The sequence below is a fragment of the Argopecten irradians genome, chromosome 14, assembly GCF_041381155.1.
Source record: "Argopecten irradians isolate NY chromosome 14, Ai_NY, whole genome shotgun sequence".
Lineage (NCBI taxonomy): Eukaryota > Metazoa > Mollusca > Bivalvia > Pectinida > Pectinidae > Argopecten > Argopecten irradians.
The window spans coordinates 12,275,635-12,419,813 of NC_091147.1; the positions used below are offsets into that span (position 1 = coordinate 12,275,635).

General features: G+C 34.7%; 7 protein-coding genes and 2 long non-coding RNA genes across 10 annotated transcripts in view; 5 read left to right on the top strand and 4 right to left on the bottom strand.

Annotated features, from left to right (window-relative positions):
- Positions 1–16,594: 16,594 nt before the first annotated feature.
- LOC138307492 (uncharacterized) lies at positions 16,595–21,360 on the top strand. The gene is made up of 2 exons (XR_011205994.1): positions 16,595–16,759; positions 20,954–21,360. It is a non-coding gene; the product is annotated as an uncharacterized lncRNA (long non-coding RNA).
- Positions 16,758–19,648, top strand: LOC138307490 (uncharacterized). The gene is given in 2 exon segments (XM_069248264.1): positions 16,758–18,258; positions 18,261–19,648. Coding segments are annotated over 2 exon segments (2,817 nt in total). The 5' UTR covers positions 16,758–16,809; the 3' UTR covers positions 19,629–19,648.
- Positions 19,945–20,934, top strand: LOC138307491 (integrase/recombinase xerD homolog). The gene has a single exon (XM_069248265.1). It carries the CDS (start codon positions 20,087–20,089, stop codon positions 20,618–20,620), a length of 534 nt encoding a protein of 177 aa, XP_069104366.1. The 5' UTR covers positions 19,945–20,086; the 3' UTR covers positions 20,621–20,934.
- Positions 21,361–23,587: 2,227 nt separating the features above from the next.
- LOC138307285 (failed axon connections-like) lies at positions 23,588–41,575 on the top strand. Its single transcript, XM_069247937.1, has 6 exons — positions 23,588–23,745; positions 34,408–34,572; positions 35,065–35,261; positions 36,376–36,487; positions 36,897–37,034; positions 39,854–41,575. Exons 2-6 carry the CDS (start codon positions 34,414–34,416, stop codon positions 40,010–40,012), a joined length of 765 nt encoding a protein of 254 aa, XP_069104038.1. The 5' UTR covers positions 23,588–23,745; positions 34,408–34,413; the 3' UTR covers positions 40,013–41,575.
- LOC138306869 (uncharacterized) lies at positions 24,593–29,876 on the bottom strand. The gene is made up of 4 exons (XR_011205927.1): positions 29,828–29,876; positions 25,831–25,972; positions 24,959–25,083; positions 24,593–24,694 (listed from the first exon to the last, which is right to left on the bottom strand). It is a non-coding gene; the product is annotated as an uncharacterized lncRNA (long non-coding RNA).
- A 32-nt stretch (positions 41,576–41,607) lies between the features above and the next one.
- Positions 41,608–52,670, bottom strand: LOC138307286 (uncharacterized). Its single transcript, XM_069247938.1, has 4 exons — positions 51,587–52,670; positions 47,610–47,721; positions 42,035–42,189; positions 41,608–41,729 (listed from the first exon to the last, which is right to left on the bottom strand). Exons 1-3 carry the CDS (start codon positions 51,719–51,721, stop codon positions 42,062–42,064), a joined length of 375 nt encoding a protein of 124 aa, XP_069104039.1. The 5' UTR covers positions 51,722–52,670; the 3' UTR covers positions 41,608–41,729; positions 42,035–42,061.
- A 53,212-nt stretch (positions 52,671–105,882) lies between these two features.
- Positions 105,883–127,019, bottom strand: LOC138307868 (uncharacterized). The gene is made up of 6 exons (XM_069248787.1): positions 126,870–127,019; positions 125,300–125,376; positions 117,572–117,756; positions 112,159–112,274; positions 110,534–110,651; positions 105,883–106,369 (listed from the first exon to the last, which is right to left on the bottom strand). Exons 1-5 carry the CDS (start codon positions 126,895–126,897, stop codon positions 110,536–110,538), a joined length of 522 nt encoding a protein of 173 aa, XP_069104888.1. The 5' UTR covers positions 126,898–127,019; the 3' UTR covers positions 105,883–106,369; positions 110,534–110,535.
- A 1,191-nt stretch (positions 127,020–128,210) lies between these two features.
- On the top strand, positions 128,211–135,669 carry LOC138307869 (UDP-N-acetylglucosamine transferase subunit ALG13-like). 2 transcript variants are annotated; one of them, XM_069248789.1, is made up of 4 exons: positions 128,211–128,431; positions 130,846–131,008; positions 134,646–134,784; positions 135,548–135,669. In XM_069248789.1, exons 1-4 carry the CDS (start codon positions 128,342–128,344, stop codon positions 135,657–135,659), a joined length of 504 nt encoding a protein of 167 aa, XP_069104890.1. In that variant the 5' UTR covers positions 128,211–128,341; the 3' UTR covers positions 135,660–135,669. The 2 variants fall into 2 exon arrangements, with proteins under 2 accessions (XP_069104890.1, XP_069104889.1); XM_069248788.1 differs by having other exon boundaries at positions 128,233–128,398.
- A 1,186-nt stretch (positions 135,670–136,855) lies between these two features.
- LOC138307867 (monocarboxylate transporter 5-like) overlaps positions 136,856–144,179 on the bottom strand; it is a 13,914-nt gene continuing 6,590 nt past the window's right edge. The window contains exons 3-6 of the mRNA XM_069248786.1: positions 144,103–144,179; positions 141,224–141,370; positions 137,738–139,069; positions 136,856–137,235 (exon numbers count right to left, since the gene is read on the bottom strand). The exon at positions 144,103–144,179 is cut by the window's right edge and continues 67 nt beyond it. Coding sequence (XP_069104887.1) covers positions 137,099–137,235; positions 137,738–139,069; positions 141,224–141,370; positions 144,103–144,179 — 1,693 coding nt within the window. The 3' untranslated portion in view covers positions 136,856–137,098. The remainder of the gene's footprint in view (positions 137,236–137,737; positions 139,070–141,223; positions 141,371–144,102) is intronic.

Here is a 144,179-nt window from a genome sequence, read left to right on the forward strand (position 1 = left end):
TTTGATAAGTTTGGCAGTACTTGTCTCTACCGTGGCCTCATACAGTCCCTCCCCATCTCCTGTGAGGTTTTTCTTCCGATGGGACCTTTCCATCTCTGTTGAAGTAGCATGGGCGTTGTCGGGAACCTGCAGTTGTGACCCATACTCCTGCATGGGCGCAAGATACCCTCCTTGCTCAAACAATTTGCTGGGATCCTGATCCCTGGGTGTAGCCATCATGTACTGTGCAGCTGATACACGTTGTTTTACTGTTCTGTCTCAAAAAATCAGAAAGTTCCTGAGCATCAAGTTTCCAACCTTTATTACAGATCCACATAAAGTGGTGTATAGTGGCTTATAGTGGAGTATAGTAAAACCTGAAATACAAACAAGTAAATATTGTTACTTAATGATCTCTGACTTCTGTAGTCATTCACTCTTACAGATACAAGTATTATAATCCTAAGGATTAAACTTATTACATAAGTGCTAATTTCACAAACACCTAATAAAGTTGTAATAACTATTGCACAAATATATATATTGACATTTGGTATACTATCTCTGAGTATCAAGATGGGGATTTCCTTATCATTATAGGATATAACAATTAAATCCTTTAATATTATGATTTGACACATGAAAATAAGAGAAAACTGTAATTAACATGATTAACCTCTCTACAACGACAACCTGCCTACGAAGACAACCTGCCTACATTGACAACCTGTTTACATCGACAACCTGCATACATCGACCATTGCCTATACCAGGTTTTCTATAATGCATACCGACTAACAATGGTTAAACCATGTGCACGAGTAATTTACATTTAGCTAGGGCATACTTGTTATACATGGCTATCTACCACTAAGATACAAAATAATATCGTAAAGACTGATAATTATTGCTTTATAAACAGCAGTAATATAACGACATCACTCAGAAACATGTCAGAGAATCAAATCGACAAACTGCACTATTTCCGGTGAAATCAAAACATCGCTTCATGTGTATTTATACAAAAAATACCAAATACATGGTACGCACATAGCTTCATCACAATACTAAATTGTCACACATGGAATAATTAATGCATTTAACATTAAACTATACACTTACAACGTGTGGGGCCACATAGTTGCTACATTTTTGCAGTTTTATCTCTCTCGAGACCATGCTCTCTTTGGGCGTAAATGACATACAAACAGGGGCAGGCAACTCTAATACCATACCTTGATTATTAAGTTATCAGTTAAAGGGAGAGAACTCCTGGTTCCATCACAAAAAAAACAAAAACAAAAACACATTTGTACTTCATTTCGTTTATTAACAGGCAATCAGTATCAGTGTAATTTTAGTTCCAACTTCGTTTGGCGGTACCTGGAAACATAAAATCACAAACAAAAGTCATTTGGGTTTGCATGAAAAGATATGAGGGTCAGAAGAAATGGTATTAAAATGGTATTGTTTTTCTTTTAAATATTAGACAATAAGTATATTGATAGTAAATGTGTGCATTGAAAAAAAAGATTTATTTCCATGTTACATAGGTAATTATGTAGCACCTAAGACTGTAGGAAAATATGGCAATCTGTATAGAGGAATCCATTATATGTTGTTCAAGCATGTATTGATTACCACTATACCTTAACTATTGCCAGAGACTTTATCATCCCTCCATGCTACTGCCTCCTGGGAGCATCCCTCTTCCTGGTCGGAGAACCATGCTAGGCATCATGCCTCCTCCACAGTGACACGGAGGACAGATAGTATGTTGACGGTAATGCCTTATCGGATTCAACGGGTAAACAGTGGGGAGGGAACTGCCCATCCGGCGCCAATCTTAAGGAATCAAAATCAGAAAGGATAGAACACTTCATACAGCAATCACATATCTTAAGCTTTCACAAAGATACCTCAGACATGATTAAGTTTTATTAAAATTAAACATAATTGTTCTAAATTGACATGATCTTAAATGGGTCCGTCAGGATGGTGTAGGGTTATAAAATCTCACATATCTGAGTGTCACATTTCAGATGGCCAACACGACGCTTTGAGATGTTTCTGTCCACTTGCCAAATCCATGTTTGAAAATTTTTCTTCCATACTTAGTAGAACACTTATAAATTTTAAATTGTTTTCCAGAACCTTTCCATTGCATTATCAGATTGAAACAACAGACACTTTGCAGCGGAACTGTGAGGATTTTATATATCAAAGTACATACACTATAGAAATATCATTAAACGACCAAATACCTTTGTGTCTGACGATTTTATTTAATATCTTTATTTTATGTCCAACCTTCATCCTAAAACCGTTTCGACGACCTTCATTATAATGCGCACTGGCGCAAATTATGGGGATAATTACAACAATAAAATAGCAACATATCCTAAAGTGATTTTTTTTCTTAAGATTTACACGGTAAATTGTGAAACCATGGAAACCTTATATAGCAAATATAAACTAAATAATTATCAAAACAATAGCAGAAATACCCAAGCAGCCATTATCTCACCGGGATTAACTAGTTTTATATAAATGCTTCATACAGGTAAGTTTTCCAAGATAAACTAAATGATTTCAACAAAGATTGGAACTGTTTATTGAAATTCTTTTTGTGATCATTTGCAAAGACTAGATACAGCTTTAATCAAAAAAATGAGATTAAGCATAGCGTTCATGTCAAAATGCAATATGTCAAAATCGTGCTGCCCAAACTTTTTCGCGTGAATCAAATACTGGAAGCAATGGTCCGCTTAATATCTGAGAATCAATCACTGATAAACAGTATTAACTGTTTCATATAGAGAATCGAAACTATAATCGATAACATTAAATTCGTAATGATAGTAAAACACTAAATGTATTAATATGTATGCTGCTAATACCTGGCCCGTTGAACGTCATTTGACTGGAGTACAGGGTGGCATGTACAGCGACGACAACCATGGCCACCACTAACAGTACGGATGTGACTTTCAGCATGCTGCTCCCTCAATCGACAAAAACAAAGGGAAATAACTGAAACAAAATGGTAGACAATTTTTTCACATTTGATAAATAATGCTGAATATAAGGCAATCGATAACTAGAGCCATAACATAGTTGGATAAGGTGAGTTATGTAATTGTGTGCTGGTTAGAGGTGATATATAACTATACATGATTAAAATATAAAGTCTCTCGTAAACACATACAAAAGTTAACATCAATTTAAGGAATAATGAAGTCGTTTTTAACCTTTTTTTGTCACGATGAAATCGAATGTCTGCAGCGATTCACACACACATCTAGCAAACGCAAATTATAATAAACCAATAGAAAAAACTAAGTAAATTATGTGCTTCTTGAAAACATAGGCTTGAAATAAACAAAGTGTTGATACATGGAATTGTTGAAACAGAATAAGGCACATTGATATTGTAGTTAATAAGCTAGTATAAACTACCACTGACAAACTTAACACATATATGATACATGCATACTGTACTTACCTATTAGAGTGTCTTGGACAAGGACTGCTTGATCATTTGAGAAAAGTTCTGAAATTTATACTAATATCAAGGCCATGTCTGTCTACGGAATGATCAATGGGAAATTGATTGTTACTAAATTTACAGTAATTTGCATATGAATTATGCACATTTTACTTTTTGGTTGATTTTTTTTTATTGAATTTTTACTCCCATCGTTTTCAAGGTATATGTGCAATTAATTTTTATGCATGTGTTGATGCATTGGATATTTGTTGGCATGAATGCAGTCAGATCGGGTAGAGGTTCCATATTTGATGCAAACTGCGCAAGATTTATTACAAAATCATAATGCATTATGAATTTGTAACAGCCTTCCATAATACTCAATCACATCATTACATAGACACCGACATTACAATGACATCAAACAAAGCCGTAGTAACTCAATCCCATTTCGAACATCCATTTACAACCCGCTGATTGGCTGCCTTATTATGAATTCCAAAATTAGAAATGTTTTTGACAGATAATTGTTCCTAGATTACCTTGATAAGAATTTTGAAATTCAGATTGAGATTAAGATTCATAATATCAATTTTGATAATGAATAGGTAAAAAATAGCATGCAGGATTTTTTAGTGCAAAATGAACCTGACTTCAACACGCGCATACGGCTACACTGGTTGTAGTTTGAGCTGAAGGACCGAAACTGTTTTTTTTTCTATCTAGTGTTATATGAGAACTTAGACCCTAGATTTTAATTATAGAACACAATTGCTAACTTATATTCACCTGTTTAAATAAAACATGAAAAACCTTTAACAAACTTTAACACTGTGGTCTATATTAAATTGTTTAGTTGGTTGTTCTCTATAATTGTTGATATTCACTGGAATTCAAATTCGCAGATACATCCAAATTCTCCAATCATAGTTAGGTTAGACTATATAGTATGTTGTATGAATGACGCTTTGAAAGACTATAAACATAATTTGACTTTGATGGGTTTAAGATAAAAACTGGTTGGTAGTCTTAGTATCCTACCGGTTGGTATTATATAAAGGACCGCCTTTCCCATGGGTAATGTGTTTTGAGTGTTCATGAGTTTGGGAGGATGCGTGATAAAAGTAGGACCACGGTGTTGTAATAAAAGTAGCAAATTATGATTATTTGTAATACCATGAACAAAATAAGATTGAAAACAAAACAACGATTTAGTGAATATCTGTCTGACATTCTACTGTCACTACATACTCGGATAAAACAAAGCATTGAAAGATTTGTATTCTGTAAAAATAACCGATAACCGCGAAATTATATTTAAATCTTTGTAAATTTAACACATAAGACGACAACTGATCCGATTACTTAAGATTGTAAATGTTAGATATTTCAGAGGTGACTGACAATAATATGAAAGGCGGAATTTCCAACTCAAGTGTTATACCGTAGAGGATGTAGTAGGATGCTTGTAATGTGACTTTTGTTACTTGGTGGGGTCGTCTGCTGACCAGTAAAGCTAGCTATATATCGTACAACCCATATTTCCCCCAAATGCTCAGATAACTGGCTTTGAAACAAGAAAGATTCACAGCAAGTAAAAGCTTCTGTTTTGTTACGATATTGTTCATGTATTGTCCTACATACTTATCCAGACAATTTCTAGGACGTTTGCAGAAGCAACGGGATCTTACTGACGACACACGTCCCGTCGCTGTATTTAGGAAAACACAAGAAGTATTTTGTCAGAAACTTTATAATATTACAACCTAATTGTATATACATGTAGGTATTTTGATGGCTGTCTGTACAACCAAGACTTCGACCGACACTCTACACATGATTTGCAGGGGAAGGGCATTGTGTAAACATAATGTTTAAATATATCATCTTCATCTCTTCATCTTTTTTTAATATGTATGTAAGGGTTTTTTATCGTATGCATAATATCAGACAAGTTCTCTGGTCTAGTTTCCTGACGTTATTTTTATGAATTTAAATGAAACTTGATATTTCCATTTTTAATGCATATATGAAATTTACAGAATGGATTTTGGGGCATACTAATTTGATCTAGATGATGATTTAGCAGGAAATTGACACTTATGATAAAAACTTATACGCCCACACACATTGTAATTTAAATTACATAATTCATTATTATACGAATGTTATATTACACATATTATTCTCATTACTATCTTTCGAAATATAATGGCGAGATTCTTTTTAAGGACTAAATAATTAAAAGAATGAAAAGTGAGCTATGTTGAATGAAAAAGACTAGCAAAAAGTCTTCATACTTTTAAGCAACTGAAAATTTACATAAAAACGCAAATTATTTTAAGAATATCCCACCGGCGACCGAACGTATACTTTATCCATCATTTGAACATTAACTGTTGTTTACTCCATCATGTGAATGTATATCTAATGAACACAAAAATGACAGTTTTTGCTTTTGGTGGATGCGCAATCAGTACTTAACTTCATGTAACTGTTTTTTATATATATTTATCTTGCAGTAGAATAGGAAGCTCAAACTTTTCCAATGGAGGTAATGGTGTAAAATAACACATTTTTATAACTGAAGATAAATGCTTATTCGTCTGCTCCTGTTTTTGTGAGAGAAAAGATACGATTCGTCAGCGGTGTAGCATCTTTAAGGAAATATATTTCACAAAACATTATTCTGATTTACAATATCCAACACAGTTTGATGTATAGGCAAGTAATTATTATTCGTTAAAATATGTCATTTTTGTTCTAGCTTCTTGATAAATATATTAATTAAAATTAAATGTATAGGATTTTGCATCAACCGATAAATTATAATTCCCTGTCGGTTCAGTTGGTGAAAGTTGGGCCGTTTATAGTAAGAAATAGATGGTACATTAATGTATGACCGTTGATAACAGAGTTTGAAATCACCCTAAGGGAACCAATGCATGTCAAGGATATATCAGTCTACGAACAAGATATAGAATTATTTTTTATTGTCACAACATTCATTTCCTTATACGTGTGATAGAGAAGAGTTTACATGGTGTGTAGTTTTAAGAAGGAGGGAGATATTTTTCTGATAATCTGTTCATGAGTCGAATGACCATAAAGACGTAGCAATGCTTGAACACATATTCTGGTTTGATGTCAAATGCATAGTTGGATCTAAAACAGCTGTTTATTGTTATTTTGAAATTCGGCAACTTATTACAAGGATGTCGATGTCGATGAAACTTGTTCACATTTCGTCCTTATTATTTTCTTTCTTTATCGACTAGCATAACATTTTCTGTGCCGTTTGATAAATCTTTACACCCCTAAAGTCCGAAAAGTTTAACATGAAATGGACAAAAATCTGTTTTAAAATGAACTAAGAAAGGAGGATTGAATATTTCCTTAGTTAATTCCATAGGGTGGTGAATTGAGGTTCTTTAAGTTTAAATATGAGTATGTTATTCAGTATATTTATTTTACTACCACCCTGCCAATATAAGCAGGTAGAACTCATCTATATTTTTAAATAAGCTTTTCATATTTTAATACATTTAAAGAATATTTATTTTTCTTGCAATCATTATAATATCGTCATCGTAACATATGGGACGAAATTAATTATTTTTGATATTTTTATCTTAACTGAAGATAAATACTATTTCGTCTACTCCTGTTTTTTATAGAAAAAAACATGCGTCAACGGTGTAACATTTTTAAGGAAATATGTTTCACAACACATGTTTCTGATTTACAATATCCAACAATGCTTGATGTATATATACCAGAAATTATTATAAGTTGATATATGTCATTTTTGTTCTAGCTTCTTGATAGATATGTGAATTAAATTAAAATGTGATATATAGGATTATTTTATCGACCGATAAATTATATTTCCCAATTCGTAGCTTGGTTAATATACTAAATATATCATTATTTACCTATTTATAGTTACCTAACAATCAATCTATTATATAAAGACTGATTACTAGGTAACTATAAATAGGTAAATAACTATATATATTGGTAAGATATATAAACAGTACATGGTATGTATACCCACTTATAAAAGTAATCCGAAACTGCGTTAAAAGTTGGAAACGTAAGGTCGGACCACGGGCATTGATTTATTATATTGTATTAAATTTGTTTTTTATTATCAAATATCATATTGATATTCATATAATATCATACTATTTTTTATGTAATAAGTAATTTTTATAAAATCATACTGATATTTAAATGATATATATTCATATGATGCCATATTAATATTTGCATAATATCATACTAATATTTATATAAAATCATACTGATATTGATGCAATATTAATATTTGTATGCCATCATACGAATAGTTTTACGAAATAATATTGATATTTGTATAATATCATACTAATATTTATATAAAATCATACTGATATTTATATAATTTTGTACTAATATTTATATAATGCCATATTACTATTTGTATAATATTATATTAATATTTAGTTAATGTCATACCAGTATTTATATAATATCAACAAATCTTAACTAGCACCTTAAAGATGAGTTATTGTGTGTTGTGGCATTATAGGGAAAAGTTTAAGTTAGATACATTATTTGTAAACTGTACATATCTTTAACCCATGTCTGTACATGTGGCCTAGCCTTAGGGACCTGTCGTCGTGTCGCGTAACATGTTGTCGAGACATTGATGAAAGCTATTTAACCAAACAGTTACACATGACTATGATTTATCATGTCTGCTAATGATGTAACTTAGAATGACTCTGTGATTAACATTGATTTATAGATATTACTCAACACAAACATGTAGGGCTATTTAAAGGCAATCAAGCCATGCATAGATGGTCAACTTTCCCCAGTATTCGACCATGAATACTGGGCCATACTTTGCCATGCGGAATAAAGTACTGAAACCACAACTCAGCATTTGACTTATACCCAACTTTACTCTACAACATCTACACCTCATCGACATAAACAGACACAAAGAATACTTCACTGGCGCTGTGCAGAGAAAAAACAACCTGGGTTTGGACACTTCGCGAAACTACTGCCACTAACGATCATTGGTTCACAGGTACGTGGATTTGTCTAAACTCTTTTAAAAGCAATTATTTGTACCACAAATTTTTCCTTGCACAAAATCATATTACCGTTTTACCATGGCTATTTCACCACTGAGAACCATACTTATTCTTAGTGAGAATTATTGTTAACTTTATATATAAAGTAAATTTTATTAACTAAAAGCAGTATGTAAATTTACTTTGAAATACACACATAAAACGTACACAAAAACACAGTCATGCACCACAGGGAGTTGACCACATAAAATACATCTAACGCACACATATACATCAAAATAAACAACTCATCATAGTGTTATGGAAACGTTTGATACTATAAAATTATTAATAACCTTGCTAGTTATTTTTTTTACTACGATAAGTTGCCACATTTAACATATTCACTGTTTTACCATTTTTATCATTGATACTACTATTTCTCTCCTGTGACATGTTCATGAATTATGTTAATTGTTTTCATCATAAATTTAAGAGGTTTCTTAATGTTTTATATACATATACTATTTTTCTATAACACAAATACACATTTTACATATTTTTACCTAATGGGAAGTTTTATCTCACGTGATTATTCACGGAGAAATATATGTCTTTCCATTTATAATGTTAGAGGCAGAGTAGTGATGTGATTAAACACACACACGGTAATTTGTAGTTGCTCTGATCCTCATATAACGTAATACGTACATTATACTCTTTATATACATAACAATTTTTCATACGACATAATACACATTATGATTATATCATTTATTTCATTATTGGAGGAAAGTATTACCGGATGCAATTGAATGCAAGGTTATATTTTTGATAGTTTTCTCCTGCATTATTCATTTTATACATATACAATTATTAAACTTATGGAATTTCTTTGATGAGTGGTCATCTAGATTACATTATGTCTGAGTTAAGCCGCAAGTACGTATGTCGGCCAGACGCTTTACTAATTACTTGTCATTTACCCTTTGGCAATAACATATCGTGAACATGTCCTCGAGGTCGGAATTCGTACATATTAGCTTATACATAAGTTTTATAGGTTTTTCCCCATAAAGCATTCCAATCCAATCATATGCAAGGTTAAGCTAATCGAATCAATCAAGTAACATTGATTATATATATTTACTTACACATTTTATGAAATTTTGCAGGTATAGGTATATTTTTCTCATACACAACAAAACACATATACATTTCATCTAACACAATTCACATAGTTACTTACTTAAAAAAAAAAAAAACCCAGAGTAAAAAAAAAACAATTGTAAGGAAAGTAACTCATAAACTATACATGTATGATATATCTTTGTTATGTTTTCATATCGTTTGCACATATTCAATATCTGTGTTTTGGCAACATAAAGAAATAAACATTGATTAATAAGTAAAAATTATCCAATAAGTGTTGCATATATGAAATTGTTATAAGTATCAAAATGTTTCCCGTAGATAATACCCGTAGATAAAGAGACAACTATATTGTTACATTTTATATACGGTTATATTAATTTTAACGCTTGAAAGCGCAGTTTACATGTTTATTTTTATACTATTCACAACAGCAGTTAATATAGGCCAATAGAACACTACAAGTTCATGATAGTTTGTTTTGAATTAATTGGCTTTTTAACACATTATAATATATATTCCTTTGGATATTTTTATTTCTACCAGTTGAAATACAAACTTATTATTAGTTAAAATGTTACATGACAGGTCCCATTGTCTCTATGACAAATAAACAATCATAATACAACTATTTATTGATACGTATAAAGTTATTGAGTGATTAATTTATTATCTTTTATTCTTCAAAAAAGTTTTTCTATATTTCTGGTGATGTCATGGTATTTTTAGTAATATATTTGTGATTGGTACAATTATTTGCAAAGAAAGGAGTGAAAAGGCAAATCTATCAAAACTTGTCGCTCTTGATTCAAAAGTGAAAAATCTTCATCCAAGCCACAGAAAAATCATCTTTAGTACAGCCTCCAGTGATAGAAGAGGATATGCAGTAATCCAGTATACTTTGACTTTAAATTGTCTTCGTTGTGTATTGACTTGTTTGTGTATGCCGAGACGAATGTGCCATTATATGGAAATGTTAAATATTTAGAAAATTAACTTTATGTATAATTCAATGAATACACTTAGTCTACTATAGGTACACATATAGCCTTAGGCATCAGGTCGCAGTAACCAGACGGTTATAGACGGTTATATGTATATGCCTTGTAGCTATCATGACCAAGTCAACAGATTTCGATACACTATTACTTAAGTGCGTATTCGTGACAAGAAGTGGTCAGATTACTTAAGAAGGATATGTACTCTGACATTTATTATAAAACTGATTGACGTTGAATGTCCATGTACCTCTATATAAACCAAGATTTCACAAGTTAACAGGGTCAACTTTCCCCAGTATTCGACCATGAATACTGGGCCATACTTTGCCATGCGGAATAAAGTACTGAAACCACAACTCAGCATTTGACTTCCTTCAGTGTCTATGTTGTATATGTAAATCATTTTAGCTAGTTTATTACTGTCTGAACATAAGCAAACATATATAGGTGTTTTGAAAATTAAGAATTAAAAAAACCCAATAACATTACCCCCTCAAACAACCCCCTGCCCTCCTCCCAAATACTATCCTATCCATAATTGTTTCCCTAAGTTTATAAGATACATGTATAATTGTTGAATGTAACGTAATACGATATAGGACAGATTTCTTTGGTATATTATGGCACCAGAGGAACTTTATTCTTGCAAAAATGAGATCACTATTTTTTACAGTAAGTTATGTTTTAGAACTTTTTTTCGACATATCATTGCATAATAATTAATGAAAAAACATTTGGCAAAACTGGACCAAACAAAAATTAAGCCCCTTGTTTACCCCAAAACTCACAGGAGACTTCGACCTGACCTTACTTTATGTTACAGCATGCTATAATAACTTGATCTAGTATATGTTAACAAAATCAAGCTAATAGGTCATGGCCACCATAGGGTCCATATCGACACTCCTCCTTTTTGTCATAGCAGTTAGAAACACGCCATACATGACACTTTTATGACATTGATTGACACAGCCCTGTCAATATTGTCTAGCTATCACACAGCTAACTACAATTAGGACATATCAGATATGTGACACTGGTAAATGTAACTATGTTATATCAGATATGTGACACTGGTAACTGACATTAGGTCATATCAGATCAAATATGTGACACTGGTAACTGACATTAGGTCATATCAGATCAAATATGTGACACTGGTAACTGACATTAGGTCATATCAGATCAAATATGTGACACTGGTAACTGACATTAGGTCATATCAGATCAGATATGTGACACTGGTAACTGACATTAGGTCATATCAGATATGTGACACTGGTAACTTACATTAGGTCATATCATGTCAGATATGTGGCACAGGTAACTGTATTTAGGTCAGATCAGATATGTGATACAGGTAACTGTAGTTAGGTCAAACTATACAGATGATGTTGATGTAATTTCATTACATGTTTGCACAGGGAAATATATGTGTTAATTCTAACCCCAGGCGAAAACAACAGTTTTGAGATATTTTGCTCAATACTGATCAGTCATAACACACCATTTACAGTCAAATTATCGTTTTGGCGAGAATACTATTTGTGAAACATTCAACCAAAATATAATACGTGTATCTTTCCGATTGGCAATTCTCATATTTACTTGTTGGTACATAAATATGTTGCATTTGATTTTATGTTGTTTTCTCCGAATTTTTTCGAAAATAATAAACGGGAAATAATTATAGGTGATGTAAATGGAATATTGACATATATATATACTTAGTCTGGTGTCAGTAAGTCCAGACCCAGGACAGAGACGTTCAAATGTGCTAAATACAACATCCCTTCTTTGTTTTGAAAAAAAAAGTTATAGTTTTCGCGTGAGGTGGAGACCCTAGTCGATAAGGTAAAGCTGTTAATGATAATATTTTAATCAGGAAACGGAGAATATCCTCTATATATTGATCGGTTACATTATGACAGAATCATAAATAATGCAATGGATGTAATATACTATGACTGTTGATAGACAGTTTATAAATAGAGGAAATTCCTTGTTTTATGATGAATAACAAAATATTTCATCGACTCAGTGAAAACCTTCTTCGCACTCGTGAAAAATATCTAAGCTTCCACCTCACGGAGATTCTAGTTTTATAACATTTTACAACTCTATTCTATAAACTCATACAAGTATAATGTATTTCAATAAGTCGTGCTTTTCTCCTTACTTATATAGCTCCACACACAGGGCACAAATTTCGAGGAAAAATAACATCAACAAATCTTATGGAAAACATTTATACTACAACAATTCAAAATGAAAGCAAATAAGAGGCAAATTAATTAAATATTATGTTTTTTGTTTGGTATTACAAACAACAGTTTTCTGATTCGTTATTATTGAGTGACATTTCCACTTTTGATCCTACATGTATTTTAATCATAAACATGGGATCTTACATGAGTGTTCATTTCATATGTTTCCACGTAATTCTGACGTCACTTCATTTTTCATGACGTCATTTTATTGTTTCTGTCTCACGTCTTAATGAATTTTCGGCCATAAAAAATCGCTCAATGTCATATTACACAAGTGACATCTGCAAAAATATTGCACAGGCGAAATCAGTGGATAGCAGGCGGATTATGTGATAAAACCTTATATTTCACTCTGAAAATGTTAAGAATATCATATCTTAATTGAGGAAAGATACATTGACTTTGTAATCAAATTTCAGTTGAATACGTTACGACTAATGTGAACGATAGTACAATTAGTATTAAACAAAGGATCGGTTACATTGTATCGAAGCATTTAATTACATTAATTAGGCTTATTGCGATCGTAGTGGCCGATGTGTGGAGAATTACTGCGAATTGAGGCGACAGCCGATAGAGCATCACGCCCGGCTGGAGAGCTCAAATAAATTCTGAAAACAGTTTTGAATTGCTATTATTAAATTGTGTTAAAGGTTATCACATAAGAAATGGACTGATACTTGACACGTAATGTAGGGAACCGGAGACGTGTTGCATCCCCTATACATATTCTTATATACGTCGGACATGTTTATGCGTTTATTTAAACGTTTATGATAATGAAGTGATAGTGATGAATGTTGATAACTCTAAAGTATGGCGGGAACTGTAGTAAGTATCGACGATTATTACAGTTTAGTGCGACTCACGTTATTGATTGATATTTCCTACAGACGGTACTTAGACAGTGTATTAATATTTTTATTTAGAAATGATTAATCATGATAAAAACAGAAATAGAAGCCTCATTTACTTAATCATCTGTCATAGAGGCCATATCCTTGAAATAACATTATATGAAAATTCTATGAAAGCCAATCAGAATGGATTCATGTGAAATGCGGATGTCCTTTAGAAATCAGGATATTGGCTTCTTTGTCCGTCCATCATTTTGTATGCAGTGTCTGAACTCCCGTACAGTGTAGATAGCATTTTGGGCGAATCAGATTTATAACAGATGATCATCTTGAATTTCAATAATGCCTAGAAATTCTAAAGTGGTTGTCATAACAACGATGGTATTGAATAAGAAACGATATTAAGCGTTGTCGGCTTATTTCAAAAATGACTAGAAATACTTAGATATACTTAATAAGATACCTTTGTTTTTACTTACCTCACCAAATCTACATAAAGGTGATAGTCTATACTCCGTTATGGCCAACATAACGAGAGTGGGACGACTGGTTCAGTGACAGTGCTGGGTATACTTCAGTGAGATAGCACTTAAAGGGTCTAAATCGTTAAAAATCATGTGATAAAAGATAAAAAGAATTATAGAACTGAAAATGATTGTAAAAGTGTACTTTGTGTTTATAACAAGATTTAAAAGTTTGTATATACATTTTGTTCAAAATGAAGAAAAACTGAAAATAAATAGAAACGACCTAGTCACCATTTCATATTATTATCTTTCGGCGAGTGTAAACAATCCCTATGTGCATGCGTGATGCGTGAACATTCAAAACATCCGATCGAAGGAAATCTCATCTGTCTTATGGATATATCTACTATACTGAATACACAAATTTATCTACTACAGGTTCCTGATTACCGTGTTAAATCTAATAAACGTTGAAACGTATGCAGAAGTTTTGTGAAGAGTTTCTAAGTGTAAATAATCCTATACTGTACAGGTTTTTGCAGCCATAAAGAAAAGTTTTCATTATATCATATGGTTTTATACTTGCTTAGAACTACCATTATTTTATTTTCATTTGTCATGATATTAGGTAGTAGTCCGCTAAACCTGCCAATATTATTAGGATTTTTAATTTTTTGGCCTCATATATAAAGTTTATAATTAGGAAAAAATGGGGAAAAACTAATAATACAGGCATGTTTAGCGGACTAAGTAAGTACGTGTATTTCTTTTATCATTATATCAATATGTGACATTCTCTATACAAATATATCCTTAGTTATAATGTCTATCCGTCTAATGGACATTCCCTATAATTATATCTCTAGTTATGGTCTTTATCAGTCTAATTGACATTCCTTATATAGCCCTAGTTAATAATATATATAATTGTAATTCATATAATGACCAAAGAATCATTCTATTTCGACAGCTAAACTCATTTATTCCACTCTCTGTCAATTTATTACTTTTTGGAAATATGAACTTAAGTATACAAGAAAATGAATTAATCTTCATGCACACTCAGCAATATATCAAAGATACTCATAGATTTTAACTTCGTCCTTCTATTATTATCAAATATTTCCATATCTGCTTTACTCCCAACATCTTACTGGTTTTGTATTTACACTTAAATTATATTTGTATAACCCTCCGATACTGACGACAAAAGAGAAACGAATATTCAAAGAAAGCCTAGAGTGACCAGGAGAAAGACAAACCGAAGACAGGATGATATGAACATTGAGAAGTCGAAAGTTAAGAAAAGTGGTTTAGAACTTCTGTCGTCTTTATCGGAGGGGTAGATTTTAGATTTTAAAATAATAGTATATTACGAGTTGAAACTAACACCTTGAGGAGCATACTGGTTATAAAACCCCTATAACTCGAACAGCAGGGGACCAGGTCAATAGTTCGAGGAATACGGGGTATTCGACTCATCCGAGGTTGGTCACGATCGACAGTCAAAATATCCGGTCTCAAACTATGACAAACAATGCACGACAATGACATTTTGATTAACGTATCCTTCAGCATTTTGGATTTCTTTACTCAAGTGTTTTATTAGGTCATCTGACCCGAAGGGTCAGGATGACCTATAGTCATCATGCTTCGTCCGTCGTCGTGCGCCGTCCGCCGTCCGTAAACTTTTCACATTTTGAACTTCTTCTCAAGTTCTACCGGTGCGATTTGACTGAAACTTGCATGAAATGATCCTGACATGGTCCTGACAAAGTGTTGTTATTTTAAAATACAATTTACGGGAAAAGATACGGAACGCACTGATAAAATATACTCTACATGTATCTTTTGAAATCGTTTACATCTTTCGAATAATAACATTGTGCTAGCCTTTCGAATGAAACCAACAAAGAAATTAAAAAAAATAAACTTTTATAATTAAGCGGACGTCAGCAATATCTTCCGCCTCTTTTGGCATTTACAACGCGTACTTTCTATTAACACGGATCAACAACTTCCGTATTTTCGTATTTACAGCGAAGATTATATACGAGAGAAACACCAATAACTTAATGTCTTTTTCTGAAATAATCAAATAAAGTTAGCATCAAACAACAACTTGCGATCGTGTAGGTAGGTAATAATGACACCGTTAATCCCTTGATTAATGACCTAAAGGCTTGACACGCCAACTGTATAAACACAAGATTGTGAGCAGTTATCCATGTCGGTCGGTGCAGTCAGGTGTGACATAGGTAAAAAATCTCAAGGGCCGAACACCTGTTCGACGAAAACATGGGTAAATACTCAAATATTCCCGCGTTTCGACAGTATAGCGGGAATTATTTGTCTTAAACGACATCGTATGACTATCGTGCTACATGTAGGCGCACGCTCCGTGGGAGCGGGATCACGTGTACAATATCGGTACACGCGTAGGTAGGGTCATTTTCTAGCTGTCTTCCTAGCAGGTCGGACACTGAATTTTTAATTTTAAATTCTCGCTCCTCTACAATCAATCATGGACCCAAAATTACAAAATCACATAGAGACTACTGTAGATTCAGCACAAGCGGATATGTTTTCACGTTTGGATATGTTGATGACGCAAAAGCTAACGGAGTTGGAGTCTAAAATTCATGTGCAACAAGTTAATATTTCTAATGCTCAACGTGCGCAAATTCGTCAGGACATTATTGGCGCGGACAATCACAAATTTACCAAAAAGAGTTGCGAAGAACAATTTAAGTTTAACCAAAAGGTAGTTTCCAAGCTACAGGAGGCCGAGGAGACATCGCTTCATGACCCCCCGGCAACCAAATCATTGATAGCGGAAGGTATGAGTTTGCTCAATCACAGACAGAAGCTCATTAAGCTCGCTGATACCTCGGAGGCCGGATGGAAAGCCGTGGAAGAGTATGTGTCTAATCCACTCGCCTCAGACTCGGACGACGAGAAACGTATGGACCGCGCTCGATCTAGAGCGGACAGAAAAATCAAGGCCGCCAAGCAAAAATCCGGAAAAGGGAGGCCCCGTTACTCGCCGTATCAACACCGTTTTTATTCAGCGCCTACTGAAGTCCCCGTGCCAGCGGACAAGACGGCTACCGTCAGAGCTCCAAGGCCTGGAGTGTGTTATGGTTGTGGTAGGGCCGGACACTGGAGGTCAGAGTGCCCAGCTATGTCAGCTTCCGGACACAGCAACGGTCAAAAGCTAAGTAAAACTTTTTGTTTTAACCATGTTGATCATAGCAGTGATCATAATTCTGTTGTATTAGTAGAAGGGTCTGTTTCACCTGTTGGTAGATTAAAGAAATCTTTAGCTTTTTGGAAAGCAACAGGCGCTAGCGAGAGCGTTTTGTCAGTGATTACTGATGGTTATAAGCTGCCATTTAAAGAGATTCCCCCGAATGCTCGTTTAAGGAACAATAAGTCCGCTCGTGACAACCTTCAATTTGTTTATAACGAAATAGAGAAATTGCTTAGGATAGGCTGTATAGCAGAGGTCAGAGTTCAACCACGTGTCGTTAACCCATTGACGGTCGCGTACAATCGCGCTGGTAAAGCACGCCTAGTGTTGGATTGTCGTCATATCAATGTTTTTCTGCACAAGTTCAAGTTCAAGTATGAGGATACAGTTGAAGCCCGAGATATGTTCAATGTTGGCGATTTTTTGTACACGTTTGATTTGAAATCGGCGTACCATCATATCGAAATTTACCCCGATCATAGAGGCTTTTTAGGTTTCGAAGTAGATATGGGCGGAACAACGCGATTCTTTGTATTTAACGTTCTTCCTTTCGGTATTTCTACCGCCGGCTATATATTTACAAAGGTCTTACGACAGGTAGTCAAACACGTGCGTGGGCAAGGTCATAAACTAGTAATGTATTTAGATGACGGAATTGGTGGTCACAAAACCGTAGGCGGGGCTAGCGAATCTAGTCAGTTCGTGCAGACGTGTCTGCATAAAATACGGTTTTTTTGATAGCCGACGATAAGTGCCAATGGGAGCCTTCCCAGGACGCCACGTGGCTCGGCTATACGTGGACAATGAAAGAAGGCGTGGTCAGAGTTTCGATTGACAGGGTCGACAGGTTGTTGTCATTGTTGAACCACACTATGTTTTTAGTGTCTGACAGAGGTCAGCTATTATTCTCGGCCAGGTATGTAGCGAGCATTGTCGGGCTGGTCATATCAATGCAAAGTGTGATAGGGTCGTTGGTTCGTTTGCGTACGCGAGAGCTTAGCGCGTGTTTATTGACAAGGGCCAGTTGGAATGCTGGAGTGTTTTTAAGCGTTGAGGCACTGAACGAAATCGAGTTCTGGTTGTGTAACGTACAAGCTCTAAACGACAAAGGGTCGAATTTGAAAACGCCACTTGAAAACAAATGTTCCAAGGTAATCTGTACCGATGCTTCCGAGGTTGGTTACGGAGGTTTCTTAATCCCATGTGAGGATCCTCTTATGGAGGGAGACGGAATTCTAGCTGTCGAGGACACTAGAATAATGCGTGATGCATTAGCCTTTCCTGAAGGCGATGGTTTGTATCAAAACTTGAATAGGTTATATGAGCACGGTGATAGCGTTGTCATGGGGACATGGAATAATAACGAACGCATGCGCAGTTCCACTTGGAGGGAGTTGGAAGGTGCGAGACGTGTATTAAATAGTACTTTAGACAAGGTCAAGGGTCACAGCGTCAGGTTGTTTATGGACAACAAAAGCGCGTGCACTATCGCGAGGGTAGGTAGCTCCAAACCCTATTTACAGAAGGTTGCTATGGATATGTTGAGGCTTACATCGGAGTATAGTATCACTATGCAAACTCAGTGGGTGCCAAGAAATAATAATAAGACAGCCGATTTTTTAAGCAGATGCTCTGATTCCGATGACTGGTCTGTACAAGCATGGGTGTTCGATTTGTGCGAGAAAAGTTGGGGACCACACGACGTGGATCGTTTCGCTTCCGATTATAACACCAAATGTACGCGGTTCAACTCTCGCTGGTGGTGCGCAGGCACAGAGGCTATCGATTGTTTCACTGCATACTGGGGTAAAGAGAACAATTGGTTCGTTCCCCCTCCCCGGCTTATTTGTAAAACTTTGGACAAAATGAAGGCGGATGAGGCATATGGGACACTAGTAGTTCCAGTATGGCACTCAGCAGTTTTTTGGCCTATTTTATGTCAGGGGGAAATGTTTTATAGTTTTGTAAAAGATAACCTTCCATTGTCACGGACAAAGGTCACACAGGGTGGCAGGGGAAATAATGGAGTTTTTGAGAGACAAGTGTTGTCTTTCAATATGATAGCATTAAGATTAGATTTTAGAAGTTAGCAGGCTTGTTGTATTTATGCATTGTTGTTTTTTTTTTCAACAGGCATAGGCTTACAAGGATCGGTGGAAAAGGCCGTGAGGGCTGCAGGCGTAACAGTAGGATCATCCCTTCACAAGTTGTCGGAGAATATGGCCGACCGGATCCTGCATAGTAAAAGCGTTGTTGTGCGTTACCCGCAAATCCTGTACATATTGCATTATATCTGAATTTTCTATTGGACAAACACTCTTCTTTCTCCGTTATTTCATCCGTTGTTTACGCTATTAAATGGGTACATGATATTAATGGACATCCGGATCCCACCACCAACAGTTTTGTTCGACATTTGTTGGAGACCTCCAAGAGATGTTCACACAAACCAGTTTGTAAGAAGGAACCATTAACTGCGGACATTTTGATTAACTTGTGTAATTATTTTTCTGGTAATAGCGATTTACTGGTAATTAGAGATTTGTCAATGATTTTATTGTGTTTTTCTGGTTTTCTCCGTTTCAATGAGCTTAGCAATCTGCTTTGTTCAGACCTGAAAATTTGTGACAGCTATTTAGTTTTAAAAATTAGGAAAAGTAAAACCGACCAATATCGCCATGGTGACGAGGTAGTAATAAGCAAAGGCCAGACAGTGGCCTGTCCGCTCACTATGATACGCAAATACATTGAAATCGCGGAGATTAATCTCGACGACAACGCGTTTTTATTTAAACCTATTTTTCGCTCGGGATCTACTTGTAAGTTGATCCATAAGAACAAATGTTTAAGCTACACAGGGACTAGACAAGCCATTTTGAAGCGTCTGTCTTTGGTGTGTGACGTTAAGAACGTCGGTTTGCACAGTTTACGGGCTGGGGGAGCTACCGTAGCCGCAAATAACGGCGTTAATGACAGATGTTTTAAGAGGCACGGTCGTTGGAAAAGTGAAGCTTGTAAGGACGGATATGTTGCCGATTCTTTACAGTCGCGTTTGAGTGTTACGCAGAAGCTTGGTTTGTAAATATTAATTATGTTTTTACCTTCATTTTTACAGATATATTTAGGCCTAGTTATTATGCATTTCGTTTTCCCACTTTGTCTTTTGTCGCGTCACTCGAGTTTTTCCCTTTCTTTGTTTTTTCTAGTACACTGACACGCTAGTACGGCAAAATGATATTTGCGTTGTAGTTATATTTTTTGAAGTAGTGGAGTGAAGACTCAAATATTCCCGCGTTTCGACAGTATAGCGGGAATTATTTGTCTTAAACGACATCGTATGACTATCGTGCTACATGTAGGCGCTCGCTCCGTGGGAGCGGGATCACGTGTACAATATCGGTACACGCGTAAGCAGGTCGGACACTGAATTTTTAATTTTTGGAATTCAATGTTCCTTTTTTTCATTGTTAGCGTATGTTTGTTATATTGAATTATTGGAATAGATACATTTCTATGACGGCGCAGGTCCAGCGTTTCCCCTAGGCCCTCCTGTTTGGATATAATTGTTTCCTGCCATCGGACACAGGTTTCCGGGGGCTATCTCCGGTTTTTCCTGGGCGACAGGTGTGTGCTGTTGATGGGGCGGTTTTGTTTTTCTAATGAGTCGAGCATAAATAATATCTTGTTTTTACATGTACATTCGTATTGCTATAGTTGTACAGAGAGGAGCCTTCATTCTATGTATATATTTTCTTAAAAAATTTCACAATGGTTTTCATTAAACGCCGACTGCTACACTGACACGCTAGTACGGCAAATTGATATTTGCGTTGTAGTTGTATTTTTTGAAGTAGTGGAGTGAAGACTATGTATTTGATGAAACGGGGACATATTTCTGTTCGAGGAATAAGGGGTATTCGACGAATAGCTGTTCGAGCTATCCGGGGTTTTGTTACATAGATTATATAGGGAGATGGTCGGGACCGTACGACCAGTTAGACGAATAGGGGGTATTCGAGGAATCCGGGTTCGAGTAAGAGGGGTTTTACTGTACCTCTCTCTAAAAATGTCAATGAATGGATTCTACGTACTGTAAAAAAATGTCTTAAAAGATGCATTTGTTTATATAATTTAGCAAGACAATTAAATCATTATTACTTTGTGTTACACACAACAATGTGCCGATGGTGTGAATCCGGTATGTTCAGATCGAGCAGGGTTGCATAATGATATGACGACATTCACAATTATCATTTCTAAATGCAGGTAACTTGCAATAAAAAAAATATCATGTTAATTAGAACGCTTTAAAATCATCAAAATACATTGTAAAACTCATCACAGCCATTCTAAATTGTAATATTTTTTACACGAGGGAGACCCCGTACCCTCTCAAACACCAAAATCTCGCGCCTTCGGTCGCTCCCATTCAACAAAATGCATCGTAAAATTCTAAATTGTAATATTTTTCAAACCCCTCAAACACCAAATTCTCGCGTCTACGGTGCTCGCAAATTCATCAAAATGCATCTTGAAACTCATCTTAGCCATTCTTAATCGTATTTTTTTTTCTCGTAGGAGACCATCGGACCCCCCATACACCAAAATATCGCTCCTTCGAAGCTCGCATGGGAATTTGCGAATTCATTAATTTCCTTTAAGCTACGCCACTGCCTATAAATGTGTACAAGGATTATATGAAAAAATATAAAGTATATATGGTTGTGTGTTGAATTAAACAATTAATCTCCTCCTGTGGGTGCGGGGGGAGGAAGGGGGGGGGGGGTGTCCAAATATTGAGGACCTTTGCTCCCACCCCAACCCCCCATTACGTTTCATATTCCTTCGCCACTGAGATACGCTGTAAATGTATCGGCTATTACACTTAATCAGGCCAATATAACCGATAAAATATAAGTGGTCTCTTTGTGGTGTTATTACGTCTATATATCCATTAGCCGGAGAGATTTTCAGCGACCATGAATTCGAACTCGAATGTGCACTCGGTTCTTTCCGTTATAATCAGCCAATGCTGACAGATATAATTTCTTGTTTCGTTTGGCGATATTTCAACGTTGATAAACATTGCCAATATTTCAAATAAAATGTTGTAATTTTGAAAACTTTCTAATTTCAGGTATAAGAACGTTTGTAGGAAGTCAAAAACCCTAAGATATCTATGTAAATAAATGCGGAGGAGCTACGTCCATATCTAGCTCATTTATTATTACCAATTTACCAACACGTCAAAATGATTCCACGGAATATCAACCTAAGGAAAACATGACAGGTGGCAATACCATTGGTTTATGCATTGGTCTATATACCAATTCATGCTTGATGAGATTCATGAATTTTCTTGCATCGACCGAATTCAAAATGCAACAATTATTTTGTTATTTTACTTTTTCTGTGCATGTACACGGAGTACATAAAACAACAGTCTTTGAACACCTACATCGAGGAATGATCCGAGGATTTAGACACCGCTCTCTTGCTATTTTTTTATTTTGAGATAAAAATTGGTGAGACAATCACTATATTTAAGTTCTCAAGTCCGATGAACGCCTAATACGAGCACCAGCGCTACTACTCTTACCGTTACGTCTTTCTACAGTCGGAGATGTGTCAGAAAAAAGGAAGAAAATTAATAAAACAAATAAATAGAAAATAGCTCACAACATATCATAGTTAATATTAATTCGCGGAGATAAATATTTGCGAATTTACATGCCTTTGTGACTTTGATCTAAAAGTTCGCCACTTTACAGTGAAAGTTTACAGTTTAAGGAAGACTGCCGCTCTAGTTAACACCAATAAAATAATTCACACCACGACCTTGACCTTCTAGGTGACACGATGTGTACGGCCATCAGGACTTTCCGGGTTCACCCCCGCTGCTACATGTGACACTCAGAGAAGACCCCAAGTTGTTGAAACTTTGTTCTTAATGAAAATAAAACAGCTAAAAATGTTGTATAACTAATGTAGATACGGAGCGTTTTAATGTTTTCACACACATGTATAAATTGATGCACATACATGAATACACATGACCGAAACCCCTGTACGAAGATATGTAAAATCTACAGATAAGCGTTGTTTACCAACGCTGGTATGCGTACAGGCTAATATCATATAAAGGCTGCACTTCAGAGGTCAATAAGTTGATCTATTGGGACACTCCAGTCACAGTCGTGTTAGCAGGTAAGCGTTTTTTTGTGGATTATTGCTTTTCCCATGTATACTTGTCCCCCCTCCCCCTTCGTCTCTTTACTGTTACGTTCATATATTGCTGTAGGTATTTTTATCAGTCCATAAATGACTATACATGCATGACTGTCAAACGGACTTTAATCCTGCTAGTAAACCAAACATTCAAATAATGTATATGTACAATCAAATTAGAATTACACCGATTTATTGTTAGGTGTTATAGTCAAGATTTAGGTTACGACCTCTAGTCGACACTATGCCTCTCCTACTTTCTCAACACGGGCTTGTCACCGGCCACGGCGGAGCTTTAGAATTAGACTTTGATTGATTGGTTGATGACACTTAACGTCATTGTTCCGAAAACTAGACTTGTTCAGTAACTCCGATCCATTACATACGATATTGTTTGCTCCAATAACAGCGACCCGTTCGGGGTCAACACTGCATAAAACCTAAAAAGATGTATATAATTATGGTGTGTCAATCAACGTGTCACCTATATGAAATCATCGGTGTGTGTTTTCGAACTTTTTAAAGGTAGACGGAATTCCAAGTTTGATTTTAATTAGAGTCTGAATTATATGTAGTGGATCTGAGCAGAGTTGATCATCACCGTCTTTGACCTAGAATGGCCAGATGGGTTCAGGCATTCGAGATATTTAATAAAGACAAAAATGAACGAAAAGCCCACTTTATTAGCAATTGGCTATTCTAGACATCACGTCATTACAATTGCCAATGATTATAAGATTATATCGATGTCAGTAGTGTTTCTGACTTGTTTAACACAGACAAACGAGAGTAGGCTTAAAATATATTTGAATATTTTTTATTCTTCACCAGACAAAATTTACCCCACAAAGTAATCACGAGACAGTTTTGTCGTGTAATGCTGATTTAGTATTCTGATTTTGTGTTACATTCATGTGAAGGGGAGTAGCTGAAAAGAAAAGTACAAAAACAAATGATACAGTGTATGTTTTAATATCATGTCACTAAAATAGGACAGACTAAGCATAGTAAATATGTAACAAATTTGTGAGAGGACGTTTATCATTTTATGAATTAAGATAACTCAAAAAGTAGAAAGAAACACGAATCATCCAGTACCCAATCTCGTCGCCATTACAGCAGTTGACGATAGAGAATAACGGTGATAGATAGGATAAATAGGAGTAGTTGGGTATGTACAAACAATACTTACATTGAGTTTCCATCACCACAGACCCAGTTGGTTTCTGTAGTAGGAGAAATACCCATACGGGTTATTTATGTGTAGGTTGCCCTGCAGGAACAGCGGATAACCGGGAATTTTGGGATGCCGTGGATCTTAATACAGAACACATAAAACATCAACGTTAATACATCAACATTCGAAAATGAAAGTTTATACAGAATATTTGTCTTAGGGGTAATTTTTTTTTCATTTTCTTTTTCTAACAATAACAATACCCATGCGTGAACATTCGCACCGAAGAATTAAACGCAAACTTCGATAAATACATTAAACGTCCGAAAGGTGGTACCTTCTGCTGCGGTTTGGAGTTTTGAAGTATTTTATTGGTAAAAATGTTTGTGATTGGCCCAGGGTAAGTTATTCTCTTATTATGTGCTAAACTTGTTATGAGATATTCTTTTCCCCAGATAACTAGATTCCACATACAACGAACATGTCATGTTATACAGTATTAACGATAAGGCTAGTCAACCATTGTCTCCAACATTTACTAAATAAAAAGAAAACATAATCATTGGTCAAAATAAAAATAAAGATATATGTATTTAAAAAACAATAACTATAGATAACGTCAACCACCAGAATGTCAAAACTAACATTAAAATGTATTAAAGCATCCCCATGGGTCTTTAATTTATGCACCCAATGTCATTGATTAGAAATTTGAGGTTGTTTTTTGCATCACGTAACGAATTGTACGTCGAGTATTGTTGACGTCATGCACGAAAAAACGTTTTTGCAAAAGCGGCACAGTCATTGGACAAACTAGATTATTGGCTACATGTAAACTACCAATGTGCCACAACTGAATTTACTATATAAATTGTAGTATGTCTTACCTAGAACTCCCGCCACGTCTATAGAGACGAATGGATCATGGTGCCAACTCATCACCAGGCCAAGTAAAGCGGCCATCACTACCATCTTCAGTAACAGTGTTCCCTTTTCCATGCTCCTTTTTATCCGGTATAAAAATCAGACCTGCAACCACGAAGGCTTTAACACTTATCAAGCTTGTCAAAACGCCGTTAAGAAACGTTTTGTATTAGTAAGGGTTATAACAGCGAATGTATGATATATATACATTGTACATAAACTTAATCGACCGTACAAAGTGACAGCTGTCTTCTGTTTATACAAAATGAAAATTTATAATCATTGAAATATACCATGAGCAAAGCTTAATTGGTAAAATAAAAGTTTATATTTTTTTACCGAATATTTTTCTATAATTCATCCTTCTGTTTTACTAGACATTGGTATGATCGCCGTGAGTATATAGGAACGAATGCATAAAGCATGAAAATCGTAAATGTAACGACCTAAATCATTGAATGTACCACTAGTCCAGTAAAGATAGGGTGTTACTCCAAAATAATTGCAACATAATTTTTTCTTTGTTTTTTATACAGATCTGACATTGTTTTATACAAGAAAAAAAGTCGCCACAAATAAAAATTTGATCCCCAAAAAATCAGAAAAATAGGGGTATTTACATAATTTGCCAACTTTGAAGCCAAATATAAACTTATATGGTTATCATGAGATACTAGAAAATTAATGTATGACAAGAACGTTATAAGGACAGCACAGATTGCCAAAAACATAAGTTGAAATCAACACAGGGAAAAAGTATGACAGCATGAAAATTGTATAATTATGTCCTTGCAACAGCCACACATGCTTTTGTTGGATTGTTAAGATAAAAAATTGTTATTATCAACAATACCATTGATACTCATTTTGGTGGAATCGTTTTGAATAAAACTTGTTGATTAAAGGCTTTAAAAGTAAAACATTTTACTTTCACTACCTGAGATAATATGGTTGCTCAAAGTTGGTCTTTTGGCCTTTTCCAAGGACATTTTCAAGTCCAAATTGAATAATATGTCTTTTTCATTCAAGAATTATTCAGAAAGTACCGTCTCAAATTTTTAGATAGTTATTAATTTAGATTCTATGTAGGCTATACTTATCTAAAAGAGACAACTATATCAAGATATCCCCAAATATAAAAGACTTGAGGTCGATCCTCATTTAGTGCCAATTTGACTAAACTTCTCTAATCGGCTAAGTCCTTAAGTTTAAATGTCAAAAATGTGAATATCTATTTTGTGACTAATCAGATTGCAAAATCCTTTGACAGATATTACCACCATAACGGAGCGCTCTTTATAAAGTGAGTTTGAAGTTTCTTTTTTGTTAAATATTTGCATGGGTCAGTTTTTCATTTTTCCATAATGGAACTGGATGGGGTTATACAATTTTCAATGAGATAAAGGAACAAAACAAAAGTTCAAGTTAAATTTTATAGCTGAACATCATCACAGTTCTGATATATTTACTGGCAAAATTTAATGACAAACGAATAAAGCATATTCGAAAAATTAAGATTTTTATATTGCAGATTTATGGACTTAGACATAATTTGGTATTCAGCCAAATTAACGTGATAGGAAGTTTTTACTTCTAAATACCATGTGCATTTTTATACCGTTTTTACAACAAATGATCAAATTAACAAGTAAAAAATAAACAAAAAAGGATATCACATGTTTGGCAGCATTTGCTTTTTTATTTTCCGAAATTTTAACTACCAAAATGGGTGTTTTGTCAAAAATCTAAGTATAAAACATTTCAAATTGGCACGATCAGTCAACTTGACATGTTAATATTTAGGTTTTTCTAGCTAATGTATTATCGAACATGCATTGATATCAAAGAAAATGTAATTCTTTAAGGCATAAAACATAAACTGATATAGTTCAGGGTAAGATTTTATAAATGTTTGCATCTAAAAAGAACAAAAACGGTAATGCTAGCTAAATTCAAAAGTTTTTCAGCCGTTTTCATCCTTCTTTATCTCTTGGATTGACTGAAATTATTATATCATTTCAACTTATTTGTACTAACCTAAAGTTGATCTTACTATATACCCGATTTCATATTTCAAGTATTGCAAAAATAGCATATTTTGTACTTTAAAAGTGGTCAAAAGTGTAATTTCTATATATTTTTTATTTTTCGGGTGTTGAAAAAATGACTTTCCTAAGATCCTCCAACTCAAAAAGCAGAAAACAAATTCTGTTGCAATTATTTGGAGGTTAGGCCTCTATTTTTCGTATTTTTACTGGACTACACTTGGGATTTTTTGTTAAAAACAACTTCCGTCCACTTTTCGTATCTCACATTACACCAGATAAATTTAGTTTAATTAAAACTTTACAATGTTAATACTGATTATAGGAATACTGTATACTTCAGTATTTAAAGATAATCTTTAATAGATTTGTTATGTTATTGAGATATAACACAAATTTCACTCCAATTTACACTCCAATTTACAGTACACTCCAATTTACCCCATAATATAAAAAAATCTATTGAAAATAATCCTCATTATTCAATTTACTATTTTTAAAAATAATCTCTTCAATATTCAGAGTTCATTTTGGACTCCATTACGCTGTTATCTTGGCTAATTCGAAGCAACGTTACAATTTGCGACGCCATTTTTTCCTTCATAGGCTGATAGATTAAACTTTAAGCCAATGAAAATGCTCGTTACAAGCAAAATTGAATTATATAAGAATACACTAAAGTTTATGTTTTCATGTAAATATTACATATTTGAAAAAGGGCGTTACTAAATTTTATGATTTTTGACTAATTTTATTTCATTTTAAAGTAATATATTAACTTAACTAAACGAAAAGATCAAAATTAATGTTTGTGGTAGTTATTTCCTGAATATTTTGATGAAATATAATTAGTCTGTTCATATTATGTATGTATAAACATTATATGTGTTACCTACTTGAAGTAAAGCTATATATTGTTCCATTGCAAGTAATGTTTAGTGATGGAAACTGAGTTAAGCTGCTACTTTCACATGTAGTGTAGATCTCATTATATATGTCCTAAGAGCTCAGATGTATATGGTCGATAGGACTTTGCATGGTTGTGGCTATCCATCAATATTTTCAAATATGAGATAAGAAATCAAGTTGCGGTGACGTAAATATGGAGTACACTCTCATTTCATTTGTAATAAACGTTTTCTTTTCCTGCAGCAAACGTTACCATGGTAACCATTAAAAATATGCATAAATTAAGCGACTGTGGAATTTTAATTACTTTTGGCATACTTTAACAGGTTTTTTTTCTATATGAAGTAATAGACCACCCCGGAACAAAGTGTACACTTACTGAGAATAAGTAGGCACGTAAGACCTATCTTAGGAAGAAATATACAGTTTGTTCAATGATGCGCTCTATGATTTATAAATGCAAAATTTGCAAAAAGTAACAAATATTGATAACATTTTCACATTTGCGTAATTTATTATGTTAATGATACTAAAACGTAACAACTAAGAATGCAATAATACAATACAGTTATGCCATGTATATCCGGAATGTATTCAATATTGAGAATATTCCCATTTAATCACTAAATAAGATAATTGAATAATCGCCGTACGGTATATGTAGAAGTCGGGGGCAAAATAAACCATATGTAATCCTTAAGTATTTTCATAGATATAAAATCACTATATCAACAACAACAAATAAAGATATAACATGGCGCGACTGCAACAATTCTTTATAGTCCTCTAACCTCATTTGTAATACCGAATAATAAGTACATATGCACAACGTAAGCGTTCAGACAGTAAATTTATAAATATCAAATCGAAGACAATATTGTAGTAATGCTATGATCCCGAGTAAGGTATACTTCCACAATACATGAAATTATGCATTTGAAACGATAAAGCACATAAATAAGGACAAAAGAAAAACGATTAAAACACACACACATTGCGCACTTACCGTGATATAGTGTAAATGGAGCGCTACATTATATAACTGTTTCTGGTTGTTTGATGTATAGGGATAGCAGGTGATTGTATATTCACAGCGATCTGTCATACATATACTATATAGGTAAATACGTAAGGATGATGTATGGTTTTAGTTTATTTGATTGGACGATAATTCATAGCTAACTGACAATGCAAATTGTGTTTTAGCGTAATACATATATCTACTTTGAAGCATTCAAACAGGTGTTGATTTTATGAACAATGAAAATCGTAACAAATTATGAACCAGAAACAACTATATCATTTTTGTGTCATAAAATAAAATCAGGTTTTTCTGTTTCGAAAATGTTGTGAGAAAAATCATACAGGTGTTTTAGGTTTCTATTTACATGTATATGCAATAATGGTCACTGCAAATGTGCGCCATGGGACGCATTGGTCTTGAAATCTACCTGTAATTTTGCTCTTCGTCATTTAAGCATAATATTTCAACTGTCTATTAAATCAAAACTAACATGTTTAAAATAAGACACATAAAATATTTCAACTGTACCCCCTGCCGTTATCAATGACACTGATCCTGACGGAGTTCCCAATGTCTATGTATATATGATTTTGACAGTAGTTACTATTCACTGGAAAGTTCATTGGTTTAAAATATACTCCATACCACCAGTATATAGGTCATTTATTGAGGAATCTTATAGTGACATGTTCGTTCGTGGTCGCGCTAAGTTGTCTAGCTCTCCATTGATATGCTTCTCGATATATACATGTCCTTTCTGCCAACAGATTGATTTAATACACTACTTAAGGTGGTTAAATGTCAAATTAACGACCTCTTTTATTTTTTTATTATTTAATGTGTCGCCTAATGACAGTAAACGCATGTACATGAACCTCGAAAACGCTCTACATTCTGTATGTGTGGAGGTTAACGACACATACCTACTAAAACCTCCTCACAATACCATTGAAATAGAAATTCATACCAAAGCTGAAAATGGAACGAAATTATTATGGTGGCGTGCTTGATTTTGAGCAATTATAAATCAACTATTTTACCGGAATTTCAAAACTTTAAGGCAATATTTTGCAAATTGGTTGTCTAATAAGTATGAATATTTGCAAAATTAACAAACCTTAAAATTTTCATTAATATAAATAATCATTACACCGGCAATTCATTATTTTAGCTCAGAATAGTTTTATATAATACTCCTTCCCACAAGATTTTGAATATGAAAAAACAAGTATTTTGCAATTTTTCACAGATTCAATGGTTCACAGAAAAAGTTAAAATGTTGTAGTTCAAAAGAAAACAATTTGCTGTTTCTTAAACGATCGTAAAAATATATTTTAATTTCACACGTGAATGCTCTTTAAAAAACTTTACAGCAAAAATGAATTTCATGTAGATAGAATATAGTCGTAAAGGCGATTTAAGTGACAATATAGAAGTAAAAAGGGTGAAGTTGCACCTCTCTACAATGTGTAAGAAATGATCGATCATTTCTTAAATTTTTGTGCATAAAAACAAACTATAGATATATAATTGTTTGATTTTTTCTATATGGCAACTTGTAACAAATAGAGATAATTAGTTTTTCTTCTTTAAATAACAAAACCTTCTTTGATTAATATTGAAACGAGGCTTCAACGAGACTGAAACGTCACCAGAGTAGATCCTTAAAACGCCTTATCTATCTTATTATTAATAATGATCGATGTCACACACATTCCTACTTTAATTGCTCAGTCGGCATGAAGGTCATATCATTTAACTGTCCTTGTTCTTGATAACAATAATAATCTCCATCAATATCAATAACAGTCAAGTAGCCAATCAAAACTACCCCACCTAAAACACCCACAAATACACATATGAACAAGTGTTAGATGAATACTTAATACTACCTATAATGTATATAGGTATACATGTTTTGTAGGTAAGTAACTTGGTTTTAAAATAGTTCATATACTTAATGGACGTTCTGATGTAAAGATGTCAGACTAAACAATACTTTTACCTGGTTATTCTCAATAAAACGTATAAATCATGTTTAATTTGGATTAAATCATTAACGAAGTCTCAGATTAGATAAAACCTTGTCACTGAGCGTTGTTGTTGTTTTCTCTCTAAAGATTAGTTGTAATCCTTCTAAGGTAACACATACATGAAAATATAAGAAAAAACAATCTTCAAAATCCAATCCTACATACGGATAGCTTCAGTTTACGGCCGCCATTTTTACACATATAGGAATCATGGGGAATCAGCATGGATATGCTTTATGTAAGCTCATTATATAATCGAGCGGTTCAAACGCTCTTATGATCCGACAATCGTAATCTTCATCAGGTAGAAGCTCAGTGCTATCGCTCTTTATTTGCAAACGTTCAAGTTATTTGGACCACTTTCCAATATAATCAGCTGACCAAAAACGGAATATCTGTTACAGACAGAAAATGTCGTCCTTCCCAAATGGGGGTTTCCTTTTCAAATGGGGGTTTCCTTTTCAAATGGGGGTTTGGGGACAAGGAAAGGGTGTGATTATATGAAATAAAAAAAGTAAAATCGGCTCCATTATTTCCATAAATTGTACTTTTTAACATTGCATAATTAATGGTTACTGAAACATCTGGCTGAGTCCTTTAAGGCTTTTCCTTCAGTCATATTAACACCTGAAATATGTGGTACCATTTCGCATTGGATTGTGAAGACATATATGTGATTCCTGTTTTGACGAGCCACACCGATGAAGTGGGTATATTTATATTGTCCTTCTCTATTCTTCACCAGCATGTTCTGTCCCTGGTTCCTTACATATAGCATCCTTAATGAGTGTTGATTTCAAATGGAATTTTGTAAATCTAGGATGGTTTCATTTTTGCGAATTTAGGTGAGCAAATATGAAAAATTCGAGATGAATTTTATACAATATTAAACTGATTACAAATGAATACAAAAGAAATTATTTTTAGGATGCATTTTGAAGAATCTCATCGTCTAAATGTGTTATAAAATATCCAGGCGAAGACGCTTTCTGTCACTCTGTCCTCAAATCTTGACTTCATGTCATTGTTCCAGCCAATAAAAAACGTTTTAGCTTATAGTATACTAAAATATTTCACACTCGAAATGATGCGAACTATGTGATAAATATTCTTGTCTAAATTTATTCTGTCCCCGTCCTCGTACAGATATTTATGGTTTTATAAACTTGAGTATAGATTATGTAAAAGTTATGTTTATATAAAATAAGTTTTATGAGAAAGTATGTTGTATGTTTTACCTATATTACCTATGTCAATTTTTTATAACTAAATGAGCATATCAAGAGTTTTTATTATCATTATTTATTAAAAATGTTTCATTCACAGCAGGGTTTTTTTCTTCATTATTTATTCATTAAAATCAGTATTTAATTTTGTGATAGACAAACATTGTAGCAGGTTTTTAATTATCGTTATTTACTTAATCAGTGTTTTGTTCTTAATGACATACATTGTTGCAGGCTTTTTAATTATCGTTATTTACTGAATCAGTGTTTTGTTCTTGATGACATATATTGTACTTATCGTTATCTACTAAATAATTGTTTTGTTCTTGATAGCATTACATTGTAAAAGTTGTTTTTTATGTATCATTACTAAATCAGTGTTTTGTTCTTGATGACATACATTGTAGCAGGGTTTTTTTAATTATCGTTATTTACTTAATCAGTGTTTTGTTCTAGCTAACATTTATTGTTCATGTTTTTTAATTTATCGTTATTTACTAATCAGTGTTTTTTCTTGATGATCATTATATTGTATCAGTTTTTTTTAGTTATTGTATCGGTATTTACTAATCAGTTTGTTTTGTTCTTGATGACATATATTGTATCATTTTTTTAGTTATCGTTATTTACTAAATCAGTGTTTTTGTTCTTGATAGCATTACATTGTAAATGTTTTTTACATATTTTTTTTCATGTATCTTACTAAATCAGTGTTTTGTTCTTGATGACATATATTGTAACAGTTGTTTTTCATGTATCATTACTAAATCAGTGTTTTGTTCTTGATAGCATTACATTGTAAATGTTTTTTTTATGTATCATTACTAAGTCAGTGTTTTGTTCTTGATGACATACATTGTAGCAGGTTTTTAAATTATCGTTATTTACTAAATCAGTGTTTTGTTCTTGATAACATACATTGTAGCAGGTTTTTTTTTATTTATAATTACTAAATAAATGTTTTGTTCTGATGACATACATTGTAGCAGTTTTTATGTACCATTATTAAATAATTGTTTTGTTCTTGATTACATTACATTGTAACAGTTGTTTTTTATGTATCATTACTAAATCAGTGTTTTGTTCTTGATTACATTCCATTGTAACATTTGCTTTTTATGTATCATTACTAAATCAGTGTTTTGTTCTTGATTACATTGCATTATAACAGTTGTTTTTTATGTATTATTACTAAATCAGTGTTTTGTTCTTGATTACATTACATTGTAACATTTGCTTTTTATTTATCATTACTAAATCAGTGTTTTGTTCTTGTATTGACGTTATCTCCATCGCTTTACAGTTTGCGATGTCAGAAGCCGCCGTAAAGCACTGGAAGCCGGAATGGCAGCGGGATGTCGTGTATCTGCACGTGTTTCCCAGAGTAATGGCCAAGTGTGTTCCAAACATATCGCCCTTTGCCATGAAAGTAGAAATGTGGCTGAGGATGAACGACATCCCCTACCAGGTCAGTCGTCTAAAAGTTTCCGACCCCACTAAATTTGGACTGCAGTCATTGGGAGAATTTTTCGGGGAAAATGGGGGTTTCGAAGCAAAATATTGCAATGATCATCATTCATATTAATATTGAAATACACTCGATGAATCCATCTAAGCTACTATTCAGATGAATATATGTTATCAAAATGTTTGACTCTTTGACCCATTTGTGTGTAAAAAGTTATGGAATGACAGCGTTTGACGTTGTGATTTGGAAACAGGGACCTTTCCTTTTAAAGATGATTCTGATTCCGAGTTTACAGTTCATTTATGTACGGAGGTCATTACCCATTTCTTAACTGAGAATCTCACATTTACCTTCAGAATATTATGCTCAGGTCCTACATTTTTGTATTAATTATAATTTTCCTAGTAGACTGCCAAAGGCTCTTTATAGTCATACATACACCCCTCACAATATATGACCAAAACTAAAATGAATAAGATTTTCCTGTGACAGATTGTTGACCACATGGGGTTCTCCAGTAAAAGCCAAACTCCGTTTATTATGTTCAATGAAGAGGAAATACCAGACTCCAACTTCATCATTGAGTATTTATCAAAGTACTTTAAGAAAGATTCATACAAAGGGATTGCAAAAGAAAAACAGGCAGTCGCCAGATCCTTTCTGAAGATGATGGAGGAAAATACAACATGGTGAGGCAAACTTAATCCTAATCAATGTATACCGACTACACATAAGTGAAGTAATGTTCTATTATCCATGTAAATAAAACATGAAAACATTTTAACACTTAAACTCTAATGATGTAATGTCTCTTTCATAAAAAATCAGGATTTGGTGGATTATTATTATATAAATTCCATAACATCGCAGTGGTCTAACGGCACTGAATGGAATCTGGAGATAACGATCTCCGAAGTGAGAGACCTTTTTGAAGAAAATGACGTAGTTGTGATGAAGGATATGTTTGTGGGATATTACTATTGTTATGAAGATGAATATCACATATGAAATGTATGTAAAGACCAGTCTATGATGTACGGCAACAACGCTTATTAACACCTGAAAGCGGATCGAATCAGTGCAGTTATCATGCATTGAAGTCTCGCTTATTTATACCAATAATTTACTCCTAGGACTCAATTCAAACACGCTATTGTTGCTGTATTTTTCCTCTATTGAATTTTTTCTTTATTCGAAACATGTATTCGAAAGATAACATTAGTTATTTATAAGAACTGTTGGCCGTGATTTAAAGTAGCAGCCTTTCCTATGTTACTGTATGTTTATAGCAACTTGGCTGTATGTTAATAGCGATTACGTCTAGAAACCATGTCATAACCTGTGATTGGTAGTCATGGTTGTACGCAATCAAGTTATTCATTGCTTAACTTGACTAAAACACAATATTATTTTTTTTAAATGTGTTTTAATTCTTCACAGTTGATTTATTATTACAATCTCATAAAATTAGTAAATTTGAATGGAAGTCCTGGTGCTTAATGATTTTTAGTTTAAAAACAGGTTAACACTTAATTGTCATACCAGTTGTAAATATTAAAGACAATTCCACTGAATTTTTTACTACTTATGTTACAATTTTGTAAATCTATATAATCATTAATACTAACCTATATGTTGAATCTCTCGTTTTGCGATCGTTGTTTCTCATACACTCATACACTCATACATTTGTAGCTCTATCACTGTCTGAATGAAGTATTAATATACTAGTAGTAATTTCCTATTCGCCGTAAACTGGCTTTCCCCATAAGCCAACCAACATTTTTCACATTTCCACACTAGGTCTATATTCTGGTACCGTTATGTTGAACACATGCCGGAGTACAGGGATTACATTAAATTTCAAGTACCAGAAGAGATACAGGAAAAGATGGCTGCGGGTCTCAGTAGCGGGGTCAGTGTTATTCCATCTCTTATTATTGAGTTTTATGTTAACTTTGGGGCAGCTGCATTTATGTCGTGTTTATTCAGACTGACGGCGAAACACCGCCGATCTCATTTGTCCAAATGTTAAGCCTATTTTATTGAAAGGATATAGTGTTTTACAATACACCATTTCAGGTGGCAAAATCCTCACAAATAATAAACATGTTAGTAATCATTGCACTAAATAAATATGTGCCTTATTTTCTAAATGTCTAACACTGGCTTAGTGTCAATTGTAATTTTTATCATTTGATCTTTACATTTACAATGTCGCATGGAAAATGAACCTTATGCTACTATAATCAAACAGCTGTAATATGTGTTGTACGATCAAACTTCGTCCACTGTATATTTATTCAGCCTTCATTCCTACACAGGTGAGAGACCGTGCATGGAAACACGGAATTGGTCGTCATAGCAGCGACGAAATTTACAAAATAGGAAGTGATGATATTAGAGCGATATCTACCTATCTCGGAGACAAGAAATATTTCCTGGGAGATACGCCATCTTTGGTAAGATTACTATTACCTTTTATAGCACAACAACCTCAATACTACAGGGGTTACTATCACTGTCCTTATATGGTATTAATTTAATATTCAACAACCACTTATTGTGTAACCTCAATTCAAGGTGGATATTCAATTCAATTCAATTCTTTTATTCCTTGAACCTTAGGGTTCATCAGAAAAAGTGCATTAGTATATACAGTGCAACAAAACTTAATATACTATCACATAGATATTTGACACACAGACACATACATAGTACAGATTCATCCAACACGTGCACGACCGCTACGCTAGTGTAGAGAGTTTTTCTACGTTTGCTTCAAACAGTATTTATTCTTTTTTTCATGACCAAAACTATAAATTTTCCTAAACTAGATAATTCTTTACTATTCCTTGTTTCCAGAAGTTGAATAAATTTGGCCATGCTAGGTTTATTATTTATTAATATTTTGTATTAAGAACACTTAGGTGACAAATTGATAAATGTTATACAATATGGTTGAAAATTATCAATCATTCGAACTTTAATTATATTCAGTACTCCACTCTCATTAAATGAGTCAATATGAACAACATTCCATAAATATCCTAGCCCTAACCTAAATAATTCATTTCTGATATTATCCAACCACTCACTCCCCGTCTATCATATCCGTATAACATGCTTTTAAAACACATTTGTCTGTAGACTTGATTTTCAACCAGTATTTAAAAATTATAAATTTTCTATCTATATTTAGAGGAGTCTACCAAGTTCATGATATATCATAACGTTAGGAGTACTTTTCTTAACATCTAAAATTCTACTACAAAAACTTAAATGAAATTTTTTCACTCCAGGCTCTTGTGGAATCCCCATACTTTCGATCCAAAATTTAAGATACTGCCAACATATATGTCAAAAATACTTAATTGAGTTTCAATGTTAAAATAATTTCTATTACATACATTCAATATTGAAAACATAACTTTTCTCCCCTGCGCAGCTATTTTTTCTTGTATTATAAAGAAATTCCCATTATATTTCAACAAAATTCTTAAGAAATTAAAGCTATCAACATATTCTATTGTGGAACCATTGAAATACCATTTCTCAGAGTCTTTCAGTTTACCTCCATTTCTGAAAACCATAACTTTAGTTTTTTTCAACATTTATTGTTAACTTCCATTTGTTAATATAAAGTAATAAAGAATTTACCAATTTCTGTAGGCCTTCTGCAGATTCAGCTAGTAATACTGTATCGTCTGCATACATTAATAGAAATAATTTTAACATTTGCAGCTCTACTGAAGGACAATTATCGGTTAAAACATGTTCTTCATAATCGTTTACATAGAGTGAAAATAAAATCGGGGAAGTGATTTCGCCTTGAAACAAACCGATATCATATGAAAAGAGATCAGACATTGAATTGTTGAATTTCACATACCATTTCACATCATCATATAAAGCTCGTAAAATATTCAACATTTTCCCTTCCACGCCTTCATAGATAAGCTTATACCATAAATTTTGTCTGTTAACGAAATCAAACGTATTTTTATAATCTATAAAGCAACAATAAAGTTTTTGTTTTTCTTTCTCATTGTTCTTCTAATTTATGTCTGTAAAGCAAAAGTATAATCTGTAGAAGACCATTTTGTTTCTGAAACCAAATTGTGCATTACTGATTTTTTAATATTTTGAATCAAATTCCATCAGACGATTATTTAAAGCAGCCGTGAATATCCTTGAAAGACAACTTATTGGAGTAATACCCCTATAATTATTAGTATCGTTGGTGTCTCCCTTCTTCCCAACTTAGCATGCTGGAAAAGAACAAACATAAATTCCGCTCCACGTTTACTTATAAATGAACCCGTCAAATGGATGATAGTGATAAATCAAATATGGTGGAAGATTGTGTATGTGAATTCTCTGTACCAGACAATATAATTCACTAGAGCTGAAATATCGCTGTCCGCTTGGTAGAACTATGTAAGAGTATGCTTATCTCAACCTGGGTTTTGGTTTGCCTCGGGTAGATCATATATTTGTCCAACTGGTGGACCCATATGTTCTCTTGGTTACGTCGTTGATGACGCCGTCGCCAAAGTTTCAAACAGGAGGCTTTTCGAGTGTTTGAGAGCTTAAAATTTTTGATTAAATTGTCAAAAACATCATCATGACGTCATGGCATTGTTGTCGGTCGTAATGTCATGTTGTTGCCACTAAGTCGAACAACTGTTGAGAACGTATGATTTTGTGTGTAGAGATACCTCGAGCGAAAAAATGGAAAAAAATCACATCGATAAAATTGTCGACATCTCTATCCATGGTAAGAGTATATTAGTAATATAATATTCCAACCCTTGAGCGTGAAGCAGGGAAACATTAACCCGAGGATTTGACAGCTTGAGAAATATCAAGGGTTGACAATATCTTTGTGTTACTCTTAAAGGGTCGGCGTGAATGATTACTTTCTCTCTTCATTTTGTCGCATGTGTATTTTCTGTTGTTATGCAATTAAGGGTTTTTAATTTGATATTGGCTATTGAATATATCACTTCAACTTATTTGTATATGTCGGCGGATAACGTTTATCTGAATTTCGTCTGCTCAGATTTTTTAAATGTGGTGTCACTGGTAAAATCTTAAATTATATTTATAACAGTTACAAAATGTGTCTCTCGCAACTTTAAGTAACTCACTCATGTGAAATATATGTAATAAGTATTAGTCAATTGTTGAGTAACCCGTATAGAGGCTTTTCCCCAGCAACCGCGGAATAGCTCTGTAATCTATGGAAGAATATATGGTATTGATTGTATTTCCACAGATTGACTGTACGATGTTCGGATTTCTAACCCAGATCCTCTTTGTGCCTCTGGACTTCCCTATGAAAACTGTCATCAATGAAGAGTGTCCGAATATAGTTGATTATATAAATAGGTTAAAAACGGAATTCTGGCCGCACTGGGACGAGCAGCAATTATAAAGAGCATAATGAGATTGTGTTCACAAAACAGTGATCAAACATATTTGGTAAAGACAGATGTCCCAGTACAATTAAACTAACCTATTTGTTGGTATATGACTAGACAGATGCCCGTGTTCTGTGAAAGCCATGTGTATTATACTTCACAAGAAATGATTAATAAATATATTCAATGTGATATTTTTGATATAACTTTAATAATCAAAGAGGGAAATACTTAAGCTTATTTGATGCATTTTAGTTTCGTTTTTATTCCAAATACTGTCTTAATATTTCATCTAGATAAATAGTCATAGTGTATGTTTTCTTTAGACATTACCATAAACCTATACAGATATACATATAAAATGAACAATATATAATGAAGTATTGTTTCGCAACATTAAGTAATGTTGTATATATTGTACATTTTTACTTGACCATATGTGAAACGAGTCTTTGACTCAATATGTTATCAAGTCTAAATAAAGTGTATTATTATTATTAGTTTGATCTCTATTTAATGTCAGCGGGTAATGGAAAGTGATTGGATAAACACCAGGCTGCCAATTATTTTTTTTCCAAAACGAGTCCACTATAATCAATTATCCTAAATATTGTTACAACCTACCAATATTAAACAGCATCAAATAGATATATTACATGATAATGGAAGGTAATCTGCGTGGTTGAAAACAATACTGGGTATGAGTATTTTGCAATAGTAGGTAACTGTAAACTAAAATTTGGACAGGTAAGTCAATTTAGCCTACTTTCTTCTGAACTGATTTTTTCTAGATAAAAATCAAATTTGTCATTAGAACCCTATTTTCTAAAATCATGAAACAAACATGATTCATTAGAAGTTAAACAGAGCGTGCTTCCTGTTCCATTTACCTACGGATAGATGATTGAAGTATTGTAATATGTATTTTACAAGTTTCTACTTTCGAACAAATATAACGGAGATGATTAAATGACTTGATCAATTAAGCATAGTTCGGATTTGTTTACACTACCTTTGAGTAGTTTCCATTGTAACTAATGAGGCTTCACATATCAATGGTAACCATTATATAGATACTTGCTGATTTATAAGCATACTGTGGCAGATGTATGACTAGTTGATTAAGTTTCTATATTATTTTATAGAAATGATTATTGCATATTAGGAATATAACTTATTGCTCCAAAACGGTTTTAATAAGTCGCATACTTTTGAAATCCATTGTTTTCGTCTCCGTCGATTTTATATTGAAAACATGTGATGGAGTTTTATCCGGGACACTAATTTTATAGCTGCCGAAGTAAATTATGGTATCTTTTCACAGTTTAAATTCGTCGTTCATTGCTTGAGACCGTTGACAACGATGTTTTGGTAATGACATGTTTTACGGCAATGTACCAATATTTCCATCTATGTTAGAAAAGTCAGTCAGTGTTTCAGATAAAGAGATGTTTTGCCCACCTACGTAACACGGGAGATAATCACTATAAAACCGGTACATAAGTATTACAGCGTTATTGGTATAACCATGTTGCATGTAGAAGTAAAATATTCCAAGATAAATATTGAAATACAAATACCATTATGAGTTAGTGTCTTTATTAAAAACACGGTCTAAATTTCAATTCCATAGAGTATTATAGTGAATTTCAAAATGTGTAAAAATGAACTTCAGTTGATTTTCCAGGTGTTACAAGAAGTTATATCGAATTTCCGGGTGCATATTAGACCCTGAAAAGATATAAAATGCCATTCAGAACAAAGGACTGTATCTAGGTATAGCACATGAATAAAATGTAATGTAACTTTTTTTTACCACAAAACTTATTGTCGTATAATAAATTGATGTGTACTAGCTTTAAGCCACCCTCTTATTGTCTAATTATGCAACTAAAAAGATTATATGTTGACAAAAATCACTTCAACATAAAGAAAATTGAAATTTCTAACATGTTTTATAAATGTTTTACAAAAATCACTTCAACATAAAGAAAATTGAAATTTCTAACATGTTTTATAAATGAGAGGCCACTTGCCCATTAATGGTTGCTAGATAGCCTCTCTCAATTCGAAGGTAATATTCCTCGACGACTTCTGAATCTCCCACCACAGTTTGGAGGGCAGGGGTTTTGAAGAGGCCTCAGATGCTGGTACTGGTTGACAAGCCGATTGGAATGTGCATTCAAGTTATCTGAATAATTCAAATTCAGAATTTAGAGATTGTTGTTATGGTTAGACTGTCCTGGCATTTTCATACAGTATTTTATATATATGTATATATTCCAAAACAATACCGCTAAGTTGACTAGGTACCATCACACAATTAGTAATGGTACTTTTTATGTAGGTGATTGAATTATCTATATATGATTAAATGGTCGTGACTTAGTAATATTTGGATGTACATAGAGATTGAACAGTGTTTTGATTGTGTTAAAGGTGGTATGAACGCAATGGAATACAGATATATTCAATGTAGTGTGTTACGCTACATGTGGAATATGTCTGTATCCCATTGCGTTCATACCACCTTTAACGCAATCAAAACACTGTTCAATCTTTATATTTACATAAATAAGTCTACTTTTACGTCAAATTTAAAACGGTGATGGTTGCTAAATTGTGTAACTACGGTAGTCAGGATGACCGAAGGTATAGTTCCGATTGTTGAATGCTATAGCTGCAATTTGATTTGAAATATAACAATGACATCTTTAATTATTTTTAAATTATGTTGTTTTTTTCTTCAATTTGATAATGTATCAATAATATCCATGTCATAGGGTCAAATGTACTACGTTCATTTGTCTGTGTCGTGTATTTGTTGCGTTACCGTTTACAGGGAGTGTGTCCTGTTTACCTGTGTGCCTATTAGGCCATGGGCTAGGAGGGTCCCACATGCACCCCCCCCCCCCAAACCTCCGAACCAATATTTTTCTTACCCCTTATGACCCACTGATCACAAATCAAAATGTTAACATTGCATAAGTTGGGATGAACTTCCGGTTATGACGTCATCAAGATGGCCGCCATCTCAAATTTCACTAAAAAATGAAAAATAGTCATTACATTGACATTTTTCAACCGAAGTAGACAAATGAGGTATCAAAATGACCACAATAGAACACGAAAAACACATCAGGACCAAATAACCAAATATATGCAGTGATTTTTACGCCGGAAGGATTTTAAGCTCAAAATGGTATTTTTTTAGTAAATTTTTCATATTTTGCTTGACGCAACAAAAACGTTTTCCAACCGCAAACTATTATTTCTAATTAGTTTTTTGTCCACTTATAACTCAGTTTAAACAAAAACAAGAAAAAAAACAATGTTAACATTGTATAAGTTCCGGTTATGACGTCATCAAGATGGCCGCCATCACGAATTTCACTAAAAAATGAAAAATATTCATAACATTGACATTTTTCAACTGAAGTAGACAAATGAGGTATCAAAATGACCACAATAGAACAACAAATACATATCAGTACCTAATCATCCAATATATGTAGCGATTTGTACGTAGGAAATGAATAAATAAGATTTTAAGCTCAAAAATGGTAATTTTTCAGCAAATTTTTCATATTTGTCTTCATGAAGCAAAAATGTTTTCCAACAATTATTATTGATCGTAATCAGTTATTTAATCTCTTGTCAATAAGTAAAAACAACAACAAAATATATAGAAATGCAAAAAAGAATTATTGTTATACCATCATTTGGTTTACAAAGCATCACCGTTTGCGTATACAGGTCATATGATAGTGTATTTTTCCCAAACCGCCGAGACTACAGTTTCCTGGTGTCTTAGAATTTCCTGAATATAAAAGTGGCTACTGAAAATTTAAATCTTAACAAAGAATTTTAGGTTGGCTGAATATCTAAGTGGGACTTCAAAATAATTCAATAGCGATGAGCTGATGTGACATTACATTACCGGGTTGTCATCGTGGTTGTAGCTTGTAAACCGTCCATGGCCAGAGTTAACATCAGTGTCATGTAGGAGCTCTTCCTGTTTCCAACCTAGTGATTCAAATATCGTATATGATGTTCCAGACTATCAGATCCACATTCTGCGAAGGTTTGAGCTGGTTCTCCTTATTTCGTATGAAGCACAATTCCTCATTCTTGTGAACCTTCAGTGACCATAGATGGCACAGGTGGATTCTTTGAGGTCATAAATGAGGTCTGCAGTGAAGTTCCACTATTTTAGTCATTAATGAATGGTACTTCATACAAATTATGGAGCTATGTGCTAAGGAGAACCAATTCCACTATTCGAATAATGTGGATCTCGTGTAGTTTCCATTATGCCGAAGAAGTCTGGAAAAGTATATACGATATGTTAGAATCTGAGGGAGATCCCACATCCCACATCTCCGAACCTATTGTTCCTGATATGAACTCTGGCCAAGGATGGGTTATGAAAGATGACAACACTGGTAATGTACTGTCACATCAGCTCATCGACAGTGAAGACAACGCTATGGCTTTCGACGAATTTGATACTGATATCTCGATTATTCTGATAATTTGGACTACCAGCTACCAGACATGCCGAGTCTCTTCAGTGGATGGAGCAGTGAGGCGAGATAGCACGTACAATGATAATGGTTATCATTAAGAACCAGTGAAAGAAATATGTGACACTGTAGTAACCATCTAACATTTTGCCTATGCGATGCATAGGAAATAAACAATGAATTTTCTCATTTTCAAAGACACAAACGTTCTGGACAATGATATAAACAGAAACACAGGCTAATATAGGTTACATTTGTTACTTTATCAGTAGGTGTTGTGCTGTTATAATTATTTTTGAGACGCTGGTCAGCGTCAGCGGTTTCGAGTTCGAAAAATAGCATATGCCCATTATACGCACCTGGTGATGTTTTGTAAACCTAATGGGGATATAACAATAATTATCTTTTGCATTTCTATATATTTTAAATTTTGTTGGTGTTTTCATTGATTTATTGATTGATAAGAGATCAGATAACTGATTACGAATAATGATTTGTTGTTGGGAAACATTTTTGCTGCATGAAGACAAATATGAAAAATGTGTTGAAAAATTACAATTTTTGAGTTAAAAATCTTATTTTTTCATTTCCTACGTACAAATTGCTACATATATTGGATGTTTTGGTCCTGATATGTACTTGTTGTTCTATTGTGGTCATTTTGATACCTCATTTGTCTACTTCAGTTGAAATATGTCAATGTTATGAATATTTTTTCATTTTTAGTGAAATTCGTGATGGCAGCCATCTTGATGACGTCATAACCGGAACTTATACAATGTTAACATTTTTTTTTCTTGTTTTTGTTTAAACTGATTTAGAAGTGGACAGAAAACTAATTAGAAGTAAAAGTTTGCGGTTGGAAAACGGTTTTGTTGCGTCAAGCAAAATATGAAAAATTTACTAAAAAATTACAATTTTTGAGCTTAAAGTCCTATTTTTTCACTTCCTGCGTAAAAAATCACTACATATATTTGGTTATTTAGTGAAATTTGAGATGGCGGCCATCTTGATGACGTCACAACCGGAAGTTCATCCCAACTTATGCAATGTTAACATTTTGATTTGTGATCAGTGGGTCATAAGGGTTAAGAAAAATATTGGTTCGGAGGTTTGGGGGGGGGGGTGCATGTGGGACCCTCCTAGCCCATGGCCTATATTTATAGTTAGTCCATGTGTGTCCAGGTTTCCTGTCAGTCATAGCTTGTTTAGCCTGTTTGTCCGGTTTGTGTACGGGTATGTTTGTGCGCAGGAGTATACATGTAGGGGTGTGTGTGTGAGCGGGTATATAAGTAGTGTGCAAGGGGGAGCGCGACGTTAGACATTTCATTTGCGGAGCTGAACTAGCCTTTCGAGGTTACTCCGAGACACAGGGACTCCTTACTCCACGACACTTCCGACTAATTGTTACCAACTAGTCAAAGGTAATTATAGAATGTAATTACAATATATTTGTGGATGTAAATAGTATGTGTATATGTTCAGAAACTTATAGAAGCTTACGTATTATGTTTGCAGGGGTTTCGTTCCCGCTTCAAATAACCATATGTAGACGACGCGCTCCTGTGAGAGTAATAAAGAACCAACATAAGTAAACCACGTCTTTGTTTATTTCTATCACATCCATTTCGAATAAAAATTGAGATAACCGAGGCGGAACGACTACCGGTATCGTTGTCAGGGTAGTAATGCCGTCCGAAGTGGAGTGAGCCGCCATATTTGATTTTCAACCGAGGAAAGTAACTGTGAAATATCCTGTTTGTCAAATGGTATGACTGTTGAGCTGCTGAATTTTTGTAATGTATGTATTGGTCTACGTACGTGATATAGACTAAAATCTTCATAATCACGACTCTTATTTTATTGTACGGATGATAGACAAGTGTTTGCTTGGTGTGTGACTGACGTAACTATGGAATTCCTCGAACATTCCTGAGGAAAGCCCCCGGTTGTAGCCTCGACCAGCAATTCATTTGTTGTTTAATACTGTTAAAATGCTTGAACACATATAATCTAATCTGTTTTAATGTCAAATACATTTTAATTAGATTTAATATCAACTCTTTAACATTATTTTGAATCCGACAACGAGGAAACTTTGTTTACACTTCATACAGTAGGCCAATCGAGTAGACTAATGACGAACATGATATTGTCTGTGCCGCCTAAGGATCAGTCTTGGGACAAATAGAAGACCGAAATCGTTTTTTAGTTTATCATTAATTCAAAGCAAATCTGCCATCTGTGAAAAGGTAAAATGTAAATTAAGTAATTAAAGTTTATTTAGATTATCATATGACGCAAAATCTTACCGAAGCGTGAACTAGAAGTAGTCCGATCCTACTCTGAGTTTGTATTCATACGTCGTTGCGTTTACGCTAATTTGAACGCAACTCCCCTCCCATTGACTATATAGCGGCATATGTAAATATATATTTATGAAGTTTTGAATCAATTATTTTAGTTATTTTAGATATAAGATATATAATAGTCCCATAAATATCTATTCGTATGTGTCAATTTCACTGATCGGAGTAGTATGAAACGTTTGCGTAGCGTTGTAGACCAAATCGACGAATTATCAGTTTCAGAAATGTTTAATAGCATAGTCTCTAATCACCAAACCATCAGTAAATAAGTACTTTTGTAAAAAAAAAAAAAAATAAGCAAGAAAGGAAAGTCAGAAGATCGAATTGGATATTGGATATTTAGATAGATAGGAAATAAACGACGATCTCTGTGGCGTAATTGTAATGTGATGTTACTTCAGTATCAATCTACAAAGACTACAGATAGAACGGGAAACAATCACAGTAATACATCAGACTGAATGAATACATGAGCGGCTTATTCCCTTGCCTTATTGCTATGACTGAAGAACTAGTAATATTTAAGCTTTTATTTCAACAAACATAAAATAATGAATGAAGCAATGGTCCACTTCATGTCTGCGAAGTAATTATTGATTAATTGTACAGTTCCTTTACAGACATCTCTATTCGATACTATTTGATTTTATAAATTAAAACGAATCATTAGATAAAAATGATTTATAATAATTTGCAAATTTGTTTTTTCTACTTACTTGCCGAGCCATACGACACGTGGACAGCGACAAAAATCACGGCCAAAAATATCAGTGCGGCTGTCACTTTCAGCATGGTGCTCACTATATTGATCAGAACAAAGGGAGATAACTGAAACAAGATAGTAGATACCAGTTACAGTTACCAGCATTTACATCCGAACTAAACACTCATTGAATATACAATATGATTCATTCGCTGAAAATGAAAGATATAGAATTTCAAAAGGACATATCTGTAATCGTTACATAAAACACCAAGAGGATATTCTATATTTATATATTGTAGAAGGGTTCATTTTGGTGACGTATTTCTCTTAAATATTGCTAATATTTATAACAACTTCTTTGTTTGATCAAAAAGAATAATATGTGTATGTAATAATTAAAGACTGGTGCTCTCATACTTTATCGAAGCCTAACGAAAACACATTTAGTACATGTATTATTGATACATAAAATGAATAAAATGTATTCAATATATGATTGTTCATATCAATTAGATTACATTAGTATTTTATATTAATAGTCTGTGTTTTCTTAATACAATGGATATCGTCCAAGATGTAGCATGGCATTTCAAGTAGAACTTTTTTTACAACGGATTAAGGGATTCTTTTCAATATTAGTTGTGATATATGTATCAAACAAGTTCAATAAGGTTGTGAAATATTAACTCATATAAGAACATCTTCAACGTTGGGCAAACATCGCCTTTCGGTCTTGTTCAGCTATTTTTCGAATTACTTCTAACCTATTTCGATATTTACCACCCCATCTTTATTTATAGGGGTATTGTCCAAAGTTTCAACAAAATTACTTATCACGAATTGCTTTACGTGTTTGAATATGTCAAAACGCGTCAATTAATTATCTACTACACTCGTACCATTTTGACTACAAAATATAAACTCACAGGAAATATTCTTCGGATCGCTTCCATTCATAATTCTTAAATTTGATGATTTGCAATGATTTAAAAATCTCGTATTAAAATATGCATCAGGACATTTTGTTCGTTTGGGCAACAACAATTAATGTTTATTGTCACTTACAAAAAGAGATTTCATTGTATATGCAAACCATAACTGTCTATCAATACTATCAAAAGACATGCTATCATCAGAATGATGGGTACGACTGTTACGATTCGAAACCGTGTCTTACAAATAGTTAGTTCACATCACATGTATGTACATTTTGAGACAGCGGCGATATTGGAGAGTATCATTTGATTTCAAAATGTCGTTATTTTGTTTCGGTAGATTTTAGATCTTTCATATTCTACATAATAAGCGCTTACACCTTATGAGGGTTTATTCAAATGGCTTTATGGATAATTCGTGTTTTGAAGTTATTTCTGGAATGAACCCTTTTTGACGGAGACGAGTGTAACCAAGTTGTTCCAGAGATATATAATATTTAAACAGAGCTCATAGCTTTATAGATTATGGATATTCTATTTCCAAATTGATATATAATACAGAAAACTTGACAATAGATACATTGATGACCTGTTAAAATTGTAAGGCAAATCTCTTTATACCAGAATATTTCTACGCGATATGAGCAAGTTGAAATTATAAATGACACGAATATCAAGTTATGAGCAGTCGTATGAAACTGAAGAAAATGCATTTGCTGTCATTTTGATCAGATAGTAATACATGCAGATGAAGACAATTAATGTAGCGAATAGTAGTGTTATGTATACATTGGATATATACAGACACACAGGTACATTGCATATATATATCGTTGTATACATTATACACAAATTATATAATTAGTTTAAGCTTAAAAGTGAAAGATCTTACCATATGCTAATGTGGTTTATCCAGTATAAATGATTTCATCAATTTGAATTAATAAAGACAGAGCAAAATGTTACTAATCACTACAAAACAGAAAAAAATAATCTTGCTATGGGGCTTAAACGCTGAGCACACTTGAATAAAGCTTGATGTGTGCTATTGACCTATTTGTTTCGTCACACCCCAGTGAATTATATGAGTGCGTAATACTTAGCTTGGGTGTGTAAGTCAGCGCACCCCGACTTTGATGTCTACACTTGCACCTGTATTTTAGGGCTTTCGTTATTTATGTACACTTAAGCAGCTGTTGTTACATACATATATTTACATTCTGAGTGTTTCGTCACACTATGAATCAAACAACTGACGATAATAAACATTTGCCTATGAAAACACTATGAATACACTACGAATACAACGATTCTCGTGCATCTATCAGCTGATTTCAAACATTACGCCAGTTTCATATCAATAAAAATAGTCCCCGTAATATTTTAATGTAGAATCTTTAATGTTATACTTCTTAATGTTAAACCAACTAAGGTTTACTGTAATAAAAGTCAATAAAAAAACGACTTTGTCATCCAGCTGTTCCATTAATCTTTTTTCTCGTCGTATATTGGTATCTTAATTTTAAATATGAGATAATAACGTTTCAATAATTTTTATTTTCATAAATCATTCTAATGTACATATATGGATTGAATGTGTTTTTCTAATTTTCATAGCGGCTATGAATAGCAGAAGCTATCTACATATCTTCCGAGGGATATCTACATACATATGAAGCTTCTGTTATTCATATCCGCTGTGAAAATTAGAAAAATACATTCAATCCCTATATAAATGACAATAAACTGAAAAATATCTCCGCAAGCAGTCTGTTCTCGATTTGATGCTATACTAAAATCAAGTTCAGTTTCTTGTGATAAACAACAAGTATAATTTCAGAATTTACAGGCTCAGGTTAAAATACAAAAATGCCATTCAGAAATTGATAAGATATTGAAATGATGAATTATATAAAAGGGTAAATAACATGTCTAATTCCTATGATCATGCCAAGTTTTGTTACATCGTCCCGATTCAATATTTGATTTATTGGACGACGCACAGAAATACCTGATGAATCCCGCATACCTGCATCATTTATGATAAATCATATAAATACATGTATTTCAAAGTGCGTTTTACTACAAGTCCAGTCAACGCAGTGAAATTTTGTTTTTTCAAGATAATACATCGATCTATTTAAGCAACTCAGTCGTGATAGAATGAGCAGGTAACAAACTGATGGGATCTTGTACGTGTAAAGAATTATTTCTGTCTGCACTTACCGCGTCAGGTACAGTGTGTCTCAATAGAGTAATAACACGCCAGCAGTGCTCTTGTGAATCTTTATTCGTGTCTGTAGAAATACTGCACGGTCACCGATAATACATTCATTCTCAATAACTTAATTTATATGCTTGTGAAAATGATGTCCCAAATATCTAAATGTTAATAGATTTTAAAACGTAATGAAATATTTTGGTAAGGGTTGATTATTTTCATCAATGTTAAAACGGTTATTATCTAAACTGTTTGAATTTTGACATCTTGATTATAAAATATGTGTTTGGGGTAAATTCCGTAACTCTCACAAAGACATTTCTAGCTCTAACTGTTCAAATTATTTTCATTTCATATGATAAAAATATCTTAAAATGCAAATAGTACATAATAATGAAGTGATAGGAAAATGATTTGATAAATGACCTGAAGGTCACAACATGTAGTAAAATGAGAGGATTTCAGAGGCTTTACAACATTTTGTGATCCCAAGGACCGAACATCCCTGTCATTCATATCCACATATACAATAGTGTTGTTCTATCCTACCTTGACAGTTTGCTACATTTCTTCATACATGACAGTTTTGCATGATATTTGCAACGCAAATGCCTTTGTTTACATTCAATTTAGTACCAACAGCATCATGTCTGGAAAAAAACTTTATTTTTTTTAAAGAAAAAAGTAATTTTGTTGACGCAGTTACACTACGAAGTTGTTTTATATGGGTAGCCATGTAAGGTGTATCACATGGAACAAAACACCATTACATGTATTAGAGACAAACTTATATAATGTTGTCACTGATAACATCATATATGACATACTCACCACTGATATGGTATAGTCTTGGTACTCAATATAATGTAGAATAAATACAGGCGTTGAAGTAGGCCCTGCTCTGGATGGCTCGTTGGGTTTCTGTAGACTGTGCACCCGGAACACATCGATATTATTACGTACCATGATGTAAGCGTCTATTATGTACCTGATACCTCATCCTAGGCGTCAATGGTTAGCTGATGTCAACTGAATCTGACACGTTTTGTGTTGCTAACTCAACGCTATCCGGTTGCACTGCATAAACATTTGGATAAAACTTAAAATGTACTTTGCATTAATGCTTATGAAGACAATATTTAAAAGTATTCAAAGTTGGGGCTGCAATTATTGAATGTGGAATGGATTTACACAAATCCGTCAATCGCCGACTAAACGTTCCTTTTGCGATTATATACAATATATACACATTAAATATTTCACTCTGCTACACTAGCATGTGTTTTTACTGTTGTTTTTAATTTGATTTTTGTTAACTAATATATCACTGCATCTTAATTGCATCTGTCGGCGAATAACGTTAGTCTAAATCTGGCCTGCTTTAGATATTTTAATTGTGGTAAAAGAGACGAATCGGGGTTATTGGATAACGGTATTGGATTTATTTCAAAATCGTAAATTATTTCTGTAACCGTTACAAAATGTGTCTATTGTAACTTAAAATAACTCACTCGTGTGAAATAGATGTCATAATAACCAATAGCCAATTGTTGCGTAACCTGTATAAAGGCTTCACCCCTAGCAACCGCGGAACATAGAATGTCACAAATGAGAGAATATATAATCTTCATTGTATTTTCACAGATTGACTGTATGATGTTCTGATTTCTCACCCAGATCCTCTTTGTGCCTCTGGACTTCCCTATGAAAACTGTCATCAATGAAGAGTGTCCGAATATAGTTGATTATATAAATAGGTTAAAAACGGAATTCTGGCCGCACTGGGACGAGCAGCATTTATAAAAAGCATAATGAGATTGTGTTCACAAAACAGTCATCAAACATATTTGGTGAAGACAGATGTCCCAGTACAATTAAACTAGCCCATTTGTTGGTATATGCCTAGACAGACGTCTGTGTTCTGTGAAAGTCACGAGTATTGTACTTCACAAGAAATAATTAATAAATATATTCAATGTGATATTTCTTATTAAACTCTAATAATCAAAGAGGGAAATACTTTGATTAGCTTATTTGATGCATTTTAGTTTATCTAATATCGTTTTTTATTCCAAATACTGTTTTAATATTTTATTCAGATAAATGGTCAGAATGTTCGTTTTCTTTAGACATAACAATACAACCAATACAAAACACATTATAAGATGATCATTATATTATGAAGTATTGTTTCGCGACATTGAGTCAGTTTGATTTCTTTTAAATGTCAGCGGGTAATGGAAAGTGATTGGATAAACACTAGACTGATAAATCTTTTGTCACAAACCGAGACCACAATGATCACTTATCCTAAATATCGTTACAACCAAACAATACTAGATTGACCTCTAGTAAATGTATGTTGTCTTTTCGTGTATAGCTGCTGTTAGTGTATAGCTGCTAAATTGAATTATATTGTCTTTTCGTGTACAGCTGCTGAAGCGAATTATGTTGTCTTTTTACAGTTTAAACTAGTCGTTCATTGTCTGAGACCGTTGACAACGGTGTTGTGATAATGACATATTTTACAGCAATGCACCAATGTTTCCATCTATGTTAGAAAAGTCAGTCAGTGTTTCAGATAAAGAGATGTTTGGCCCACCTACGTAACACAGGAGATAATCACTATAAAACCGGTACATAAGTATTACAGCATGTTAAAGTAAAATATTCAAAGATAAAATAAAAATAAAAATACCATTATGAGTTAGCGTCTTTATTTAAAACACGGTCTAAATTTCAATTCCATGGAGTATTTCAGTTAATTTTAAAATGTATAAAAATGAACTTCGGCTGATTTTCCAGGAGTTACAAGGAGTTATATCGAATTTCCGGGTGCATATTAGACCCTGAAAAGATATAAAATGCCAATCAGAACAATGGACTGTATCTAGGTATAGCACATGAAAAAATGTAATGTAACTTTTTTTCAAACCACAAAACTTGTTGTCATATTATTAATTGATGTGTACTAGCTTTAAGCCACCCTCTTATTGTCTCATTATGTAACTAAAGTAATTGTATGTTGACAAATGTGACTTCAACATAAAGAAAATTGAAATTTCTAACATGTTGTAATTCATTTTTCAGTTTATGTTATTTTTCAAATTAAATAAATAATTTGCATGCTTTATGAATGAGAAGCCACTTGCCCATTAATGGTTGAAAGAAAGCCTCTATCAATTCGCAGGTAATATTCCTCGACGACTTCTGAATCTCCCACTACAATTAGGAGGGCAGCTGGGTCGATGAGGCCACAGACGCTGGTACTGGTTGGCAAGCCGATTGGAATGTGCGTTCAAGTTATCTGAATGAATCAAATTCAGGATCTAGAGATTTATGTTATCGTAAGACTTTTACACAGTCATGGCATGTCCATATTTTGATATATATATATATTCCAAAACAATACCTTTAAGTTGATTAGGTACCATAACACAATTAATGGTACGAGTGATAAGTCGTGGTGTTTTATGCAGGGGATTGAACTATTTATATATGATTAAATGGTCGTGACTAAGTTATATTTGGAAGTACATGTACAATGTTTTGAGGTTATGCATTTATCATTTTAGTTGTTTTGAATATAAAACATATAAAAAAACATAAGTATCCATTCGTATGTGTTATTTTCGCTGATCGTAGTAGTGTGAACTAGCTGTTGTAGAAATGTTTAATAACATCGTCTCCAATCATCAAAACATCAATAAATAAGTACTTTTGTAAAAAGAAAATAAGAAAGAAAGGAAAGTCAGAAGATCGAATTGGATATTGGATATTTAGATAGATAGGAATCAATCAATTTTTCATATAAATTAAAACGTACCATTAGATCCAAACGTTTTATAACAAATTGCAAATTTGATTTTTCTACTTACTTGCCGCGCCATACGACATGTGGACAGCAGCCAAAATCACGGCCAGAGCTATCAGTGCGGCTGTCACTTTCAGCATGGTGCTCACTATATTGATCAAGACAAAGGGAGATAACTGAAACAAGATAGTAGATACCAGTTACAGTTACCAGCAGTTACACCTGAACTAAGCAGTCATTGAATATACAATATGATTCATTTGATAAAAATGAAAGATGGAAACATTTACAAGTCATTTCAAAAGGACAAACATATCCGTAATCGATACATATATATATATATATATTTATAACATAATTTGTTTACACCAATCTATATATGAGGAAATAAAATATTTCCAACTATTATGCCGACCGTTCAATAAAACTTTGTTATATTGCACTGTACGAAGTTATAGTGCACGCTTCCACGGAAACGTTATATTGCACGGTTCGAGATCGTTATATTTGGAACACCTCGCCGTTGTTGTCTAGTTTGTAGAGAACCTCCGAGGAATCGCGCGTTACGGTGTGTTACGTTATATTGACGTCACAAAGGTTCACGCTCAATTTCGAACTAGCTTTATAGATCTCGATCGGATCAAGCAAATCATAGGCGTTGCACTCTCTGCTTGGCAGTTGGTTTTATCAAGTAGAGGACAATCACGACGAATGTATTGGATTAAAAGGCTGCATACAGGTTTAATATTTTAATAAATGCAATTTGACATGAAAAGTGGAGTTACGCCGTGGAGTACGTAATCTTTAATATGATTTGAAGCTGTTCCGTCCGGTACGATGGTGACGATTTTGATCTGTGATTTTGGTATTCATAAAAAAGCAATTGACAAAATGGTGATTAAATGATTATGTAATAAAACAAATATTGCATGGGTTACTGTGCTCTAGTTCATAATATTTACCCCTCGGTGATGGTAATCAACAAATATTATATTGCACTCGGCCTTTGGCCTCGTGCAATATAACATTTGTTGATTACCATCACCTCGGGTTAAATAGTATGAACTAGAGCACAGTAACCCATGAAATATTTGTATAATATAATATATATATATATATATATATAAACCAAGAAAAAAATACGTGTCCATGTAGAGTTGAATATATAAAAAATAAAAGTCAACGACTTTCCTCTTGTACATTCACCATTTCATGATGGCTCTTCAGGAGTAGAAATGTTTATTTTTCAAAGAACAAATTAATGACGTCACAAATAGCGTGACGTCACAAGGTACACACGTTTACATGACAATAATAAGTTGCGCCATTTTCTATTATGGCCTATTGAGAGTTGGTTTTAATATTTTTATAAGCTGATTTTCTTTGTTTTCCAACAAAACAGAGTCTGAAGAATGTAATATATCATGCAGAAAACTTGACAATAAATAAATCAATGACCTGTTTGAAAGTTAAGGCAATTCTCTTTATACCAGGATATTACTATGCCATATGATAAAGTTAAAATTATAAATGGCACAAATAATGTGTTATGAACAGTCGTATGGAACTGTAAAAAAATACATCTGCCGTCATTTGTTTTGATCAGATAGTAATGCATGTACATGTCGATGAAGACAATTAATGTAGCAAATAGCAGTGTTATGTATACATTGGATATATACGTTCGGGTACATTGTATATATTTATCATTATATGAATTATACATAAATTATTGAAAAAGTCAAAACTTAACAATGAATAATCTTATTATATACCAATGTGGTGTATCCAGAATAAATGATTTCATCAATTCGATTTGATTAAGACAGAGCGAAATGTTACTAATACGTATTAAACAGGACAAAAATAATCTTACTAGGGACTTAATCTCTTAACAATCTTGAATAAAGAAATAAACCTTTTGATTAATAAAACGCATGTTGTGCTTGGTTTTAAGATGGCTATGGGTTATCATCTGTATGGAGCTTGAGGTGTGATATTGACTTCTTTGTTTCGTCACACCCCCGTGAATTATATGACTGCGTAATACTTTGGTGTGTAAGCCAGCGCACCCCGACTTTGAAGTCTACACTTACACCTGTATTTTAGGGATTCCGTTATTTATGTACACTTAAGCAGCTGCTGATGCATGATTATAGATAACAATTAAATAAAAAAAGGAATATATCTACAAGCAGAGTGATCTCGATTTGATTGTATACGTAAATCAAGTTCAGTTTCTTGTGATAAACAACAAGTATCATTAACAGCACAGAGATGCCTGACTTATCACGCATACCTGGATCATTTATGATATATCATATATAACATATTTCAAAGTGCGTTAAATCCTGTCATCGCAATCAGATTCTTTTTCAAATCAAACACGCTGAGAGATCCCACGAGATGACATGCGCAAGTCACGTGATTCAGTACATAAGCTTGTTGTGATCAGCTCAACAGAACATTTTCGATTGGATTTCACTTTACTTATTTTCGGTGATTTTACGATTTTCTGACAATCCTTATTGTTGGTATATTGTTATGTATTCCTTGCAGAGCACGGCATGTTCGATTTCTTTCCTCCTGCTTTATTTGATTGACAATATGAATACTTGAATACTTGCAGGAGGGAGAATAGGCAAATTTTTGGTGGAGAAAAATCATAATGTATGAAATTGGCAATGGACTCGTCCAAACTTGTCCAAATACTGTATACGGATCTGAAGACGACATGTTATTCAGCCGCATTTACACCAGTCTTACAAAGAGTTGTACAAGTAAGTTTCTAATCTATGATAAATATCTTTTCTATTTTGGAATTTTACTTAAGTTTATGACGAATATATATATGCATAATATAATGCTTATTACAAATGCCAAGTCTCACTGCATAGCAAATATTTCTACTACATTTGATTTCATTATATGTTGTAGTGAGTACACCCCAGTCGGTAATCTTTTATTTGTGGATGATCTGGATAAACGTATCAGAGAGTTGCCTGATGCCAAGAACATTACACATAAGTTACAGCCAAGTCTTAGAGGGGCTAATAGAGGAAGCTACAGAGGGGGCCATAGCGGCAGTAGGAACAACTTTACCAGACCCGACTAGATACCAACCCTATAACAACCAGTATGCGTCCAGAGGTTTCCGATATCCTCTTTGTAAAACAGCTCCAAGGACATCTGTTCCTTTTTAGGCGACAAGAGACAGATTGTCAAACCGAAATCAATGCAGAATCACAAACCGTGAAAACTTGGACGAACACGTGAGTAATATGACTAACAAGCCAGAAAATTTTGTGGCAGGGAAAATTCAGAACCCTTTCTCTAATTGTACTATACTTACCAGTGACAGGTATATTCTGCAAATAGTGAGAGGGTGCAATATCGAGTTCTCTTCAGAGCCCAGTGAATTATATCAAAGGAAATCTATATCCTACAAATCAATGTGTTATTATACAAGCCGAAGTGGACAAACTTTTGGACAAAAAAGTTATAGAGAAAACTAGCAACGATACAAATGGGTTTTAAAATGATAGTACACACAGACTAATTTTAAAATTTAATCAATATTTGGATACGAGCCATTTTAAGATGGAAACAATTAAAGCAGCAATTAGTCTTGTTACACCTCAGTGTTGGTTCGCTTCCATTGATTTAAAAGATGCATATTATTCCGTCAATATGATAATTATAGAAAATACCTTAAATTTGTATTGAACAATACAGTTTATCAATTCATTTGCTTTCCAAATGGGCTTGCTTCGGCTCCGAGAATATTCACAAAACTCTTGAAACCACTTTTTTCACACTTCGAAAACAAGGACATACTTATCTAGCTTATTTAGATGATAGTTTGCTAGTGTCACCTTCGAAGGCAGCATGTGAACAAAATATATTGGATACTGTGCCCTTAGTGGACAGTTTAGGGTTTACAATTCATCCCGACATCCTACACAGGAAATTGTTTTTCTTGATTTTGTATTGAACTCTTTTAAAATGACTCATTTCCACATGAGAAGAAGGAACAAATAATTCATATGTGTGAGTGTCTGAAACGCAGGCAAATTGTTTTTTTAACGCGATGTGGTAATATTGGGAGTAGATTATGGCCAATTGCTTTATACAAATCTTAAACGTGAAAAGGACGCGGGTCTTAAACAACAAAAATGTGACGTTGAAGGAAGAATCAAGTTATCTTGTGCTAGTCTTCAAGATTTGCAGTGGTGGATAGATAATCTTTCCATGTCCGTTAAGCACCTAATTAGGGCCCAAGTAGACTTTGAGAATATTTCCGACAGTTCAAAGTCAGGTTGGGGTTGTATTATGCATGATTCAATTTACACATAGGAGGACATTGATCATATGTGGAGAAACAACATCATATTAATGCGTTGGAGTTGAAAGCTGATTTCCTTGTTTTACAAAGTTTGTGTAATACCAAGACAAATGTGCATATAAGGTTACAGGCAGACAATAAATTAGCAGTCTCGTATATCCAGCGTATGGGAGACCATATAGAGGAATTACACACATTTGTTAAAAAAAACTTTGGTGTTGGTGTATGGAACGAAACATTTGGTTATCAGCCTCACACATACCTGGTAGTTCAAATACTCAGGCAGATTCGCTATCACGAACTCTTTCCGACGATATGGAATGGGCACTTTCCCCTACCGTATTCAGTGCCATTTTTTGTTTGGACAAGACTTACTTGATTTATTTGCATCAAGACTAAACTACAAATTTTCCTATTATGTTTCATTCTTACCTGACCCGCAAGCGCTTGGTGTGGACGCTTTTACCATAAATTGGTCAAAATACATCATGTACTCTTTTCTTCCTTTCAGCATTCTACACCTAGTGTTACGCAAGCTGGAGGAGGATCATGTGGAGTTGATGGTAATTGTGGCGCCAATCTGGCCAACTCAGATATCGGTTCCAGTATTACTACGCCTGATATGCGGTCAGAGTTTCATCCTCCCATCAGTCAGTCGGTCGCTTTATTATCCAACACGACAGGACAGTCAACATCCACTGCAACAGCTGCGTCTCGGAGTTTTTGCGGTATCAGGACAGCTTTGGAGGACAAAGGAATTTCAACTGACGCTGCCAATTTCATCACAACATCTTGGAGATGGGTGTTATATTGGGTATAATTTCGCCAGTCACTGGAGATTGATCCATATAGAACATCTAAGCATATAAATGTGGTACTAGACTTTCTCGTGTCACTTTATCAAAGAGGTATAGGTTTATAGTGCAATAAATACTGCACGGTCAGCGATCAGTTCTTGTGACATATCTGTGAACACACAATTCAGTGGGGAAACACCCATTAGTATGTAGATTTTTAAAAGGCGTGTTCACAAACCGACCAAGTTTACCAAGATATACCGAAACTTGGAATGTAGTATATTTAGAAAAACTTATTCCTTTACAGTCTTTAGATCTTCTTAGTTTAACCAAAAAAATAGTTATGTTATTAGCTTTAGTTACTGCCCAAAGAGGCCAGTTTTACACCTTATTGGTGTGGCGAATGTTTATTTTACTTCAGATAAACTGACTATTTATGTGGATAATATTTTAAAGACTACACGACCTGGTCACCACCAGGCTCCTTTTCACATACCCAAGTTTATAGCCAAACTTTGTCTGTGTGTTTACAGTACTATGCTGGAGTATGTAAATAGAACCAAAGGCATTAGAGGCACCAATAAACAGCTATTTCTGTGTATCACCGCATGGTCCAGTGTGTAGAGCACCGTTACAAAGCTATATCTGTGTATCACCGCAAGGTCCAGTGTGTAGAAGCACCAATACACAGCTATTTCTGTGTGTATCACCGCATGGTCCACTGTGTAGAAGCACCAATACACAGCTATTTATGTGTATCATCGCATGGTCCACTGTGTAGAAGCACCAATACACAGCTATTTATGTGTATCACCGCATGGTCCACTGTGTAGAAGCACCAATACACAGCTATTTCTGTGTATCACCGCATGGTCCACTGTGTGTAGAAGCACCAATACACAGCTATTTCTGTGTATCACCGCAAGGTCCAGTGTGTAGAAGCACCAATACACAGCTATTTCTGTGTATCACCGCATGGTCCACTGTGTAGAAGCACCAATACACAGCTATTTCTGTGTATCACCGCATGGTCCACTGTGTAGAAGCACCAATACACATATATTTCTGTGTATCACCGCAAGGTCCAGTGTGTAGAGGCACCAATACACAGCTATTTCTTGGTACTGTATCACCGCATGGTCCAGTGTGTAGAGGCACCAATACACAGTTATTTCTGTGTATCACCGCATGGTCCAGTGTGTAGAGCACCAATACACATATATTTCTGTGTATCACCGCAAGGTCCAGTGTGTAGAGGCACCAATACACAGCTATTTCTTGGTACTGTATCACCGCATGATCCAGTGTGTAGAGGCACCAATACACAGTTATTTCTGTGTATCACCGCATGGTCCAGTGTGTAGAGCACCGTTACAAAGCTATATCTGTGTATCACCGCATCGTCCAGTGTGTAGAAGCACCAATACACAGCTATTTCTGTGTATCAATGCAAGGTCCAGTGTGTAGAAGCACCATATCCAGATGGTTGAAATCTGTCATGTCCGAAGCAGTTGTGGATGTGTCAATATTTGGATACAGCATGTGTGTGTTGTTAACAGTGACAGAAGTCAAGGAAATACTGCCTTGAGTGAACTGCTGATTAGTTGTGTTGTAGCATATTTTATTGGATACATTTCACATATTAAAGTATGATGAATCTTCAAAATCTTGCATTGTTGTTTAAAAGAATGCATTGACTCTAAAATCTCGTGTGATCTCTCAGCGTGGTTGATTTGAAAATTGACAGATTAAACGAAGATATGAAGTTTGATAAAAAAGAATTTAAGTAAAAAATCAAATCAAATTCAGGCCGAAAAAAGGTAAAAAAAATAAAAATAAAACTCCCATATGGTTACATATCTCAATGTACGTTTTATCCCTATGATACTCTAAAAGCTGAATCACGTGACTTGGGCATGTCTTCGTTAAATCTGTCAATTAAAAGCGGTAGTTAGGTAACCTTGTCACGTACGCATCTATATTATGTATAAAGGCCTCTGTTCGGGACAGCTAGTACATATATTTATTACGCAACTCAGTCATAGTATATTGAGCAGATAACAAACGGGTGCTATCTTGTGTACAGAATTATTTCACTCTATGTATTTATCACGTTTTTTTGGTTTGTTTGGTTTGTTTAACGTCAGGTACGATGTGTCCAAATAGAGTAATAACACGCCAGCAGTGCCCTTGATGTGGATTTTTACATGTGTCTGCAGTAACACTGCAAGGTCACCGATAATACATGCATTCTCAATAACCAATGCTTGTGAAAATGATGACCAAATAATTAAATGTTAATTGATTTTAGAACGCCATGGAATATTTTGGTGAGGGTTGATTATTTACATAAAACTTAAAACAGTTGTCATATAAACTGTATGCATGTTTGAACTTTGACATCTTGATTATAAAATATGTTTTTTGGGTCAATTTCGTTTACTCTCTCTCAAAGAACTTTCAAGCTCTTACTCTTCAAATTATTTTCATTTCATATGATAAAAATGTTGTACTAGGGAAGATGTACAAAATAATGAGGTGATCGGAAAATGATTTGATAAATGACCCGAAGGTCACAACATGAAGAAAAATTAGAGGATTTCAGAGGCTTTACTACATTTTGTGATCCCAAGGACCGGACATCCCTGTCATTCATATCCACATATACAATAGTGTTTTTCTATCCTACCTTGACAGTTTGCTACAATAGTGCGCGACATTTTGAGAAATTTGTTCGATGAGAACCGCAACTGCTAGTCATTTCTTCATACATGACAATTGCATATTTGCAAAACAAATTCCTTTGTTTGCATCCAACATAGTACCAACAACAAAATTTCTGAAAACCATCTTAAATTTCGTCAAGAAAATGGTAATTTTGTTGACGCAGTTACGCCACTGTGTTGTTTTGTATGGGTAGCCATGTAAGGTTTATTTCATGGAACAAAACACCATTACAGGTAGAAGAGACAAACTTATACAATACTGTCACCGATAACAAAATATATAGCATACTCACCAATGATAGGGTCTAGTCTTGATACTCAATATGATAAAGAATAAATACAGGCGCTGATTACAAAAAGCAGGTTTTTTTCTCGACGGCTCGTTGGTTTTCTATAGACTGTGCACTCGGAACACATTGATATGTAATTCTGACACGTTTTGTGCAGCTAAATGCATCGCTATCCGGTTGCGCAGCATAGACATTTGGATAAAACTTAAAATGTACTTTACACAAATGGTTTTTTTTCAGACGACCTCTAAAAGTTTTCAAAGTCGGGCTGCAATTACTTAATGTGGCAGGGTGTTACAGAAATCCACGAAACGCCTACTAAACATTTCTTTTGCGATGATAGTCCTCAGTAATCATTTACATGTTTAGCCTCATAATCCCAAGTATAAAGGTTCAGAAAACTATTACAAGAGTCCCATGGGCCTTAACGATCCCCTGATATTTTAAAATTACATGTAGTTATATCATTACTAGCCAGCTGATTCTTTTGTTCACAAAATCGGAACATAGATCTAATAGGTCTACATGCAAAGTTTCATTTAGCTTGGTGCATAATAACTAACATTATAGTGTCGTTTAATTGTCTTTATTTTTGTCCACATAATAAGACAGTTGTTTGGGTTACGATAAAAGAATAAAAAAAATGACCGCGGAATTTTTTAGTAATTAGCCTTTCTATACCTATACCCCGTAAAAAGGAATTTTTTCACAATTACATAATTAAACCGAAATCGAGCGGTAATATTTTTATAAAGTACATCTTATATATTCAACATTATAAAGTGTTAATAGTCTAATAATATAAATTGTTATAACTGTTAATTTTATGTCACGATGCCACCGATTCAATGCTATACAAAGCTAAGAAATGGCACAAATAAACCATTATTTTGCCTGGATATAATATCTGTGTCAATATTCTGTGCACACAGCATAAGATCAGCTGCCACTAGTGCAGCCTCTAGTAGAAGTGTTACTTTTCAGAAAATAATGGCAGCAGCAGGCTGGAGCCAGGAAAGTACTTTTTCCGTTTCTATCAGAGACATGTGTGTGTTGTCAACAGTGACAGAAGCCAAGGAAATACTGCCTTGAGTGAACTGCTGCATTAGTTGTGTTGTAGCATATTTTATTGGATACATTTCACATATTAAAGTAAGATGAATCTTCAAAATCTTGCATTATTGTTTAAAAGAATGCATTGACTCTAAAATCTCGTGTGATCTCTCAGCATGGTTGATTTGAAAATTGACAGATTAAACGAAGATATGAAGTTTGATAAAAAAGAATTTAAGTAAAAAATCAAATCAAATTCAGGCCGAAAAAAAAAGTTAAAAAAAAAAAAAAAATAAAACTCCCATATGGTTACATATCTCACTGTACTTTTTATCCCTATGATACTCTAAAAGCTGAATCACGTGACTTGGGCATGTCTTCGTTAAATCTGTCAATTAAAAGCGGTAGTTAGGTAACCTTGTCACGTACGCATCTATATTATGTATGTATAAAGGCCTCTGTTCAGGACAGCTTGTACATCTATCTATTACGCAACTCAGTCCTAGTAGAGTGAGTAGGTAACAAACGGGTGCTATCTTGTGTACAGAATTATTTCACTCTATGCATTTTTCACGTCAGTTACGATGTGTCCAAATAGAGTAATAACACGCCTGCAGTGCTCTTGATGTGGATCTATACACGTGTCTGTAGTAACACTGCAAGGCCACCGATAATACATGCATTCTCAATAACCAATGCTTGTGAAAATGATGACCAAATAGTTAAATGTTAATTGATTTTAGAACGTCATGAAATATTTTGGTGATGGTTGAATATTTACATAAAGCTTAAAACAGTTGTCATATAAACTATATGCATGTTTGAATTTTGACATCTTGATTATAAAATATGTGTTTTGGGTCAATTTCGTTACTCTCTCAAAGAACTTTCAAGCTCTTACTCTTCAAATTATTTTCATTTCATATGATAAAAATGTTGTACTAGGGAAGATGTACAAAATAATGAGGTGATTTGAAATTGATTTGATAAATGACCCGAATGTCACAACATGTAGAAAAATATGAGGATTTCAGAGGCTTTTACTACATTTTGTGATCCCAAGGACCGAACATCCCTGTCCTTTATATCCACATATACAAGAGTGTTTTTCTATCCTACCTTGACAGTTTACTACAATTGTACAATGATGAAAGTGTGGCATTTTGAGAAATTTGTTCGATGAGAACCTCAACTGCTAGTCATTTCTTCATACATGACAATTGCATGATATTTGCAAAACAAATTCCTTTGTTTGCATTCAATATAGTACCAACAACACAATTTCTGAAAACAATCTTAAATTTCGTCAAGAAAATGGTAATTTTGTTGACGCAGTTACGCCACTGTGTTGTTTTGTATGGGTAGCCATGTAAGGTTTATTACATGGAACAAAACACCATTACAGGTAGAAGAGACAAACTTATACAATACTGTCACCGATAATAAAATATATAACATACTCACCAATGATAGGGTCTAGTCTTGATACTCAATATGATAAAGAATAAATACAGGCGCTGATTACAAAAAGCAGGTTTTTCTCTCGACGGCTCGTTGGTTTTCTATAGACTGTGCACTCGGAACACATTGATATGTAATTCTGACACGTTTTGTGCAGCTAAATGCATCGCTATCCGGTTGCGCAGCATAGACATTTGGATAAAACTTAAAATGTACTTTACACAAATGGTTTTTTTTCAGACGACCTCTAAAAGTTTTCAAAGTCGGGCTGCAATTACTTAATGTGGCAGGGTGTTACAGAAATCCACGAAACGCCTACTAAACATTTCTTTTGCGATGATAGTCCTCAGTAATCATTTACATGTTTAGCCTCATAATCCCAAGTATAAATGTTCAGAAAACTATTACAATAGTCCCATGGGCCTTAACAATCCCCTGATATTTTAAAATTACATGTAGTTATATCATTACTTGCCAGCTGATTCTTTTGTTCACAAAATCGGAACATAGATCTAATAGGTCTACATGCAAAGTTTCATTTAGCTTGGTGCATAATAACTAACATAATAGTGTCGTTTAATTGTCTTTATTTTTGTCCACATAATAAGACAGTTGTTTGGGTTACGATAAAAGAAAATAAAAAAATGACCGCGGATTTTTTTAGTAATTAGCTAAGAAATGGCACAAATAAACCATTATTTTGCCTGGATATAATATCTGTGTCAGTATTCTGTGCACACAGCACAAGATCACCTGCCACTAGTGCAGCCTCTAGTAGTAGAAGTGTTACTGTTCAGAAAATAATGGCAGCAGCAGGCTGGAGCCAGGAAAGTACTTTTGTCCGCTTATATCAGAGACATGTGAGTGTTGTTAACAGTGACAGAAGCCAAGGAAGTACTGCCTTGAGTGAACTGCTGCATTAGTTGTGTTGTAGCATATTTTATTGGATACATTTCACATATTAAAGTATGATGAATCTTCAAAATCTTGCATTATTGTTTAAAAGAATGCATTGACTCTAAAATCTCGTGTGATCTCTCAGCGTGGTTGATTTGAAAATTGACAGATTAAACGAAGATATGATGTTTGATAAAAAAGAATTTAAGTAAAAAATCAAATCAAGTTCAGGCCGAGAAATTACACCCATCCAAAAAAAATATAAAAATAAAACTCCCATATGGTTACATATCTCACTGTACTTTTTATCCCTATGATACTCTAAAAGCTGAATCACGTGACTTGGGCAATCTGTCAATTAAAAGCGGTAGTTAGGTAACCTTGTCACGTACGCATCTATATTATGTATAAAGGCCTCTGTTCGGGACAGCTAGTACATATATTTATTACGCAACTCAGTCATAGTATATTGAGCAGATAACAAACGGGTGCTATCTTGTGTACAGAATTATTTCACTCTATGTATTTAGCCACCGCGGGTACGTCAGGTACGATGTGTCCAAATAAAGTAATAACACGCCTACAGTGCCCTTGATGTGGATCTTTACATGTGTCTGTAGTAACACTGCAAGGTCACCGATAATACATGCATTGTCAATAACCAATGCTTGTGAAAATGATGACCAAATAGTTAAATGTTAATTGATTTTAGAACGTCATGAAATATTTTGGTGATGGTTGAATATTTACATAAAGCTTAAAACAGTTGTCATATAAACTATATGCATGTTTGAATTTTGACATCTTGATTATAAAATATGTGTTTTGGGTCAATTTCGTTACTCTCTCAAAGAACTTTCAAGCTCTTACTCTTCAAATTATTTTCATTTCATATGATAAAAATGTTGTACTAGGGAAGATGTACAAAATAATGAGGTGATCGGAAAATGATTTGATAAATGACCCGAAGGTCACAACATGTAGGACAATTAGAGGATTTCAGAGGCTTTACTACATTTTGTGATCCCAAGGACCGAACATCCCTGTCATTCATATCCACATATACAAGAGTGTTTTTCTATCCTACCTTGACAGTTTGCTACAATTGTACAATGATGAAAATGCCACATTTTGAGAAATTTGTTCGATGAGAACCGCAATTGCTAGTCATTTCTTCATACATGACAATTGCATGATATTTGCAACCCAAAATTCCTTTGTTTGCATTCAATATAGTACCAACAACAAAATTTCTGAAAACAATCTTAAATTTCGCCACGAAAATGGTAATTTTGTTGACGCAGTTACGCCACTGTGTTGTTTTGTATGGGTAGCCATGTAAGGTGTATTTCATGGAACAAAACACCATTACAGGTAGAAGAGAGACAAACTTATACAATACTGTCACCGATAATAAAATATATAGCATACTCACCAATGATAGGGTCTAGTCTTGATACTCAATATGATAAAGAATAAATACAGGCGCTGATTACAAAAAGCAGGTTTTTCTCTCGACGGCTCGTTGGTTTTCTATAGACTGTGCACTCGGAACACATTGATATGTAATTCTGACACGTTTTGTGCAGCTAAATGCATCGCTATCCGGTTGCGCAGTATAGACATTTGGATAAAACTTAAAATGTACTTTACACCAATGGTTTTTTTTCTTCAGACGACCTCTAAAAGTATTCAACGTCGGGCTTCAATTACTTAATGTGGAAGGGTGTTACAGAAATCCACGAAACGCCTACTAAACATTTCTTTTGCGATGATAGTCCTCAGTAATCATTTACATGTTTAGCCTCATAATCCCAAGTATAAAGGTTCAGAAAACTATTACAAGAGTCCCATGGGCCTTAACGATCCCCTGATATTTTAAAATTACATGTAGTTATATCATTACTAGCCAACTGATTCTTTTGTTCACAAGATCGGAACATAGATCTAATAGGTCTACATGCAAAGTTTCATTTAGCTTGGTGCATAATAACTAACATAATAGTGTCGTTTAATTGTCTTTATTTTTGTCCACATAATAAGACAGTTGTTTGGGTTATGACAAAAGAATATAAAAAAAATGACCGCGGATTTTTTTTAGTAATTAGCCTTTCTATACCCCTACCCCCTAAAAAGGACTTTTTTCACAATTACATAATTAAACCGGAATCGAGCGGTAATATTTTAATAAAGTACATCTTATATATTCAACATTATAAAGTGTTAATAGTCTAATAATATAAATTGTTATAACTGTTAATTTTCAAGTCACGATGCCACAGATTCAATGCTATACAAAGCTAAGAAATGGCACAAATAAACCATTATTTTCCCTGGATATAATATCTGTGTCAATATTCTGTGCACACGGCACAAGATCAGCTGCCACTAGTGCAGCCTCTAGTAGAAGTATTACTGTTCAGAAAATAATGGCAGCAGCAGGCTGGAGCCAGGAAAGTACTTTTGTCCGTTTCTATCAGAGACATGTGTGTGTTGTTAACAGTGACAGAAGCCAAGGAAATACTGCCTTGAGTGAACTGCTGATTTGTTGTGTTGTAGCATATATTATTGGATACATTTCACATATTAAAGTATGATGAATCTTCAAAAATCTTGCATTGTTGTTTAAAAGAATGCATTGACTCTAAAATCTCGTGTGATCTCTCAGCGTGGTTGATTTGAAAATTGACAGATTAAACGAAGATATGAAGTTTGATAAAAAAGAATTTAAGTAAAAAATCAAATCAAATTCAGGCCGAAAAAAGGTAAAAAAAATAAAAATAAAACTCCCATATGGTTACATATCTCACTGTACTTTTTATCCCTATGATACTCTAAAAGCTGAATCACGTGACTTGGGCAATCTGTCAATTAAAAGCGGTAGTTAGGTAACCTTGTCACGTACGCATCTATATTATGTATAAAGGCCTCTGTTCGGGACAGCTAGTTACATCTATCTATTACGCAACTCAGTCCTAGTAGAGTGAGTAGGTAACAAACGGGTGCTATCTTGTGTACAGAATTATTTCACTCTATGCATTTATCACGTCAGTTACGATGTGTCCAAATAGAGTAATAACACGCCTGCAGTGCTCTTGATGTGGATCTATACACGTGTCTGTAGTAACACTGCAAGGCCACCGATAATACATGCATTCTCAATAACCAATGCTTGTGAAAATGATGACCAAATAGTTAAATGTTAATTGATTTTAGAACGCCATGAAATATTTTGGTGATGGTTGAATATTTACATAAAGCTTAAAAACAGTTGTCATATAAACTATATGCATGTTTGAATTTTGACATCTTGATTATAAAATATGTGTTTTGGGTCAATTTCGTTACTCTCTCAAAGAACTTTCAAGCTCTTACTCTTCAAATTATTTTCATTTCATATGATAAAAATATTGTACTAGGGAAGATGTACAAAATAATGAGGTGATTTGAAATTGATTTGATAAATGACCCGAATGTCACAACATGTAGGAAAATAAGAGGATTTCAGAGGCTTTTACTACATTTTGTGATCCCAAGGACCGAACATCCCTGTCCTTTATATCCACATATACAAGAGTGTTTTTTCTATCCTACCTTGACAGTTTACTACAATTGTACAATGATGAAAGTGTGGCATTTTGAGAAATTTGTTCGATGAGAACCGCAACTGCTAGTCATTTCTTCATACATGACAATTGCATGATATTTGCAAAACAAATTCCTTTGTTTGCATTCAATATAGTACCAACAACACAATTTCTGAAAACAATTTTAAATTTCGTCAAGAAAATGGTAATTTTGTTGACGCAGTTACGCCACTGTGTTGTTTTGTATGGGTAGCCATGTAAGGTTTATTACATGGAACAAAACACCATTACAGGTAGAAGAGACAAACTTATACAATACTGTCACCGATAATAAAATATATAGCATACTCACCAATGATAGGGTCTAGTCTTGATACTCAATATGATAAAGAATAAATACAGGCGCTGATTACAAAAAGCAGGTTTTTCTCTCGACGGCTCGTTGGTTTTCTATAGACTGTGCACTCGGAACACATTGATATGTAATTCTGACACGTTTTGTGCAGCTAAATGCATCGCTATCCGGTTGCGCAGCATAGACATTTGGATAAAACTTAAAATGTACTTTACACAAATGGTTTTTTTTCAGACGACCTCTAAAAGTTTTCAAAGTCGGGCTGCAATTACTTAATGTGGCAGGGTGTTACAGAAATCCACGAAACGCCTACTAAACATTTCTTTTGCGATGATAGTCCTCAGTAATCATTTACATGTTTAGCCTCATAATCCCAAGTATAAAGGTTCAGAAAACTATTACAAGAGTCCCATGGGCCTTAACGATCCCCTGATATTTTAAAATTACATGTAGTTATATCATTACTAGCCAACTGATTCTTTTGTTCACAAGATCGGAACATAGATCTAATAGGTCTACATGCAAAGTTTCATTTAGCTTGGTGCATAATAACTAACATAATAGTGTCGTTTAATTGTCTTTATTTTTGTCCACATAATAAGACAGTTGTTTGGGTTATGACAAAAGAATATAAAAAAAATGACCGCGGATTTTTTTTAGTAATTAGCCTTTCTATACCCCTACCCCCTAAAAAGGACTTTTTTCACAATTACATAATTAAACCGAAATCGAGCGGTAATAATTTTATAAAGTAATCTTATATATTCAATATTATAAAGTGTTAATAATCTGATAATATAAATTGTTAAATAATAACTGTTAATTTTTTGTCACGATGTCACCGATTCGATGCTATACAAAGCTAAGAAATGGCACAAATAAACCATTATTTTGCCTGAATATAATATCTGTGTCAATATTCTGTGCACACAGCACAAGATCAGCTGCCACTAGTGCATCCTTTAGTAGAAGTGTTACTGTTCAGAAAATAATGGCAGCAGCAGGCTGGAGCCAGGAAAGTACTTTTTCCGTTTCTATCAGAGACATGTGTGTGTTGTCAACAGTGACAGAAGCCAAGGAAATACTGCCTTGAGTGAACTGCTGATTTGTTGTGTTGTAACATATTTTATTGGATACATTTCACATATTAAAGTATGATGAATCTTCAAAATCTTGCATTATTGTTTAAAAGAATGCATTGACTCTAAAATCTCGTGTGATCTCTCAGCGTGGTTGATTTGAAAATTGACAGATTAAACGAAGATATGAAGTTTGATAAAAAAGAATTTAAGTAAAAAATCAAATCAAATTCAGGCCGAAAAAAAAAGTTAAAAAATAAAAATAAAACTCCCATATGGTTACATATCTCAATGTACTGTTTATCCCTATGATACTCTAAAAGCTGAATCACGTGACTTGGGCATGTCTTCGTTAAATCTGTCAATTAAAAGCGGTAGTTAGGTAACCTTGTCACGTACGCATCTATATTATGTATAAAGGCCTCTGTTCAGGACAGCTTGTACATCTATCTATTACGCAACTCAGTCCTAGTAGAGTGAGTAGGTAACAAACGGGTGCTATCTTGTGTACAGAATTATTTCACTCTATGCATTTATCACGTCAGTTACGATGTGTCCAAATAGAGTAATAACACGCCTGCAGTGCTCTTGATGTGGATCTATACACGTGTCTGTAGTAACACTGCAAGGCCACCGATAATACATGCATTCTCAATAACCAATGCTTGTGAAAATGATGACCAAATAGTTAAATGTTAATTGATTTTAGAACGCCATGAAATATTTTGGTGATGGTTGAATATTTACATAAAGCTTAAAACAGTTGTCATATAAACTATATGCATGTTTGAATTTTGACATCTTGATTATAAAATATGTGTTTTGGGTCAATTTCGTTACTCTCTCTCAAAGAACTTTCAAGCTCTTACTCTTCAAATTATTTTCATTTCATATGATAAAAATATTGTACTAGGGAAGATGTACAAAATAATGAGGTGATTTGAAATTGATTTGATAAATGACCCGAATGTCACAACATGTAGGAAAATAAGAGGATTTCAGAGGCTTTTATTACATTTTGTGATCCCAAGGACCGAACATCCCTGTCCTTTATATCCACATATACAAGAGTGTTTTTTCTATCCTACCTTGACAGTTTACTACAATTGTACAATGATGAAAGTGTGGCATTTTGAGAAATTTGTTCGATGAGAACCTCAACTGCTAGTCATTTCTTCATACATGACAATTGCATGATATTTGCAAAACAAATTCCTTTGTTTGCATTCAATATAGTACCAACAACACAATTTCTGAAAACAATCTTAAATTTCGTCAAGAAAATGGTAATTTTGTTGACGCAGTTACGCCACTGTGTTGTTTTGTATGGGTAGCCATGTAAGGTTTATTACATGGAACAAAACACCATTACAGGTAGAAGAGACAAACTTATACAATACTGTCACCGATAATAAAATATATAACATACTCACCAATGATAGGGTCTAGTCTTGATACTCAATATGATAAAGAATAAATACAGGCGCTGATTACAAAAAGCAGGTTTTTCTCTCGACGGCTCGTTGGTTTTCTATAGACTGTGCACTCGGAACACCTCGATATGTAATTCTGACACGTTTTGTGCAGCTAAATGCATCGCTATCCGGTTGCGCAGTATAGACATTTGGATAAAACTTAAAATGTACTTTACACCAATGGTTTTTTCAGACGACCTCTAAAAGTTTTCAAAGTCGGGCTTCAATTACTTAATGTGGAAGGGTGTTACAGAAATCCACGAAACGCCTACTAAACATTCCTTTTGCGATGATAGTCCTCAGTAATCATTTACATGTATACCCTCATAATCCCAAGTATAAAGGTTCAGAAAACTACTACTACAAGAGTCCCATGGGCCTTAACAATCCCCTGATATTTTAAAATTACATGTAGTTATATCATTACTAGCCAGCTGATTCTTTTGTTCACAAAATCGGAACATAGATCTAATAGGTCTACATGCAAAGTTTCATTTAGCTTGGTGCATAATAACTAACATAATAGTGTCGTTTAGTTTTCTTTATTTTTGTCCACATAATAAGACAGTTGTTTGGGTTACGATAAAAGAAAATAAAAAAATGACCGCGGATTTTTTTTAGTAATTAGCTAAGAAATGGCACAACTAAACCATTATTTTGCCTGGATATAATATCTGTGTCAATATTCTGTGCACACAGCACAAGATCAGCTGCCACTAGTGCAGCCTCTAGTAGTAGAAGTGTTTACTGTTCAGAAAATAATGGCAGCAGCAGGCTGGAGCCAGGAAAGTACTTTTGTCCGCTTCTATCAGAGACATGTGAGTGTGTTGTTAACAGTGACAGAAGCCAAGGAAATACTGCCTTGAGTGAACTGCTGCATTAGTTGTGTTGTAGCATATTTTATTGGATACATTTCACATATTAAAGTAAGATGAATCTTCAAAATCTTGCATTGTTGTTTAAAAGAATGCATTGACTCTAAAATCTCGTGTGATCTCTCAGCGTGGTTGATTTGAAAATTGACAGATTAAACGAAGATATGATGTTTGATAAAAAAGAATTTAAGTAAAAAATCAAATCAAGTTCAGGCCGAGAAATTACACCCACCAAAAAAATAAAAAATAGAAATAAAACTCCCATATGGTTACATATCTCACTGTACTTTTTATCCCTATGATACTCTAAAAGCTGAATCACGTGACTTGGGCAATCTGTCAATTAAAAGCGGTAGTTAGGTAACCTTGTCACGTACGCATCTATATTATGTATAAAGGCCTCTGTTCGGGACAGCTAGTACATCTATTTATTACGCAACTCAGTCATAGTATAGTGAGCAGATAACAAACGGGGTGCTATCTTGTGTACAGAATTATTTCACTCTATGCATTTATCACGTCAGGTATGATGTATCCTAATAGAGTTATAACACGCCTGCAGTGCCCTTGATGTGGATCTTTACATGTGTCTGTAGTAACACTGCAAGGTCACCGATAATACATGCATTGTCAATAACCAATGCTTGTGAAAATGATGACCAAATAGTTAAATGTTAATTGATTTTAGAACGTCATGAAATATTTTGGTGATGGTTGAATATTTACATAAAGCTTAAAACAGTTGTCATATAAACTATATGCATGTTTGAATTTTGACATCTTGATTATAAAATATGTGTTTTGGGTCAATTTCGTTACTCTCTCAAAGAATTTTCAAGCTCTTACTCTTCAAATTATTTTCATTTCATATGATAAAAATGTTGTACTAGGGAAGATGAACAAAATAATGAGGTGATAGGAAAATGATTTGATAAATGACCCGAAGGTCACAACATGTAGTAACATTAGAGGATTTCAGAGGCTTTTACCACATTTTGTGATCCCGAGGATCGAACATCCCTGTCCTTCATATCCACATATACAAGAGTGTTTTTCTATCCTACCTTGACAGTTTGCTACAATTGTACAATGATGAAAGTCCGGCATTTTGAGAAATTTGTTCGATGAGAACCGAAACTGCTAGTCATTTCTTCATACATGACAAATGCATAATATTTGCAACTCAAATTCCTTTGTTTGCATTCAATATAGTACCAACAACACAATTTCTGAAAACAATCTTTCATTTCGTCAAGAAAATGGTAATTTTGATGACGCAGTTACGCCACGATGTTGTTATGTATGGGTAGCCATGTAAGGTGTATCACATGGAACAAAACACCATTACAGGTATTATTTAGTATTAGAGACAAACTTATATAATATTGTCACTGATAACAACATATATAGCATACTCATCAATGATAGGGTCTAGTCTTGATACTCAATATAATGTAGAATAAATACAGGCGCTGATTACAAGAAGCAGGTTTTACTCTCGTCGGCTCGTTGCTTTTCAATAGACTGTGCACTCGGAACACCTCGATATGTAATTCTGACACGTTTTATGTTGCTAATTCATGGCTATCCGGTTGCACAGCATAGACATTTGGATAAAACTTAAAATGTACTGTCGACAATCCACAGGTAAATCGCGGGCGCTCTGGCTACATCAGCTGTACCAAACACAATCGTAAATGTTACAAATACCTAAAATCTTGTGTTACTTACACACCAAAAGTGTACTTTGCACATGTATTTTTTCTTATGGCTTCAAATGCTGAATAAAATCTACTCTCGGTATATTTTGCGCATTCAAATTTTGGGGAAAAAGATGTCCGGGGAACCACAACCACAAATTCAGTGTTATAAAGGTGGTAATTTCATTGCAAAACATTCACAATAAATGCTTGAAAACATGCACAAAAAGTGTTGTATTTAGAAGAAATAACATAATATAATTGCACTGTGTTTGTTTTCTTTTATTGGCCACTGAAACAGTGAAATATACATGTATCTTGCAGAACATGTCAAAAACATTGGCAGTCCGCCGTACTCGATCCGTACACATGTCAATGTCTGGAGATATTACACATGAATAGTTATCAGAACTATTTGAAAATATTATAATTTAGTTACTTTAAAATTGCCACAATAAGTTATAAGTGTGTTTGAGATCATTAACAAACTTTAAAGAGCAATCCGATAGCATTTACGTTGGCTAAACTACCGTCGACTCACTCTGATTTAAGAACTATTCCAAGATCTTTGATGTAGGCCATCTTGGTTTTTTTCAAAATGGCAGACATAAAAATGTTAAAATTTTGATATCTTTAAAGCTAATTTATATAAAATCCTAAGTTTTGTTTTACAACTTTATTTTAATTATTACTTAATGCAAATATGAATGTTACTATTTGGTTAATGTTGTTGTCAGCCATCTCGTAAATTAAAACAGCTGTCGTAGATATAATTAAGATCTAATACCCTGAAAGCTAATTCATAAAGAATTCTTGTATTTATATATATACATTGTATCTATATTTTATGCGTTACTGCAATTGTGTTTTATTATTATCATTTGTGATAATTTTGAAGATATTTTCAATGTATGCCTTAGCTATGATTAAAATTATATTTCTTGACAAGAATCGCTTAGTCACTGAAGCATGCCGTTTAACAACAACCCACCTGGTAATATTATATTGACAGCAGGTCTACTTCCTATGCTCTACCCATAATGCATTTATTAATAATACATTATATTAATAGATACAATTTTAAACGCACTTACAGTGAGATAGTAAGCATAGTTTTGCTTTTTATTAACTTTTTTTTCTTAAACGCTAACTCTATTGGTGAGATCTGGAATCTAGATCTGGTGTAACGGCTGGTTCCTTCTTTCTGGTATTAATGTAGGAGGGACATTTTTACATAGCTTTGTGTTAATTATTGTTTTTATTTGTAGGACTTGTATTAAGTTATTTTAAGCCGCGTCCGTGTGTCAGGTACTTTGTCGTTTGGTGTCGTTGGGGTCTGTTACGTCATAGTGGTCATATGTGGTTCTAGTGTTTTGATTGGTCGGTGTTTGTGGTCATTGTCTTTATGTGGTTTTACGGGCAGTTGGCGGGAGTTCGTCCTTGAGAGCGAACGACGTAATAGACTGTCTGTAATGTGACGCCAACAACTTGAATGTATGTAGTTGTATATAACATGTCGCATAACATCACCTATTTATATTTATTTATATTTATTTGTATTATATGGGACAAGGAAGTCATTCCAACCGTGTGGACAAAACAAAATTGTCAAATTTTCGAGGCGATCAGTAATTTTGTTTTGTCCACACGGTTGGAATTACTTCCTTGTCCCATATTTACCATTTGAAGTAATTCGTATCCAACAGACTTACGTTTGATTGGATCCCGTGTCATCTGGAAAATCCTGTTGATATTACTTCTTTGACCCCTATTTGTATTATATCTATATGTAGCGATAAAGATACGTATAATATACATATCAGACCCGATGAATATTTATAATTTATATATTGTATATGGATGACCGACAGATCGCTATGATCCATGTGAAAATGGGGTATTTTGAATATTTAGTCATTGTCAACTTTGTGGAATAGTGTTATAAATGAGTTTATTGTGTTGTTTGTAGATCGAAGTTATATACGTGAGCCTCAGCCCGCACATGTACTCGCCTTGTATGTAAAAGGGATCTTACATACCTTGCGCCACAAGGTATAGGTACGCTATATTATCTGCTATTTCATTTACTAGTAATTTGCGTAAATTGTGCAAATGATAATATAATTTACATTTGATTCTGTATACGAGATGTGTATCAGATTAAATGTAAGAGTTACGTCCCTTTTTGATATGTCATGTATATATGAGATAACGTTATTTGTTAGTGTGTAATCTGTTTTATTTGTATCTGTTACAGGGTTTTTTGTAACGTTTCCAATAAATCCTGGTTCCGAGAAACTCAGTTTAAGGGTTGTGTTTTGTCCATAACCTACACCCCGTTCACATCATTATGTAATTATATTATATTTGATATCGAAGTTACTTTACACATTTTATCTCTTTGCTTGAAAATAAATTCATAAGATAGTAACATTAATTTGACGAACTAACGGGCCCTGCCGTATATGCCAAAAGGTAGCAAACCCCTCGTCTAAAGGACCAATGCACATGTTCCAGTACCTGCTACTTATCGGGAGAGATATCAGTTCTTTTCTTTCTGAAGTCGAGGTCAACGGCACATCTTTGTGAACCGATTCTACTACACGGCTCAACGGCTAACTAGCTAGATGGACCAATATGCAACTATCCTACAAGTAGGGTGTTGATATGGTACTTGTTGCCATCAGTGCATTGTCGTCAATCTAACATGGTTTCTTCTTTCTTAAGTCTTTCTTGACATGGCCACACTGTTGGCTATGAGTTGAGGATATGAGGAAGACGCTGGTTCTGTCCCCTGGCCGAGACACATTATAGCCTGTGATAGTGGTAGCCCCTGTTCTTGCCTAGCGCTTAGCATAAATGAAGCGAAACGACTGACTTGACTATTGTCAATGTTCTTTTAGGTTAGATGGGTTTTCTGTGTCTATTGGCTGTATGCTTATAAATATCAGTCTCCCAAAAAATACAGATGTTCACACATAGACAAGATTGCATACATTGCAAACAGTGGTACCCATTTTTCAACGAAATTGGCTGTTAAAATACAAATAGATCTATATGATATTATAAAGATCTAGAAGATATTAATGGAACAGATACTTTTTCAATGGATGGCAACGGATGAAAGATTTGTCACAGTTTCTTGGTTTAGGTATGCAGTCCACCGACTCCTGGAATCAATGCACCAGTTATGAAATTTCAGTGTCATAATACAAAGAAAATATAGCACAAACAAATTTTATGTTTGTCAAAAATAGTTTTGGTTTTGGAACGCAAACAACCTTACCAAGATGAAACCATACATCACAATATAAGTACTAATGCTTTATAGTATTGGGGATAATCCAGACAATACCAGAGGTGCAAGGATTAAAGATGGAGTGGTGAAAGGACGATTGTACAGGGTCAGACTGACGGAAAACCACCACACAAAACTATACCTTTGCCACTTTTTCGGGATTGAGGAATATAAAACAACACCAGTAAATAGTTGTTTTTTATTAATAATTCAAGAAGTTAGAAATAGTTTATTAATCAACCCATTTAATAAAATGGTGGCCATATTGAAAACAAGGTGTCCTTAACTATTTTTTTACATTCAATAAAGGCATTGACTCAAAAATTAGAATTCTATGTCAATTAATTTTCAAAATATTACACTTTAAACTTTTCTGCGATGGTCATTTTGAAAAAAACAAATATGGCTGCTTGTTTTACTATTTACTTATTAACATTCATTTTTGCACTCATTAACCTTAAAAATAAAGGTATGAGCGCATTTTTAAGATATTAGAACAATAGACCTACGGCGGCCATAATGAAAAACAAGATGGCTGACAACAGCTTTTACCTATCACTTAAATTCATATTTTGTAATCAGTAACCTTGAAAATATATGTTAAAAAGAAAAATAAGAATTCTATATCAATTAGTTATCCAGATATTAGAATTTAAACATTTCTGTGTCGGCCATTTTGAAAAATAGGATGGCTGCAACACTATAACCCATTTCTAACGTTCGTAATTTTATTCAATAACCTTGAAAATATACATGTAGGTACAGAACAAGAATTGATATGCTATATCGATAAGTTTTCAAGTTACAGTACTTAAAGCTGACAATGCAAGTTAAAAAGCATGCATTGAAATCTAAAAAAAATTATGATTTTTTTTTTTTTTGAAAATTGTTTCTGAGACATTCCCAGTTATGACAGTGTCGTATCCAAGGAAGTGGCAGCCATTTTTATTTTTGCTCTGCTTAGTTACTTTCACTGGCCAACCACCTATATAAAGCACGGGACTAGACACACGTGCGTCATTTCAAACATATGTAACCTGTCTCGTATAGACATGCCCGATATTGCAAATAACAATGTCAAACTGAAAATAAACACTGTACTCACCTGACAAGGTTTCATTGAAATAATACATGAATGTGTTGTCAGCTAAATCCCAAATAATATCCAAAACGAGCTAATGAAACACTTCAATATGCACTAGTTTTAGACGTACACCGACACGTGTGCGTCCTTGGTACAGTAGTTGTCGCTTGTTCGGGACAGGTAGTCACGTGCACATGGCCAGTCGAGTACATCGGTTACGATAATATACGTGGAGATATGTGGACGGTTAATCATTTGGATTTCTATTCATTTGCGTGGAAATTTTATTTTGACAAACGTGTAAATGACAGCTTAGAGGATGTGATGTATTTTGTTGCCAAACAAGCCCCATATACCTTTATAGCTAAGTGTTTTGTTTACGTAATAGTAGGTGATACACAGTGGACAACTGCCAGGTGTGTATGTACGTGTATAGACTGAGCGCACGTGTGTCGATTCACGCGCTTTATATAGGGGTCGGTGAGAGCACCGGATACAGACAGAGCGAAAAACAAAAATGGCTGACCTCGATAGGGGGTTGTCTCATAAACGATTCTTGAAATACAAGTGTGCTTAATTTTTTTTAATCTCAATTTAAAACTTTTTAACTTGCATTGTCAGCTTTAATGCGTGTAACATTCGCTCAAACGCGTTTGGGTTTCGTTTGCGTTCCTTTCGTTTAGTTTCGTTTGCGTTTCCTTTCGTTTATCGTTTTTCGTTTGCGTTTGCGCTTCCGGATTCGTTTTCGTTCGCTCGCGTTCGTTTGCGTTCGTTTGCTTTTGAGCTTTTATTTGAATTCGTTTTCGTTCGTTTGCGTTTGCGTGCGTTTGCGTTTCGTCAACCGGATGTACTTCTTTTCGTTTTGATTGGAAATTGTTAGTTGCGCATGCGCAAGCAAAAACTAAAAATGGAGTCAACTGCCGGTGTAGCACTAGACCTATTTCACTGTAAAACATTTGAAACTCTAACTATATAGAATATGTAACAGGGTGCAGGATTTCAAATGATTTTAATCACGGACTCGGGATCCAGAAGTTACTGTACATTTTATTTGTACGTGTAGTGTAACTGTAGTCTGAAGCTTAACCGATCGAGCTGTAGGTATATGTCATCTTTTCCTAAAAATACATGTACGTGTTTATCAAATATCACATTTACACTAGTACAAATAAAACAAATACGATATCTCTGTATTTCATGAACTATTTTTTGTAACATTAATTTACGGACATCTTTTACTTGGATTATATATCAAGGACGGATATATCTACATCAAGGACGTGTATGACACTTATAAATCCTTGATCTACATGTACTTATAAATCCTTAGATACTCGAGCTCCATTACATTAAAATACGATCCAGTCATTTGAAACTAACTGATATGTCACGATCTAAAATGTCTACACGTAGAAATACCAACTATCCGTTACGGTACAGTGAGTCAGTTACGTAACATCTGGCCCGTTACTCAGGTAAGACACGTGTTATTTGCAGAGCTCCGGTCTAGCCGTTGCCGCTGGGTGTGATCATGTGACACTAATTAATTAACATATATAATCGCCCAGTCTCGGTCATGGTCCGACGGGCTTCTAAAAGGGGAGTTATTTTAATTCATTTTATACCGTTCACGGTCCATAAGTGCAAGTAACAACTTGTCAAATATACTATTTATATTGCAAAAGAGACGGAAAGTGATACATATACCATGGATATTAAATTTTCAGTAAATGTCTCATCTTTTTCACCTTTCCTTAAAAGCAAAATAAATAAATCAAGGATTTATAGTGTGTTCATCTAAGTCCTTGGTGCTGTTACTTGTAAATCCTTGGAAAAAATTACCAGAATTTTGTAATTCTTTAACGTTGTTAACACTAAACAATATAACTGAGAAAAAACAACAACAACAAAAATTGGTCTTCTGTATTACTATTTCTTAATATACATTGGCGTAAACAAGGATTTATAAGTGAGAAGGATTCGTGTCTGTCTCTTTACACTACTAAACACCACGCGAGACGCTTATGAACCGGGAATAAAAACCGTTTTTCTCAACAAATACTTGTCTTATCGAGTCAAACGAAACACCAATGTAAAGTAAATTAAATTTCACAACGTTTATAACTTGCTTTAAAGACGGAAGATTTAGAAGAAATGTCCAAAACTATCGTTAAAAAAATACGACCGCTCATGAAATCCTTCTCCAAGGACGTGTACTTATAAATCCTTGGTATACGTATACAACAATTTTATTCGAAAGAAACATATTAGTGCATTATTCCTCGTGAAAATGATTGCCAATGTCAAATTATGTATATGTATTTTTTTTAATATATTTGTATATATTATAGTTATATAACTTTCAAGTGTGATTTTTTTATATTATAAGATACTGATAAAATGCCTATTGTTGAATGCCAATCGTTTTCAGTGTTGTTCATATTATTACACTTACAATTTTATTATTTATGTATCTTTAAAAAAATATTGTATTTGCAAGCCGGTACAGCAAGGACGTACATTTATGAAATGGTATATACATACGTCCTTTGTTTAGTACACCCGTGACCAAAGCTTTTGTAATTGTGCCTTGGGCCGTGACATTGCCTGCCGAGGTGAACAAGTACCAATAAGATACTAGCTGTAACTATATATAGACTAATCCGGATCACTATACAACCGTTGTGCGGATCGATTACTATGATCACGTTTAATTTCCGGTCTCGGCTATTTTTACCTTTCGTTTTTCGTTTGCGTATTTCGTTTTGCGTTTTTCGTTTTTCGTTTGCGTTCATCTTCGTTAGCTTGCGTTTTTCGTTTTGCGTTTTTCGTTTAGAGAAACGCGTTTTTCGTTCTTCGTTCTTCGTTTTTTCGTTTGCGTTTGGTTTTTCGTTTTCGTTTTTCGTTTCGCGTGCGTGTCTAGGGAACGTTACACGCATTAAGTACTGTATTAGATTAAAACATGTCTTTGTCAGCCCTTTCGAAACATAAGATGGTGATGGCTTTTACCAATTACTTATATTTTATATTTGCATCCAGTAACGCTGGAAATATAGGTAAAGAATACAAATTAGGACTCTTCATCATTTAGTTCTCAAAATATTAAGATCCTGATATTTCTATGACGGCCATTTGGACAAATCGCCGCCATAGCCGTCAGCAGCAAGATCCGCTTGGGGTCCCGTTCTCAAATACCTTGTATTAGGTCATAAAAATGGTGTACCAAATGTCATACTTGTATCACAAAGTGAACGATTTTATGTTTAAGCTTCCGGACTAATGCAGTTTCCAAGAAATGATTGATGGAATACATTGTATAATATGAAGTTTGTAATATTTCCTATACAACTTATGACACGAGTGACAATAATATTTAAGGTGCATGGTAATGTTTTGAGTAAACCTATTTCATCCAATTTAGATATGACATTCGTTTTTGGAGGTATTTTTCTTTTATTGTTGCAAGCATTGGTCTAAGAACATGACTAACCTTACACCAAGTAATATTCTTTAGACTTAGTAAATGGTTAAGTAAATGGACAATGAGTATAGCATTACCAAGACCATGACCATGTTTCACTAACATTCCATAATAATCATGGTCTATTTTCACTAACATTTGTAGTATAACAATGCCTTGAAATGGAAATTTAATTTAAAGATTTACGTGAAAGTAAGCTATATATAATTTGATAATTTGATTGACCAATGTGAATATGTCTTCAGGCAGTTGATTCAGGAACATCGTCTAAGAATTAAGCCCATATAGGAAGTTAGTTCATATCTAGGAAGTTGTTATTGAATCATTGCCTGACATAATTTTAGGAAATCATGACCTTTACGCCATTCCTGCTTCCTGGTATCGAATATATAAGAGACTCGAGATATTCTTTTAACACACTCTACACTCTACACTCCACAGACACTCTACACTCCATAGACACTCCGGACACAACAGACACTACAGACATGACACACTTCACACCAGGACACCTATGAAGATACCAACACTAGGAAGCATGGAAATAATTTTGTACATGTATTTTAGTAGACGGAGAAGTTATGATTGTAATTCCCGTCAGGATGTATAGGACTATATGGTCCTTTATCCACTGTACATATATACTATATGTATATGTACTATACTGTATATATATGGAACCAAATAAAAACTATGCCACTAAAACTCAACGCCTCCATCATCATTCAACTCTACAACTACATCGACACGAACATCACGAGCCATGGGACAAGAACGACCCACATCCATCATAAATTATCAAACATGAAAATATTATACTGATGGCCGTGACAATGCGATGGAATTTTGGGTTCCGCGGATATCACCAACGGAGCTACGCCACTATACGATCATCAGTGCCACAAGAACACAGCCAACCAAACCCATCACCACAAACCACACAATGAACGAAACAAGAGGAACTAAAATGCAGAGACCACCAACAACACCCTACTGACCACTACACAACCAGCGCCGTGAATGAACCATAAAGTTAAAAGACAGAAGATCGAAGACAGAAGACAAACAAAAATGAACTTCTTAAAAATTTGGACATTTATAAATGTGTTTTTATATATTGGAACTTACTTTTTGGTAATGTATAGTGTTTTATTGTTTTATAAACTGATATACTTATACATTTTTTTAAAAGTTGTTTTCATCTAAATATCATAAGTTTTAAGGTACAACGTATATGGCAATATATTATAATATTTTCTTTTACATACATATAACAGGATGATAATTGTTCTCAGCGAAACGTTATGTAGTAATGTAATACATTTTTTTTTAATTCAATGAGGTAAATATAATTTACTTCATTACACTTAAATATTTAATATTACCATACTATCAATTTCATTTTCATATTTTTTTTCTGAGCTAACAGATTTTTGGAAAATAATGTTTTGTTCATTTCATTTCTATTAATATGTTCATGGCTTGTGCTGTTCATTTATGTCATTCACAGAGAAAGTTCCTCAACATACCTTTTTGTTTTAAATTATTATTTTTCATTTACACAAATACATTTTTTACACAATATATATTTTAAACGTCTGGTTTGTTCTGCTGACATGGTTAACATGCAGTATTAAAATGTAAATTGGAACAACCAGTATGTCTTGAGTACAATAGGGTGGTGAGGTATCTCATTAAGGCCCATTGTCTCGTTATTTATGACATATTTACGTATATATATATTATTTCACGTTGGGAGGAATACCCGATGCAGTTCAATGCCGGGCACACACAAGTTTTTATGTTTCTTTCAATGTTTACATACACAAATACACAATAATGGAACTTTCTTTGCAAAATGATTTTCATTTCATTTTTATTATTAAAGATATCAGCTTTAATTGGAAAGCGATATTTCATCCGTTTGTTTTTAAGACGATTCAACGTCAAATTCAAACAATATTTTTTTTTCTCATTAACGTCATTTTTTATACAGCACAAGTCTTATCAGTACTAGATCAGGATAATTGATTTTATTTTTCTTTTGGATTTAATAACTATTTACAATTGATTTTTATTTTGCTTACGAACTGTTATCATCCTATATTTTACAAAATCAAAACATTTTAATATGGAACAATTACGTTTTTCATTTCAGTTAACACATTTTGTAATGGTTGGTCAGGTATCTGCCTGAAGACATATCTGCTTCCGCTTTGACAAATTGTGCCCCAGGTCAAATAATACCTATAGATATCTTATTAATATATATTTGATAATTACGGTAGCTTAACTGTTCATATTAACAGTACAATTTTTGTTTAAAGTTTTATAACATTTTATTTTTAAATTTCTAATACACATTACATCTTACTTTTAAAAAAGACTCATCCAAGTCGCATTAATTTTTTACAATGACTTGTTCATGATTATGCTGTTGTTATATACTTAATATTCATATGGAAGTTCTTTTAACAATTTTTTACTTTATTTGTTGACACGTATACACATTTTACATATTATATATACTTATGGGAAGTTTCTCTCACGTGCTAATGCATGGAGAATGAAACGTATTCATAAACTTCTCATTTTTTATGTTAGAGGCGGAGTAGTGATGTGATATAACACACACATTTAATTGTTGTTGCTCCGACCTTCTAATAACATATCACGCACAATTCACAACATTTTTTTACACAATAACAAAGAACTTCAAATTTCATTTTCATTTGTTCCTTCTGATAACAGCATATCATGAACCTTAAAAGTCATACAGAAGTAAGGATTTTTTTTATTGATAACATCATTAATTTACATACCACTTAATATCATCAACATATGTCAATCCAAACATCATTGTTACATTGTACATTTACCCGAAAATTTATTTTAATGTGTTTTATTGAAATATTTACATTGTATGGCAAAAGAATAGTGTACAGTTATGTTAATTTTGACAATATCTTTTTTTTTTTTGCACATTTCACAGTGAACTTTCTTCAGATGTTTTTAGTATAACGATGCCTTGAAATGGAAATTTAATTTTACTTTTGTAGCATAATGATTTCAAATTTTAGCTAATTTGAAATCATATATATGAGTATATGGCGAATGTAGTATAACAATGCCTTGAAATGGAAATTTAATTTAAAGATTTACGTGAAAGTAAGCTATATATAATTTGATAATTTGATTGACCAATGTGAATATGTCTTCAGGCAGTTGATTCAGGAACATCGTCTAAGAATTAAGCCCATATAGGAAGTTAGTTCATATCTAGGAAGTTGTTATTGAATCATTGCCTGACATAATTTTAGGAAATCATGACCTTTACGCCATTCCTGCTTCCTGGTATCGAATATATAAGAGACTCGAGATATTCTTTTAACACACTCTACACTCTACACTCCACAGACACTCTACACTCCATAGACACTCCGGACACAACAGACACTACAGACATGACACACTTCACACCAGGACACCTATGAAGATACCAACACTAGGAAGCATGGAAATAATTTTGTACATGTATTTTAGTAGACGGAGAAGTTATGATTGTAATTCCCGTCAGGATGTATAGGACAATATGGTCCTTTATCCACTGTACATATATACTTTATGTATATGTACTATACTGTATATATATGGAACCAAATAAAAACTATGCCACTAAAACTCAACGCCTCCATCATCATTCAACTCTACAACTACATCGACACGAACATCACGAGCCATGGGACAAGAACGACCCACATCCATCATAAATTATCAAACATGAAAATATTATACATTCCCCAATGAGCATGACCTACTTTGAAAATTTTGACCATGGCCTTTTTTTACGAACATTGCCAAATGACCGAAACCTAGTTTCAGAGCTTTTTCCCGTGTTCATGACCTAGTTTCAGAACATTCACCAATGATCAAAACCTACTTTCAGAACGGTCCCTAAAGATCGTGGCCTGCATGTAGTTTCAAGAACATTCCTCAGTGATCGTGACCTGTTATTCTCCGATGACCATAGTCTAGTTTTGGAACATTTTCCGATGACCATGGCCTGGTTTTGGAACATTCACCAATGACCATAGTCTAGTTTTGGAACATTCCCCAATGACCATGCCCTAGTTTTGGAACATTCTCCAATGACCATAGTCTAGTTTTGGAACATTCTCCAATGACCATGCCCTAGTTTTGGAACATTCTCCAATGACCATAGTCTAGTTTTGGAACATTCTCCAATGACAATGGTCTAGATTTGGAACATTACTCAATAACCATAGCCTTGTTTTGGAACATTTTCCGATGACCATGGCCTGGTTTTGGAACATTCTCCAATGACCATAGTCTAGTTTTGGAACATTCCCCAATGACCATGCCCTAGTTTTGGAACATTCTCCAATGACCATAGTCTAGTTTTGGAACATTCTCCAATGATCATGCCCTAGTTTTGGAACATTCTCCAATGACCATAGTCTAGTTTTGGAACATTACTCAATAACAACTTTTGGAACATTTCCTAATGGGCAAGGTCTACTTTCATGAACGTTTCCATCCTTAAAAAATCTCCATAGGAAAGCATTACAGGAAACGAGGAAATTTGTTTAAGTGAAGATTTGTTCCTTAAACCTGTGTACGGTTCTCCATTATGAAGCTGAAGAAAATTCTTTATCTAAATTTCCCAACGACAATAGCCTACTTTTGGAACATTTCCTAATGGGCAAGGTCTACTTTCATGAACGTTTCCATCCTTAAAAAATGTTGGCTGGTCTGTCATCCCATTCCATGGATAAGAAGCTGGTAAATACAGAAAACAGGACAAAATATGTTGAAATCCGCCTAATTCCATATTAATATAATGTCTCCGCAGGTATGTCAAACTATCAATTATTGCTCACATACGCTTCCATACATTTATTATTCTAACAAACTGAAGATAGTAATTACTGAAATTATACTAAATTAACAATAATCACATAATAACATTCCTCATAATACTCTTAATCCTCAATACTAAACTAAATATAAGCAAAAGATATATTACACAATCGTGCGGGTCCAATACGAACAATATACACCGAACCTGTATACTATCTATGGGCCTCCATACATATACTCATAGTAAACGCGCATACGCTTATATATACGATCAATTACTCTATAATAACAGGTTCTACAAAACTATTACATACTGAATATATAGCTTAATCCAACATATACCGTATAAATGCATTTATGTACTATTTAAACACTTATTTATGAGATTACATATAAATGGAACGTACACGTAAACAACTCAGTCACGCACGAGTGGACCGCAACGCATATGAATGCTTGACCGGTCTCCATCAGGTAAACTATACATTCCAAACGGACACAATACAAAATGGTATCGCGTAATAATAATACAAGGGCAAACACTTACCACAGTCAGCTTTCTGTGCTCCAAATATTGGTCGGCCTATTCAATACTATCTCTGGACACAATCATAACTGTGTACGTCTTGCCGCCATATCCATGTGTGTCTCTACCCGGTACCTCTCGGGTATCTTCTCTCCTACTTACCTGATAGTGATTTCCGCATTATAGGTCGCACTACACAAATTACTAACCCTATGCACTCAATCCATACAAAAACAACACGAAACAGGTATTAAAGTATTTATTTCATTATGCGAGCGTGACAAAGTACATGTAAAATAAATATATTGTCTACGGTTGAATGACCTTTTCGGAAGCCCGCCTGTGCGTGACTGATGAGATCAATTTCATCCGATAGTTTATACAACCTAGCATTGATAACAGACGTAAAAACCTTTCCAAGACACGAAACTAGTGTAATTGCCCTGTAATTATCTAGATCTTTGGGATCACCTTTATTTTTAAAGATAGGCTTAATAATCCCCGTACTCCAGCTTTCCGGAATAATACCAGTGTCGAGAACAATATTAAAAAGTTTGTCATAAACAGGTAACATTTCATTTACAGTACTCTTAATGTATTCATTATATATATTATCAATGCCACACGCTTTATTATTATTTAATTTTTCAATTGCGTCCACAATTTCTTTGGAAGAAATTTTATTATTCAGTATATTGTCAGAGCTCCGGTCTAGCCGTTGCCGCTGGGTGTGATCATGTGACACTAATTAATTAACATATATAATCGCCCAGTCTCGGTCATGGTCCGACGGGCTTCTAAAAGGGGAGTTATTTTAATTCATTTTATACCGTTCACGGTCCATAAGTGCAAGTAACAACTTGTCAAATATACTATTTATATTGCAAAAGAGACGGAAAGTGATACATATACCATGGATATAAAATTTTCTGTAAATGTCTCATCTTTTTCACCTTTCCTTAAAAACAAAATAAATAAATCAAGGATTTATAGTGTGTTCATCTAAGTCCTTGGTGCTGTTACTTGTAAATCCTTGGAAAAAATTACCAGAATTTTGTAATTCTTTAACGTTGTTAACACTAAACAATATAACTGAGAAAAAACAACAACAACAAAAATTGGTCTTCTGTATTACTATTTCTTAATATACATTGGCGTAAACCATTATAAAATGGACATTGTAATAGAAAGTGATATTCATCAACAAGTAAGTTCATTTAAATCACAACAAATACAATAGGTTAATTTGTAAAATAAAATTATAACAAAAATTATCAATTGAATGTTTGTACAGTATACCATGTGTTGTATTACAGTAAATACATTGTTAATAACCTCTTGTCTATATGCCTCATTAATTCTATTATGAATAATTTAAAATGTGTACTGTAACAGTCAGCGTTTTGTGGATACCATATTCCTTCACAAATCGTGTTTGAATATGTACGATAACATAAATGTACCACGTACATGTAATTACCCAAATAACGACAGAAACATATTTGCAGAATAATAGTAATATGAAATTAAGAATAAAGAACAAATAATAATGAATTATAAAAGAATCGCCCAAGACTGTTTTTCATTAATTGTACATATTTCCAGAGATTTAAATCTCTGATATTTCGTGGTCCAAAATTTATATTGTGGACTTAAATTTCATAAATGTTCACGTATTTTTACATTGAATGTCTCATATAATTTGTTCAAATATTTGAAGACCTCTTCTTAAAATTACCGTCAATGCATGTAAACCGTATGGTGAACTTTATATCCATTATCGGGTACAGTAATTACGAAAGACCTTTACGAAAGACTAATGATTTTCGTCGTGTATATACCACGTGTCATACGTATACGTATACAACAATTTTATTCGAAAGAAACATATTAGTGCATTATTCCTCGTGAAAATGATTGCCAATGTCAAATTATGTATATGTATTTTTTTAATATATTTGTATATATTATAGTTATATAACTTTCAAGTGTGTTTTTTTATATTATAAGATACTGATAAAATGCCTATTGTTGAATGCCAATCGTTTTCAGTGTTGTTCATATTATTACACTTACAATTTTATTATTTATGTATCTTTAAAAAAATATTGTATTTGCAAGCCGGTACAGCAAGGACGTACATTTATGAAATGGTATATACATGCGTCCTTTGTTTAGTACACCCGTGACCAAAGCTTTTGTAATTGTGCCTTGGGCCGTGACATTGCCTGCCGAGGTGAACAAGTACCAATAAGATACTAGCTGTAACTATATATAGACTAATCCGGATCACTATACAACCGTTGTGCGGATCGATTACTATGATCACGTTTAATTTCCGGTCTCGGCTATTTTTACCTTTCGTTTTTCGTTTGCGTATTTCGTTTTGCGTTTTTCGTTTTTCGTTTGCGTTCATCTTCGATAGCTTGCGTTTTTCGTTTTGCGTTTTTCGTTTAGAGAAACGCGTTTTTCGTTCTTCGTTCTTCGTTTTTCGTTTGCGTTTGGTTTTTCGTTTTCGTTTTTCGTTTCGCGTGCGTGTCGAGGGAACGTTACACGCATTAAGTACTGTATTAGATTAAAACATGTCTTTGTCAGCCCTTTCGAAACATAAGATGGTGATGGCTTTTACCAATTACTTATATTTATATTTGCATCCAGTAACGCTGGAAATATAGGTAAAGAATACAAATTAGGACTCTTCATCATTTAGTTCTCAAAATATTAAGATCCTGATATTTCTATGACGGCCATTTGGACAAATCGCCGCCATAGCCGTCAGCAGCAAGATCCGCTTGGGGTCCCGTTCTCAAATACCTTGTATTAGGTCATAAAAATGGTGTACCAAATGTCATACTTGTATCACAAAGTGAACGATTTTATGTTTAAGCTTCCGGACTAATGCAGTTTCCAAGAAATGATTGATGGAATACATTGTATAATATGAAGTTTGTAATATTTCCTATACAACTTATGACACGAGTGACAATAATATTTAAGGTGCATGGTAATGTTTTGAGTAAACCTATTTCATCCAATTTAGATATGACATTCGTTTTTGGAGATATTTTTCTTTTATTGTTGCAAGCATTGGTCTAAGAACATGACTAACCTTACACCAAGTAATATTCTTTAGACTTAGTAAATGGTTAAGTAAATGGACAATGAGTATAGCATTACCAAGACCATGACCATGTTTCACTAACATTCCATAATAATCATGGTCTATTTTCACTAACATTCCCCAATGAGCATGACCTACTTTGAAAATTTTGACCATGGCCTTTTTTTACGAACATTGCCAAATGACCGCAACCTAGTTTCAGAGCTTTTTCCCGTGTTCATGACCTAGTTTCAGAACATTCACCAATGATCAAAACCTACTTTCAGAACGGTCCCTAAAGATCGTGGCCTGCATGTAGTTTCAAGAACATTCCTCAGTGATCGTGACCTGTTATTCTCCGATGACCATAGTCTAGTTTTGGAACATTTTCCGATGACCATGGCCTGGTTTTGGAACATTCACCAATGACCATAGTCTAGTTTTGGAACAATGGTTTTGGAACATTCCCCAATGACCATGGCCTGGTTTTGGAACATTCTCCAATGACCATAGTCTAGTTTTGGAACATTCCCCAATGACCATGCCCTAGTTTTGGAACATTCTCCAATGACCATAGTCTAGTTTTGGAACATTCTCCAATGACCATGGTCTAGATTTGGAACATTACTCAATAACCATAGCCTTGTTTTGGAACATTTTCCGATGACCATGGCCTGGTTTTGGAACATTCTCCAATGACCATAGTCTAGTTTTGGAACATTCCCCAATGACCATGCCCTAGTTTTGGAACATTCTCCAATGACCATAGTCTAGTTTTGGAACATTCTCCAATGACCATGCCCTAGTTTTGGAACATTCTCCAATGACCATAGTCTAGTTTTGGAACATTACTCAATAACAACTTTTGGAACATTTCCTAATGGGCAAGGTCTACTTTCATGAACGTTTCCATCCTTAAAAAATCTCCATAGGAAAGCATTACAGAAAACGAGGAAATTTGTTTAAGTGAAGATTTGTTCGATTAACCTGTTTACGGTTCTCCATTATGAAGCTGAAGAAAATTCTTTATCTAAATTCCCCAACGACAATAGCCTACTTTTGGAACATTTCCTAATGGGCAAGGTCTACTTTCATGAACGTTTCCATCCTTAAAAAATCTCCATAGGAAAGCATTACAGAAAACGAGGAAATTTGTTTAAGTGAAGATTTGTTCCTTAAACCTGTGTACGGTTCTCCATTATGAAGCTGAAGAAAATTCTTTATCTAAATTCTAGATCACCTCTGAAGGCATATTTACTAAATTATAATCTTCTAATTAATACACTTGTCCATTATCAAAGTTCAGAGGTGTTACAAATTATTGTTATGCTTTCCAATAGAGATTTTTTTCGTAAAAAACGATGCGAGCATATTGAATTTTTTTCTCAAACAAGAGGCCAGGAGGGTCTATATCGCTTACCTGGTTTGTAATGCCAAGTAGTCTAATGTTCTGAATACAGGATCATTGTTTCTTTTCTGACGGAATTTAAAGATTAACTCCTAAATTCCCTGTTGGTTCCTACTCTTTCTGCTCCGGGCGGTCAGGGACAAAATTTCTACTAACTCTGTTCCCATTCCCAAGAGGATGTTTTGGACCGAATTGGGTTACAATGCAGTCAATGATAATGCGCGTTTTTCGGTAAGCTGATTTGAAGTCTTGAGGCATGTGAAACTGTACAGTTTCTTTACTTGGCCAAATCTTGATGCCACCTAACATAAAGTATAAGTAATTTGCCTAAGTAATGATTTTACGACTGACGGAAGATTTGTGTATATGAAAACGCACAGCAAGGTCCTCTGATAAGAAACCACTTTTGAGTCTACACAAAAACATGAAAAGCTCACCTATTGGGTCCATAGCTTTCGGCCTTCCTCGTGCATTCATTTCCTCTGCTGGTGTATAGTAGATGCTTCTCATTCTTGTTGGCTTAACAGCATTATAAAAGGTCAGAAACAAGGTGTATGTGGGTAGTCCAGTATAGAACTCTATCATATTGTCATCACTTGAAAATCTTGAAATTCCAAAACATTCAATTGACAGTTTTTTGTTCAAATTTTCTAACTCTTCATTTTTGTCCTGTAGTTCCAATGATAGAGTATTTTTCAAATTTTCTATCTCTTCATTTTTAGCTTTAAGTCCAAGTTCCAGTTTTTCTATGGTTTTCTGAAGTTCTGAAATTCTCCTATTACAATCCCCATGTATATCATTATTGCTGAAAACAAATATGATCATAAATTAAATATTCTTTGTTTATATAATGACCTGATTGTGGATTGTTTTATTTCTACAACATTCATTTTGATTAATTGATTATATCGATAAACACCTAAAAGAAATGGCAAGTTCCAGACACTGCGTCAATATTTTTTTTGATTTTATTCATTATATTGAATTTTGGAGATTTTTTTCTCTCTGTGAAAAAGAACTTCTATTAAGAATGTTACACTATATAGTTCCTCGGTACATTTTCCAACTACTCGAGAGATAATAATGTTTGCTTGTATCTATTTTTAAAATTCAATTTAAAAGTTGACCTACCAACTTTGTTAATTAACACTATGCATATGTCCACCATTGATTTTTTTATCTGTTAATCATTGAATTTAAAATCTTCAAACCAATAAATAATTTGGTAAAGTACTGTAGCGGAACTGGACTGGGTCGATCATTGGCGACCAGGTAGCTCCAGTGGTAGAGTGTCCGTGTCTACTGGTTTGAAGGGTCCCGGGTTTGAACCCCGGTCTGGCCGCTGCATTTTCTCATGTTAAGTTACAATCTCAACACCCTTTGTTTTCTGTTTATTTACTTGCAACTCACCCTTTGGGTGCTATTGACTAAGATGTCTGATTTTCTGTCTGAGGATCTGTATGGTCATATTAGCATTAGATGTCTGGGATAATGCTGTCAACACGGTGTGTCTGTGTGTGGGTGGTTTCCTTGTTGTTGATGTTGTAGTCCAAGGAAATGTAGATGGAACAATGTCGTATTTCAGACATTATCTTGCTAGTGTCCGTCGAAAATCCTCTTGTTTAAAGTGCCTTGAACACACGACAGTGTTGCTACCGATCTAAAAGGGCATAAGTTTACAACTGTCTACGAATGTGGATAGTTTTTCTACCACATAAACTCTAAAATATTTCACATTTGAATTATTGAAACTTCAATGGGATTCCGTTTATTTATATGCTGAACAAAATAAAAATCAAGGAAAATAGGATGACAAGTTCTTAAAACTTTCCTATGTGGAAATTAACACGTTACGGTAGCCTACTGCAGTACTGGTTGTGTCGTCACGTTAACAATAACATTTACCTTGAAGCAAGGTCCTTCATCTCTACGTATTGCAACTATTCATCTTTTCCTTAGTTCTTTTTTCTTAGTTGACGGGAAACGATGAAAACTTAGTTCCCTGTGAATCCTTGCGTTCTCATTACAATGCGGAACGCAACAGTAATCATCTCGTTTTGCGATCGATGGAGATTCCACCATTGAGACGTCCATAGCAGCCGGATGCTGATAACCTAGTTTAGCCTCGTTTTCGCATTGGTGACACGGGGTCAATGAATTAATGAATAATTTTTGAGATCGGTCTATATAGTAGCGATTTAAAGGAGTTACCTCTATTCCCCTCAGGAAAATTTGGATAGAATCCATGCAGAACTCTGTGACTAGTAATGATTTAATAGATTTACCTCTATTTCCCCTTTTGGGCCCGCCCCTCCTGCCCCCAGGGTGTTCAGAACCAAAATTTATACAAACTCAAACCTCTTTCTCCAGGGATGTTTCTGGCCTTTGGTTTGAATCCATGCAGAACTTTATAACTAGTAGCAATTTACCTCTATTTCCCCTATTGGGCCCCGCAACTCCTGCCCCGGGGTCGTCAGATCCAAAAGGACTCCTTTCACGAACAATGGTTTGCCCACGAACCAATTTTATTAAAACTAAATGTTACATGTAGCAACATCAATGCAAACCCTTGAAATACGTTTAAAAATTCAAAAGGTTCCGGAGGCATGTGCTGTAGCCAAATTACTTAAGTATAGTTGCCCAGTAGAGGTGTATGACAGCGTTCCCTTTTTGAACTAAAAAGGTCTCAAATAATCTTTTATGTCAAAAAACTGTATTATTTTCTGTAGCGTATAAATGATTACACATTATGATCACATATATGTAGGCAAAATGTAACAAATAAAATTTGACTACATTTTTAAGACAGACAATGTCGAAATTTTGGGTGTTTTTTTCGGCCATGTCAATTATAACAATGGTGATTCACCCACTGCCAGTTTGAGTGCACCAAAAATAATTTCTAAAAAGTAAATGAAGTGAAAATTTCAGAAAAATTGTGGATCCGTAAATTTGTCGTTTAAAGGTCTTAGCGAGGCAAGGTATATTTTTAGTAATCCTACACCATAGTCGAACCACGGCCCTTTTCCATTTTGCAATCGAGAAAACAAAGAAATTAAATGTAAAGTAATATATTATTTTGTAACCTATATATTGTAGAATAATCAAAACATTGAATCACAATATAACAAAGTATTTCGGAATTTTAGGGCATTATCATTCACTTTTCAAGCTAGATGATGATTGCAACTGCATTATCAGAAATTTTCTTTTTTATTTACAGTTGAAAGGCATATAAAGTAAAATAATAACAAAATTTAGAAAAAAAAATGGGTTGGAGTAGATTATTATGTAAGAGGATCATGATTTTCCCAATTTTCACATATCCAGTATAATGTTTTTTCAAAATTTTGCGCGTTCAAAGTGTTGGCAATGACATCAAATCACACCATTACAAGTTTTTGTGTTAAAAATCCAAAGACAAATCGATTTATGATTTTTTTCCGTTCAAAATTGTATTAATTTTACTGTATTTAGTATTTCCTAGCTGTTTAAGATTTAGATTTTTCAGAACATTTTGTGATCAATCAACTGAAGTTTGATTTCGAGTTTTTGAATTTTCTTCAGAACTTTCATGAAATCCATAAAGGTTAACTAATTTTCATTTTCAGTTAAAAAAACTAACAGCATCTTTTATGGTAAATGAAACAGTCGAAAGTTTTTGAGGTCCGCGGTTTCATTTTTCATAATAAGCTTTGTGTATCGTAAACACATCATACTATCAATCAAAATGGCTAATAAAGTGTATTTACATCATTAAAACAGCTATATTCAGTCGGTTACTTTGCAAGATTAAAGAAGTATTTGGCATTAATGTATCTAAATATAAAATGATACATAAATGAGTTTCCCGACCAAATTAAACTTAAAATCTAAAACAATATAATATGTAAAAGTGATGAGATTTACATTTGTTAGCATGAATCAACATCAATGTTAATCTATCAGAAGTGTTAGCCCTGGAAATAATTGAACTACTGTAGGTTTGTATCAGATAGATAGATAGATAGATAGATAGATAGATATATTTTCTTTATTTCCTCTTTTCAGAGAATACATAATATCAATTTTACATTTCAATTAAAACAAATCGTTATTCAGATCAGAATTTCAAAATAACGAATTTCGAATATGTCATAAATAAAGCTTTCCGCGATGAGCATCTTGTTCCCGAATATGAAATCACAAACACGAATAATAAAGAGAGTTTTCCACATGTATTTACTGCTTGCAGCACAAAGTTTGTTCCAAAATAGCATCTTCCTTTTATCAACCTCGCCAGCAATGTCAAGTACAGTCAAACCTCGATGTATCGAAGTTCAAGGGACCGTCAGAAAAACTTCGATACATCGAGACTTCGAATTATTCGTGGTTGAAATTAGACCGATGTTTTTTTTAACATGACCAACTGTGGTAGTTGTGTACATGTCGTCTCTGTTCCGTAAACTTTATAATCATTGTACCACAAGCAAAACAAAATTAAAACGAAGTATGCAATTAATCACGTGTATTGCTATCGTTAGCAATACATACGTATATTATAAACAAGACTTACGTGTACTAGGCCTAACCCATGTACAAGTGTTCGTTTGGTGACTATTTAAGCGATGGTTAATATTACGGAATGAATATAAAAACAAAAACACGTTGTAAAAACGAAACTAAAAAGGAGGAACCGAAAGCGCTACAACACCTACAAAATACTTCGATTTAGAATGATCGATTTGCTCCAGTATTTATGCCAAAGTTGTGCAATGTAACAGTTTTGAGTATGAGTTGCTAATAATGTGGCTCGCTATTTACCGTTCCGTAAATTCTACAAACCGCTATCAATGGCGGCGGCGAACATCAAAAACGACTAACTGGATCTTTGCCGCGCTAATGATTTAATAACGCAGCTTGTAAAAACAAAGCACCGGGTATCGGCCTGATTAGTGATATTAATCATCTTGATGATATCAAGCTAGCAACACAAGCTGTCATATGTCCGGCGAAGGGCCGTCGCGAGACAGCTAGGTGTGACGGCATGCCGCGGGGTATCGGCGAACACCTGATTTGTACAGGTAAATTTTTATTCGAATCAACGAGTGTCAATTACCTATGATTCTATAACAAATGGTCCATGAAAAAAGTTCGACACATCGAGAACTTCGATTCATAAAACTTCGATTCATACATGGGTTAGTTAGTAATGTTATATAGTGAAGAAATTCGGGACCAGACAAAAAGTTCGATACAGCGAGAAATTCGATTCATCGAAGTTCGAATCATCGAGGTTTGACTGTATCAAGTAGTCCAATAGCGCGAGTTGTTACAAGTGTAGGTGAAGTTTGTTCGAAGTCTTGGTATCTCCGGTCAGCATCGTTGAACGACGCAAAGTTCTAGCTGAGAGTATTGTGTAGGGTTAGCCCCCAATTCTGATCCATACAACACACGCGATTGGACTATACTTTTGATACGTTTGCAGCTTATCAACGGATTCATGCCGCCACCGAGAACACCGACGCTTATCAATGAATTCAGTGATTGTCTCCTATTCTGCCAAGCTTTCTTATGCTGTCGTCGCAATGGAGATTCTGAGTCAAAACTATACCGACGTATTCTCTTTTCTGTGACCCATGGAATAGGTTGTCCTTTGAGTGCACATTGAGTTCGTGGAACGCGCAATGTGTGGCTCCTTTGAAACTGTATCAGAGAACTTTTCCCGGGGGTTGTAATTAAGACGCTATACACTAAGTCTTGGAGACATTGCAAGTTTCCAATAGAACAGTCCATAAGTTCAGTGTCATTCGCTAGAAATATTGCTGGTATGTGTAGATAGATTATGAACAGTGAGTCCAAACGTCAAGGTTTAGAATAAGGTCTTTGATCATGACTAGAAAAAAACATGCGGATAATGTCCGACCTTGACCCTTGGACGACATGATATAGACCTCCGGGTTTGCCTTCGTGCAGTACGCATGATGTTACGCCCTTAAATGAGTTCGCTATGATCCGCCATATCTTACCATTAAAGCCAAAATTATAGAGTTTAGTGAGAAGGCCATTTATCCAGACACTATTAAAGGCATTTGTGTTATTCAAAAACGCCGCGTACACTTTCGAGTTACGTTCAAAATGATGACTTACAGCTTCCCTTACCGTGAAGGCAGCAACAATACTACCACAGTCTTCTCTAAACCCTTGCTGAAGGCGATGAGGTAGGCTTATCTCGGAACAAACTTTCGCTATTCTTTAGTAGAGTACTTTTTCAAATAGTTTTTGTAGGACCGGGGTAAGGGTTATGTCCATGCAATTGTTCATATCCAATCTGTCCTTTTTCCACCTTTGAATAGTGAAATAACGAGACCATGCTTGAAGCTCACAGGATAGTCTTCAATGTCAATAATGGTGTTAAAAAGACATGTAATTGCCTTCAAAAGGTGTTCTTTCCCATATCTAATATGTTCTGTTACGAGGTAGTCATGCCCACTTGCCTTTACATTGTTCATGTCTTTCAAGGCAGACACCTCTTGTTCGGCTATGCGCGTCATACATACTTTGTCGGGGTTAAAATAACTGTTAATATGCAACGCACTGATTTTAGAGTCAGTTTCTAGCTTATGTTCGGCATCATAGTGATCGTTTTCAGATACCCGAGCAAGCTTACTGATAATGCTCCGTCCAGAACAAGCGATTTACATCTACGTCACATGAGATCGCGCCATTAATTCGCAACTCTGAGGATTCATGACATTTTATTTTTCTCGCCCGGACCGCCTTGTAAAAAGTTCCGCTATCAACTTCAGCTGATGTTTGGAGTTCATTCAGCTGGTCCTGCTCGTATTGGTGTCGAGCGGCCGAGAGTGTCAAGAGGAACGCTTACATTGCTTATACTGTTGGTAAGACTCAAGCTCCATTCCGCGAGGACGACCCTCAAGAATCCATTTTGAACGTTTTTCGCGCATTTTTGGGTGTAAGCTTTTAACTTGACCATATTTCCAATAGGGTTTTAGGAATGGTCGGAACCTTTCCGAGGAAGAGTTTCGAGAGCTGCTTCGTGTATGCAGCTAGAAACGAGTTTGAACTTCTCCCCAAGAGAAAGTACGTCACGTGTCCTATCATGAAGGGATTCTACGCAACAAAGTTTCTGTCCCAAACAGTTTCCGTAATCAGCCCTCTGCTTAGCAGAACATTTTTTCCAATTGAAGGAATGCATGTTGTGTTCACATTTGATAGTCACACAAGATACGTGGTACTTCAAGCGTATGGGGAGATGATCAGAAACGTTCAGGTAATGATCATCGAGAATAGCACAGTCACTCACACAATCAACTTTATTGTTCTGGACAAAGACATGATCAATGAACGTCTCACGTCCGTCTTTGGATATATAAGTTGCTTGGGAGTTCACCGAAACTAGGTTACGATCGCGCACGAAACTTTCTAATAGAAGACCTCTCTATCATTTGCAATGTCGTGGTTCTTTGATCCGAATGCTTTACTCATTTGCGCGACTTGAAATCGACTAGCAGAATAACATGTCCTTGCTCTGAGAAACGGTCGTACAAATCCGATATACATCTGAGAGTGTCCATATATATCGCAATAGAAATATTAGTAGATGGTAACAATGTTCCAATTACAAATATGTGTGACTTGTCAAGAAGCTGAATAGAGAAACACACTATATTCTATCGTTGCATTCGTCCACAATCGGCGACACATTGATATTGTTTCTCCATAACACAGCTATTCCACCGAAACCGTAGTATTATAACCAAAGAAAGTAACATTCCTGTTCCATTCCTATCATTTCCGACACTCGGCACCTGCGTGACATCTGCATACGAAAGTGTAGGCTTGACAGTATGGTTGGGGTTACTAACTTTTACTTTTGCGTCTCCAGGAATAGTCTCCTGAAGTAATTTCAGCACTTTGATTTTATCAACATCAGTGTTACTTGCAGATGGGTCATCACATTTTGCAAATACCGACTTCCCGCTTTTTGCCGATTTTAGATCCGCTATATCGTTTTCTTTTGCGATTAACTCGTTAACTTGTTCGTAACATATAATTATGGCAAGCCAATTTAACATTTATTGAAGGAGCAAGGCCTATCCCGTATTTAATCGAATTATATAAGATATCTTATATAGTTATATAAGATAACTTATAAAATATATAAGATATCTTATAAAGTATATAAGATATCTTATACAGTATATAATATATCTTATAAAGTATATAAGATATCTCATATATTTATAAGATTTCTTATAAAGTATATAAGATATCTTATAAAGTATATAGTATATCTCATAATGTACATAAGATATATCATATATTATATAAGATATCTTATATAGTACATAAGATATAACATATAGAAATTAAATAAGATATCTTGTGCGCCTCGAAAATTTGACAATTCTGTTTTGTCCACACGGTTGGAATTACTTCCTTGTCTCATATTTACCATTTGAAGTAATTCATATCCAACAGATTTACGTTTGATTGGATTCCGTGTCATCTGGAAAATCCTGTTGATATTACTTCTTTGACCCTTATATAAGATATCTCATATAGTATACAAGATATCTTATATCGTATATAAAATATCTTAATTAATATATAAGATATCTTATATAATTGAAATCTCGTTGCTATATAAGATATCTTATATAGAATGAGATTTCGTAGCATTTAAAACCAGAAACTAAATCCCCCCTCGAGCATCATTCGGAGCACTTCGGACCACACCTTAGAATCGTTCGCAATGACAGAGATGGCACTGAAAAGGAAAATCAACCGCTGTTTGGATGTATTCAACGATGCATTGAAAACACAGAAGCAGTTAATTCCCATCACTCTAATTGTCAATTCGAACACATGGCGGCAATACATATATTGGCTATAATGGTAACCTATACATGAATACTTTTGTCTCGTTCAACCAAACGCTTGATACTGGCGTAGCAAGCGAAGCCAACAAGAGACTGACTGAACGTTTCGTCCGTCGTCGTGCGCCGTGCGCCGTCCGCCGTGCGTTAACTTTTCACATTTTGAACTTCTTCTCAAGTTCTACCAGTGCGATTTAGCTGAAACTTACATGAAATGATCCTGACATGGTCCCGACAAAGTGTTGTTATTTTTCGGGTCGATCCGAAATCCAAGATGGCCGCCACAGCCGCCATCTTGAAAACACATTTTGAACTTCTTCTCAAGTTCTAATGGTGCGATTTGACTGAAACTTTCATGAAATGATCCTGACATGGTCCCGACAAAGTGTTGTTATTTTTCGGGTCGATCCGAAATCCAAGATGGCCGCCACAGCCGCCATCTTGAAAACACATTTTGAACTTCTTCTCAAGTTCTACCGGTGCAATTTGGCTGAAACTTGCATGAAATGATCCTGACATGGTCTCGACAAAGTGTTGTTATTTTTCGGGTCGATCCGAAATCCAAGATGGCCGCCATAGCCGCCATCTTGAAAACACATTTTGAACTTCTTCTCAAGTTCTACCGTAGGGATTTGGCTGAAACTTGCATGAAATGATCCTAACATGGTCCCGACAAAGTATTGTTACATTTCTGGTTGATCCCAAATCGAATATGACTACCATGACACTATATGTAATTAATTTCCTATATGTTAAGGCCCTTGGGCCTCTTGTTTGAAATAAAATTTGTTGAGAGAAATTAAAAATGATCCTGACATGATCCTGACAAAGTGACACCATATATAATTAATTTTACTATTGTCAAGGTAGGCAGATGACCGTTAAGGCCCTTTGGGCCTCTTGTTTAAAAATAAAACCGGAAGCGAAGTTGATTGGCTGCCGTTTGCTCTACTAAATGTGTATACGGCGGCCATTACAAATGTGTGAAATAGAAGGGTCTCGGAAGTATTTCATTGTGCAAAGTTGTTTAATTTCATAAATGGGATGTAACATGGGGGCAGTGGAGTACATAAGATCCCAATATATAGGTATGTGTATGTTTTCCCGGCATTGCATGGACGATATATTAGAAATATACCGCTGACGTAGCGTAGGCCAAATCTGGCCTACGATTTCACATTTTTAAGAGGTACCGCGAGCTGACTATATATTAGGCAAAAAAAATATAAAAAAAAGCCTAATAATATAGGCAGGTTTAGCGGACTAGAGCAAGACTATCAATGTCATTATCATAAATATCTCCAATGCAGACTTTGAAGCTTTCTCTATCTAGAGACCCAACCGAATCTTTTAGATGATCAAACATACTTCTATCTATCTGAGTAGATGTCATATTGCATTCCTCATCATCCGACAAATTAACGACATTGTACGTAATGCTCTCACTACCCGGCATGACGTTGCGAGTATCCCATACAGTGGTACAGTGAACAAAGTTACGATATGACTTATATATTGATAAATTCTTGTTAATTATAAAACGTGGTCTATTTTTATGGCAAAAATATTACAAATGTCACATGCTAGAATGATTCGACACACTTAACGCCCATATTGGAGGATCAAATGTGTAATTTTTGAGGAGGTTTTAGCTTCAAAGTCAAGAGCGATGTAAACAAGACCTTTCACCATCAAGGGTGATCCTAGGCCATCGAGATGCATATTCTTATATAATACTTCCTAAATCTGTGGTCATCTTATATTATACTTGCTAAATATTTGGCCATCGAGATGCATGTTCTTACATTGTACTTGTTAAATTAGGCCATCGAGATGCATGTTCTTACATTGTACTTGTTAAATTAGGCCATCGAGATACATGTTCTTACATTATACTTGTTAAATAAGGACATCGAGATGCATGTTCTTACATAATACTTGTTAAATTAGGTCATCGAGATACATGTTCTTACATTATACTTGTTAAATAAGGACATCGAGATGCATGTTCTTATATAATACTTGTTAAATAAGGACATCGAGATGCATGTTCTTACATTGTACTTGTTAAAATTTGGCCATCGAGATGCATGTTCTTACATTATACTTGTTATCATTGGGCCATCGAGATGCGTGTTCTTACATTATACTTGTTATCTTTGGCCATCGAGATGCATGTTCTTAAATTATTCTTGTTATCTAAGGTTATTGAAATGCATGTTCTTAAATAATACTTGTTAAAATTAGGACATCGAGATGTGTGTTCTTAGATTATAATTGTTATCTTTGGCCATCGAAATACATGTTTTTACATTATACTTTTTTAATAAGGACATCGAGATGCGTGTTCTTACATTATACTTGTTATCTTTGGCCATCGAGATGCATGTTTTTACATTATACTTGTTAAATAAGGACATCGAGATGCGTGTTCTTAAATTATAATTGTTATCTAAGGCCATCGAGATGCATGTTCTTACATTATACTTGTTAAATAAGGACATCGAGATGCGTGTTCTTACATTATACTTGTTATCTTTGGCCATCGAGATGCTTGTTCTTACATTATACTTGTTATCTTTGGCCATCGAGATGCATGTTCTTAAATTATACTTATCATTGGGCTATTGAGATGCATGTTCTTAAAATATACTTATCTTTGGCAATCGAGATGCGTGTTCTTAAATAATAATTGTTATCTTAGGCAATCGAGATCCATGTTCTTACATCATACTTGTTATCTTTGGCCATCTAGGGGCTTGTTCTTACATCATACTTGTTATCTTTGGCCATCGAGATGCATGTTCTTAAATTATACATGTTATCCTAGGCCATCGAGATGCATGTTCTTAAATTATTCTTGTTATCTTTGTCCATCGGATGCATGTTTCTTACAATTATAATTGTTATCTTAGGCCATCAAGATGCGTGTTCTTACATCATACTTGTTATCTTAGGCCATCGAGATGCTTGTTCTCACATTATACTTGTTATCTTAGGCCATCTAGATACCTGTTCTTACATTCTACTTGTTATCTTAGGCCGTCGAAATAATGCTCTTTCATGATATACAATTATGGCCCTCTGTGGAGGGATACATCTAAAATTGTCTCCCTGGAATGTGTTATTTTCTCGAGGGCGAAGCCCAAGAGAAAATTATTCTTTCCACAGAGAAAATTTTAGATGTATCCCTAAACATATATAAATAATTATTTCATTTCACCGAAAAATATTAAAAGAATAAAAAAAAGTCATAAAGATATTTCCCAACAACGCTGCTAAAGGCTGCAAAAAAAAAGAGATCCCTGAGGGATCTTGGCGCCCACCAAAGAATGATGTATGTCTGACAATGGAAAGACGGATCTTTTCTCTGCTTTTCAACTTTTTCAAACATACAAACACATAAAATTTGAGACTTTCTGAGAAATAGTGGTAACAAACTTCAACTATCAAAATCCAAGATAACTGCATGGCGGCCATCTTGTTGACTGATCGGTCCCAAAAAGCAATATGCACAATTATGTGGATACTACACTATCTATCTGAGTAGAGGTCATATTGGATTCCTCATCATCCGACAAATTAACGACTTTATTCGTAATGCTCTTACTACCTGGCATGACGTACCGAGTACCCCATACAGTGGTACAAAGTTATGACTTAAACAACGTGGTCCATTGTCTATGGCAAAAATATCACATGCTAGAACAATTTGACACACTTACCGCCTAAATTGGCGATCAAATGTGTAATTTTTGAGGAGTTTTTAGCTTCAAAGTCAGGAGCAATATCTAAATTATTCAATGTCATGTAATTAAGTTTAATCCAATCAGAACATTCTAACTTATAATTAAAGTGAGGTATAATAATACTTGTTAACTTAGATCATCAAGATAGATGTTTTTACATTACACAAATTATCTTAGGCCACCGAGATAGATACAAAATGTTCTTACATTATATTTGTTATTAATTGCAATGGGCCATTATAATCACAACAATCAACATAACAATAACATATTTCTTTTCTTTATTTGGCATGCAATTTAGATTCTTTATTTGAAAATCCAAAATTTTCGTTAAATTTTCAATTCTTTTATCCAAATTAAAATCAAAGCTTAAAACTTTCTGTCAGGCTAGGATTTGGATGAGGTAACAATATTTTTAATGGAGAGTCATGGTACATCCATTGTTATGGTGGTATGTGCATACACTGGCTGTATTCAGTATAGGAGAATTAAATATCATATTTTTATAGATATTTTCTCCCTCCAATTCATGGTCCATTTTTCCTTTCAATAAATAATGAATGTGTAAAATGTCATTTACATTCTTGAAATCTTGTCAATGTATGCACAATGATCTGGTTCATATACTTCCACAAACAACCTTCATGAAAGATGGTGAAATCGTAATCAACAGTGAACTTGATTTGCAGTGTCATTAGCTTCCACAAGTCTAAAGCAGGTCCATAGTAACATCTCTATAGGTGAATACTTTCTGCAAATCAGAAAATAATGATGAATTTTAATAATCTAAAATCACTATAGGATATAATACCATTGTTATAATTAAGATAATCGCAAGTAAATTTAGACAATCGTAAAGTAAACTAGAAATTGTCATGGACAATTTGACAGGCTTTTCACAAATGAGGGTATCTAAATTTTTTGGCAACAGAGCAAAACATCTGAATAAAAACATACATGGAACAAAGAGAGATTACTCGTATTAAATTAACATATTTAGGCCAAACAAAATTAATTCTTAGTTTCTCAGGCCCCGCCGCATCGACATTTACCCCCCGCACCAACGTTTTTTATGCGCCATAACTAAAAATTAAAATCGAGACCGCCGCATCGAACGCACCCCAAATTTCCATTCGAACTCGCCCGAAATTTCCATTTGAAAACGCACCCGGAAATTGGCTCCAATTTTAGTATGCACCTTTCATTTCCGGTAAAAAATGGCTGCCGATGTCAGCATTTGCTCAAAACGGAATGTTTCCTCCCAGGATTATGTATTTTCAACTGGTTTTCTTTGGATATAGTGACGATTGAGATATTTAAAAGCTGTTCTTAAAGACTGAGTAAGAATTTACATTTTCTACTTGTGTTTTCATTGATTTTCATGTCCTTCAAGTGAGAAAAAAATAAAATGTTATCTGCTGCATTTGTTTCCAGAGAAATAAAAAATATTCCCGCCGCCCGCACTGACTTTTTAAAAAAGTGGCCTGAGAAACTAACAATTAATTTTTTTTTGGCCTTAGCTTATTTGAGAAAAAAAATTGAGACAGAATGATCCCCTGAAAATTTAAACAAGCGTGCAACATCTGTAAACAAGAGGCCCAGAGGGCCTGTATCGCTCACCTGGTTTGTAATGCCAAGTAATGTTCTGAATACAGGTTCATTGTTTCTTTTCTGAAGGAATTTTAATATTAACCTCTAAATCCCCTATTGGGCCCCACCCCTCCCGCCCCCAGGGGGTCAGAGCCAAAATTTATACAAGTTCTGTTCCCCTTCTTCCAAGGATGTTTATGGCCAAATTTGGTCACAATCCAAACAAAACTCTAGGACAAGAAGTGATTTATAGGATTTACCTCTATTTCCCCTATTGGGCCCCACCCGTCCTGCCCTCGTGGGGCCAGAGTCAAAATTTTTACGAGTTTTGTTCCCCTTCCCCCAAGGATGTTTGTGGCCAAATTTGGTTACAATCCATGCAGAACTCTATGACAAGTAGTGATTTAAAGGATTTACCTCTATTTCCCCTATTGAGCCCCGCCCCTCCTGCCCCTGGGGGACCAGAGCCAAAATTTATACAAGTTCTGTTCCCCTTCCCCAAAGGATGTTTGTGGCCATATTTGGTTACATTCCATTCAGAGCTCTATGACAAGAAGCGATTTAAAGAATTTACCTCTATTACCCCTATTGGGCCCCGCCCCTCCTGCCCCCGGGGGGTCAGAGCCAAAATTTATACAAGTTCTGTTCCCCTTCCCCCAAGGATGTTTGTGGCCAAATTTGGTTACATTCCATTCAGAGCTCTATGACAAGTAGTGATTTAAAGGATTTACCTCTATTACCCCTATTGGGCCCCGCCCCTCCTGCCCCCAGGGGAACCAGAGTCAAAATTTATACAAGTTCTGTTCCCCCTCCCCCAAGGATGTTTGTGGTCAAATTTGGTTGCAATCCATGCAGAACTCTAGGACAAGTAGCGATTTATAGGATTTACCTCTATTTCCCCTATTGGGCCCCGCCCCTCCTGCCCCGGGGGGGACAGAGCCAAAATTTATACAAGTTCTGTTTCCCCTCCCCAAGGATGTTTGTGGCCAAATTTGGTTACAATCCATGCAGAACTCTATGACTAGTAGCGATTTAAAGGAAATGTTGACGGACGGACGGACGGACGGACGACGGACGCCGCGCCATGACATAAGCTCACCGGCCCTTCGGGCCACATCTGTAAAAAACCTATCAAATTGATAAATTCTTCCTGTTTTTGCGAAAGTTATACTATTCTGGTCAAGGTCATTCACATTAACAAGCTTAGTAGGGCTTTGTCTCAAGTGCTGCAAGTCCAATTTCAGGTCTAAGGTCTTTCAAAACTTCACAAGAGGTTATTTGAAGATTTAAGAGATTTTCAGCCCACATGACCTTGAATGAAGGTCAAGGTCATTAGGCAGCCATTTATTTCAGCATATCATGCAGGCCTAATATTAGGTCTCTAGGCCTTCCAATAACTTCTGAAAAAGTAATTGGAATATTTTAGGGTTTTTGGCCCCTGTGACCTTGAATATAGGTCAAGGTCAATATTAACAAATTTGGTAGGCATTTATGTCAGCATGCTACATGCCTAATATTATGTGTCTAGACATTCTAGAATTTCAAAAGATTTCTAATAATTTTGCAGAAAAATTGCACTTTCAACTTTCACCCTTATTTACAACTGAAAGTTCTCATTTTACAGAAAAGTAGTAGCAAAGTTAATTGTTTCACTTTCAATTCTACATAACATATCCAACAAGAGATCCCAGAGGGAGCTTGGCGCCCACCTAAGAATGATCAATGTCTGACAAACGAAAGAGGGATTTTTTCTCTGCTTTTCAAACTTTTACTACATATTACTAAATACGAAATTTGAGAAAGATTCTTTGAGTATTTTCTGAGACATATCAGTAACAAACTTCAATTATCAAAATCCAAGATGGCTACCTGTTGGCAATCTTTTTGACCAATCAGTCAGAAAATGCAATATGCTCAACTAAGATCCTAGTGGAACTTACAAATAAAATTTGAGACAGATCACTTCAGTACTTTCTGAGAGATAGTGGTAACAAGCTTCATCTATCAAAATCCAAGAAGGCGGCCTGTCGGCCAACTTGTTAATCGATCGGTCCATAAATGTGATATGCACCACTAGGGCCCTAGGGGAATCTACATATGAAATTTTAGAGCAATACCTTCAGTACTTTTTGAGAAATAGCAGTAACAAACTTCAATTGTCAAAATCAAAGATGCGGCCTGTCGGCCATTTTGTTGATTGATTGGTCCCAAAATACCATATACACAACTAGGGCCCTATGGGGAACCTACATGTGAAATCTGAGAAGAATCCCTTCAGCATTTTCTTGGAGATAGCGATAACAAATTTCAAGTATCAAAATCCAAGATGGCGGCCTGTCAGCCATCTTGTTGACCGATTGGTCCATACATGCAATATGCATAACTATGGCCCTTGGGGAACCTACATATGAAATCTGAGAGATCCCTTCTGTACTTTCTGAGGAATAATGGTAACAAGAATTTGAATAACCCACCATCAAAGAAATTGGCTATGTGGTTAACGAGCTACGTCTGTCTCAAAGAGCTGTACTACAATCAGAAGAACTCTGTGACCTTGGATGAAAGTCAAGGTCGTTCATTTTTTCAAACCTGATAGTCAACTACCTAAGCATACTTCATGCACCACATCAAGCTTCTATACCATGTAGAACTTGACAAGAAGTTGTTTTTGTGATTTTAGACGAAAATAGCATTTTGCATTATTGGTCATGATCAATGATCAGCCAGAAGTTGACATTTTAAAGAAAAGTACAATTACAAAGTTTCTCCATATATTATTCTAAATAACATATAACAAAATGAAAGAAATTGGCGCAGTGCATGTGGTTAACGAGTTATGGCTGTCTAGGTTAAACCGGAAGTGACATCATTGCGGCCATATTTGAATTTAGTTGAATCAACACCATATTAACAAGAATTGGTCTTTTGCAAGTTTGGGCTTGATCGGACTGATGGAGTCAGAGGAGATGTTTAAAATATAATTATCAAAATTTGCCAAAATTGCTTAATCAATTTTAAAATATGAAGACATCAAAACCTTCAGAATGACATACTGCATCGATGTAATGCAAAACGTTGACTGATAGAGCGCTCACAAAATCAGGAAGAATAATAAGAATAATAATAAGAATAAGAAACTTAAAGAAAACAATATGTCTTTTCACCATTGGGTGAAAAACCCTAATTATCAGTGAACCAATACCTGCAGCAACATGCATTTGCTCATTATACAATGGACGCAAGCCATATTTTATATTTACTTCCAATAGCAAGCGTGAGATTTGAATGAGTATGGAAAGTTACTAAAGAGGTGTTGAAAACATACCATTAAAATTTTTCAGTTTCCATAGCATGACGGAAACAATACATATGAATTCCCTCTTCTGAGCCTTCTCCTTTGTTGATTACAATAGCTGGAATACATTCATCATTGAAATCATTACCTGTGAAGTAAAAAACGTATACAAGTCATTAACATAAAATGTCACTTTTCCTGTTGGAGTACACATTACTTAGATATATAGATGATTTTTTCCATAAAGGAAATATGTATGTTATTTAGAAATTAATTTGTTGAATTTGAAGAATTTAGTTCTTTCCTGATTCTACTACAATGACTGTTTTTTAATTTTTCAGCTGTAGTTGCCATCCAAAATATATATAAATTGTGAAAACATGAAAATTTTGACAATTTTTGTCTATTTTTTGCTATTCATTTTTGTCTTTGAAACAATAGAGCGCATCCTTGAGCAAACTTAAATCTTTACTGAGAATATGTATGCACTTCCAACACATCCTTAAAAGAAATATAAAGTTTGTTCACCGATGCGTTCTATGGTTTTTAAAACAAAAAATGGCCAAAATTGTCAAAAAAGTTCACATTTTCATAATTCATGCATATTTCAAGTAGTAACCATGGCAACTGCAAAATTAGACAAGAGATCCCAGAGTGATCTTGGCGCCCACCAAAGAATGATCTACATCTGACAATGGAAAGAGAGATCTCGTCTCTGCTTGTCAAACTTTTTCAAACATTCTACGTATAAAATATGAGAAATAGCGGTAAACAAACTTCAATTATCAAAATCCAAGATGGCAGCTATCGACCATCTTGTTCACCGATTAATCTCAAAATGCAATATGCACAACTAGGGCCAAAGGTGAACCTGCATATGAAATTTCAGAAAGATCATTTCAGTACTTTCATGAGAAATAGCAATAACAACTTTCAGTACCAAAATCCAAGATGGAGGCCTGGTGACCATCTTGTTGACCAATTGGTCCCAAAATGCAATATGTACAACTGGGGCCCTAGCTAGGGGAACCTACATATGAAATTTGAGAAAGATACCTTTGGCCTTTTCTGAGAAATGGTGGTAACAAGAATTGTTAATGGACGGAAAGATGGACCAGGAACAAAAAGAGATGGTGAGCTAAAAATACATCACGAAAATCCCATTTCTATTTGAGTACTGCAAAAATATCAAGTAATGGTTATAATAATATGAGCAGGTTAGTGACATGGTCATCGCTTGTTTATCTGGCGAACTGTCAATACCGGAATTAAGCAGATGCACACGCATCAACCGGAGATGGGTCAAAGTCCAACATATGCATGCACCTATCTTAATAAAGCCGCTTGGCTCAGCCATCAGCGGATTTAAATATATAGTAAAGTCAAACTTCTCATCAGGAAAAAAGTACTTAATGAGATGTGAAAACTATGAAATATCACAAAGACTAAGTCACAGGGGAAATGTTTTGTTACATTAATTGTTTGGAGAATTTTAGACATGAGAAAAAACTACCCATAAAAAATTGTCAATTATAGCTAGATTTATCTCTATCAAGACAAGCAACAATTCACCAACAACGGATCGATATTTAGGCACATGTCATAGCTATATATCTTACATTGTAAGAGTAGTTTACATATAAATAAATACTAACCGATATAAAACTGGATGTCATCGTAATTTTTCAAGATCCATTCCATGTATTTTTGAGAGTCTTCTTTGAAAGCTTTCACCGAGTCAGGATCTTTTTCCATTTTAAGCTTAAGTAAACTGAAACATCAATTGTGAAAATGCTATAGTTCACTATTAAAAGGACCACATAGTTCTTACAACAAGAGATCCAGAGGCCTAGGGCCTATATTGCTTATCTGGTATTTATTCGGCCCCACATCTCAGATCCCCACGGAGTAAATCCTGCATAATTTTGAATCCCTAGCTACCCAACAAGAATGCTAGAAATGCAATATAAGTGCAATCTGATGCTTACTTTTAGAGAATAAGTCATTTTTATGAAAATAGGCAGATTGACCACTTTGAGCCATGATCCTCAGGCACATCAGACCCCAGCAGGTCCTGATCAGTCCAACCATTTGTATAATTTTGAGTCCCCATACCACAAGCATGCTGTTAATGCAATGACAGTGTTATCCGATGCTTAGTTTCAGAGGAAAAGTTGTTTATAGTGCTGCAATGATACGCTTCCCCCATGATACATATCATAATAGGCATTAATCAGTCAAAAAGAGATATTTTCTACTCTTTCACTGTCAATTCTACCCCTTCTTTTTCAACAACAGGTCCAGAGGGGCTGTATCATTCATCTGGTTTATAATGCAATATAATGTTCAGGAAACAGAATCGTTGTTTCTTTTCTGGAGGATTTTAAACAATTAACTCTACAGTCAAACCTGTCTATAACGACCACTGAAAGGGAGACAGAAAAACGCTCAATATACACAGGTTGCCTTTATAGACAGGTTGGGGCTTTTGTGCCAACCAGCGAGTCAGTAAATAAAACAGAATTATATTTACCGTATTTTCCGGACAATAAACCGCACCTGTGTATAAGCCGCAGAGGCCCTTTTTATGATTTTTTTCAGGTTTTGTACACGTATAAGAGGCACCGTTATATAAGCCGCACCCAAAAGTTAGACCCATGCACCCACGTAACCATCTGTGTATACGATCAATCTCTATTGAAGTACGGTAATGCTTCTCTATCGTTTAGAATCACGAAAACTGTCTGTAAACTTGTACTGTAAATATATATCAAATAAAACTCACTATGATGTAAATATCTTTAGCAAAATGGAAATGGTTATGTTTCTGTTCGTTGTTTATTCTGCCATTACGTATAAAGCCTACTTGTGTAAAAACAAACATGGCAGCCGTACGATTTCACGCTTACTCTCTCTCATATTTCAGCATACCGGTTTAAATACTTTCTTCAGTATGTATAGGATTTTATTTTATCTCTATTTTGATATATTTCGCATAATTATTATATTGATGGGTAAAGGATTACTGTATTATCAAGGCTTGCATCATTAACCTAAAACTGACTTCGTTTAGAGTGTTCTCTGTCAACTTGCCATCCCATGATGCAATTCACCGAAGCCTTATTTTTGTAAACTTCCGGATATTATTTTGTGGTTTCAATTTGCCGCTACAGAAATTGATTAAATGATTTTAATATGACTGTGTGATGTTTTACACTCGGTATTATGTTTTAAATTACATGTGATTCACGTGCATAAACTTGATTGCTGATTATTTCATTAAAATCACGGCGACAGGATTCCGAGAAATTCCCTTGTTGACCGACATATGTTTAACACATGTGCAATTTTGAGTTATGCTTACTCTCGCTCAGATTTCAGTACGCCGGTAAAATACTTTCTTCAGTAACGTTATACTTAGGAATGGATTATATTTCTTTTTTGATATATTTTGTGTATTAAATATATCTTTGTTGAAAGAGTTACTGTATCAATCGACTTCATTTAGAGTGTTCTTCCACTGTTTGTTAACTAGGTTTCCGATAATGCAATTCACCGAAGCCTTATTTTTGTAAACTTCCAAATTAAGACCTTGTGGTGTTTGCCGCACTAGAGATCAATCATATACATGATGTTTTATAGACTGTGTGATGCTTATAACTGTTTTATAGACTGTATGATGCTTATAACATCGCTATAATGTTCTATGTAACATGTTAAACACGCAAATAAACTTGATTACTGATTATTTCATTGAAATCACCTACAGTGACAGGATTCTGAGAAATACACATGTTGACCGAGTGTAACACATGTGCAAGTTATACAGGGGTGTAAAAATCCAATAGCCCGACGCCCCGGGGCTACCAAATTTTCAGCTTGGGCTAGTGGAAATTTTAGCCATACTAGCCCGGGGCTAGTGACTTTTTTCAAAGATATTTCAAAACGAAAAACATCAATATTAAGTCATAATAACACTTTAAAACATTGCAATTCTATATAAAAATTCATATCTAACTTTAAATCTTAATATAAAGTCATGTTGTATAATTTATTTACGATTGTAGACCTCCCGATCACCACAGTGAATATAGTGATGCATAGCATTTCATGTGAAAGTTACGTAATTTGCAACACAAGTTCTAGAAAAACAATATACAAACCATCAAATAAGTCATCTCAGCTATCAGATCAGTAAATTTTAATTGTTACAAAAACGATGTTAAAGAACTGGAATCTATTCCTCAAAAAGTCGGCAGCAAAGCCATGCCTGCAGCAGGCAGCCATATTTGTTATGGTTATTCTAATATCCGGGTCAAAGATCGGGAATCCAGGATCCGGTTTCAGGATTAAAAAAAAAAATTGTGTTCTAGAAATATCACAGATTAAAGATTTTCTTAATGTTTATTTGAATTTAAATAAAAAAGTAGATGCAAATAATAAAAAAAAACTCACTCAATTACAAATATTTGAATTTATACAGTATAAAAAATACTGGTATTATAAATTTTCCGGTTTTTTTTTTTAAATTTTCCGGTTTTTTTTGGCTGGGCTAGTAGATATTTAGGCCGGGCTAGTGAAAATTTGGTGTCTACTAGCCCTGGGCTAGTGCTTTGAAATAAATTTTTACACCCCTGTTATAATTAGCCTTCATATTAAATTTGAGAAAGATCCCTTCGCCAGTTTTTGAGAAATAGTGATATCAAACCTTAGCTATCAAAATCAAAGATGGCCGCCTGGCAGCCATCTTGTATTTCCGATCAGCCTCAAAATCTGTATGGCACAACTAGGGACCAAGGGTACCCTCCATGTGAAGTTTGAACAAAATCCCTTCAGTAGTTCTCAGGAAATATCGATAACAAACTTCAACTGCCAAAATCAAAGATGGCTGTCTGGCGGCCATCTTGTTTTTCCGATCAGTCTCAAAATCTGTATGGCACAACTAGGGACCAAGGGTACCCTCCATGTGAAGTTTGAACAAAATCCCTTCAGTAGTTCTCAAGAAATATCGATAACAAACTTCAACTGCCAAAATCAAAGATGGCTGTCTGGCGGCCATCTTGTTTTTCCTATCAGTCTCAAAATCTGTATGGCACAACTAGGGACCAAGGGTACCCTCCATGTGAAGTTTGAACAAAATCCCTTCAGTAGTTCTCAAAAAATATATCGATAACAAACTTCAACTGCCAAAATCAAAGATGGCTGCCTGGCGGCCATCTTGTTTTTCGGATCAGCCACAAAATCTGTATGGCACAACTATGGAACAAGGGGACCCTCCATGTGAAGTTTGAACAAAATCCCTGCAGTAGTTTTTAAGAAATAGTGATAACAAGCATTGTTTACGGACGGACCACGGACGCAGGGCGATTTGAATAGCCCACCATCTGATGATGGTGGGCTAATAATGTGGACGGTCATCAGTTATGTTAAATTGGAGTAACAGTACCGAATTTATACTGAAAATAATATACATGTATATCTATATTGTTGCCTTTGAAACTTTATCAATAAAGTTTACTAAAAAACAGAAATAAATCAATGGTATTTCTGATATATATTTCTAAATTATAGTATAAGTGCAGATTTAAATTCATTAATTCATTGTCGATCCTTTTGTATCATACCGAGATTTAAATACTATGATATATGAACATTTATCGTATAATCGGAAAAGTAACCCCATAAAGTGTTAAAATGAACAAGAGGCCCATGGGCCTTAACGGTCACCTGAGTTAGAATATATAATGAAACAAATAATGAAACAAATTAAAGACATATATTCGCTATATGCTGGGCCTTGAAGTTGGTCAGTGATTTATAAATTTGACTTTTTTGACTATGAAGAGAATTTGCTTCCATCAAACCTGTGAACTAAGAGGTATTTTTTGAAATTTTAATCATTTTGACCCTGTTTGGTCCTGCCCCTCTGGTCCCCCAGGGGGTCATCGAGGACGGATATGGATGTTAAAATGCTATATCTTAGGCTAATAATTCTAATCAAGTTTTACTAATTTCCTATGAAAATTGGGCAAATAATGTTCACAAATATGTTTTTCCTATATAAACTATAGTAAACTTGACCCCATCCCCAGGGGGAAACGCGAGACCCCAGGGTCATATATATATATAATTCACAATTTTTGTAAAGGACCTTAAGACCTTTCTATTTATGAAAAGTATTTGATTCTACCATTTCCAGAATTTTAGAAGAAGATTTTTGAAGTTTTAGCCTATTTGACCCCGTCCCTAAGGCCCCTGGGGGTCAGTCAAAGAAAATTTGTTAATAGGATTAAATGGCCATCTCATAATGATAATTCTGACAACATTTGACTCATTTCCTATTACAAATGACCAAATAATGCTCAAAAATGTGTTTTCCCAATATAAACTATAGTAAACTTAACCTCCTCCTAGAGACCCCAGGGTCATATAATTCACAATTTTTGTAAAGGACCTTACCACCTTTTAATCTATGAAGAGTATTTGATTCTACCACATCTGTGAGTAGAGAAGAAGATTTTTGAAATTTTACTCAATTTTACCCCTTTTGGCCCCTCCCACAGCGCCCTGGGGGGGGGGGGGGGGTCCGGTGGGGACCATATAATTCACAATTTTGATTTGCCTTATAAGGTTTGTGCAAAATTTCATTGAAATTGCTTTAGCAGTTTTGGAGAAGAAGTCGAAAATGTTAGAGCAGGTTTGACTGTATTTTGAAATAGATCTAGATGTTTCAAATCCTTCAGAAAAGAACTCCCCTATAGGGCCCTATTCTCATGGGATCAAGAGCCAAGATTTATACAAATTTTGTTCCCCAGAGGAAATTTCTGGCCAAATTTGGTTTCAATCTATGCATAACTAAATGAATAGTAGTGATTTAAAGGCTTTACCTCTATTTCCCCTATTGGGCCCCATCCCTCCTGCAACCCGGGGTCAGAGCCAAAATTGATACAAAGTCTGTTCCCCTTCCTCAGAGGATATTTCTTGCCAAATATGGTTAAAATCCATGAGGAACTCTTATATTAGATCTATGACTAGTAGCGACAGGCCAGGTGAGCTCAAAATACATACTTCTTCATTCTTTCTTTCATAAAGGATTTGACATCTTTTTTGGACATCGTTGTTTCTTCTAATTTGAAGTCCAATACCACATTCACTCCTACTTTGCCTTCAGCTTCTTGAAGCTCCTCTTGTTCTTCCTCTTGTGAAGCATTTGCCCCGATATCATAGTCTCCAACACCGTCTTCTTTTTTGTTCTGTAAAGAGTCGGATCTTTCATTATCAATAGTATTTCAGATAATACAACGGCAACCACAGGAAAAAAGGGCACGGTTGCTGGCATGGGTTTAGAAAAGGCCGTAACAAATGACCATCAGGGGGGCACCAAGATGGTACTGATATAGACCACCTCCTTCACAATTAGGGGTGTAACAACACATCAGACTATAGATCAATATATTGCGATTGTATGCCTCTCAACTTGATCAATCGATGGCAATTTCAACAAGAGGCCCATGGGCCTTAACGGTCATCTGATTACCTTGGCAATAGCTGTATAGGAAATCGAAATTTATTAGATATGGTGTCAGGGTTGAAAAATAAAAACAATTGGTCATGACCATGTAATGATCATTTCATGCAAGTTTCAAACTGAATGGGTAGAACTTTAGAAGAAGTTCAAAATGTGTTTTCAAGATGGCGGCTTTGGTGGCCATCTTGGTTTCTGGGTAACCCGACAAATAACAACACTTTGTTGGGACAATGTCAGTAACCTTATAATTATTCAGACAAGTTACAGCAAAATCGCACTGGTAGAACTTGAGAATAAGTTCAAAATATATTTTCAAAATGCAGGGGTGTAAAAATCCACTAGCCAGACGCCCGGGGCTACCAAATTTTCAGCTTGAATTGGGCTAGTGGAAATTTTAGCCATACTAGCCCGGGGCTAGTGACTTTTTTCAAAGATATTTCAAAATGAAAAACATCAATATTAAGTCATAATAACACTTTAAAACATTGCAATTCTATGTAATATTCGTATCTAACTTTAAATCTTAATATAAAGTCATGTTGTATAATTTATTTACGATTGTAGACCTCCCGATCACCACAGTGAATATAGTGATGCATAGCATTTCATGTGAAAGTTACGTAATTTGCAACACAAGTTCTAGAAAAACAATATACAAACCATCAAATAAGTCATCTCAGCTATCAGATCAGTAAATTTTAATAGTTACAAAAACGATGTTAAAGAACTGGAATCTATTCCTCAAAAAGTCGGCAGCAAAGCCATGCCTGCAGCAGGCAGCCATATTTGTTATGGTTATTCTAATATCCGGGTCAAAGATCGGGAATCCAGGATCCGGTTTCAGGATTAAAAAAAAAAATTGTGTTCTAGAAATATCACAGATTAAAGATTTTCTTAATGTTTATTTGAATTTAAATAAAAAAGTAGATGCAAATAATAAAAAAAAACTCACTCAATTAAAAATATTTGAATTTATACAGTATAAAAAATACTGGTATTATAAATTTTCCGGTTTTTTTTGGCTGGGCTAGTAGATATTTAGGCCGGGCTAGTGAAATTTTGGTGTCTACTAGCCCTGGGCTAGTGCTTTGAAATAAATTTTTACACCCCTGTAAATGGCGGGAATGGTGGCCATCTTGGATTTCAGATCAACACAAAACATAAAAACACTTGATCAGGACTATGGCAAGGATCATTTCATGCAAGTTTCAGCTAAATCACACTGGCAGAATTTGAGAAGTTCAAAATTCAAGATTTTAGAATATTTGACCCCCGTGACCTTGATAGTTGGTCAAGGTCATTCAATTTCACAACTTTGGTAGCCCTTTATCTCAGCATGCTACTGGCTAAAGATGAATACCCTGGACCTTTCGGCCAGTTTAAAGTACTTAAAAGATATTAGCCTAATTATTGACCCCTGACCTTGAAAGACCTTTCGGCCAGTTTAACTCTGCCCCACAGACATGTAGTGCAACAATGTATACATATACTGCTGCAGCGAACATTGTTGCTAGGCAACATACACTCAACACATACAACTGTTTGATTTTGTTATTTCCTCAGGCAGTTTATGATTATGATCAATTTTTTCACTTAATGAATTGAAATTATTGTACTGACAACATTTTTAATATTAAGGTCATAAATGTATACATTTTTGAAATCATTAAGACTTCATCTTCAATATGGTATGAATTTTATTATTGTTTTGTTTGATTTTCAGGCAAATTTCTATATTGAATATTGAATAAGAAATAAAAACAACTATTTACACAAAATAAGGTGTTTCTTATTCCTTATTGTTTCATTAAGGTGTTTCTTATTCCTTATTGTTTCATAATATAGTCACAGGAACCAACATATTTATTATAAAATTCTACTGTTCACCTTTTTAGTTGTGTGAATGGTAAAGAAAGTGGCAACCTTCTTTATATAAATGGACGTTACACACTCTGCAATCAAAGTATGTTTCTCTCTGCTCTTTCCTTATCAGATTTTGACGACTTTTCCATCGTGCGAAACCATTTGTACTTTCCACAATTTTCGGCAAAATTTCTGAATTTATAAACACAAGGTAATCCTAAGCAGTTGCAGTTTCAGTATCAAAATTATCGGTAAATACGGGGCCGTTAGGCTGCGAAAATGGGCGGATAATAACATCGTGTAAATCAGTACCCAACCATTCATCGTCGTTAAAAATCATGGCCGACTCGTCGTCAGATTCACCTCCCGATTTCTCGGCATCAGAATTGTATATGTTCGGGATTTCAATGTCCGATTCCCTATCATCATCTCCATAATCGTTATCACCTGAAAACCATTCAAATTCATCTATATGAGAGTTGAACACGTCCAAAATATTCTATGTATCCGGCAAATCATCGGCCGTCGCCATATTTGCTATCACTTGGTTTACTTTTGTTTTCGGTGTATAATCAGTAAGTCAGCACATTTCAGTGACGTATTAGCATCTAATTTTATTGACCAATCAGTAATCGACACGTTTCACACAGCTTTTGAGCTTACGCAATCCTGAGGCCCCAGCAACACACTCTTAAAATAGCATGTCGCTCAATGTCGCTTCCGAGGAAATCCTGACATGGTGTTCGCGTGCGCTTCTGAGGAAATGAAGCTATGGCGTCGGAAAGAGCTTACACGGAAATAAAGGGAGGATGTCAGATGGGGCTTATGTGTGGTAAAGAGTTAAAAAAGTACTTAAAAGATATTAGCCTAATTATTGACCCCTGACCTTGAAAGAAGGTCAAGGTAATACATTTAAACAACTTTGGTAACCCTTCATCCCAGCATGCCACAGGCCAAATAATTTTAATATGAGTACCCTGGACCTTTTGGTTAGTTAGAAGTCCTTCAAAGATTTTAGCTTATTTGACCCCTGTGACCTTGAAAGTAGATCAAGGTCATTTACTTTCACAAATTTGGTAGCCTTTCATCCCCGTACTATAAGCCTAATATGAGTTATCTGGGCTTTATGGTTATTGAGGAGAATTTGTTCAAAGATTTTAGCCTATTTGACCTCTGTGACCTTGAAAGTAGGTCAAGGTCATTCATTTTCACACCTTTGGTAGCCCTTCATCTCAGCATGCCACAGGCCAAATATGAGTACTTTGGACCTTATGGTTAGTTAGAAGGAATCCTTCAAAGATTTTAGCTTATTTAACCCCTGTGACCTTGAAAGTAGATCAAGGTCGACGTCATTCACTTTCACAACTTTGGTAGCCTTTCATCCCTGCACTACAAGCCTAATATGAGTTATCTGGGCTTTATGATTATTGAAAAGAATTTGTTCCAAGATTTTAGCCTATTTGACCTCTGTGACCTTGAAAGTAGGTCAAGGTCATTCATTTTCACACCTTTGGTAGCCCTTCATCCCAGCATGCCACAGGCCAAATATGAGTACCCTGGACCTTTTGGTTAGTTAGAAGTCCTTCAAAGATTTTAGCTTATTTGACCCCTGTGACCTTGAAAGTAGATCAAGGTCATTTACTTTCACAAATTTGGTAGCCTTTCATCCCCGTACTATAAGCCTAATATGAGTTATCTGGGCTTTATGGTTATTGAGGAGAATTTGTTCAAAGATTTCAGTCTTTTTGACCCCTATGACAAGGTCATTCATTTTCACAACTTTGGTAGCACTTCATCCCAGCATATTACAGGCCAAATATCAGTACCCTTCGCCTTTTGGTTATTGAGAAGAAGTGGTTTGAATGAAAAGTTTATAACCCTTAGGGTCAGATGACCTAAAAATTAAAATCAGTCTAGTTGATGTGTGTTGTTTTGTTTTATTTTTATTGAAGGTTTGTTATGTGCTCAAGATCGTTTTGACAGTGGAAAATCTTCTAAAATGAAGAACGAAAAACGTGCAGGAGGACCCTTTTTCCTTTCAAATGTGCATTTTTAACATTACAGTCGACAAAAATGGGGAAATGTTTGATTTCCTGCGCCCCTGTACAGTACAGTATAGGTACCTGTGTTTGTGTAACCACCAAATTCCTGAAATAATGTCTTTGTGTTTCAATACGAAACGATTATACCATTAGATTTATGTGAAATCAGCAATCATCGCTCTTGAAGTTAGCGAATATGTGATTTTGTGACTTTGGTAGAGCGGGGCACCAGTTCAAGATCGCAGGTTCATTCTTACAGTATATCGTTTATGCTAAATCAATATGTGTTTAAACATATCTATTTAACAGTTATACAGGTACTTGTAAATCTTTGTTTAATGGCTATGACTGTTCTGTCCCTCTTTATTTTCCCCAAATGCTATCCATTCATGTATCACAGCCTCGAGCTCATTGACAAGAAATATGCAAATTTATACAATAGATGTATATGAGTTCCACAGGGCTGCTTAAAGATGCTCCACCGCCCACAGAGCATAAATGATATTACTCATTTGAACAATAATTGGTGTTTAATCATGTATATATATGCCTAATTAACACAAAAAATAATATAAAATAATTTATTTCGTCTTTGGTGCATGCGCAATCAGTACTTCATTCTATATAGGATATAGTGTCACGGAATTTGAAGCCCAAACTTTTCAATGGTGGTAATGGTGTAAAGTAAGTAACTTTTGTAACTGAAGAAAAATACTAAATCGTCTGCTCCTGTTTTTTATAGTGAAAAAATACCATTTGTCAGCGGTGGAGCATCTTTAAGCTTAGGCTCTGCAAAATAATCCTCAAGAATTTACTCAGCTGTTAATTTTCTATAGTTGTTTTATGGTAGAGTATTTGAGTAAATTTCTCAGTTGAGTAAAATTCTTAACTTTTGACAAAAAAAATTGTCTCAGAATTTTATTTCTTTACAATGCCGGACCCTGGTGTTTGAGACAGCTTAAGTATCTTATCCACAGAGTTGAGAATGAAATTCTCCTGTCTCAGCCCAAAGTGGGTGAAAGATTATTGCTCCAGTAATACTGCATTGCATGCACAGTTGGAATATATACGTATAGCACAATTAACTATTGAAACGAATTTCGTCCTCGTCTCTACTTGAGGGTTCCTCACTCAAGTCTATTATACTGGTTTGTGATCACAGATCAATAACTCAATGCCTCAATACAAGTTCATACATATAATTCTGGTTCTCCAGATACAGAGTCACAACATGTAATCACACTCTCTATCACTTTAATTACTATACAATTAGAGGTTGTGCCAGAATATAGAAGTTATAAATGGTAGCGAGTACAAATGTACAATTATCTAAATTGATAGTTAAACTCCCAACTTACACTATTACTGTCGTGTCGGTCTAACCGTTGACAAATAAATGATGTAATACCTCGGTATGTGGAGCGACAGTATTATCAACTGGTCGAGTGGTTCTGTCAATTGTCTGGATTGACGGAGTTTAGATAGCCTACCAGACGTCGGGCGATAGAGCGAGTGGGCGGAGTTTATCCGACAATGCCATGCATGGCTGCGCCTGATAAGAAAAATGTGTGTGGAAGATCTTATGGTAACAGAGTACTGACGGACGGTAACTTCGTCGATGTTTGTCCTTGAATGTTTGAAAAAACGGCACATTCTGAAACATTAACAGCCGATAAATCTGGAGTGAATTTAAAGTACTTTAGACGGCATTGATATTTAAGAAGTAGATTAATAAAGAAACAAGCAGAGGTAAACTTACCGCGAGCAGACCTCACGGCTGCAGCCATTACGTTGTTCTCAAAGTAGCCTAACGTTTGTGAGCACATTCCCAACCATGAATTATACTAGCGATGACGCGAAAAGTTATCCAGTCTATCCCAGCAGAAACATGGACAGCAGCTCATGAAAACGGCATTATCGCATGTAACCCTTAGACTGCTAAACGCAACTATATATGCGTTGGTTTAAATGGCCCTCAGTGCTACACGCGTAAAAAGACGTTTTTTTGACTCGAGTTTTCAACCGGCAATCCGATCATCAAATCTCCCTCCTGTTGCTAAAATTATGACTGAAAACGAAAGTAGAATGCTTCCGATTGGTTCTAGTGTAATTACATTCGATATTCTCGGGATTATACCCTAAAAATAACCACAGGTGTGGAGGAATTAGAACGGTATACTGACTCGTCAAAATGGCCGCTCCGATAGATCGAAGTGATGATGAAGAACGTGTACAACAGTTCTTTGCTACTTTTTACGTTGATAACTGCTATGGGTTTTATCCAGATTAAGTGATTTACACCACTGTTGGTCAAGTCATGATGCATTTGAAAAACAATTTTTCAGAAATTGTTTAGGATCGTTTTCTAGTTATAATGTCTAATTAACTTTCACCTGAGTGAAAATGACTAACCTGGACTCACCTGAGCTATAACAATACTTTTAAGAGTAACTTGCAATTGGTCTAAGATAGAGATAATATGTGGTGCATAATGCAAATGCATACACTATGTGATGATAGACCAGAAATTAAACAGGAAACTAGCTTCTTTCCTTTATGAACAATTATCAAGATTTTGTTTGTGAATATTAATTAGTTTTAGACCTGGATTTTTTTCAAAGACTTAATAACCAAATGAAGTCATATGCTTCTTAATACTAAGGTTACTCTATTAAATTGGTTTTATTTCATAATTTTAATTGAGTTTTCTTGTTATTATTTGATACAACCTAATATTTTTACCTTTAGTCACCTGTATTGTTACCTGTATGCTTAACGAGAAGTATATTTGCGGAATAAACAACATTAATATAAACTACAGGCAATAACAATTTTCATATAACTTTTATTCACATAATGCAAATAGTTTTCAAGATATAATCATTTGTAATTAAGTTATCATTTCCCTGGATTTTACAAAATTAATGCAGCACTGAGAGCCATTACTATACAAACCATTGCAGCAGCCTAAGGGTTAGTGCCAGAGCTTTCTTTGAAGAAACGTCTTGTAAAAACTGCGGGCAATAGAAAGTATGGACACATCTGCAGTTCTTATGAATACGGTAATACCCGATGAGTTCAGAATAGATCTAGTTCTTAGGAGTACGGTAATACCCGATGAGTTCAGGATAGATCTATCACACGTGGGTCACACATTATCACACAATATAAGCCACGCCCACCAACCAATCAACTCGCCTTTAGCATTATATTGTAACCCAGTATGCAATAGTATTGCGCAAGTTGCGCAGCGAGTACATCACTGTCATCGTCAACGGTTAGACCGACACGACAGTAAATATGTTTGACAATCATCAGTGTAAAAGTAGATATGTTATATAACTTTGTGTTATGGGTACTTACACAGCATTTTATCTTGATCATTCCAGGATGAGGATCATCAAGTGTAATGGGGTAGCTGTCAGAAACAAATTCAGTTCCTAGGAAAGAAAGTACAAGAAATATAAATAACAAGATCCAGTTGCTTTTGCTGGATATTTTACATTCTGAATAAATACCAGTCCTTAAGCTTTATGCCAATAAACAGCCATGATGACAATGATATTACATGTATGTAGATTTTATTTGTGCCTTTTTATTACATGTTGAAAGGACCACCTGAAATTCAGAAGGACCACTAGAAAAAATAGTTGGTGGTCCTGCTGACCACCTCATAAAATAAGTTACTATCTAACCCTGACAGCAATCCCTATTGAGATTCCTCCTCTAGACTCTTTCATATTCTGACGTTTGATAGATGTCTCTCGTCGGAATCCCTACTCGAGCCTTCTAAACTTTATTCTGGAAAATCAAGTCAGGTTGACCTACCTCTTGTAAGGGTCTATTACAGAAATAATCCAACTGCAGTGGTTCCCAAACTGGCACACATCGATAGTGGAGATATTTTTCTCTCAAAACGCACATATATTATGAAGTGACATGTATTGAAAACAAAGAACCATCTCATTTTGCAAACGATGTCTTGTTCGATCGCTACTTTGTGCAGCCATTTTGAAAGTCCCTCGCTGTCACATGACCACTATAGGGCGTTTCAGATAATGCCTATAACACTGAATGGAATAAGGTTAAACAGGTAATGAATTTTATTGAACCAGACTATAGCGGTCACATGACAGAGAGGGACTTTCAAAATGGCTGCTCAAAGTAGTGATGGAACATAACATTGTTTACAATATGGGATGGTTCTTTTTGTTTTTTTATATGTGTCACTAAATAATATATGTGCCGCACACAGTGCGAATGAAGAGAAAAATATCTCCACTAGCGATGTGTGCCTGTATGGGAACCACTGCAGTTGGATTATTTCTGTAATAAACCCTTACAAGAGGTAGGTCAATGCAACCTGACTTGATTTTCCAGAATAAAGTTTAGAAGGCTCGAGTAGGGATTCCGACGAGAGACATCAAACGTCCGAATATAAAAGAGTCTAGAGGAGGAATCTCAATGGGATTAACCCTGACAAGTCACCAAAAATGACGTCAAAATAGTTTTATGTCAGTAGTAACAATATATGATCTATAATTTAAAACTATAACAAAAATGAATTTGGACCTAAAACAGATCGCTGCTGATCAGTGAATAAAGGAGAGATAACTGATAACTTGTTTTAGAAAATTTGAAACAGTCACAAAATTTTTGTTTTTTTTTTTACTCATAATTATGGTATTTTTTTTAATTTAACAAGAGATCCCAGTGGGATCTTGGCGTCCACCAATTATATTGTCTGTAGTTTCAACTAAAACATTACTACTACGTTATAGAATGACGTTGGCTTGAAATAAACATCTACGTATATACTAGTTTTAGCTGTCTCGATCGGCAATAAAAATTGTCAATACATTCTAATGTGAACGTGATCTTTATACAAATATCCATGAAACCTAAAATTTGATATCTATTGAATATATCTTACCTGTCATCAAATCTTTGTAGACAAGCATTTTGGTTGATTTTGATGGATTGTTGTCCGAGTATTTCACAACAACACCGATACCACCAGAGCCAGACCGGAAAAGGAAGTGCAATAAGAACTCCTTCTTTTGCCAGGTGATTTCGTGTACGCCGTCTCCGCGCCCGTACCCAATCCCCACACCGGGAATTAAGTTTATTAACGATTTCTCGACAATGAACAATTAAGCTACAATAATAATTTTGGTATGGTTAGATTTTATTTATCAATTTTACATCATTGTGACCAACATCAGCACATGATTTTTATATAGCTATTTTCGAGCAGTAAAAAAAACACACCCACAACAGAAAACATCAAAAAGATTAAAGTTACATGCAAAATAATCTAACGTGGCGTTACCTAATTTGAAACGCTACACAAAATGGAACACTTTTAAATTATGTGATACAGAATTTTCAGTTTACAATCTAATAAACTAAAAATAACTGTCCTGAACAAAAATTAAGGTGCTGACTAATAGTAGGTCGTTTTGTTACGGAGCCCGCGAAGGGACATGGAAATATATTTATTAATCCGTGCACACGGTTTGTCAATCCGTTCGCACGGATAACTAATCCGTGCACACGGTTTACTAATCCGTGCACACGGTTTGTCAGTCCGTGCACACGGTTTACTAATCCGTGCACACGGTTTGCCAATCCGTCCGCACGGTTTGTCAATCCGTGCACACGGTTTACTAATCCGTGCACACGGTTTGCCAATCCATCCGCACGGTTTGTCAATCCGTTCGCACGGATTACTAATCCGTGCGAACGGATTGACAAACCGTGCGGACAGATTCACAAACCGTGTGCACGGATTGATAAACCGTGCAAACGGATTGACAAACCGTGTGCACGGATTAATAAATGTATTCCCATGTCCCTTCGCGGGCTCCGTATTTTGTTGAGAAATTCCAAGCAGAAATATTTCAAATATTTTTTTTTCAAAAAAATAGGTACAAAACTTGAGATACATGTATGAACAACTATTTTCGTGACTAGTTTGAATGTATCCATTTTAATAATTTAGCATATAGGCTAATACATTTATTATAATGGGATTTGGTTAATAATCTGGTAGAAAATCTGAAAAGATTATTTTAAATGTAAAACAAACGGATTACAATGCACCGTCAAGAAATAAATCGAGAAAACACGATAATCCTACAAGAAATCACCGATTGAAAAATCATTATTTGTAATTATGACAAAAATAAAGAAAATTGCGTGTTGGTATTCAAGGTAATGGTGTAAAATTGAATTTTAAATCTAACCGTTCCAAAATTATTATTGTAGCTTCCATTGTCGAGAAATCAGTACGAGGATTGGTCACGAGAGCGGGGACGGCGTACAGGAAATCACCTGGCAAAAGAAGGGGTTCCGAAAGACACATCCATATCCGGTGAAAGTGAAAGCTTATTTAGAGCTGCAATGCTACATCCTACAAAAGTGTTTGTTACAGTGGGAACTACAGAATTCGATAAATTGGTCAGTCTTTTCGCGGTTAAGGAAACACTTAAGGTAACCCAATTTAAAAGTTAACTCGCCACACATCAAAGCACATGCATAACTAGCTAACGTTATATATAGGCCAAGGCACTTTACTTTGACGGTTGGGGACACATGTATATTCGGACGTTTGATAGATGTCTCTCGTCTCTCGTCGAGAGATATCTATCAAACGTCCGAATATAAAAGAGTCTAGAGGAGGAATCTCAATAAGGATTAAGGCTGGGCATAACCCTGCATATGGGTGACAGACTGACAGTTACCTATTTGAGTATTAACAGTTACCTGTTTAAATCACCCAAATGAGGAATTCTGTGAAAAGAAAACTCATAATGCTGTTTTAAAAATTACTATAAAAAAGGCGTCATAATATTCAGAATGCCTTACAACTGATGTAAGACTCTATGTTTCTTTGCATGAAATATCAAATTCAATTGCGTTGTCTTACTTTGTTGCAAGGACGTATATGAGAAGGATAAGTCACACTGGGTTTTGGGGGAGTACAAGGCAGGAGCTTTTGTGTTTGTGCACTGACCGTGACGTTGGGCGACGGCTGATTTTCCTTTGATATCCGCCAGCGCAGCCTTTGATGTAGCTTGGGGTGCGAGGGTTACCGTCTTACTTTCTGAAGCGGGCCGTCATTTCATGAGCTGTCGTATTTTTTTAACGAAAGTTCAAGACATGGCCTCTAAATCTTCTGTCCCTAAAACAAGTTATAAACGTTGTAAAATTTAATAAACTTTACATTGGTGTTTCGTTTGACTCGATAAGACAAGTATTTGTTGAGAAAAACGGTTTGTATTCCCGGTTCATAGGCGTCTCGCGTGGTGTTTAGTAATGTAAAGTGACAGACACGAATCCTTCTCACTTATAAATCCTTGTTTGTTGTAAGACAACAATTTAGGTGTTCTCCATTGATTCAGTGCAAATGTCATGGTTGAGTGATAATGCAATGGTAGCATCCTAATAAGTTTGGGATTTGAAATTGTACAAATGATAGGGCTGACCCCCAAGGGCCTTAGACGGCAATAGAAGCAGGGACAAAAAGGGGTTAATTTGGCTATTTCCATATAAATGACTTCTTCTCTACAACTAAGCATGGAAGAGCACTCATAATGCAATGGTAGCATCCTTAAACGGTTGGGATTTGAAATTGTACAAATAATAGGACTAACCCCCCCGGGGCCTTAGACAGCAATAGACGCAGGGCCGAAAAAGTCAATTAGGCTACTATTTTCATTTAAATTACTTCCTCTCCGAACCTATGTATTGGATAGCATATTTGTATGGTACCAATAGCATCATTATATGGTTGTGATTTAAAACTCAACTTTTGGAGTCAATTTTGCTAATTTTTAGCTCACCTGGCCCGAAGAGTTGGTGAGCTTATATCATGGCACGGCGTCCGTCCGTCCATTCGTCTGAGCCCCTGGGGGCAGGAGAAGCATGGCTCAATAGGGGAATTTGAGGTAAATCCTATAAATCGCTACTTGTCCTAAAGTTCTGCATGGATTGTAATCAAATTTGGCCGCAAACATCCTTGGGGAAAGGGGAACAGAACTTGTATAATTTTTGGCTCTGGCCCCCCGGGGGCAAGAGAGGTAGGGCCCAATAGGGGAATTTGAGGTAAATCCTATAAATCGCTACTTGTCCTAAAGTTCTGCATGGATTGTAATCAAATTTGGCCGCAAACATCCTTGGGGAAAGGGGAACAGAACTTGTATAATTTTTGGCTCTGGCCCCCCGGGGGCAAGAGAGGTAGGGCCCAATAGGGGAATTTGAGGTAAATCCTATAAATCGCTACTTGTCCTAGAGTTCTGCATGGATTGTGACCAAATTTGTCCAAAAGCATCCTTGGGGGGAGGGGAACAGAACTTGTATAAATTTTAGCTCAGGCCCTCCAGGGGCAAGAGGGGTGGGCCCAATAGGGAAATTAGAGGTAAATCCTCTAAATCGCTACTTGTCCTAGAGTTTTGCATGGATTGTGATCAAATTTGGCCACAATCATCCTTGGGGGGGAGGGGAACAGAACTTGTATAACTTTTGACTCTAACCCCCCGGGGGCAGTAATGTCACTGTTGTTAATTTATAGTAGAGCGTCTCTGATAGGTATATCTAAGTATATGTTTTTGAAAGGTTGGTGTCTCTGAATCACGGCGAAATCTATTAAACGGATTAAGACACTGACTTCTGGTATCATGTGCGTAGTTGGAATCTGGGCATAGCGTATGTACACATACTCCACACCCGACAAGGAAAATAAAAGTGTGAGAGTACGCTCGCACTAAAAAACTATCCAATGAGTTTAACAAAAGACTAATAAAAAGTTGACCACTGACATGTAGCTAGGCAGTGCAGAAGAGGCGTGGTTTAAAATGAAACAAGTGTATGTATATGTATACAAGACATTTACATTATACTTGTAGGTACTAGAGAAGAAAGGGTTTACACATGCTACACTACAGACAGGGAAAGGAATCACTGAACCATTATGTGGACAAGTAGGCAAAGTAACAGTAGAACATTACAGATACAAACCAAGCTTACAGGAGGATATCTCTTCTGCTGACCTTGTCATTAGTCATGCTGGTAATTATATGAAGTCTTCTGATAATTAGCTATAGTCATACAACTGTTGTCAAGTTGGGCACATATTTATTTATTGCTATTACAGCTATGCAAAACTGGCAAAAAATAACATTTCTGGAGAGAAAAATGCTTGCAGGCAAAACCAACGCCTGAAACTTACAGGGGATGTTTATAAGAATCATTTGAACACTATGCAACCACTTTTCATTCAAAACAATAGAGCAATAATTAGGGCCCCGCATCGAGATGCGGGTGCCCTATAGTAATCAGGTTGTCCGTCCGTCTGTCCGTCTGTCCGTTTTTTTTCTTTTGCACATTAATGATGGAAGGGAGTGGAGTATTTTCCCCATATTTTACATGATGATTCCCCATCCATCCTAGATCTGCTTGGTAATTTTTCAGGCTGAAATTAAATTAAAAAATTGGCCATCTTGGATTTTAACATTTAAAAAAATCACAATGTTGTTGCTCTTAACTGATAAACATTTTGTTATAACATTATGATGCAAAGTTGTTCAGAATTAAACAAGGAGTTGACTGTCCAAAGGTAAGGTCATGGGCCAAGGTTACTAAGTCAAAGGTCAAGGTCAAATTTATTTGAGTTAATTGTATGCCCTTAATGTAATGTTAGCTTGGAATCAGGATTCAAGTTAAATACTTGGAAGACTTTTTCCAAAGAATTATAATAATGTACCATCATCGGTTTCCCAATTAATGTTGACATTAATTATTTATTAGCAACATATAGCTAACACGGAAGAATTCGTTGTCAAAATACTACTTTTCCACTTAAGCACGTCAGACACATAGCGGGGCCCTTTCTGACGTGTCAGTGTTCTAGTTAACTTACTATAATTAGCTTAATGATACCTGATCAGAGCTAAGTTCAATATGTTTAAATGTCATATGATCATTATAAACAACCACACTAAATTCCAGGCGTCGGTTGTGAGCAAAAGCATTTTTATCTCCAGAAATGTTGTTTTTTGTCAGTTTTGTAAAGCTATAAACAGCTATTATAGCTATTTAGTACATCACATGATAATTACTAGGAATGCGATTGGATAACAGCCATGGTCTATTTTGCGACAGTTCCCTGTCCTTCTTGACTACGGGAGACTATACCTGACTACGGGAACTATACCAAAGTATAGTCCCCCGGGAATGAACATGCGACCAAATATATGACGTCATAATGAATGTCATGTGACGTACGTACTAAATCTATTATGGCCCTTTCCCTCGGGAACAGTTCTCCTATAGTGTTGTCTGGCGAGGTATAGTCCCCTCGTCTTCGACTCGGGGACTACGGTATGGGTATACCTCGCCAGACAACACTATAGGAGAACAGTTCCCTCTGGAAAGGGCCATAATAGAATAATATCACTATAATAGCAATAAATAAACATGTGCCCAACCTAGTTGTCTGTATTTATTTCTAATATGTCTAACCATGTTCGCATAATTATTATATTTTAACCTGATTGTGAAGTTTATTCATTAAAATTAAGAAAGGAGAGGTATCACATAAAATTTTGGACACTCAGTGATAAGCAAAATATTTTACATGAAGATACCTTAGGGCCAGCTGCTTATTATGTGCTAATTCAAAACATCTGATTTTTTTCTGTGCTCATGGTAATTTCAGAGGTCAAATAAAGATCACACCGTGCTAAATGACAATTTTGTTCCTCAAGTTCCCACAAACTAATTTTTTGGGGATTTTTTTTTCTGTAGTTCCTAATTTTGACTATTAGGTGTTGAGATATTTAATTTTTTAAAAATCCAAGATAATTATGCATATTTAGAGAAAATATGACTGGAAATCTTGGCGGGATCCCACCAGGATTGATTGAATCCCAGCCAATCTTGCCTGGGATCCCAGTCAAATCTCGGCAGGATCCCAGTCAATCCCGATCAAATCCCGGCGGCATCCCAGTCATATCCTGGCGGGATCCCAGGACAAAATCTTGGTGACAACCTATTATTTGCAATATTGATCATAAATAATTTTACGTTTTCAATGGAGAAAAAAATTTGATATTTGTACCAGGTCTATTTCAAATTTATACTTTTTATGAAATAAAAGTTGAAATATGTTACAACAGCTAGACAATTATCAAAAAGATTCTTATCAATTCAAGCCATTCCTTGACCTTCAAATGTCATTGAATTTTGAATTGCACAGAAGCTTTGTTCTTTTCATATTTATGTAAACTTAATTATAATGCTAGACACAAACAAAGTATTATTTAAATCCAGTTAAAACTTATAAATACTAACAACTGCCACCATTTCCTAATTGTAATATATTTCTCAATAAATGACTTTGGACTTTCATCACTCAGAAAGACCATGCTTCACCTAAAAACTTTACAAAAATCTTCATAAAACCCTGCAGCACTTGGAATTAATTCTAAACAAGTAACAGGGATCTTGGTATCAGCTTTCACATTTTGCTTATTCGAAACAGTCATTACAAGCTTGTGAAATGGCAAAAAGTAGGTCAAACGTATTTGGTGCCAAAAGGTATCATTTAAGCAAATAGTGTTATAATTATAATGGAGTAGACTACTCTAAAACAGCCCAGAGTGATACCCCTCCTTTGCCGTTTTTTACCCCCCTGTAACGCAATCAAGGGTATGATTCATTTGACAACTTTGTACATCTTTTGTAAAGTATATATATGAAACTAGAATGAGAATTTGAAAAAAAAGATGAACATTAAAATCAAACTTTTTTGTAATATGAATATTTGTCATATGCAACAAGTTTAGATGAATGCAGTATTGGTAATATTATTACGCATGAACCTGTCAAATGAACTGGAATATTTCAACCCAAATGTGAGATTTTTGCTGTCAACCCGACCCTTGCTTAAGGCTTGAGAACTGCACAGATTCATAATGACATAATCAATGTTGTATCAATGACATCATCAGTGTTGTATCAATGACGTAATCAATGTTGATGGAGTGTTGAAAATGCTTAAAAACAATTACCGGTATGAATTTCATCATTTTGCTTTTAAGTTTGTAAATAATCAAACATGGGTTTGTGATGTGGTCGGATATCTCCACCCAGGTAAAAGATAATGACTGCCAATACATGTACTTAGTAAGGCTTATGTTGTTCACCCAAAATCTAACATTCGGGTCGAGACATTTGTGTTTACTGTACAGACCCATGAAAGATTCTATTGTTCTCCCATAATTTACAGGGGTATCTTGAGTTTGCCAGGGAAAATAACCTGTTTAAGGGAGTAGGGAAAAAAATGAGACGTCATAAATACATGTAGTACCTATTGTCAACGTTATGGATTTTGATGCATAAACAATGTTACTGTGATGAAAATACTTTTAAACAAAAGAAATTTGTTTTTCATCAAAAGCATGGGAGAAAAAAATTATCAATGAGGTCTTTCAGATGGACAGGGATATTTCAACCAATTTGAAGGATTTTTGCTGTCGACACTTTAATTGGCATTGACCAACCAAAAATCTACACTCGGGTTGAGGTATCCTTGTCCACTTGGCGGACCCATGTTAGATTATATTAATCCTTTTACTTTTACCCACGGGATAACATTGTCAAGTATGGGAGAATGTTTGTGTACATACCAACATTATCCCTGTAGGGGCAGGAAGCTGCCTGGAGACCCTTGAAGCCGGAAAACCACTTCTGGTAGTAATAAACAACGATCTGATGGGGAACCACCAACTAGAGCTTGCCAAACAACTACACCAAGATGGTCATATATACTATTGTGATTGTGGGTAAGTCCTTACAAATGGGTTAGTCATAATAAAAATTGATACAGCAGTGTAAAATGATTAAGTATATTTGTATAGTTATTTTAAGAGAATTGAATCTTGCTTAGGTCGATTTCATGGGGTGATGAATTTAGTTCCTCTTGAAACAGATTGAATGAACTATGAAATCGACCAAAGCAAGATTCAATCCTTAAGTATTTGTATAGTAATTACACTGTATTTGTGTAGTAATTACACTGTATTTGTGTAGTATTTATGCTGTATTTGTGTAACAATTACACTATTTGTGTACTAATTACACTGTATTTTGTGTAGTAATTACACCATAAAATTACGCTGTATTTGTGTAGTAATTACGTTGTATTAGAGATATTTCTCATTTAAAGATGCTCCACCGCTGACAAATGGTATTTTTCACTATTAAAAACAGGAGCAGACGATTTAGTATTTTTCTTCAGTTACAAAAGTTACTTACTTTACTCCATTACCACCAATGAAAAGTTTGAGCTTCTAATTTTACTTCAAGTTAAAAATATGAAAAATAATTAATTGCATCCCAAAAAAAATCCGTACCACTATATCTTATATGAAATAATCTACTGAATGCGCATGTACCAAAGGCAAAATAAATTATTTTATATTATTTTTTGTGTTAATTAGACTATTATATACACGATTAAAGACCAATTATTGTTCAAATGATGAATATCATTTTTGATCTGTCGGCGGTGGAGCATCCTTAAATATTTGTTTATCTTTTTTTCAGGACACTTTTACAGACCATACAAGAAATTGATATAGATAGTCTTAAGCCATTTAACAAAGGTGATCCTGCCAAATTTGGTGCTTTTCTGGACAATAAAATGGGATTTTCCTGACAAAGTATAACTCTTTTCGTGATATTCTATCAGTATTGATATCTGTATCAGATAGACATGGTACTGAGGATAATGGACACATCCCTATCCAGTTATTCCGAATTTGCATATTACAGAGTTGTCTGCACTTGTGGGTAGGTATTAATCGTGACGTCATATGTTTGTGAGCGTAACATCATAATTTTCTGAGAAAACGACGGGAATTGCGCTAAAAAAATAATGACGTAACAATCGATACCTACCCGCAAGGGAGCTAACTCTTTCATATGCAAAGACGGATTACATATCTGTCCAATTGTTACCAAACTTTAAGCATATTCCTTGTGTGGGCTAAAGCATGTAAGATGTATATACAATGGTGACTAAATAATGATAAAGCATAATCATGTTAACTTAAAATACTGACATGGAAAAAGCTATGGAATTTCACACCGATGATCAAACACATCACTTTTCCAACATTTTTACAAGAAACAAAATGATTATGATTACCAAAACTTGTCCCAAAAGTCCTAGAACACTAGAAATACTGTACACCAACTTCCTTTTGTGGCTATCATGGGAAGACTCATATTGGATTTTCCTTGATTAATTTGATTTTAACTATTTTCACAGATATGTTAGCTGGAAAGACAAAACCAAATCAACAATTTACATAATTCAGAGAAAAGTACTCATTATAAATATTTAAAGGCCACTTCGTTTCCAAAATAAAAATTAAAAATTAAAAGATATTCGTGTCGTAATGGTCATACTCACAAATCAAGAACTTTTAATGTTATTCACCATAAAATCATTTTGAAAATTACAACATTTCAATGTATATGTTTTAATTTTAAAAGTGCAAAAATGAGCTTGAAAATGAATATTGACAGGACTGCCAAAAACCATTATATTTACATGTACAGTGCAGCGAAGGGAGCACATACGATCAGACTATGAAGCCAAATTGTGGTTTACAATTTCATTTTACATTTGTACAGTGTTATTATTAGCACGGTTCCCACGTAACCTTGAAAACTGGAAAAAGTCTGGACAATTGAAATAAAAATAGAGAAAACCTAGAGAAACAAGGAAAATTTGTTGAAATTTCTTGATAAAGCCTTGAATTTTATTACTTGCATTTATTCAAATATGTCCAAATCAGCAACTAGCTTATTTGAGAGGCATGTAGGAAGCTACATAAACAAACCAAGGTCAATATATAGTTTATTCATTGTTTTCTTTCATAATGAATGTAGTTTTAAGACCATTTAGCATCATTCAAGTTACAAGTTAACAAAGAATTTCACGCCAAAATACTATGGAAATCCAGCGGTGGCCGCAAATTTGTCTCGCCGTCCTCGTAATCTTGACGTCACGTCAATTTTTCCTGACGTCATTTTATTGTTTCTGTCTGACGACACAATGAATTTCCAGCCAATGATAATGGCTTGTGGTCATTCAGCGGTTCTCTGCCTACAGAGCAACCGAAGGATGACTGGTTTTAGCAGTAAAACTATGCCAGCGAGAAGCATACAACCTCCCATGAATTGGAACGACGATATGTACGTGTGTGTCCTGTCCCGCAGGAAACCTAGAAACACAAATAGACGTACGGACTGAGACACTACATGTAAAATTTCCATTAAAACAAGGATAAAAACTGCCATTAAAGCCTAAATTGAAAAATACGAAGTGGATTTGGAAATTTTGATTTTGGTCAAATAGTCTAAAATCTTTTAAAATAATTTCTTGTCAATAATTAAGAGGCCAGAATACTGATATTTGGCCTGTACAAGGGTGAAGGGCTATCAAGTGAATGACTTTGACCTACTTTTATGGATCAAATATATAAGAAACTTCCAGCTTCTATTGAAGAGTTCCTTGTATCGCCTTATTTGTTAGCCACTATTGTATCCTATTCCTGTGTCCTTTAATGCCAATAGTCGGGTGACCGTTAAGGCTGAAAGTAATTAAGGTCACTCGTGACTGAGAGAGAAAAGATGAAAATCTTTGAAATTAAATGTTCGAAATAAGAATATGCATTTTTGGCGAGTGGTGTAAATACTTATAGTATATCTTAATATAAACCTTACCTATTAATGGAGCAGAAGCTGCAAGAGCAAAACCTTGTGAAAATATTGCTATTCCCATCGCGCTTCGAAAATTCTGAAATCCTAGGAAATCTATTAGTATGGTTGGTGTCATGGCGAAAATTCCTCCCGCAAATAAGCCGTGAACGATGGAATAAATCAGCATCGACCAGAATTGCTGAAAGAAGTAGGCTAACTGCATCATAGCCCCGGTAATGAGGACCGAGACGGCTATCACTCGGGAACTTGTCATCCATCCTCGATCAACAATAGCGCCACACAGGAATCTCCCGACAATGTCACATCCACTCATGGCTGACACCAGTGCAGTGATCTGACTAGTGTGCAGGTCGAGATCACGAGCCAGAGCCGCAATGTAGATATGGCCATACGCCGAACCTATGCTTCCTAGACAATAAACGAACAGAAAAATTGACATAACCGGATTCTTCAATAGTGAGAAATCAATGTGGATGATCGTCAAACATGTCTGTCTGTGACTGTTTGTACTTTCTGTATCGGCATTTGGTCGTCGTGCATTTAAATCAGCAGTAGCCTGCATCTGGGAAAGATCAGTTATTGAGGCAGTGAATAGGTCCGCGTGGCTAGAAAACCGTTTGTCATGTTTTGTGATGGGTTCCCTTTTCAGAGCTTCGTCTATTTCGGAATTAAGGAGATGTATCTCTGTGCCATTGCTGTATTTAGAAAAATCTTTGAAATGTGCAGTGGATTCATTCTTTTCGAAATCATCCCCACCGATGATGTTTATGTCTGCAGATTTGCCATTGCAGCTATCAATGGAATTCATTTCAGCATCACCATTTAGCAATGTCAGAGAATGTTGTAGTGCCTCTGGCTGACATGAAACACCATCCTGTTGTATATTTGGTTTTGTTCTTGGATAGTTTCTTCCATTTCTTTGTTCGAAGATTGGCGTATTTACACGAACTTGTGGATTTGATTTACTTAACACTTGTACTGCAGACAGATGACCTAGTTTATTCTCTATAAGATCGATCTTCTCCTTTTCGATAGAAACATCTTTCGTGTTTCCAATTTCAGTTCGAACGTCTTGTTTTATTATCGATTGATTGTGTGATATCGCTGGGCGCATCAACATCCCACCTATCAAGGAATGGGAGAGAAGTGCTGAAGTTAACAGTAAAGCTCCCCGAAGTCCGTAGGTCTCGACAAGGAACTCAAATATGGACGGAAGAACGAGACCACCCAGACTCCCTCCGGCAGTAACACAGGCATTGGCTAAGCTACGTCTCTTTTCAAAGTATTGTCCAATCACATAGGCGCTAGGTCCGTGGATACACCCAAAAGCGATTCCTAGAAACAGAACATTTTCTTATTAATGCATTAGTATTCATCCACATACAATTTCTTGGAAATGATAATTAGGTACATATTATATATTTCGTTTAACTTAATTACAATGGCGTCATCGTCATTACTCTTAAAACATAGTTGTGATGTCTTCTATTGTTGTTTCTTTACTTTAACTCCCAGATTTTCGAACGATTACCTGTACATTGTAACTGTCCTATATGTTATCTTTTACTGTCTTTAATGTGGCTCGGGTAACTTATAGGAGAGTTACACAATACGGGGGAGTATGTCTCCGGGCATACTTCCATAATTATGTTGAACACACAACCTGCCGGAATATTTCATTATTTTTTAATCCAAATAACGAAAAAAATCCCACACAATGAATATGAAGAGAATTTAATCCGCTATCGATGCGGAATTAAACACATTTACAAAATTTCTGTATATATCCCAGATCTAGTTTTTCCTCCTTGTTATGAATTCACCATTTAACACTTATCTACAGATTTAACTCCAATTCCCGCTTTCTAAAACCTTATTGTTTTTGTACACCACTTTGACTTTAAATTTCCAAATCATCTACACTGTAGTTTTACACTTATTTTGATAGTGTTTCAACACTATTTCAGAATTTCACCTAAATATTATTGGCTGTGTTGAATGGAAATGCACATGGTATGAAGATGTGTGCGTAATAATTAAGTTAGAACGAATATACGTACCCGGCCTACTATACCTTTCGGCCGGGTACGAATTGGTCCCTATGTGTCGTAGTGCAGCCCTGCCTCCGGAAATCACTCTATTCTTTTTTGTAGGTTTCCAATTATTTTATGCGTATACATGCATTTACATATTATGTTTGTCCAAAACAAACATAACTACCATTCTTAATATCTACCGTGCCGCTCACAAGACGTCAAATTCACAATTTGTGGACTTGCCGTATAAATTCCCTTCAGAAAGACCTTCATGTGTATTATGCAAAAATATAATGCTTCGATGAGAATTTGATATTTTATGTGGTTCAGTTTTATTGCCAAGTAGGTAAGCGATATCAAACAAGTACGATAAAAATGCAAACAGGCGTTTTATAATGGTTTGCATAATCACCCCTTTGCTCCATTAGCAGTAATAGGCACCAATTGTAGCTCAAAAGACGACACCATTTTCTTTCAAAAAGTCTTTTGAGCTACAATATTGCAGCTATAACTAATTATGTTTTCAAAAATCCAAGATTGTCCCTAGAGAGGTCGAACTTTTTAAATTCTCCGAATTCAATGAAAGTTCTGGGGGGGACTGTTTTGAACTGGCCTGGAAATCACTGTTATATGCGATCATTTTAGCAAGACGCTTTCAAACAAACACCTAAATTGCAAGTCTAGTTTCATAAGCCATTTCTTTACCACATCAGACATTGGAAATAAATGTCCTTTTTACGCTTAAATTGAGAAAGTAATATCCCTCCATCACTGTCAGTGGACAGTTTTACATGTCCGACCAAAAAGCATGCTTCATGCATTCCGTTCATGAATGCTATTCATCACATATAACACAGGCAAAGATAATTCTATGTTGCCATTGTGTACATTGGATTTGTCATGGTTAAATGCATATTGGTAGAGTTACCTGAGCTCATAGGCAAAGGCAAAAACTGGCTTATATTAGAGATAAAAGTGTACTTTATTAACACAAAGACTTGCTACTTTTAAGCTAGAGATAAGCCTCAAACTGTACAATATGTGGGAGAGAAAACAGATCATCTCGGTCCTGACGGGCCTCGATACAATTATCTCTCCCACATATTGTACAGTTTTGGGCATATCTCCATAACGTACCATTTCATTTCAGTTATGTATTTAGCGATCGGAAACACATGAACGCAATACATTTAAAAGGATAGAAGAATAGATTCGTGGAATTTGTTTGATTATTATATCGATACGGGGTACTTACTGTTGCGATGATTACGATGAAACCATTAATAAATAAGTACAAATACTGTCCTACCTTTGTGCAATATTTAGGAAACTTTACATGGAGTAGGAATGATTCTTAGTAACGCCTATTATACGGAACATCATATTCTGACTGAGATACAAGATATAATTTATACTTTGAAGCGGAACCGATGGATTATTTTCCAGTACAAACCGAAGATTAATCCATGAGTGAAGAGGAGAAAGTTGACATTCTGGGCCAAACATCCGAGAGCGTAGGCTAATGCTGCTAACAATCCACCACAGAGTGTCGTCTGCTGTGGAGTCAGGTAACGAAGGCCTATCGCCATGATGGGTAGAGCTGGAATGTATAATTTTTTACTTAACCTTTCAACTCAGTAATTTAAATGCCGTTGACCTATGACACGCTAATTTAAATGCTGTTGACCTATACTGTGTATTACATCTCCACCCTTTTTTAATTAATATAAGACTTTTGCTTTCTTTATTTTAAAATCTTTTCTTTTATTTATAAGAATTTTTATTAAAAAGAATGTCAAAAAAAAAAACCCATACACCCAGTATGGTTTTTCTGTGATCAGTTGAATATTTTTGAAATAATCTATATCAAAGTCGGTCACAATTTATGACATTTGACTGCTGATAGATACACAAAGCTTTGAATTTCTATAACACACAGTATCTGTTTCTGGGGATTGGAAATCTGTCTAACAGCTTAATGTTTTTAAAATGAATTACTCATATCATTAGGAAATTACTAGTTTTTCACTGTAATAACAATAATTATAAAAACAGAACTGTGTATCATAATGTCATATGAACAGCATAACTTGAAACTAAAAATCCTTTTGAATTATATTATTATTTGTGGGAGTACTGCAAAAATTATTATATTTACATCTATGGTGAAGTGAAATAAGTACATACAGTCAGACCATGAAGTCAAATTGTGGTCTACAATTTCATTTCTTATGTTGATTTAATTAAGCTGTACTTTGTATGGTTTGAGTCTAAGGGATTACATCCAGTAACATTTCAACTCTGTTATTTAAATGATGTTGACCTACGACATGCTAATTTCAATGCAGTTGACCTATACTGTATCTGAGCTATATGGATACACTGTTCTTGCAGTTATAATACAACAAATCGTGTGCTATAAACTGATATGAATAAATGCTATATATTTTTGGGTATAATAATTATTTTCCATCTCTTAGTTCCAATAAACATACAGAATAATCGCATTTATGTAAACTAATATTCAAAGTGAAATATGTTATTTGCATCTCACTAGCCTAACAAAGATGCAAATTTGGGGGTCTCACTAAAATTATGAAATCCATATACCATATATATGTGCGGCATGATCATTTCTAATTAATGTAATAGCCTTGAAATCATCTTTTTTTGGCTTTTCTTCAAATCATCTTTTTTTGGCTTTTCTTCAAATACATATGAAAAATCATATGCGAATAAAACAACAGTTTTCAGCACATAAAAATGAAATCACTGAATACACTGAATTTAATGAGACAATATTTCATGTTTAATACCTTATTATTATTCAAAACATGACTAAAGAATTTACTCTTTGTGTTTATTCCCCATAATGCATGCTTCTTAGATTAATACCACAATCTTTTTTCATAAATCAGACTGAATTCCAGCATAATGATAAAAACGGACTCAAACAGTGTTAAATTAGCATACTTAATTATAAATAAAATACTTAAAAACGCTCTTATTCCCTAATGATGGTTTGAAAAGTATACATGAAAATTAAAATGTATTTTGATATTTTCAACATTTAATGATTTACAAAATAACTTGAAATATATATAGGTGGCTTATGATATTGTGTAAAATACAGATATCCTCGAGTGAGTTCCGGTTGTAGATATTAAGCATTGGCATTCAGTTAGCTGTCAAAGTCAATATGAATACCAACTGGAGGGAGGCAAATTTCATGATGCGCTCTAGCTTCATGGAGATCGATTGCTAATGATACAAAAAAGCTTTTCAATCAATTCCGATTAAATATACCGGAATGAAAGAAATAATATGTATATGCGCAAAGAAGTTTGATATAGGATACTATCCAATTGATGTTGTCAGAGTAAATTGAAGCTTGCCATAAAGGGATTTAAAGGATATGATAAATACAAGGTACACATATTGAATAACAAAATTTTAGAGCGACAAATGACATTTTGTTGCCATTTTCTCAAAAGAAAGAGAGAAGGTGATATTTATGTATCATTGACTCACGGTCCAGTGATCTTCTGTAATGATCCTATTTTGTGATTTGCTACTAATATATGTGTGTATGAATAATGAAATAAATTGTCATCTTATAAAAGAGTGCTTGCATTTATAAAACAACACTTTTAGCTGGAATTCATAGTTTTCCAACTTGGAATTTACATGAAGTGTATGATATGCTGTTCACCGATATCAAATTCATTTATCTTAGAAATTGCAATGTCTTTCAATTACATTATTGTATCGCATAACGCATGTTCTTTGTATTGAGTATAAGGAAATAGAAAATTAACTTTAAAAAAAGTGTTTAAACAATTTCTTTACCATTGCAATTTGATAACAATTGATGGATATGCTATTGTGCATTGACATTTATCATTTATGTAATCAATGCAAATCAGAATTATTGATTTGTAACTTTTTTTGAGGCTTAAGTCTCAGTACTTTCAGTACTTTGATTGTTACAAGAAATTAATATAAAAATGGATATTTCCAATAGTAAATATGCATTAGGTGTCTATATGACAGGTATGTTTATGGACAGATAAATTATTTCTCTTTAAGGTAAGATATGCATCAATGGTGTATGGAGCCCATTTATTAAAATAATCTCGCTTTAAAAGAATAAAATGTCCATTTTTCTCGACCGCCGAGTTCATGCCCTTGATACTATAATATATAATATATGTATACTGTTGGTTACAAATTTTCGTACCAGTTTCCTGTGCCAAATGATATTGAATACATCCCAGCAGAAAAATCTATGATATGAAAAAAAAACCCGATGTGATGTCGCGTCATACTTACAAAAGAAACTGTATGAAACCTGCATCAGCCCTGCTATCATTGACGTCATGGAGACGCTAGCGTCAAACATCACCAGA

Coding starts and splice junctions, on each gene's coding strand:
- LOC138307491 (XM_069248265.1), top strand. CDS start 20,087: ATGATTTTATTGTGTTTTTCTGGTTTTCTCCGTTTCAATGAGCTTAGC.
- LOC138307285 (XM_069247937.1), top strand. CDS start 34,414: ATGTCAGAAGCCGCCGTAAAGCACTGGAAGCCGGAATGGCAGCGGGAT. Junction 35,262..36,375: donor ATGGAGGAAAATACAACATG/GTGAGGCAAACT, acceptor TTTCCACACTAG/GTCTATATTCTGGTACCGTT. Junction 36,488..36,896: donor CTGCGGGTCTCAGTAGCGGG/GTCAGTGTTATT, acceptor ATTCCTACACAG/GTGAGAGACCGTGCATGGAA.
- LOC138307286 (XM_069247938.1), bottom strand. CDS start 51,721: ATGGTACGTAATAATATCGATGTGTTCCGGGTGCACAGTCTACAGAAA. Junction 47,722..51,586: donor AAGACTATACCATATCAGTG/GTGAGTATGTCA, acceptor ATCTTGTTTCAG/TTATCTCCCTTTGTTCTGAT. Junction 42,190..47,609: donor CGTGTCGTATGGCTCGGCAA/GTAAGTAGAAAA, acceptor TGAATTATTCAG/ATAACTTGAATGCACATTCC.
- LOC138307868 (XM_069248787.1), bottom strand. CDS start 126,897: ATGCTTGTCTACAAAGATTTGATGACAG. Junction 125,377..126,869: donor CTACAAAGATTTGATGACAG/GTAAGATATATT, acceptor TTTCTTTCCTAG/GAACTGAATTTGTTTCTGAC. Junction 117,757..125,299: donor TGATCAAGATAAAATGCTGT/GTAAGTACCCAT, acceptor GACTCTTTACAG/AACAAAAAAGAAGACGGTGT.
- LOC138307869 (XM_069248789.1), top strand. CDS start 128,342: ATGCTACATCCTACAAAAGTGTTTGTTACAGTGGGAACTACAGAATTC. Junction 128,432..130,845: donor CGGTTAAGGAAACACTTAAG/GTAACCCAATTT, acceptor TTATACTTGTAG/GTACTAGAGAAGAAAGGGTT. Junction 134,785..135,547: donor ATATACTATTGTGATTGTGG/GTAAGTCCTTAC, acceptor TCTTTTTTTCAG/GACACTTTTACAGACCATAC.